At 32.3% G+C, this 130,026-nt stretch overlaps 10 protein-coding genes and 3 long non-coding RNA genes across 50 annotated transcripts in view; 4 read left to right on the top strand and 9 right to left on the bottom strand.

Annotated features, from left to right (window-relative positions):
• Positions 1-4,611: 4,611 nt before the first annotated feature.
• On the bottom strand, positions 4,612-8,804 carry LOC123900160. Its single transcript, XR_006805815.1, has 2 exons — positions 7,576-8,804; positions 4,612-5,113 (listed from the first exon to the last, which is right to left on the bottom strand). It is a non-coding gene; the product is annotated as an uncharacterized LOC123900160 (long non-coding RNA).
• A 22,035-nt stretch (positions 8,805-30,839) lies between these two features.
• LOC123900097 (SNF1-related protein kinase regulatory subunit beta-3-like) lies at positions 30,840-33,070 on the top strand. The gene is made up of 4 exons (XM_045951414.1): positions 30,840-30,928; positions 31,039-31,118; positions 32,401-32,494; positions 32,569-33,070. The coding sequence occupies exons 3-4, from the start codon at positions 32,432-32,434 to the stop codon at positions 32,896-32,898; spliced, it is 393 nt and encodes a 130-aa protein (XP_045807370.1). The 5' UTR covers positions 30,840-30,928; positions 31,039-31,118; positions 32,401-32,431; the 3' UTR covers positions 32,899-33,070.
• Positions 33,071-40,907: 7,837 nt separating this feature from the next.
• On the bottom strand, positions 40,908-44,543 carry LOC123899136 (cell division cycle protein 48 homolog). The gene is made up of 5 exons (XM_045950198.1): positions 43,946-44,543; positions 43,033-43,799; positions 42,175-42,750; positions 41,466-41,825; positions 40,908-41,346 (listed from the first exon to the last, which is right to left on the bottom strand). Exons 1-5 carry the CDS (start codon positions 44,349-44,351, stop codon positions 41,047-41,049), a joined length of 2,409 nt encoding a protein of 802 aa, XP_045806154.1. The 5' UTR covers positions 44,352-44,543; the 3' UTR covers positions 40,908-41,046.
• A 523-nt stretch (positions 44,544-45,066) lies between these two features.
• Positions 45,067-45,586, bottom strand: LOC123898939. The gene is made up of 2 exons (XR_006805463.1): positions 45,448-45,586; positions 45,067-45,325 (listed from the first exon to the last, which is right to left on the bottom strand). It is a non-coding gene; the product is annotated as an uncharacterized LOC123898939 (long non-coding RNA).
• A 6,877-nt stretch (positions 45,587-52,463) lies between these two features.
• Positions 52,464-57,745, top strand: LOC123898187 (ABC transporter G family member 3-like). The gene is made up of 12 exons (XM_045949080.1): positions 52,464-52,882; positions 53,628-54,194; positions 54,300-54,379; positions 54,760-55,046; positions 55,164-55,335; positions 55,493-55,606; positions 55,714-55,842; positions 56,029-56,220; positions 56,330-56,416; positions 56,648-56,920; positions 57,112-57,219; positions 57,342-57,745. The coding sequence occupies exons 2-12, from the start codon at positions 53,717-53,719 to the stop codon at positions 57,597-57,599; spliced, it is 2,178 nt and encodes a 725-aa protein (XP_045805036.1). The 5' UTR covers positions 52,464-52,882; positions 53,628-53,716; the 3' UTR covers positions 57,600-57,745.
• Positions 57,746-59,277: 1,532 nt separating this feature from the next.
• LOC123897265 (dolichol kinase EVAN-like) lies at positions 59,278-66,749 on the top strand. The gene is made up of 14 exons (XM_045947833.1): positions 59,278-59,697; positions 59,783-59,895; positions 60,032-60,205; positions 60,427-60,531; positions 61,528-61,598; positions 61,679-61,756; positions 61,834-62,048; positions 62,621-62,810; positions 63,461-63,526; positions 64,179-64,267; positions 64,364-64,478; positions 64,970-65,021; positions 65,104-65,204; positions 66,178-66,749. The coding sequence occupies exons 1-14, from the start codon at positions 59,516-59,518 to the stop codon at positions 66,289-66,291; spliced, it is 1,665 nt and encodes a 554-aa protein (XP_045803789.1). The 5' UTR covers positions 59,278-59,515; the 3' UTR covers positions 66,292-66,749.
• Positions 66,750-70,014: 3,265 nt separating this feature from the next.
• LOC123898857 (auxin-responsive protein SAUR50-like) lies at positions 70,015-70,545 on the top strand. The gene has a single exon (XM_045949881.1). It carries the CDS (start codon positions 70,098-70,100, stop codon positions 70,488-70,490), a length of 393 nt encoding a protein of 130 aa, XP_045805837.1. The 5' UTR covers positions 70,015-70,097; the 3' UTR covers positions 70,491-70,545.
• A 6,499-nt stretch (positions 70,546-77,044) lies between these two features.
• LOC123897292 (ABC transporter F family member 1-like) lies at positions 77,045-81,096 on the bottom strand. Of its 3 annotated transcripts, none has more exons than XM_045947878.1 (6): positions 80,823-81,096; positions 80,484-80,720; positions 79,476-79,549; positions 79,145-79,355; positions 78,814-79,048; positions 77,045-78,311 (listed from the first exon to the last, which is right to left on the bottom strand). In XM_045947878.1, exons 2-6 carry the CDS (start codon positions 80,694-80,696, stop codon positions 77,254-77,256), a joined length of 1,791 nt encoding a protein of 596 aa, XP_045803834.1. In that variant the 5' UTR covers positions 80,697-80,720; positions 80,823-81,096; the 3' UTR covers positions 77,045-77,253. The 3 variants fall into 3 exon arrangements, with proteins under 3 accessions (XP_045803834.1, XP_045803835.1, XP_045803836.1); XM_045947879.1 differs by having other exon boundaries at positions 79,685-80,720; positions 80,823-81,050; XM_045947880.1 differs by lacking the exon at positions 80,823-81,096 and adding an exon at positions 79,685-79,817 and having other exon boundaries at positions 80,484-80,621.
• A 4,173-nt stretch (positions 81,097-85,269) lies between these two features.
• LOC123896626 (heavy metal-associated isoprenylated plant protein 3-like) lies at positions 85,270-86,639 on the bottom strand. Its single transcript, XM_045946993.1, has 4 exons — positions 86,444-86,639; positions 86,075-86,277; positions 85,890-85,977; positions 85,270-85,706 (listed from the first exon to the last, which is right to left on the bottom strand). The coding sequence occupies exons 1-4, from the start codon at positions 86,637-86,639 to the stop codon at positions 85,270-85,272; spliced, it is 924 nt and encodes a 307-aa protein (XP_045802949.1).
• A 3,548-nt stretch (positions 86,640-90,187) lies between these two features.
• On the bottom strand, positions 90,188-96,359 carry LOC123895407. Of its 29 annotated transcripts, none has more exons than XM_045945696.1 (14): positions 95,647-95,730; positions 95,374-95,510; positions 95,148-95,242; positions 95,024-95,071; positions 94,773-94,929; positions 94,413-94,492; positions 93,679-93,735; positions 93,457-93,579; positions 93,276-93,325; positions 92,987-93,054; positions 91,872-91,955; positions 91,508-91,692; positions 91,026-91,406; positions 90,188-90,477 (listed from the first exon to the last, which is right to left on the bottom strand). In XM_045945696.1, exons 1-8 carry the CDS (start codon positions 95,694-95,696, stop codon positions 93,562-93,564), a joined length of 642 nt encoding a protein of 213 aa, XP_045801652.1. In that variant the 5' UTR covers positions 95,697-95,730; the 3' UTR covers positions 90,188-90,477; positions 91,026-91,406; positions 91,508-91,692; positions 91,872-91,955; positions 92,987-93,054; positions 93,276-93,325; positions 93,457-93,561. The 29 variants fall into 29 exon arrangements, with proteins under 29 accessions (XP_045801652.1, XP_045801653.1, XP_045801654.1 ...); XM_045945697.1 differs by having other exon boundaries at positions 91,841-91,955; XM_045945698.1 differs by having other exon boundaries at positions 91,026-91,229; positions 91,872-92,079.
• A 1,930-nt stretch (positions 96,360-98,289) lies between these two features.
• Positions 98,290-103,903, bottom strand: LOC123897618. Of its 8 annotated transcripts, XR_006805099.1 has the most exons (12): positions 103,474-103,834; positions 103,124-103,375; positions 102,960-103,040; positions 102,625-102,692; positions 102,361-102,521; positions 101,566-101,683; positions 101,141-101,488; positions 100,625-100,675; positions 100,008-100,387; positions 99,704-99,826; positions 98,694-98,797; positions 98,290-98,562 (listed from the first exon to the last, which is right to left on the bottom strand). It is a non-coding gene; the product is annotated as an uncharacterized LOC123897618 (long non-coding RNA). The 8 variants fall into 8 exon arrangements; XR_006805106.1 differs by lacking the exon at positions 98,694-98,797 and having other exon boundaries at positions 99,704-99,834; positions 100,008-100,132; positions 100,363-100,387; positions 102,625-103,040; positions 103,474-103,903; XR_006805104.1 differs by having other exon boundaries at positions 99,704-99,834; positions 102,625-103,040.
• Positions 103,904-118,166: 14,263 nt separating this feature from the next.
• On the bottom strand, positions 118,167-122,859 carry LOC123897688 (probable CoA ligase CCL7). Its single transcript, XM_045948424.1, has 6 exons — positions 121,710-122,859; positions 120,447-120,636; positions 119,461-119,606; positions 119,076-119,143; positions 118,876-118,978; positions 118,167-118,476 (listed from the first exon to the last, which is right to left on the bottom strand). Exons 1-6 carry the CDS (start codon positions 122,709-122,711, stop codon positions 118,363-118,365), a joined length of 1,623 nt encoding a protein of 540 aa, XP_045804380.1. The 5' UTR covers positions 122,712-122,859; the 3' UTR covers positions 118,167-118,362.
• A 6,944-nt stretch (positions 122,860-129,803) lies between these two features.
• Positions 129,804-130,026, bottom strand: part of LOC123898352 (transcription factor RAX2-like) — a 2,080-nt gene continuing 1,857 nt past the window's right edge. The window contains exon 3 of the mRNA XM_045949281.1: positions 129,804-130,026. This exon is cut by the window's right edge and continues 792 nt beyond it. The gene's annotated coding sequence lies outside the window, so the exon portion shown is untranslated.

Raw genomic sequence — 130,026 nt, forward strand, 5'->3', positions numbered from 1 at the left:
GACTCCACCATCAAGTTTGCGACCAACTTGGATTTTGAAATCTCCACTGTGTCATGTGTCAACGTCTCTTCTAGCACACGTTTTAATTAAGAGTTTAAACTTTAAAGAGTAAGAGTGTAGTACTAATCTCTTTTGTTCTTTTCTTATTTCTTTCATATTTGTATATGTGTATGTATATCTATTGTAGATATTTATTTACTAAGTAAATAGGTTTTTTATAGAGATTAATCTTGATACTTTGCATCTATGACATGGTAAAAACATTATATCATAATCATCATTTTTTTTAATAGGAATGTCATGTACATCATATCATAAAAGACTAATAAAACTAAATCATGAAAAAATTAGGCTAAAATTAAAGAATAACTTAAAATGTATGAATGTTCCAAAAATATGCACTTTCTTTTTTGCTGTGCAAGTAAATATCGAATATGCATGGGTCCCTGGATAGTCCTTGAGTTGCATGTCTGCCACATATACATCAGTGCATCACTATGGCATTGCCATACTTGGGGACCATAACGTACGATACTTGGGGACCAAAATCCCCCTTTATTAATAATAACCAAAATACATAAAGAGCCACTATAGCTAGGTCCACAAATCAAATTCATTTGAAGCTTCTGACTTTGCACAGACAATAATTTAATTGTCTTCTCAATAAAGGGTCATTCAATTGATAAATAGTTGATTCATACTTGAAAATAGCATGATTTCAATGGCTTTGTGTAATATAAAAGAGTGATCTAAGTTGGGCATGATATACAAATTATGAATAACATTATAATAAATATGAATTTTATAAAATTTACTGTTTGATTGAAAGTTTATATATATATATATATATATATATATATATATATATATATATATTGAAAGTTTTTATATATATAGATCATTCATATGTTTTTTTAAATAATTGAAAATCATTTGATATGTTATTTAGACGAATCAAGATTAACGGTTTATGAATTTTTATTGGATACCATTAATCTTAAAGGGCCTTGGAGCATAATAGGGTTAGGGAATGGTGTTCCAACCAAGTAGGGAAGATCTTAAGGCTCTTTGAGCACTTATAAAGATTATCATATTTACTTCCTCTAAAAGTACTAGCGGAACTCGAATCCAGACTTTCCCAGGTGATTCTAGTATGAACTTAAAAAAATCTAAGTATATTGAAGGTCTTCCTTGTGCTTTGGAGTAAGTGATGATTCAAATAAATACTACTAGTAAAATCAATGGTGCCTCATCATTTCTACAAGTCACGAATCTCATCATAAACATTATGTACGTAAATATAGAATTTATTCAAACAAAACATTATTGAGCATCTACTTAATTCAAATATACTATATGGATCCTTGATGATGGTTTAGATTCTAGACAGAATGAGTGAATCCCATCCCATTTGCTATGCTCATCACCATTCTTGCTTTGCTAAAGGAATAATATAGTATATATTTAGACATTGGATGATGGGTGCAATGCAGTAGTACATGGTGGAGGCATGTGATTATGTTCATTTTCACACAAAAAGTTACCCCAACTAGTGTTACAAATATTGGAAATAGGGAAAACTCACCTTTTTGCATATTTTTGAAAATTATAATTGATGATGGGTTTGATTTATAAATGGCAAACATCTAGTCTAGTTATCCTAAAATTGATCACTGGCAAAATTATTAATTTATAAGTAATATTTTTCTATAGATAAAATGAAAATAGTTATTAGAAATTTACATACACGTGAAATCATTAGGGTTAGAACGACAGTCACATCGTCTGATCTAACAATATCAATATTTTTTATTGGTTGAACTAAGATTTGTGAACAATTTATAAGTATTATTAGGTTTCTTGTAAATTTGACATTTTTCGTGGATCGATCCTTTAAATTGACAATAGTTATTGGAACACACACAAGTGAAATAATTAGGGTTAGAATTGCAATCATGGCGTATAACCTAACAATATCAACTTGTGTATGTGTGTGACTCCCTTTACATTTTACTTTTTTTGAATTGATCAATGATTTTTTTTGACTAAGTGAATTGATCAATGATGTTACATTATGTTCGCACCATTATATTTTTTAACAAGTTCGGTTAAGAAAAATATATGTGACATTTTAATAATATTGAGATAACTCATACAGACATGTGACATTCATCATTTTCCTTTATTCTCCCTCCACTTTTATTTATTTGAATCTAAATTCTCAAATCTTAAAATTTTAAAATTAAGTACCTAATTTTTTTGTTGCATTAATGTCCTTAATTAGGACCAAAATAGTTCAAATTCAAAAACCTAAAACGGTGTCTCTCATCTTTTAGCGTGAGATGTGATGAATGAGAACTTGGAATATCCTTTCAATTCATCTACTATATTTGTAGGAAAAATTTGTCGATCACATGGTAATATATGTAACATATAATATACCAATTAATGCGAGATGAGTATAACATAAAGGCTAACAATGCAAACATGATAACTCATGAGTCAAATTTAGAGGACTGCAAACATATTAAATTTAGAGGACCGTACAAGCTATCAAATGCTATTCAATCACCATTTGTGTATTACACCTTTTAAACATTAAATTCTTATGATTATTAAATGCAAATTTCTAATTTTAAATAGCTTAATATGTGTCCTTATGACATACTCCCTCCGTCCCAAAATATAAGTAAAAAGTGGTCAACTAAAGTAAATGTATTTGGTTTAAATTTAGGCCACATACATCTATTTTGATTAACCACTTTTTGATTATATTTTGGGACGGAGGGAGTATGTTGACCCATATATTTTATATGTATGTAAAATAATTATTAGTGTAACTTTAATTTTAACTATGATAAATTTTCTCTTCCATGAAAAACTTTGGAAACAAGACATCATCATATTTGAATTTTTTAACGTAGAAAGTGAAATGTATAATTACAAATATATACATGTTCGCTATTATGAAAATGAATCCTCTAAGTGTGAATTTTACATGAAAAGGTAAGTATGATCTAGCGCCATTAAATCTCATCACATTTACACTTGACATGTGTTTCTCTTGTCTTTTGAATGGTGAGAGATCACACTTTATCCTATTATGTAAAAAATTCACATGAAAAATATCATCTTTGGACTCTTATGCATGTAGGTTATCTTAGAGCTTCATTTTGTTTAGCAACATTAATTAACTAACCATCAAATTAGTCTTTGATTTGTATGACGTTCTCAAATAATTTTTTCTAAGACTTTATGAATATTACTCAAATTTTTCACCACTAAATTAAATATTATGGCTTAATATTTCTCAAGTTCTTAAAAATGAGAGAAATGACATCTACTTTAAATTTTGCTAAAATTATAAATTTATAAATAAATGTCATAAAAAATACCCGTCACCTGAACTTTCTCTATAATTAAAAAAAACGAGACAATGTCAGTAGAATCCCAAGCAAAATAATGGATCTTATAAATGATCCCTACAGAACCAATAAAAGAGAAAGAGAATAAGTAGGTAGTACAAATTAGTAGGGCAAGATGGTGATATATTTTGGGCACACACAAGAAAGAGCATAAATAGAGAGAATATGTGAACCAAGATTGGACAGCGATGACAGCTCAACACAATTTTATTCCATGATTTATACAAGATCTTAAATAGGACCTGAATCATCACTTTCATGAATTATATATGAACTACATATTTCACTATTTATTTTTATTTACTGAAAAATATTTACTTCATTTAAATCTTTGAGCAATATATACCACATATAAGCAAAGTTATAATGTGATATATTTTTATTTAGATTATTGATATATTTACCCTATTAAATAAGTATATATGTCATGCATATATTAAATTTAACATTATTTTACTATTAGGTAAATTTTGAGTGTTTATGTGTCAAATTTACTTGAGAAAAATCAATTTATTTAAGAAGTTCAATTTATTTAAAAACGATTTTTCTCAAAATCAATTTATTTTGAGAAAAATCGTTTTTTTTTTTCAATTTATTTTGAGTGTTTATTTTACAATTAACTAATTTGTTTTACATCTTGTTAAGAGTTGAACCCTAGCTCAATTAGTTCAACTAGTTGAGCTACTCATCTTACTTCAAGAAGTTAAACTAGATAACTTTGCTACAGAGCATTCATATGAGATGATCCATATGAGATTATTTAGGTTTCTTCAAGTTTAATCATAACTGAAGTAACAATTAATGTTAAATCTCTTTATCAAAAAAACTTTTGTCCGTCCATTATGGTCCTAATACTAAATTCCTAAAATTAATCTCTACAATTGTATATAGAAATTAACCTGTAAAAAGAATCTTTGTGTAATACTCAAAATTTTGAACTAAATATATCCATTTTTTCTCCCTTTTGCTTATAAATAAATAGAAATGGAAGATATTTTATTTTACAATAAAAAAGGTGAATAATTGATGAGTTGAAATATCTCTGCAATTGAGATGACTTACCAATATGATGCAAGAGTACTTCCACTACTACACATCCATGAGTACTGGCTTAGTGAGTGATTCAGTGCATGCTAAAGCCAAAGCCTTGACAAATATGAAACTGACACAATCATGTACTCCGTGATTTTACATATTCAATTCCCAAGCTAGCTAGCTTCAATTTTCATTGATCCTCATATGCAAACCACTTGGAACATGTCCATATACTTCAAATTTTCTAATTTAATTAACTCCAATAGATACATATATAATTAATATTAAATGTAGCTAGTAAACAAACAAGGATGAAGCTGGTGGTCATGGGGACACAAATTATTTATAAGCCCTTCCCCAAACCAAGAATACATTTGGCTTTAAGAATCTGCATATTCCAAGTAATTAACAATTCACAAATCATGTCTATCTATTATATCTTCAATATAATTAGCACAAAAAAATAACATATTTGATTCTTTTTTTGGTCAAGGCAACATATTGAAGTTAATTAGAAGAAAGAGAATTATTAGTAGCTGAGATCGAACATTGAATCTCTTACGTAATACCTATTTGGACGTTCCAACCCTTCGAGGTGTGCTAATTAATTCTTCGGAGCAGGGGTGGATCGAGTGTAGCATGAATTCGGAGACCTGGAATTTAGATTATATGAATGCAACTTAAAGCAAATATTGATGGAAATAATTTTTTTTTACTAAATTATAAAAAATTGGGATTTTTTTTATAAATAAATAGTTCTTAAAAAATATGTAAAGGGTACTCCAATCAACTACACTTTGTAAGAAAATATTTAGAGACATATAAGCCAATTAAAGTATATATACTAAAACTATATAAAAATACATCCCTTGCATAATAACCATAACCAAAAAGCATATATACTTTAATTTGTTCTACCAACTTCATCACATTGTATACCAATTATCTTTCTTGTCCTACTTCTATTTCCGCTCTTATACATGCTGCTACTATGGTAGCGGCGGAAATTTTTCTTGTAGCACGACTTCTTCCTCTTTTCATAGTTATACCTTCCTAATAGATATTAGACACAGCTCTGCACAAATAGAATTAATCGAATTAATTAATATTCTTACCTCTCACTCTTGTATTTTTTTTCCCTAAAGAGAGATATAGGAACGTGAGAGGATCATATTGCAAAAATACAATAAGGTTGTGAATGTTGAATAATTGATGAATTTTTTGACATTCTTTTTTTGAAAGTGGTTTTTGGGTAAATGTCCTATAGGTCTCTTTGCCCATGGTAGTGGAACTCTCTATCTACCGGGATAGATAACTTTTTGCTTTTTATTTCGCCTTCTTATATATTAGGGTTGAATTTTCTTTGATCTTATCTTTTTCTGTAAGCTCTGTATTTTCTTGTTATCTTCTTTATAGCAAATATGAGTACTTCTTATACTTCTCTCTCTTATATAATTTGTTTACCATTCAAAAAAGAAAGAGAGAATCCAAATACATAATACAAATTGTGTGAACACTTTACTCTTATTCGGGCATATCTTCTACTCGAGTGTGAGTTTATCTAACATATTTTTCCATTAAAAAAAAAAAGCGAACACCACTTGTATATAATCAGATAACTATAAGTGTATGAAAAAAAACTTAATAAAGATGATTATAAATCTTTCTTAATCGAATTATACTAATTAATCAAATTAACAGAAATCTAACTATAAACTTATATCCTCTTAACAAGATCAGCTCTATATCCAACCCTTCTAAAATTTCCCTCCGAATTCATCTCTCTACTTCACTCTTCTCTTTTTTTTACCGCAAATAAGAAGTACTGAAGAGGCCGATCCAACATTCCCAAATACAAAAATAGACAGAACGAATATCACTCAATGGAATATTATTATACTCCAAACAATGAAACATTATTATATTTCATCCCATTTCATTCCATGTCATCTTATTCCATCAATCCAAACATAGCTTCGTGACCTAAAATCTCAAATATTAATTATTTCCCTCTCATTCTTCTATGGTAAACATAAATTTATTCCCTCTAGATCGGATAAGGTAATATTTCCATGTATATATACTCCATGTAATACATTAATTAAGAAAATGAAAAAGACACCATTATTACTCTTCAGTTAGTATTTCTGTTGTAAAAAGAATATTCATAGATCTATGAAGTCAGCACATAAAGAACCTAACAATAACAGCCACACACACACAAACAACTCAGTCCCGAAATTAGCTTATATTCCAAATTCCATAACCTAGCAGGAATATTGTCTGCAAATGTAAAATATCTAATTACTGAATAAATAATATCTTAAACAAACACAAGTACATATACTCTTTTTAGTCTCTCTGGTTCTAAATATAAGCAAAAACGTTCATTGAATAACTATTGAATCTGACATGTGATATAGACCAGATTCATTAATTATTCAATGAATCTAAAAAGTGGGTTTTCTGTAGGGATGGCAATGGGCGCCCATGGGTGCGGGTTTGACACTTACCAAACCCACACCCGAAATCATCACTCAAACCCAAACCCAAACCCAAAGGCTGTTCGGGTGGCAAAACAACACCCACGCCCACACCCATTGGGTTCGGGTTTTTTCCACCCAAACCCAAAGCACATTTGAAAATAATTTGCAAATTTAAGAAATTAAATTCCAACATAGATTTTGAATTAAATTACAACTAAAATTAAGGTCTTCCAAGGAAATTCAAATATAGACTTTCAAGAAGTTACAACATTGACTTTCAAGAAATTAAATTACAACTAAAATTTAAGGTCTTCCAAGGAAATTGAGGGAGACTATGGGGGTAATTAGGTAATTATAAAATATTTCGGGTGGGTGTATGGGTTTCGGGTGTGGGTTTGACTGATACCAAACCCACACCCATATTATCGGGTGTCACCCAAACCCAAACCCAGTCAAATCGGGTTTCGCCCGTTGACTTGGGTTTGGGTTCGGGTGGATCTCTCGGATTTGGGTTTTTTTGCCATCCCTAATTTTCTGCTTATATTTAGAACCAGATATAGTATATAACAACAAAAATTTCACACAACATATTGAAAGAAGAAAAAAATACATATAAAAATAAAACCCACCTGAAAGAAAGTATCAAAGGGACTGAGTGTTCTTGATCTCATATATAGACAGTTTCTGAATATTTTTGCATTCTTCACTTTCATAAAACTTTATAAAGTCATTAATGGCTGATGCAGCATCATCAAGATTCTCACTTCAAAAAATCAATGGATTAGCATGAGACCAGTGTTCCACTACATCATTCATATGTGAATCTTGATGATGCTACATCTGCAAATAACGACTGTGATGATGATGATGATGATAATCTTCAAACTCTCCACCATAGAAATATCATTAATATTTGATTTTCAATCTCATCTTTAGCTTATAATGGCTAAAAAGTCTTATAGACTATAATTAAAAAGAAAGAGCAACATCAAATAAATAATATAGAAAAAGAAAGAACTAAAAGAAGGGTTCATAAAAATTTGAGATTTTATATATGTGGACAAGGCCACGAGGAGAAGCTGATGTGGCATGCTATTAGTGGTTAGATTAAGTTTAACACACGAGGGTCTTTGAAAGGAATCTACTCATTTGAACTCAATTCATACCTCAACTCAACAATAAAACAAAAAGCAAAAACAAATCCCCAATATTTTATAAATAAACAAAAAAAATATATAATTAGTTGGATCAACTTCTTAATAAATAACAACAAAAGAATGCTTTTAAAACCTTGAAAGATAACCTAAAAAAAATTGGATTTAAAGTTAGTTAACCATGAGGTTGTTCGCGATACAATTTAAATCAGTTTTGAGGTAAACATTCATCTGATTCAAAGCCTTTTATAGAAGGAATTTTAAAATTAAAGGGAAAATTTTTTTATAAATATTCTAAGGTAACCTAAAAAAACACGCATTTTAAAACATTAAAGAAAATCAGATTTCATCAGAGTTTTTGCGATGCAGTTTAGATCGATTTTGAGATTAATCTCCTATTCGATCCAAAACTTTTTATAGATGGGATTTTAAAAGTTAAAGACGACAAATAACAAAAAAAAAATCAAGATAAGAATCAAAACCAAAGAGCTAGTGATATCTTATAAGAGAAAAACCTAGCTTGAAAAATCCTTAATAAAAAGGAGTGTTCTAAGAAATTAAATAGAGATTATTTATTATAAGTATATGCTTTTGAAATTGATCCTATAAAATCTAAATAAGTATAATAAATATAGAATATATTAAATATGCATGTGTTCATCTATAGCAAAATGCTTGAGATCTAACAAAATGAGAAAAAGAGAAGAAATAAAAAAAAAGAGAGAAGAGAGAGAGAGAAGAAAGGATGGTTTTTGAATATGGAAACAGTAGAAGGAGGTTGGGCTCAAATATATAGAAGAATTAACAAACGCGTCTATGTGTTGTTGGTTGAAAAAATATATTGCTATTGCAAGTGTAATTGGTTGATTTAATTAATTTTTATTTTTCTTTATTCTTATTGGTTGGACTTAGCTGTATATATGGTACTGTACTAAATGTTATACATGTGGCCAGATACACATTTTAATCTTTACCAAACCCTAATTTTCATGTCATCATTGAGTCAAAAATAATTTTAATGCCCTCATGAGCATCTAGCCTTAAAAGAGAGGATCTTCATACTCTAACCTTACAAAATAAAGAGAGGAATAGATTATATAAAATTTAACTTTAAAAGTAATTTAGATAATATAACATTTTTACTAAATTATATAAAAGAGAGGATCTTCATACTCTAACCTTACAAAATAAAGAAAAACAAATAGAAAAAGGTACAATGCATAGGGGACAAACATATTTAATATCACCTTAAAATAAAAAATTAATTGTATCAATTATTTTGAGATAAATTTCTTTTGCAAATATATTAGTCAATTACTATGAGATAGTGTATATAAAATTTCAAATAAGAAACTTGGAAAAAAAGTATGTATAGGATAGGATCCGGATTTAGTGATGTGCGAGTTTACCAGAGTTTCCTAGTAATTAATTACAACTATTAAATTTAAATTGGATGATCCACATTAAATACACAGTTAAATAATCTTATCTATTAATTTATATTAGACGGTTCAAAACTATATATGTGACTGGAAATCTATTAGATTTCTTATAGTATATGGCTACAAATCTTTATTTGATATTTGAAGTCACAATTAGGGAAGGAGGCCCACGGACGACGGTCCTCATGAATTAATTGACAAGATTCCTTATATTCCAAATATATCTCTTTCAAAAGAAGTGGTGTAATTAAGCTCCAGTGTTTTGCCTTTAAATCATCAAGTATTTAACACTTTAATCCTATATTAAAAATAGTCTTAGGTAGTGAGTTGGGGATGCCAAATGCAAAATAATTACCAAAAACAAAAGTGATCATTTGTTATATCAGAGTGGTACTATGGATAAGGTTGTTTTAAAACAAAACTAAGTATTATGGATAAGATTGTTTTTATAACAAAACAATAAGAAATAGTATTAAAGTAATTTGTATTAGGCCATTTTGTTGGCTTTTTTGCAGCTCTTTAGTTTCAACTTTCAAGTTGTTTTCTTGAGTCTTGTTTTAGTATCTTTAGTTGGCCTTTCTTGGTATTTTGGTTCATGATTGTATTGAGTTGGAATATCTCTTTTTTTTCTTGTATTTGAACATTTTGATTACTTATTTTTTGTTTATCTAATTCGTTATACATTTTTGACACATTTCTTTTTTATCTTAACACCTCCAATTTTTAAAAAAAGGATTCGATAATACCGAGAGTTAAAATAAAGTCTCATAAAAATATTGTTTCACCTATGATATATTTCGGTCATCCTGTTTCTTGTTTAACGTACATTTTTTGTGATTATTCAAGTCAGGATCCAACATCATAGCAAGACGAAACTACTCACCTTCTACATGAAGGGTTGTAGATCTCTCACCTAATCATGTGCTCGAAAGTCAGACAAAGAAAAAGCAAAAAATCAGAACACCTATACACAATATGATGTTGTACCAACCCAAATGTCAAGAGTTGGAATTTTACAGGTTGTTTAATATAAACCTCTTTAAAAAAATTCTATAAATGGACCCTTATTATCTTTAATAAAAAATGAATTTTTTTTAACAGCAACAATATGTATGTATGTGCAAAAACCGATAAGATAAAGTATAAGAGGTACTTTACTCACTTACATGAGTTAAGTACAAGTAGTACTCTCTCAACCAAGGCATAAAAACCAAAGCTAGCATGATGCCCCAACCCAAAAAACTACCTAATAATACAATCCATTGGATTTACATTTCAATCATAAAATAAGCAAAAAGAATTATTCTTCTTAGATAATAACCACTTTCATGAAACCAATTTGACTGTTTTAAAAATTTGGATGGGCTCCAAAACCTTTTCACTAAAAATCCTTTCATTCCGCGCACGCCATAGGAGCCAAATGACCGCATACCAAATAAGAAGCACTCATTTATAACCTTGCTTCCCTTTCCTAAAAGGAATAACAAAGCTCTCAAACAAAGAATACATGGTCTCCGGCAAAACCGTTGTTAAACCAAACCAACGATGCACCATTCCCCAAACCTCCCAAGCTAACGGACAAGAGACAAAAAGATGGTTATCTGAATTCAAGAGCCCCGACACACCCCAGACACACGGCTGCCTCCCCATTCGGAATCACCCCCGACGAGCTAAATTCACTCTATAGTTGGAACCCTTCCAAGTAGAGCTTGCCACGAGAAAACTATAACCTTCAACGGCGTCCAACTCTCCCAAACTTTAGCAATAACACGAATAGGAGCCAAACCCAAAGAAAGAGAAGAAAAGTGGAATTTTTGGTAAAGAAACGAGTAGTTAGAACTCACCGAATAAATTCCTCCGTTGACGTGAGACCAAGAATCTTCCTCCTTAGAAATTAAAACCACATCAATAACTCTCAATAAATCCTTAAACAACTCCTCCTCCCAATTGAAAAATGTCCGCCTCCACTTAAGACGCCAATACCACCTATCGGCTTCCCAAACACCCACATCCCGGATTAAAAGATCCGGTTGAAGATAAATTTTGAAAAGGCAAGGGAAAACATCACAAAGAGGTCTTACTCCCACCCACCGGTCTAGCCAAAATCTAGTCGCCCCACCACTACCCAACTTCTTGATGGGTCCAATCCCCCTCCACGCCACGAAGCACTCCTAACCCCACCAAATCCCTCCACCATAAGGACCGCTTAGTCCCCTCGCCACTCGACAACACACCCCTCCCAACACCACCGTATTTAGCCTCCAAAACTTTTTTCCAAAGAAATGAATTTGTTAATAATAAAAAATAAGAACAAATTAATATATGTTACTATTAAATTTTATAAAAAATAGTAAGGTTTGTCATTGGATCAGCTCCATAATTGATGATGCCTCAGATTTCATTGATCAATAAGTGCATATTGATCTTTTGGGAATAGCATGGACCCCTTTATTATTTTGCATCTACTTTGTAACTTGTTGTGCCACAAATAGTAAACATGTTGAAGAAGCTCATGCTCATGCAAACACAGTTACATACCATCCCAATAAGAGATATATGTCACATGTAAGTTCAGTTAGGTACACTCAAAGATTGACATCATCTCACAATAATAAGTTTCTTGTTGTCATAATTTCTTGTTGTCATCTCCTTTTGGTTTTGTCAATTCAGGTTGTGTATAAATGTAGATGTGGGAACATATGTTATAGGTTTGATTAAAGATTTATAAAAAAATTGTGTTTGTAAAAATGGCAGGACACTCTGGTTTTGGGGGCCACACATCTAACTCATTGTGTCCAATAAGCATAGGCTCCAAACTATAGCTTGGGACCTAAGCCATCAATCAAACAAGTTTTTGTAAGTTCTCAATTTCAGCCATGTATATTGTCATTTGTCATGCATGCATCATTAATTTTTTTAGTTGATGAAATGATAAGTTATTTAGAAACTTACACACACAAAATGAAGGAATTAGAATTTGAACCTTGGTCATGACATTATCAATGCGATGATCCTCCGAGCTTTTTTCATGACCCGATAGTGGTATCAATACCAGAGTCAATGGTTACTAATGAATCAACTCCTTGTGTTGAAAGTCAGCATGTACGTCGTTGATGTGGTGGATGCCAACGACAGTGCAACTGTATGTGAATGGAAAAAAAATACTCTACGAAAATAGCACACAAAGATGAATTTATGTACTCATATTCCTCTGCACTTTCGATGATCTTAATATTAATTACAAATTGATCTACATAAAAGGTGATGATACAAATATTTCTGATCCAAACCAAAATATCTTTCCCTTATGAGTTACACAGTCCTCCTCCTCCCATAATGAACATGTCCTACCTGACAAGTGCATGGCCCAATCCGTACAATAATCTGATCTGGCAATATGACCTTTCCACTAATCTTTTTCTTTTATCAACTTAACAAATCATTTATTTTTCTTCAATCTCTTTCGTTCCTCGTCATTAACTCACTTTAACAAATATATTATATTCAGTCAAAAATAAAAAGGAACGTGGCACAAAGATGTTGAAAAAATCTAATCTAAGATATATAAATATAAATGATGGTGGAGAATGGAGATATATAGGTGAGTAAATATAAATGTAGCAAACATTAATAATAACCAAAAATTAAAGTGGAGTTGAAAATTGAAAGCAAATAATCGTGGTCCCAATTGTGGAAATAAGAGATGGAATATTGATTGATGAATGTGTTATGTGATTTTTTGAACGTAAAGTATCTACTCCATTTCATTCATAATAATATCACGAATACAAAGGGGAACATCAATAAAAATGTGAAAACTAGCTAAGGATGTGGCCTCTCTTGCTAATACATGAGCGACCTCATTGGCTTGTCTCCTAATAAACTCAACCCGAGAGTTTCTAAAATGTGTGTTAAACATGGTCCTACAATCCTTAATAATATCACCAAGCTCAGACTCATCTCTATTCTTACTATGAAATTTAGTTACAACAATTTGTGAGTCAAGCTCGAAATCCACATGCTCCAGTTGTAAATCTTGAATCCATTTCATGGCATGCAACAATCCCAACGCCTCACCAGTGTCCACATTCATAATTGGAGAGAACCATTCCGTCTTAGCAAGTACAAAACTTCATTGATCATCTCTAATGCATACTCCTATACCCACTTTGTTGAGAATAGTGGAGAAGGATGTATCTATATTGCATTTGTACCTTCCAATAGATAGTTTGGACCACCTAGTACCCGCTATAGTTGGTTGAATTCTACTTTGCTTTTGTTTCATTTCTTGTGCTTGGTTCCAACTTGTTAAGAGATTAATGCCACGATCACACACAACATTGACCGATTCTACTTCATTTCTCCATAATTTATTGTTCCTATGTTGCCAAATACTCCAAAGCAAAACTGAAAAGAGTGAAAAGTGGTCTGCTGCCATATGTTGTGCTAGTTCAAGCACACATCCTGATACACTTGTAGTAGTGTTTAAGGAATGTTGAACTTGATGCCACAACCCACACCTCTGCCAAATTTGAATGCTATTCCTGCAATAGAAAAAAAGATGTGTACTATCCTCAACTAATTCGTTACATAGCACACACATATCAGAGCAATTAACACCCTTTTGGTTAAGGCGAGCTCTAGTTGGAACACAATTTCTACACATACGCCAAATGAAAATTTTAATTTTAGGAGGGATTCTAGCTTTCCAAAGAAAACTTCAGTTGCCAGAAACTTGAAGATGAGTTGTATCAAGGATATTCTCAACGCATTGTCGATAAGCGCTCTTGACGGAATATGTTCCATCCTTTTCATGTCTCCAAATTATCTTATCATGATGCTTACTAACTTTGCAAGCATTATTATTACTGCAAAGTGCAAACTATACACGGGTTGAAGCAAGTGATGTTAATTGTAGAGTACGATCCATAGCTAGGGCCTAGGGTATGTGATTTTATGAAGTGGAATATAATGAAATGGAATTATGCGATCCAAGTAGATTAATTTGATCATAAATCCATATAGCTAGTTTGAGTATTTTATGACATAATAGAATCAAATTTGAAAAATATATAAATGGACAGTGGGCAATAACATACTAGGTTATTTGAAATCTATTTATTTAATATCGATTAATGATCGAGTGAAATTTCTAGTGACTAGGTTATTAGAAAGAAAAAAAAAATCCAATCTGGAATCGAACTAGAATTAAATAGTTAAGGATTGAAATGTCCAAATTAGTTGTGTGTTCATTTCTTCTATACTTTGACCCCTTTGTCGGCTTCAGCTATCCATATATCTGCAGATACCATGTTGAACCTTTATTTCTTAGGATTTGGTTCGGTCCGAAACAAAAACAATTAAGCATAAAATATTTATTTGTATAAATCGTGACAATGTCTCGATACATATGAAACACATACATATACATATACAGACACCACACGACACGGATACGACACAAATACCGATAATAAATTGAGTAAATAACATGATTAATGTAATTGTATATGTCAATATCATGTCAAGGTCAAATACGCATAATTTAAAGAGTGTTCATGCACCGAAGGGAAGTTGAGTGCCTGAGGGAACCGTATAAAATGCAGACATGTTATTTAACTTGAAAGTTTCACACAACTCCCTTTGCCCCTACTAGTCACGTGGTTTAGGGACCCCGTCCGTACAATATATCTTTAATGCTGTATCACAAACACAATGTTGCCCACGTGACACTCTTCTCGTCTAAGCTGTCATTCACACACCACCCCATAGGGTTTGGCATTGTGGTAGGGATATGGTTACTGAAATGGGCCTGTACTGTACATAATTCCTCTAATTTAGGTACTCGATCCACTTGTTTTTCTCACCTTCTATGTCTCCACAAAGATATCATTGCTCCAAAAATAATTAAGAAGAATATACCCAAAGGTAAGTGCAACTGCCATGCATTCATTCAATCAAATAATTTTATTTTGCTACTTTTTAATCAGTAGTTGTTACGGCAAGTGTGAGGTAAATTAAGTCTTACATTATTTAGAAAAGTAGATATTGAACATTTTATAAGTGAGTGAACTCATAAATTAAATGTTTTAAAAGTTAGGTAAAGATTTGATATCTTCTCATTTGTATGATTGCTTAAATCAATATGTGAATTATCTCTCGAGCTCTCTGCCTATGACCCAACACACCTAAAAGTTAATTTTTAGATTAAGTATAGTTTTAAGTCTCTATAAATATACAATTATTTATTTTAAGTCTTCTAAAATATTTCTTCAAACAATAATCTTTCGTTTTTTTGAGAGATCAAACAATAATCTTTCAAATATTTTATATCGGCAAATTTGGTCTTTAACGTCAAATATAAGATGTGACACTATATAGGTGGACAAAAAATAAAATATGCTATATTTATATGAAAAAAACATATGTTGAAATAATTTTTTGCTTCATATAAATATATATCATCTTTTATTTTTAATCTCTCTATAAAGTGTTGTGTGTGCAGCCTTTAAGCGAGAATCAAATTTGCTGATAGAAAATATTTTGGGTGTTATTATTTGGGAAAAAAATTAGAGAACTAAAAATGAAAAAAAAAAAAAGTATATATATTAATATTGACAGCAAAACACCCCTTGATTTGTTAACAACGTAATTTTAGATTGCATTTGGCCCGACTTTTTGGTGTGTAAAAGTTACTTTAAACATAAAACTAAAACTAAGATTTTTATGGTGTGTTTGATCTTATTAAAAATATAAGAAATTGAGCAAGATAATTTCATTTGTAACGTGTTTAATTTTAAAATTGTTTCTAAGTTGGACAAAATGCTGGTTAAATGACTGAACAAAAACTAAAATTCTTGTTTCTCACTAAATTATAGGATAATTTTTTACCCTCTGTAAAAATTGTTTAAAATACTGAAATAATTTATTTTCTACCAAATATGATACAAGACAAAATTTGTTTGAATACTAAAAACAAAATTAACTCACATGTAGGTAAGGAAATGTGGAACAAATCAAGTGTGGGGTGGATATAGAACCAGGAGGAAATAGGAATTGGGTTTAATTAAAGCCTCTCTAGCCAAAAATTAGAGCAACCCACTTCCCTACATCTACAAAAATGACAAAGTCACGTATTGCAGTTTGATCTATTTTTCTTGAAAATTGCTTTTTAGGCCCCCTGTAGTGTTACTAGTCCCCCCCCCAATCCGATCCGGGATGGTTTGGAATGTACATTCCAAAATGTATTAAAAAATGGAGAAAAAAAGTCACTTTGGACGTAGTTCCAAAATTAGTTAATTTCGGATTATAACTTCCGAAAAATCAATTTTTTTTTTTAAAAAAAAAAAATCCATTTTGAAATGTAAATTCCAAAACTAACTAAGAATAATTTGGTCAGAACGAGGGCTTAGAGCAACGTAGGGGGTTCAGAAGAGCAATTTTCATTTTTCTTTTTGAAGTGGTACATTCTTCCTTTACATTATTTGTTGTATGCAAAATTATCTTTTAGATTTAACAAAATTATGGTTAGCGACTACTTGGTTTATTTGGAATGAGCATAATAGTAAATTTTTTAACCGTAAGGAAATCAACGTTTGGTGGTGGTTGAAGGCTAAAAAAAAAGTTTTCATTTTGATTTAAATCATTGGTTGTTAAACCCAAAAACTTGTTTAGGACTTTGAGTCGGGTTAATCTTGTTTTCTTGTTTTGTTTAGTACTATATTTTTTTTTTTTACAAGTTTAGTACTATGTTTTGAACTCCATTATTAGACGTTCCGTGTGCCTAATATGTTTAATGTATTTTTCCATGGCTTCTTAAAAAAAAATAAAAAAATTGTCAATTCTTTTTATCAAATGTGATAAATTTGTCCTTCCAATTATTGAAACCCATATAATTTAAGGAAGAATTTTTTTAGCTAAAGCCAAAAAGCAAATCTTATTCGTCACAAAATAACTCTATTTTACCATTCATCATAATCAAATGAGAAATGCTTAATTACACGAACATCATATCCACGAAATGGCAATTTCACGCGTTAAAACTAGCTCAACCTTCTTTCCATCAATTAATTATAGTTTCTTTGTTCTTCGGTTTTTTTTTTTTTTTTATGCAGAAAAATACTAGAATATATGGATATCACACTCAAATCACCTTCCCTTCTCTTTTCTCTTTCTCTTCCACAATTCCACCCTCCCTGAAATTCATGTCTTTGGCACCACTTTCATAATTTTTGTTTGTTAAGTTTTGAAATCTGAGACAATATGGAATAATTTCAGGAAATTCACATCCCTGATTATGATAGAGTGGTTGTTTGATTGGAGTAGATTACACAGTGATCAAATGGTGGTAGTAGTAAAGATGGCACAAAAATAGGCAATGGAAAATTAAGCGGTGACCGAATCAAGTCACTAAACAAAGTGATGGCATTAATTATAAAAAATAGGATTAATTAAATATTGTCCCATCAACAAAGGGAAAACACAGGCAACAAGCATGATTCGCTGTTTTCATTGAAATAATTTTCGTGTGATATAGCGCCACTGTAATCAAATCTACTAAATCAATCATTAAACACGATCAGTAAAAACAGCAGAAGAAATTCTTTTTTTTTTTAAAGTTGTTTAGTGGCTAAAAATTCCACCTTTAAGATAAATATGTTGAGTGTCAGGAGTTCGAACCACGACCCTACATATATAATACGATGTATTTGTCAATTGAGCTAAGATCACGGAAACGAAGAAAAATATGTTATATTTCCAGCAACTAGACGCAATTTTGAAAAAATCTCAACTAAAAATTAAAAAATGACGAAGGAATGAAATGTATTCATCGGATGTCAAATGATTAAAATTTTGGAGATATATGAAAATATAAGTAAATAAGATGCCCTTTATTCGAATAATGCAATGCAACTACAATTCCAAATACATATAACAATGATATCAAAAATCCAAATAACCCTATGATTCAGTCTTAACCAAATCACATACATGAAATCAGTTAAGCATGTGTGCTCTTATTGAAATTAATTAAAAACAACATGAAGCATACAATTATAAATATAATTTAATAAATAAGGGCATATCTAAGGTCCTCGGATCAGGAAAATCTAGAGGGTCCATTTTCTGCTTCTTCTTCTCCCCTATTGTTGAAGTCAAACAAATGAGACAACAACATAGGATTACGAGAAACTTTTGCCAGGAAAATTTAAGTTTGTTGAGTTTGGGTAGTAGCACCCTGGGTTACAAGCCTATTAACATGTTCAGCAACAAGTTTCTTCAACTCCTCCAGTTCCTTCTTGAGTAATTCAAGTTGATTCTTTTGCATCCCATCAATGGGACAAGCACACCAATAGTTAACCTCAAACATCTTGCGCATATCGATCAGTTCACCATTATAGCTCTTCTCAATGTCAAGCACACTATTGATTTGAGTCAGCTGATCATTGAGCTCACGCATACTGGCAATACGACAAGCCTCAATGGATGACATTTTGTTTGACATGGCTGAAGCACAAAAAGAGATAAGGAAGAATAAAAGGGTGGATGTGTTTGTGACTTTACGGTAAGAAATGACACATTGAAATAGGGTGTGAAGCCCTTTTTTGTATATGCTCGTTCAAATCGTGACTAGATTCACACATGGTTCTATTTTTTAAAATGTTGATCTTTTTGCAACATTAAATTATTTTCTGTATTGAGATTCAATCAAATCTCATATTTCATGGCTTATATGGTAGGTAGTTCAACGTAATCTCATTTTACATTAAAATTATGAACACCTACTGATGAAAGTACAAAAGCAAGTATTTTCGTTATATCGTATCCACAGGGACTAGTGTGATATCAATTGCACATACACAAATTCCATGATTCTAAGTGCGGGTTTCTTTTGATTTGGTTTCGTAACATAAAATTGCGATAAAAGTGCGTGATAAACTTTCGGATAATAAAAGGTTGTCGGAACTAGATTCATTATCTCGTTAGCATGTATCAATCAACCTCACTATATATATTTCATTTACCAATCATTATTATCACATATCATACATCGAACGTATCCGTATCCGGATTACGCCGTGAAATCTATTATATCTACCAACGTTCGATGCCTCGAATCATTAATCGACATAATAGCATTAAGATCTGATATTTGACGTGATTACTAAACTCAACATCTATGTCTAAATATTGAAGTTTAATAAGTGATTATCTTTTACTCTTGATTCAAACAATATATGTCTATGTTGTTCAAATCTTTTTAGAAATAGACAATTAAAACAAGATAACACTTATAATGATTGATAAAGAAAACATATATATTAAGATTAAATTGACTACATGTTCACAAAATAACTACATCTAATCCCAACAACAAAGGAATTTAGCTAGACATGATAAAAGTAAACTTACAAGAAAAAGGGATGAAGAACATCTCTTGATTTCTCAAGTATAATGATGAATCCACCTTCAAGAACTCTTAAAACTAATATTATTCGTATCTTTTTTAACTATTTCAAAACTCTATATCTATGAAAATGGCTTCTGAGCTCTATTTATAGACTTTCAGGACAGAGGAGTTCGCTAAGCGAAATGACGTTCGCTGAGCGAACTAGTTACTTAAGCAAGGGGTTTCTTGACACGTAGCAAAAGGCTTGACTCATCACTTTGTTCGCCGATGCTCGCTATCTCTCGCTAACAGACCCTTCCTCCCGGGTTGTGCTCGCCATCTCTCGCTATCTTTCGCTGAGCGAACGTTGAGTTTGCTGTCCTGTTCGCTGAATCTCGCTGAAGCTCGCCATGGACCCTTTGTCCACTGGTTTAGTTCGCTGTAGCTCGCTATGGCTTCGCTGAGCGAAGGCTTCAAAACCTGCTTTTCTAGCCATTCCTAACAAAAATGCCTTGGGATCAATTCCTTTGAGATTTAATGTTTATATTTACACCAAAAGGGGTTTTAATCAAGATTTCTTCATAAAAGTATTGGTAAGTGCTCATATTTATCAAACATTATAACTAAAATTGGGCACTTATCAAATCTCCCCAACTTAGGACTTTGTTTGTCCTCAAACAAAAGGTAATATTTCAACAAGCTCAAAATTTTAAATCTCAGGAAAGGTTTGTAATCAATCAAAGTTTTTGAAATTTCTTTTCCTAAGCATGAGTAAAACAATGCCTACTCAAAACTATTCCTTAAAACATTCAAAAGAACAAAGCATGATCATGAATTGATTGCTATGTCTAAGCAAAATTCTCCACATTTTTATCAAACAATCAAGACTCAAGTGTTATCAAAAATGTCTCACCAAAATATCACTCAAAGGTAAGTGTTTCACTCAATCCAAACAAAGTGCATGCAACAATTCAATTCAAACATTTATCAGAGCAATGTCACAAAACATGTCGTCAATTGTGGATCACTAAGGACTTTATTAAGCTTGTAACGGGGCTGGGCTACAAAAAATCATTGTTTTTCTTTGGATTTCAAAAGGCCTCAAGAATAAGAGAGCAATACAAAACTTACAGAAAATTCATCTTTCACATTCATTTACTCCCTTTCTTTTCTTTTCTCCCCTATTTCATTTGTGATTCTTTTCTTTCTTTACAATGACACTTTCTTTTTCACAAATTTTTCTTTTTCTTTCTTTTTGTGTCAATCTTTTATTTTCAACATTTTTCTCTTTTCAATCACCCAATCCACTACTTTTCCAAATTATTTTTATGACATTTGTAACCTACTTCTCCCCAACTTGAATCTTTAACATGACCCTAATTGAAATACAATTGCTCTCCTATCCTAAGACAAGGGTAGAGTAGTTGTTTTTCCATTCTTTTGGTTTCAGGGTTTATGAAACAAACAATTTTCAAAATTTTAAGGCTCAACAGGGGACACAAAAGATCACTATCTCACAAGGTAGGTTAAGTTTGGCCAAGTAGTTATCACTCAAAAAGAAACAGGGCCTTGATCATATCCACAATATCAAACACATTAGTGACAGCAAGATTAAGTTAAAATCAAATGAGCACACAACATTGCTGGCTCTCAAAAATTTATGTAAACAATGGAAAGTTCACACATTCTCACCCGGCTAGGTTGATAACACAAGCTTCAATCATGTTCAACAAAAACATTGAAAATTATCTTAGAACAATCAACACAATTCAAAACCATGTTAGGTTCCTAAGCTTATTTCAAGGACTAATCAAGAAGTTTTGACATGAAGTTTCACAAAACATTTTCAACATGCTTGATCATTGATTTACCACAAACCTAACTTCAGATTTTTCCTAATCATGTGAGCTTGTTTGCAAAAAAAACTATTTACAATATTCACACTACTAAAAAACTTATCACCAAATATTTAAACATTAAACTTAAAAACTTCCAAAAGACATTGTCTCAAACATTGTCAGGTACCACACCACATGTTCAGAATACAAAAACTTAACAAAACCACATAAAACACAATTTAAATTTGTTCACAACAAAAACAACTAAATAAACCAACTAGTAAAAGAAATAAATGACTGAAAGCTTGTAAATTTTCACTCATTTTGGTGAGCTTTCAGTCATCATCTGAATCTGCTTCTTCTTCATCCTCCTCCTCCATGCTTGCATCACCCTCACCACCATCATCTTCTTCATCATCATCATCCATACCAGCTTCTTCACCAGCATCAGCATTTGGTGCCATCCCTCCCCCAATGAAAGTAGGCCTGTCCTCAGGCCATGCAACATAGGTTTGAAAATCTTGCGGTGTCATCACCGACTGCCCTGTGTGCTGATTGTAGAAGGACTGCTGCATTGCACTCATTGCTCTATACCCTGCATCATTTTGATCATATAGATGAGTAAAGAAATTGTAAAAATTTTGATCAGAGAATCCGGAGGTGGCTGGTTGAGTAGGTGGCTGAGGTGGCTGAGGTGGTGGTGGCGGTGGTTGTCGTGCCCTTCTCCTCTTCGGCTTGCAGTAGCGGTCAACATAATCATCATTGATAGTGGGAATTTCCTCATTCCCAATCTGAGGAAGATGTAATCTGTTGGCCGAGCACAATCCCATAATGAGACATGGGAAAACTAAAGGACTTTTGCTTTTAACCTTGCTAGACTTAAGCGCCCTATCCGAGTGACCACTTAGAACAACTTCTTTCATCCACCTAGAAATTATTCCTGCCACATCTATTTCCAAATCCTCATTAATGTAATGGATGAGGCCTAGGATGTTCATGGTAGCATCTGAAGGGTGGGAATTAGGTTGGATGTTGTACAAGACCAGATTAAACAGCAGCACAGTGAAAGTTTTCATGTCCTCTCTCATTGCCCTCAAAGGTGTTTGAGTCGCACTGAAGACAAAATCGGTGTTTGGTCGAAGCAGCTTACTCCTCATTAATGGAACATCCCAAGTTCCCCGATTCCGTTGTTTTTGGTACGCACACAGTGTTTCATTGTGCGGCAATGTGAAAGGGTTGCCAAGGTATGCATTGATAGCATCGCGGTCGAATCGGATGGTGCGACCACGAACCATGGTGGTGTAGGAGAAAGGTTCATCAGCTTCTGGGAGAGCATTAGCATAAAACTCTCTTACTATGACGGGGTTGTAGGTGGTTGGTGGGTGGACAATCCTTTCCCAACCCCGGAGTTGCACAATTCTTGCAAACCGCTCATAATCTCCATGCTCATAGATGTCAAAGAATCTTTCACTTAAAATTTTTCTCTTTTCCAGTGCCCTAAACCGATCAAACTGTTCTTGCCCTTTGAAACGATTCATGTCCAAATCTTCGGTTTGGTGGGAAGAACTTGCGATGGTTTTCTGTTTCTTACCAGCTGAAGGTTTCTTTGGTGCCATTTCCTGAAATAAAATCTAATTAGATAACATAATAACAGGGCACAATCAAAGAAAAATTGAAAACTGTTGCAGGATCTGCAGGTGTTCGCTTAGCGAAGGCGCAGCGAAGGCTGGCCTAAAAAAAAATTTTCAGGTTCGCAAACCTTGGCTTAGCGAAGGCGCAGCGAATTCAAACATGAAATTTTTCTCAGGGTCGCAGGCGCTCGCTAAGCGAAGGCAAAGCGAAGGTTTGCGAACACAGTTTTTGCAGAAAACATGGTAAATCAACTAGATCTGGATTTTTAAGCATTCTAATCATTTCAATCATCATAAACTTTATAAAAGGAACCAAACTCATGCAAATCTTAACATTTTAAAAGGTATTCAAACCTATTCCTAAGAAACTTGTGCAAAACTACCATAAATAATCACTTTTCAATTTGAATTGTAAACTTATGAAAGTAAGAGTTGAAAAGGATTGCATACCTGAGTAGTGATGTGGAGATGGGATGCACTAAGTGATGAATGAATGAGTGGGTGCTTGTTTGAGAGAAGAAAGAAATTTTTGTGAAAGAAGAAGTTGGAAAGGAGAGGTTTGGAGTGAAATGAGAGGATAAGATGGAGGAGAATGTTGTTTTAGGGTTTGGAATGTTTTGAAAACCGTGTTTGTGGTAGTGGGTGGTGAGGTGGAAACATTTTGGGCCAGCTGTCCGTTTAAAATTGAAGTTCAGGATTCGCAGAGTTCGCTGAGCGAATATAATGTTCGCTGAGCGAACCATACCAGAAAAAAAAATTTTTGCTGAATCCTTTGGCACAGCTTACACCAAACATGTTCCTACCATCAAAATTATTTTATGCATGCTAAAACATTAAATTACTTACAAAATTGGGTTGCCTCCCAACAAGCGCTTGTTTAACGTCATTAGCTTGACGTTCTTTTTGGAGCTTCAAGGATCGGAAAGTGGGATTTTGGTAGTGACACGATCAAATTCACCACCAAAATAGAGTTTCAACCTTTGACCATTCACAGTCCAGGTTGCATTTGTTGCTGGATCTTCTAACACGACTGCACCATAAGGCTTCACCTCATGTATTTTGAACGGACCGGACCATTTTGATTTCAACTTCCCCGGAAATAGTTTCAACCTTGAATTGAAAAGTAAAACCATTTGACCTGGCCTGAATTCTTTGTTGACAAGCCGTTTATCATGATAGCTTTTGACCTTTTCTTTGTACAGCTTCGAAGATTCATAAGCTTGGCATCTCAATTCATCCAACTGTTGAAGCTGAACTTTTCTTTGCTCTCCGGCTTGGCTTTCATCAAAATTCAAAAATTTCAAAGCCCAATAGGCTTTATGTTCAAGCTCGACCGGAAGATGACATGCCTTACCATATACCATCTGAAAAGGTGTAAGGCCTATTGGTGCTTTGAAAGCAGTTCGATATGCCCATAATGCCTCGTCTAACTTTAATGACCAATCTTTTCTTGATGCGGACACAGTTTTTTCCAGAATTTTCTTTATTTCACGATTCGAAACTTCTGCTTGTCCGTTGGTCTGAGGATGGTATGGCGATGCTACTTTGTGCTTGACTCCATAATGCTCAAGTGCTTTGGCTAGTTGAGAATTGCAAAAATGTGACCCTCCATCACTAATAAGCACACGAGGAGTTCCAAAACGAGTGAAAATGTTTCTTTTTAGAAATTTTATCACCGTTTTGCCATCGGCTTTTGGTGACGCAATTGCTTCCACCCATTTAGACACATAATCTACTGCCACAAGAATGTATTCATTTGAAAATGATGATGGAAAAGGGCCAACAAAATCAATACCCCAGCAATCAAATACTTCAACAACATGCATGTTTTGAAGTGGCATTTCATTGCGCCTTGAAATTCCACCAATTCTTTGACAGTTATCACATCTCCGAGCATGTTCATAAGTGTCTTTGAATAAACTCGGCCAAAAGAATCCTGACTGCAAAATTTTTGCTGCTGTTCTTTCTCCATTATAGTGACCTCCATATGGTGAGTTATGACAATGCCACATGATGCTTGTGGCTTCCTCTTTGGTAACACATCTCCTCAACAGGTTGTCAGCTCCAATTTTAAACAGATAAGGATCATCCCAAACATATTGATTTGCTTCACGGAGGAACTTTTTCTTTTGGTGCCAATTGAAATCATCCGGTATTAATCCGGATGCTTTAAAATTAGCCATATCAGCAAACCATGGCCTTTCTTGCACCATAAGCAGTTTTTCATCGGGGAATTCTTCAAGAACCTCACGTTCATGTTTGGTCACCTCATTGTTTACAAGTCTTGATAAGTGATCAGCTACCAAGTTTTCTGTTCCCTTTTTATCTTTTATCTCAAGATCAAACTCTTGTAATAAAAGCATCCACCGAATGAGTCTCGGCTTAGAATCAGCTTTTGTAATCAGATACTTGATAGCTGCATGGTCAGTATAAACAACAATTTTTGAACCAATCAAATAAGAACGAAATTTCTCAAATGCATACACTATAGCAAGCAATTCTTTCTCGGTTGTTGCATAGTTAACTTGTGCATCATTTAATACTTTGCTTGCATAGTGTATAGCATGAAAAATTTTGTTCTTTCTTTGTCCAAGGACTGCACCAACTGCATAATCACTAGCATCACACATCAATTCAAATTCGAGTTTCCAATCGGGTGCTATGATTATGGGTGCAGTCACCAATCTTTTTTTCAATTCAGTAAAAGCAATTAAACATTCATCATCAAATGTAAAAGACGTACCTTTATTAAGCAAATTGCTTAATGGTTTGGCAATTTTTGAGAAATCCTTGATGAATCTTCGGTAGAAACCGGCATGACCTAGAAAACTTCTGATTCCTTTGACATTTACCGGAGGAGGAAGCTTTTCAATGACCTCCACCTTTGCTCTATCCACCTCAATACCTCTGGAAGAGATCTTGTGACCAAGAACAATGCCTTCGGTCACCATGAAATGACACTTCTCCCAATTAAGAACCAGATTCGTTTCAACACACCGCTTCAGTACGGTGTCCAAATTCTTCAAGCAATGTTGGAATGACGGACCGAACACGGAGAAATCATCCATGAACACTTCGATGCATTTCTCTATCAAGTCAGAAAAAATTGCTTGCATACACCGTTGAAATGTTGCCGGTGCATTGCACAATCCGAAAGGCATTCTTCTATAAGCAAAAACACCGAAAGGACATGTGAAAGCTGTTTTTTCATGATCTTCGGGGTTGACTGAAATCTGGTTGTACCCCGAATATCCATCTAGAAAGCAATAGAACTTCTGACCGGATAATCTCTCAAGCATTTGATCCATAAATGGTAATGGAAAATGATCTTTTCTGGTTGCTTTGTTGAGTCTCCGGTAATCTATACACATCCGCCACCCGGTGACGGTTCTTGATGGAATTAATTCATTTTTATCATTTGCAGCCAACACCGAACCGAATCCAAAAGAACAATGCAAGTCAATTACAACAAGAAGCGGTAAGGAAGTTGGCAAGGGAATAGGTGATAATTTGAGGAAGGAAGAGGAGGTTATGAGACGAGCAGATGAAGAGGAGGAAGGAGAAAGTGAGAATGAAGCAGAAAAGAATAAAAAGGAAGATTTAGTTGAAAAAAATGAAAAAACAGAAAAAAATGAAAGAAATGCAGAGAAGGGAGAGAAGGAGGTTGAAGTAAGAAAAGAAAAGAATAGTTTACCTCAACGGCGCCATTTGATGAAAGTACAAAAGCAAGTATTTTCGTTATATCGTATCCACAGGGACTAGTGTGATATCAATTGCACATACACAAATTCCATGATTCTAAGTGCGGGTTTCTTTTGATTTGGTTTCGTAACATAAAATTGCGATAAAAGTGCGTGATAAACTTTCGGATAATAAAAGGTTGTCGGAACTAGATTCATTATCTCGTTAGCATGTATCAATCAACCTCACTATATATATTTCATTTACCAATCATTATTATCACATATCATACATCGAACGTATCCGTATCCGGATTACGCCGTGAAATCTATTATATCTACCAACGTTCGATGCCTCGAATCATTAATCGACATAATAGCATTAAGATCTGATATTTGACGTGATTACTAAACTCAACATCTATGTCTAAATATTGAAGTTTAATAAGTGATTATCTTTTACTCTTGATTCAAACAATATATGTCTATGTTGTTCAAATCTTTTTAGAAATAGACAATTAAAACAAGATAACACTTATAATGATTGATAAAGAAAACATATATATTAAGATTAAATTGACTACATGTTCACAAAATAACTACATCTAATCCCAACAACAAAGGAATTTAGCTAGACATGATAAAAGTAAACTTACAAGAAAAAGGGATGAAGAACATCTCTTGATTTCTCAAGTATAATGATGAATCCACCTTCAAGAACTCTTAAAACTAATATTATTCGTATCTTTTTTAACTATTTCAAAACTCTATATCTATGAAAATGGCTTCTGAGCTCTATTTATAGACTTTCAGGACAGAGGAGTTCGCTAAGCGAAATGACGTTCGCTGAGCGAACTAGTTACTTAAGCAAGGGGTTTCTTGACACGTAGCAAAAGGCTTGACTCATCACTTTGTTCGCCGATGCTCGCTATCTCTCGCTAACAGACCCTTCCTCCCGGGTTGTGCTCGCCATCTCTCGCTATCTTTCGCTGAGCGAACGTTGAGTTTGCTGTCCTGTTCGCTGAATCTCGCTGAAGCTCGCCATGGACCCTTTGTCCACTGGTTTAGTTCGCTGTAGCTCGCTATGGCTTCGCTGAGCGAAGGCTTCAAAACCTGCTTTTCTAGCCATTCCTAACAAAAATGCCTTGGGATCAATTCCTTTGAGATTTAATGTTTATATTTACACCAAAAGGGGTTTTAATCAAGATTTCTTCATAAAAGTATTGGTAAGTGCTCATATTTATCAAACATTATAACTAAAATTGGGCACTTATCACCTACAAATATATAATTTTATTTAATTATAACATACTCCCTCCAGTGCTAATTATAACTTATAAGAATAGATTCACTTTTTAGATACATTGAAAGATTGATGTATCTAGTTTATATTATTGTCTAGATACATCAAATTTTGAATGTATCTAAAAAGTGAATGTTTTCTTATAATTAAGACTAGAGAGAGTATTGTAATTTAAAAAGGAAAATCATAATTTTTTAAATAATTTAATTTGATAAAGAAATAATTGTCTTTACTTATTCTAAAAAAATATCATAAAAAAAAATCATCTTTACTATTTTTATTTTTTTTGAATAGTGAAGAAGAGAAACTAGATGAAGATCTTTACTATTTATACCACTTTAATCTATACTTAGGTACCGTTTAACCCAGTTTTTTTAGGTATAGAAGCTCTTTTAATCGTAAAGTTTGAAATAATAGTTTTTTAACTAAAATTAAAATTGTTTGGTAAATCTTACCTCTTTTTATAAAAAAGTTAAAAATTGTTTTTTTTTTATTATAAGAGGGTTAAAAGATATGTTTGATAATATATTATAATTTTTCCTAAAATATAGAAGTTTTTTTTTTTACTATAACTTTTAAAAATTGTTGTTTGGCCTAACTTCTTACTTTTAAGGAAAAAGAAGAGGAAAAAAAGTTAGGTCAAACAATAACTTATATATACAGAGGATACAAAAACTTTTGGTGTGAACTTTTCATAATACCAACAATACCCTTAACTTTTTTTTTAGCGGTAAATTTTTTTTATTAACAAACTCACCATAATATAAAGATTTTTTTTAGCAGCAATTTTTTTTATTAATAAACGCATCAATCACCATAACATAAGACATGTCTTTTTTTTTTTTTACATAAGTTTGCATAATAGACACAGATTGACGCGCCTGCCTGACCGCTAGTTAATAATAATTTATCTCCCATAATTCTTTAATAAAATTGATTAGATTGTTACTTTTTTAAATTATTACTCCCTTTGGTCCTTAATATAAGATAAATTTTGCTTTTTAGATTCTTTGGAAATCGAATGTATCTAGTCTTTTAAAAAAATCTATATTAAAACTGATATGAATTGCTTGCTTATTCCATATAAAAAATTTCAGCAAATACGAAGAAAAAAAATAAAACAACATAAAGGATAGATATAACACGTTCAAATTTATCCTTTAAAATTAGTTCAAATTGACTTATTTCAGCTAATAACAAAATTATCCAAGCATCATCTTGGATATTATAAAAATCACGCAACATAGTTCATCCATGTGTTAAATATATATTGCCATTAGTTTTTCAACTAAAGCTTCAAATTGATTTTCGTTTAGATCGTTTGGTGTAGCAAAACGATTTATCTGGTCACGAAAATCAGCTGCAAACATTTTTGGTAATATGATTGTGTCCTAGAATAAAAACAACAAAAGGTTAAATTCTTAAAAAGCAGCATAATATAATCAAATACATCCATCTCTTATATTTTAAGTTTATTCCGATACGCTAATCTTAAACCTAATCATTTTCCCGCTCATTTTTCCTCTCATTTTAACCGTAATTTAATTCAAATAAAATGTTAAAAAATACCTCAACAAGAATCAAACTCGTGACCTTTTAGAATTATTTGGTGCATTTGTCACTACCCCCACTAGGCTACATCAATCAGTCTGATATAATTTGGTAACCCACATGTAATAAATATGACAAAGATGGTGAATATGCAAATAAAATTTCTAATGTATTTATAAGAAAATATTTTGTAATATATCATAATTTCTGTTGTATGAAAATTTATCCAAATTTATTGTTGAACTAATGGTTAATGTTATTCCAATTTTTCATATACCTTTTAATATTAAATTTTTTCTACCGTATTTTCTATTGTTACATATTACAGCCAATCAGACCCGTGTGTGCACGGGTTGAAGTTCTAGTTTGACATATTAATAGGTATAAGTACTTCACCAACGTCGAACTCAACATAATAAGTTCAAATATTTGACCGAAAATGATTGACGTACTTGTCGAGGTCAGTTATTGGATTTGGATTCAGTAGTGCTATTTTTTTTATTTATTTAAAAAATGAATAAAATTAAAGTCATATAAGAAGTGTGAATGAATATTTAAACTTTAAAGTATATAAAAAACAAAATAAAGCTTTAACCAAAATTATGTAAAAATAAGTTTTTTTAAAGAAGTGAAAGAAATACCTAAATGAATTTTATAAATTGAAGACTAAAATATATTTTCAGTCTTTATTTTCATATTGAGTTTTAATTTTCATCTCTATACTTATAAATCACTTATTTTCGTCCCCATTTAATTTTCAATTTTCGTTTTAGTCCTAAATATTGGGTCAACTAACGGTTGATTATCATCCACGTAACATTGACACATAGCATCTTATGTGTACTGCCACGTTATTTTTTATTTTTTATTTTTAACGAAGAAAAATATTTTGAAACGACAACAGATTTGACAACCTTTAAAAGCAAGAAAAGGACACGTGAAAGAAAAACACCATATTTTGCGTGCTTGTCTTCTTCACTCTTTATTATTAGGGTTCGTTCGTTTTCTTCTTCAAAATTGCTGTTGTTTGTTTCGTTTCTTCCAAATAATCAATCAATTCTTCTTCATCTTCTTAATTATCAGTTCCTTTTTTCCATTTTCAGCTGAATGCGTTCAACTTTAACATCGCCTATCACTTTCCCTTCCGAGCTTTGCTTTCGTTCCTATCGAAATCTAAAGCGAGGTAAATTTTCTATTTTTCTTGAATTTTCGTTAGAAATTGTGTTTTATGTTATTGCATTTTGTTCATACCCATATTCCCCCAAATTATATGCCTTGAATTTGTGTTTATGAATTCAAATTGAAGAAATTATCTAGGGTAAGTTTGTCCTAGCATAGTACATTAGGAAAGATTTGCTCTATATGGATTGGCCCAACACAAGAATTGAAGCCAGAGTTTTGCTCTATATGGATTGGCCCAACACAAGAATTGACATTGGGCGGAATCGAACCTGAGACTTTGAGAGGAGTACACTCTAAGGTCCTAAGCCTTCAGCACTAGGTCAACCCCTGAGGGTTAACTTTTCAATCATATTAGGTTTTCTGTTGTCAGAAAATTGAATCTTTAGATGGGTCTGTGTTGTTTGACGACTATAGTCAGTTCGGTGGTGTGTTTAAAGAAGAGTAGTCTGCAGTATAGTCTTGCCAAAACTGATGTGAAGTTATAATTGGGTTAACTATAAGGCATTTAGATTCATGACATTGGTTGTTTGTTGATCCATCCATGTCTAGTTTCCTTCATTCTTCACATTTATGTCCTGGTTACCGTATATGCAAAACATAGTATTAATATTCTTTGTATAGGTTGTGTCACATCACATACCACTGTTTCTTCTGATTCCGTAATCCTGTATTTTGTTATTATCATGAATCTTATTTAGTTTCTTCAGATTTCTCCTGGTTTAATGTGAGATTTTCATTCTCTTTCTATCTATTCAGTAATCCTATACAAAATTTGCAACTTATTTATATCTCCGACTGCTCAGATTGTAGACGTTTAATCAATATACTATGTTATTACCGTATTATATGATAGAATATTATCTATCATTTGATCCATGTAGCCGACCTCACTTAGTGGGATAAGGCTTGGTTGTCGTTGTTGACTTGTTGTAGCATTAAGTACAACTTGTTTATAATATTGAAATTTTTTGTGGATCACAATTCGTTAAACTCTAACTTGTGATTTGTTTTGTACCTTGAAGAATATTTTCCGCTGCTGAGTTTTTTTTTTAATGGCTTTTCCGCTGCTAAGTTGTAGTAGGGAATGCCTTAGTTATTTAGATACTTTTACTTTCTCTTTGCATATATTAGGCTCTGAAATTGGTGGCTATTGTACGAAGAATTATGAATCTGTTGTTTTATACTTTACAAGATTAGAGTGCTGCCTGTAAATATCCTTTGAACATTTATAGATCTTTGTGTATTATTTATTGCTTATGCTTAATTGAAATCTCTTTCTTCAGGTTTCTTAGAATTGTAATTGGACTCTGATTGATGAATTCACAGTTTGTGGTTGACTTGAATAGCAAGATGAATAATCCATATACTGCAAACCCTGTAAGCAATTCCTGTAACATATAATTACATATATTACCATTCAGTCTATGTCTAAATTTACGATCTACATGCAGGGTGAAGCAAAAACTGTCATGGGATTTGAAGTGTTGAAGACATCTGATTCCGGTTACAATAACATATACACTTTGAATGAAGACGAGCCACATGAGCCACCCGAGGCTCCCCCACAATTGCAACACACCCTGGTCGGCTATCCTGCTAATGTCGATAGTTCTAGTTCTCTTCCATTGCCTCAGCACGCGATTTTGAATCATCTTTATATAGAGAATAGAGAGCCACAAAGATCTGTCGTAGCTTTGGGATTCACTCATCGCTTTCGTGCTAAATATGTTACCGTTGTGCTCTACAAACCAGTTCAAAGAAGGGGAACCACGAACATTTGATGTGCAGACTAAAAACTTTTTCGACAAACCAGTTCAATGAAGGGGAACCAAAAACATTTGATGTGCATATTATGTGAACTTTATATCTATTGGTTTGTAATGATTTATTGTGTAGACTTGATATTTAAATTAGCAGGAAATGATATTTATTGGACTCCAAAATTTTATTTTATTTTTAACTTAGCAGTGTATTTATGTTTTTTAAATGTTATTAGCATGTTAGAGATTTAAATTAGGGGTTTTCTAACTTAGACCCTAGTTAGGTCTAAGTTAGCAAGGTGCACCTTTTGAGTTGGACAAAAATACCCATTTTTTTTTTTTTGAAACAATAGAGCAACTGGGGCACGTATGTAATTTGCATCATAAAAATACCCTTTTTTTTTTTTTGAAACAATAGAACAACTATTACATTTTTTAAATTTCTTCCAAATTTCGACCTCATTTAACGTGCGAATCGAACGCCGATTTCAAAAACTAATACCGGAAACCTTTGTAAAATTGAAAAACGATCAAAATCCATATAAGGAACGTCGAGTTTCGTTGAGTATTGAGGGAGATCGAACCGGGTCAAAAACCGGGTCGCACGACCCGTTTCTGCATAAAACGGGTGGGAGGGACGATGAACAGTGCGCGTCGCCCACGCCCACTCTCACCGGCGGCGCGTGGGGGCGCGTGCGGCCTCAGGGAGGCTCTATTGTTTTTTTATTTTTTCATAATAAAATAGTAGATAATATTGTGGAAATTTTGGTATATTGTATGAAATTTTTGGAGACCCGAAACTATTTTTAGTTAATTAAATGAGTAAAAAGGTAATTAAAAATATTATAATTCCATAAAAAATTTCCAAAATTTTATGTAAAGTACTATGAATTATTTAGAACCCTCTTGTGTACCTCACTCTCCCTAGTTCAAGTCATGAAATTATTTTCACAAATTCCGCTGATTATTTAAAACCATTTAACAAATAATAATAATAATTTCATAGATTTGTACTCTGAAACCAATTGTTTTTTTATTTGTTTCTAATAAAATATTAGATAATATTCTGGAACTTTTGGTATATTTTATGAAATTTTTTGAGACCTGAAACTATTTTTCGTTAATTAAATGAGATAAAACGGTAATTAAAAACTATTGTTTGCTTCTGAAACCATTTAGCTGGAAGAATGGTTTCAGAGAGTTATACTGTGAAACAATTCTAGCAGTAAAATGGTTTCAGAAGCAAACAATTAAAAATCAACTCCCCTGAAACCATTCTATCAGTGAAATGGTTTCAAAGTACAACGCTCTGAAACCATTGTACCAGCTAAATGGTTTCAGAATGGTTTCAGAAGCAAACAATCAAGAAATTACTCACTGAAACCATTCTACCAGTAAAATGGTTTCAGAGAGTTATACTGTGAAACCATTCTACCAGCTAAATGGTTTCACAGTATTATATAAAGATAATTAAAGGTAGTGAAAAATTGAGTTTTTTTTTTTGTGTCCAAATCAAACGAACCAAGTCTCTATTTGTAGACAAAAAAAAATTATGAATTTTGGTATAAAAATAAAAAAATAAAAAATTAATTTACAACGAAATAATTGAGTTTAAAGTATTAAATGAAAAAAAAAACACGCCAACCACCCAGCAGTTGACACGTGTCCTGCTTTTTTAAAATGAAATTTTCTCTCTCCAGGCGCAGATCTAGTGTGGTGCACGCGCTGGCTTATCATGGAGATGGATGATCTCGACTGTCTGATTGATCCGACAGCCATGATGAGATCATCTCTTGGCCGTCTGATGGAAATCAACGGTCTGTAACGGTGGTCCTACGGTAGGCGCGCGACACTGGATCAGAGCCAATATGTTTTTTTTTTTAAAAAAAAAAGAAAGGGTATTTTTGTCCAACTCAAAAGGTGCACCTTGCTAATTTAGACCCAACTGGGTCTAAATTAGCAGCCCCCTTTAAATTATGTCCCTGCTATTATTTTTAATCTGTTTTTGCTTATACAAGTTATAATAAAGTAAACATTGGTTCATTCTCAGTGTTCTCCCATACTTGCCAACAAGTGGTATCAGAGTTTTAGTTCGGCTAAGTGGAGGAGCAGGAGTAAATCCATGTATTGGATCAACAATACTATTTGAGAACTCACATTTGGGGAAATTGCATTTCAAATACGAGTGATTAAATTTCATCTCATCTATGAATATATAAAATGTGGATGTATAAGAGATGACTCATACAAAAAGTTGTTCAAGAATCTCTGAAGTCAACAGCGTTCAAAGCATGACTCATTATTATCTCGAATGCAAGTGTGTGAGAAGAGTTGTCATTACAACGATCAATATTAATAAAATTTCACGAAGAAATTTCTTCACTTGTCTTTTCGAAATGTCAAGTGAACCATTTTGCACTTGCATGTAAAGTAAATTTTAGCTTTTCTCAAAAAATAAAAAGTAAATTTTAACTAAGAATTTCTTTACTAGGAATCGAATTCGGATTTTTTCGAATAATTCGTTCTAGAGGACTTATTAACAACTTGAGCTCAATTACTTGGTTAACCACGGCTCTTTAATATTTATCTTTTTCATGATGTTTTTATTTCATTTAAGGTTGTGATTTTAACTCATTGTATTGTACTATTGTAATGACTCTTTATATGGGTTGTGGTTTAAATCAATTTAAGATTTTTCATATTTGATGATTTTTAGATTTGAGAATTTTGGGGATTTTGTGAAGAAGATAAATAGGAAAGATTGAAAAGAAAAAAAAGATAGTCATTGATGGAGGAAGTAATTTGACTGACGTTGGACTGTCAAGGGAAACATTTGTTAAATTTGGGTATAATTTCATGATTCAAAATAGTGGTTTGCATATTCAATCCCAAAAAAAAAAAAATAGTGGTTTGCATAATAACTATCGTGCAACTAGTTACATATGAAATTAACTATAGTAAGAATATGGATTTAATTCAAACACGTTCAAAGATAGGGAAAATTGAATGAAAAAATATTGTAAAAAATAAATAAATAGACAAAGATCCTCCTCAAAGCTTGATAGGTGGAAGACGTGTTACGCGTGAGGATAGTAAATTTTTGTTCTGCATCTTCTGTTCTGTACCTCTCTGTTTTGTCTAGGTAACTTCTCATTCGCAATCAATAACAACAAGCCCATCACTTCTTCTTCTTTTTCTTTCTTTTTTGTAGAAACCAAGCCCATGACATTAATTACTAATATAGTATAGCAGTTGTATTTTTGGTGCGATACTCCTAGTGACTAAACTTGTACGTCTTAACCAATCCTTAGTTGGTACAGTGAATTAATCGTTAGTTGGTTTAGTGATAATTGGCGCTGGACTTGATAGAGATGATCACGGTTCAATCCCACGCAACTGCGATTGAGAGAGAGCTAAAACCACTTTATGTCAGAACTGACCTCCCGAACTAGATTAGACGGTCCAGTGTGCCTAGTACTGATAGTAAAAAAGAAGGGAAAAAAAACTCATACGTCTTAAATGCAGACTCCAAAGAAGTTTAGAATTTTGAGTTCGAACTCAAGCTACTGCATATCAACATCTTTGCAACTGAATTGTCCTTACGAGATAAAAATGTCATACTATTCCTCGAGTCCTATAATAAATAAAAAATAGAAAAAAAAACAATAAATTACATGGATTTCAAATTGGATATAGTAATAGAAGTATGGATGAAGCAAACTCACGTGGAATGTGAATCTATTTTTTTTTCCCATTGGAGTGGTGTTAAATGTTACTACTGTTATTTATGAATTTATTTCGTTCGTGAAAGATAATAAATGGTAATGTCTGGTTCTGTAGATGGTTCCGGTAAAATCTTAATTCCAATTGTTGTATTTTATTTCTGTCAGGTTGCATTCATGTCAATAATATTTGAGGCCAAACTCAACCAATTGTTCCTTAAAATTTGAAGTTGCATATATGGCGCGCGTAAACTAAATAAATGGGCGGGTGCGGGAATAATAACAACTTGCATAGTAGTACAAATAAATAGTTGAGTTGAGGTTATGATATTTAGTTAAAATTAGTTAAATTGCAAGACTAATTTTAAGTAATTTTTTATAATTCAATTCAAATTGTATGCTTCACACATGCGTCAAATCATATTATGTTAGGTTTTGTTTAATGTTGCTACGGTATTATCAACAATGAATAGATTCAAATGGTAAGAGTTTTGATCCCCTTAAGCATATAGTCAGGAGTTCGATTCCTGACTCATGCGTATTGAGAAATTTCGGTTGGGAAGAGAGAACTCACCTCGTGTGCCCCACAGGTTTCCTGATGAAGATTAGTCATCACTAATGGCGGTAAAAATTTCGTACCAATATCATGGTAACCCAAAAAAAAGTGTTACTGCATTGTCCCCGTGAGTTTAACTCAGTTGGTAGGAACATGATATTCCATATGTAGGGACCGAAGTTCGAACCTCGAACATCTCACTTATATACCTTAAGGGTAAAATTTCTAGTCACTATGTTACATAATAAAAAAAAGAAAAGGGTATTGCATCACACACAAGCATATTTTTTGCTATTAATCTAATTTGTGCATATAGAATTGACTTATCTCATCATATAAAAAATTATGAAAATATTGAGACCTAACACATAACAAACTAAGTAACACTATATGCTGTGCCTTCTTTAGTTACATTTGTAAACAAAAATGTTTCATGAACGCCTCACCTTTTCATACACCCACACAATACTTAATTAATCATGTGCAAAAATATGGTTAATTTAATTGAATTGATGATTAATTCGACTCACATTAAAAATTGTGGTTAGAGAATTGATACGAATTTTAAAGCAATAGTAATTGCCATCTTCAAACTTTTCCATGTACTACTTCAAAGTAGATCAACTGTTCATCTATACATTCTAATGGATATGTACTATATATATTGCCTAGCACATTGAACTTCATCCACCATCACTTAAAAGTATCATTGGCTCCCCAATAAATAATCAAGCATAAAATCAACTTTGTGGGTAGATGTGTTTTTAGAAGATGGATATGACTCATTTTATAGTGTTACCAATCAATTTAATTAATGGGAGGTGTAGACTATGGTGATGCTCCAATTGAAAATTGTGTTCACTATATTAAATTCTTACAATGATTGATCAACTGCCATGAAGAAAATACACAAAACTCTTAACTAGATTGTTATGTAATCTTTAATGATCTTTATGTGTGTTTCCCACTTGTTGGCAAAATAATAATCATAAGATTAGTTTTTGACAAAAGCTGTCTCCTAGAGATCAAGTCTTTTTAAGATTATGGCTTTTTTTTGAGACATAGTTTATTGAACTAATTGAGTCCATGTAAAAACAGCTTTTGTGAGAGCTAGAATTAATTAAAGAGGATAGTGCAGCTCTTTGTAGTAGTACTACTATTAGATATGAATACAATAGTTTTAGATTCAAATTTAATGTGCAACAATGGTAGATATATTTGATGGTGAACATGTTTTGTTACTTAAACTAAAAGTTACTTGTTATATTATGTACTTTTTTTATAGACCAAATGTATTAGGTGGTTTTTTAAGTTATTCAAGTTACCTTTTTCTATCCAACTCTGCTAAAGAGTATTCATGATGTTGTTAAATGCTGATGTGGCAAATTCAAATAAATAAATATTTAATTTTATAATTAATTTTTATTAAAAAAAACCCAAAAACAAAGTCATAGTCATAACAATGATAAACAATCTACATCTGAATGTAAACATGTTTAGTTATTAAAGAGTCACTTGTTATATATATATTTAATAATAGTGCGTAAATTTTTATATATGAAAAGTTTAGATGAGGTGGATTCTAAAATTCAATAAAGTCATAATACGTCTCAAAGGCGTATAAAATATTTACGGAAGTACTTACAAATCTCTCATCATATTGACAACGAGAGTATGAGTCAACTTGTTACCAATTGAACCAATATTCATTGACAATAACACATATTTGTATGTTAATTTTGTCCCGTAAATTTAACTATATAAATATTTTTTATCATATAAAATCGAACTCTTTCAAAATTTACATCGGTGATACACCTTACCCACCAACTACTTGTACTAAACTTTGGCGGTTATATGAATGTTTAATCATATTCCAGCATTTTAACATGTTACAAAATTGGTTGTTCAATAAATTTTATACACTCAATCATGTATTTCACAATGTCACCCTATATTTATTTGTCAAAACATACTCACACATTAAAAGTGCACATAGTTTATAACCCCAAAAAATCTAATTAATGCTTGGATTCAAAAATATTTGAAATGGTGCAATAAACATGAACTCACTCACTCACGAGCTTCCTCACTTGCTTCACAGACAAAAGGTGCACCCACCTTGCCAACTCACCACACCAAAACCTCAAAACACTAATGAACTGTACCTTCATCATGACCCTATTTAAGCCACATAGTTTCAACCCCTTTTGCAACAAAATCTAGCTATACCATAAAACCTCTCTTTACTTTACACACTCTCATATATCAAAAAAACTAAAATGGCTACTACTAAATGTTTTTCACTTCTTGCTATTTTTCTTCTTCTTTCACTAAATTCTCTTGGTAAAACCATAGGTGGACGGATAATTCCTCCGAGTGCTCCAAGCACGGTTACAAGGCCATTAGTTTCATCAGAAGTTGAAAGTTTTGTGATGCCGCAAAAAGATCACAAACAAAAAGTTTTCCAATTAGGAAGAGAAGTGAAAGGTTGTTTACCAAAAGGTGCAAGACATAACTCAGCTCCAAGTAGATTTGTTAACTTTAAGCCTCAAGGCTCTGGTGGCTGTTCTAAAATGCATTCAGGAGGAAAATCTTGATGATAATAAGCTTTTTCTTTTTGTTTGTATATGGTTTTCCATGATCACTTGTAGTGAATTGGAAAATGAACAAGTTCACATTTATATGGTTTTTCTTTGTGTTTATATTGGCAATTACAATTTTGAATGATGTGTATGAGAAGGTGAAGATCACTTTTTCCTGGTATTATTATGTAAGTAGCATTAGCCAATTAATGTTTGACAAAAACTACTATATGATATGATGTTTGATTTTTTTTTTTTTTTTTTTTATAATTGGTGGTATAACTTATAAGCATAGTACCAGGTAAATAATATGCTAGGAATGGTAACCATTTAAAATGGAACTCCAAACTATCAATTATTATGGAAATATATATTTGTGTATGTCTTCTTTTATAGTTATTAACTTAATGTTTGATATCACGGTGGATACGTGTGACCTGCGTGATTTTCAAAAGCTATACACTCCATAGCTTATATGAAATCAAGGTGGGTCACGGTACTTCTAGCGTTGTCATAGTGATACCAAACATAAGCTTATTATTATACAATATTTCCTATCTGATTTTACTGTTGCAAGATTGCAGGATTATTAGAGAAAAATGGCCAAAAACAAACTTATAAAATTCTACTATGTATCATTAAGAAAAAATTTCTTAGAATAGATAAATTTCAACCACTAAAAAGTAAAAACTAGATTTTTATTAGGCTGCATCGTCCATATGTATTGGAACTTTGCAATCTTCTCAACTTTGATGAGATAATGTAGTGCATGTTTGTACTGGTGGCGGCGGTTTTAACAAAAAACATGTTTTGTATCATAGTGAATTTATCGGAATTATAGTATACCATTGTAATTTTCAAAAGCTACTCTTTGTGGCTTTTGCAAACTCACACGACTCACCATAATTCAAACAAAATCAGCGATATTAAACAATAAAGCTTGCACAAAATCACAACCTGGCCGTAATTTTGCCAACCCGACCATCAATCCAAACAAACATACACATGTAGGACCTTTTTTTGGGGTGAACATAAGGTAGGTATCGATGCATATGCCAAACTGTGTTTGACTACAAGGCGTACAATATGGAACGTAAGCACATAATAAACAGAAAATTTTACGATGTAACAATAAAAAATGCAAGACATACTCATTACTCAGCTATATCCAAATTAACAAAAACCATTCATATTCACAATGTAAACATATTATAGTAAGTTAAATGCGTGAAAAGAAAAACATTCGACAGACTTCAAGTCTTGCCTTTGAAAGAAAAAATCTAAAAAAAATATCATAGAAGAAAATCTAACTATAAAGATCATCTTCATCGGCCCCAGCAGTGGCAGTAGTTGTTGCAAAAGGGTCGGATCCGGTAGTCCTATTTCCGGAATCTGCAAACTTAAACTCACTTCTGAATCCCCTAGATTGTTGCAACGTCTGAGCAAATGCCTGGTATTTACGTATATCAGCGTCACTGACACTCCTACGTGCATACTTCATTGACTCTTCAAAATGAGCCGCCTTAATCTCTGCAACTTCATCGTTAACAAAGTCTTCATCCATTGCCTCGGGGTTTTCCTTCCTCTTCCTCTGTTGCTCTATGTCCTGTAACCACAACAATATATTTGCTCAAACCATATAAAAAATTCACCGAGTTTTTATCATAACTATACAAATTAACAGGCTAAGGAAAAAAAAAATACATCTATTAACCAAAAGCATACCTTATCGATGTCTTCTCTTATAGCATATTTGCATGCTCGCTGGCATATTTCTGTAATGTCGGCACCACTAAAACCTTGAGTATACTTAGCCAATGCTCTCAAATCAACATCTTTTGCGACCGGTGACTTCCTCAAGCAGGACTTGAAGATCGAATGACGGGAATCCTCATCAGGAAGAGGAATATAGATCAACTGATCTAGACGGCCTGGCCGGAGAAGTGCTGAATCAATGATGTCAGGTCTGTTAGTGGCTCCAATAATGAATACGGTCTTTTTGGCAGACATGCCATCCATCTCTGTCAAAAGTTGATTTAGAACTCTGTCGGCAGCACCACCAGCATCCCCATTGCTGCCCCCTCTCTGTAAATGCGACACAATGATTATATACAAATACAAGCTGAAAATAAAAAATCAAAGAGATGCATGCAATCACAAAGATATTAAAAAACATCAAGACTGCATTTGGATTATCTTATTTGAGCTTATGTTGCTTGTCTACTGGCATAGTGAGACTGTTTGGGAGAGGTTACGAAAACAGCTTATAACATGTCAATAAGCTGTTTTCAACTTATTGTCATAATCTCTTTAAAGTAGTACATGCAATAATAACCTTATTTCAAAATATAAAAATATATCTCACTTGAGTATTGACCATGGTTAAAGCATAATAACATAGCAATCCAAGAGTTTGAAGTAACTAGAAACAAACCTGAGTGGCAATGGAGTCAAGCTCATCAAAAAAGAGGACACATGGAGCCGATTGTCTAGCCTTGTCAAAAATTTCCCTAACATTGGCTTCACTTTCACCAAACCACATTGTAAGCAATTCTGGTCCTTTCACACTGATGAAGTTAGCTTGACATTCATTGGCAATTGCTTTGGCTAACAAAGTTTTTCCACATCCCGGAGGACCATAGAAGAGAACTCCTTTTGATGGTGACATCCCAAACTTCTCAAACTTTTCCGGGTGCTCAACAGGATATTGAACAGTCTCTTGCAGTTCACGCTTGACATTCTCAAGGCCTCCGACGTCCTCCCAGCTGACATTAGGCACCTCAACAACAGTTTCACGTAAAGCTGATGGGTTGCTTGTTCCAAGTGCAGTATGGAAATGCTCATTTGTAACTGCCATGGAATTCAGTATCTCAGCATCAATGGTCTCATCCTCTAAGTCAATGAGGTCCATCTTCTCTCTAATGCATTGCAAAGCAGCTTCGGTGCAAAGGGCAGCAAGGTCGGCACCAACATACCCATGAGTATCTTTCGAAATTCTCTCCAAATCAACCTACAGAGGAAAATCATAATGAGCAACAGAAAATTTGAGGAAATTGAAAACCAAAATCACAATCAGAGTACTGCAACTAAAATAGAAGAGAAATCAAGGCGACAAAACCTTATTAATACTGCAACTATCATAATTAAATAAATTATAAAAATACTAGTGAATTCGACTGTTGAATGGAACTATAAGCACAAGACTTTAGCCACAACCAAAAAAACAGAATACACGGAACAAAATACCAACCAATAAATGTGAAAGTTAAGTAATTAGTAGTGCCGAACTTACATCATCAGAGAGCTTCATGTTTTTGGTATGTATGCGAACGACTTCAAGTCGCCCGATCTCATCTGGAACACCTATATCGATTTCTCTGTCAAATCTACCAAACCTTCTCAATGCTGGGTCAATGCTATTTGGACGATTAGTGGCGCCCATAACAATAACATGAGCACGAGATTTTAATCCATCCATTAGAGTTAAAAGTTGTGAAACTATCCTTCTTTCGACTTCACCGTTTGTCTTGTCCCGCTTGGGTGCAATAGAATCAATTTCATCCATAAAGATGATGGACGGTGCATTCTTTTCGGCTTCCTGAAATGCTTTCCGAAGATTGCTTTCACTCTCTCCAGCCATTTTGGACATAATCTCCGGACCATTAATACAAATAAAGAAGGCTCCGGTTTCATTAGCAACAGCTCTTGCTATTAAGGTCTTTCCAGAACCCGGGGGTCCATATAGCAAAATTCCTTTAGGTGGTTTCACACCGATCGACTTGAAAAGTTGTGGATGCCTTAATGGAAGCTCAACCAATTCACGAATCTGTGCCATTTGCTTCCTAACACCACCCACATCATCATAACCGATTTCGTCAAGCCTGTCTTCATCCTCTCTTTTCACAGGTTCCCCTTCGCAGAAGATCTCGGTGTCTGGAGCAACCACACAATACTCCCCAGGATCAGTTTCAATCACCTTAAACTCAACACTTCTCATCCCTCCCCGCACAATAAATAGATCTCCCTTTCTGACGGGACGATAAGCCTCCAAGAAATAGGCTGTAAATTATATGCATTAAAACAGTTAGACTTGTGGAAAGACAAACACACTGACACCATTAGGAAAAATGCACTCAAAATATTTATTTATTTACAGCAAGATAAGATATAGCATAGCTAACAAAAACAAGTGAAAACAAACTCACGTTTCAAGAAAGCGTCAAAGAGATTGCCAGTGATACCCTGAATGGTATCATCAATAGGAAGAATGTGGACACGTATCCCATACTTGACGTCAGAACACTGGTGCACAGACACAACATCTCCAAGTCGAACCCTCAAATTCGACCTCACAACTTTGTTCATCCTAATCCTAGCCTCCTCACAGCTATCCTCACCAACTGCTATACAAATAGTATCCTTCCTTTTCTTTCCCTTGATGAGTAAGGTGTCACCTCTGAAAAGCCCCAACTTTTCCATAGTTTGTGGGTGCATCACAACAACAGAGTTGTCATCGTTAAGCGCTTCATCCACAACAAGCCTGTTTGGTGACTTCTTGCGTTCCAGAATCGCGGTGGAAAAGTCCTTCTTCACTGATTCAGGTTCAGACATTCTTGTTCTTCTTGGAATTCTTCAAGATCAAAAGAAGAAAGCGCAGAAAAAACCAACCTTGACTCACTACTTGTTTGTTTTGATGAAACAAAAGATACGAGGTTATTTCAATATTTATAGATGTTAGTTTAAGTTCTGTTTCTAAATTTATGGAGTATATCTTTTTATTTATCAGATAAAAATCTGTGTAATCTTTTATCAATATCTTTTTATTTATCTGATAAATCTGTGTAATCTTTTATCTATATTTTTTTGAGAAAAATCTGTTTAAATTATCTTTTTAAGTTGTGGCATTATCTTGTTTTTAAATTATGATTAAATTATATTTTTATTGAAAAAATTGTCCTTTATCTTGATTTTAGATTATATTTATTAAAAAAATTATGATGTTATCTTTGTAAATATTGAACTATTATACTTAAATTTTTATTTTTTTTAATGACAAAATTGTCCCTTATATTTATTTTAAATTATTAATTTATTTTATAGTAAAAATTTAGGCGCAAAAATATTCATATGTGTTTTCTTTTAATGACAAAAGTATCCATCGTATTAATTTGTAGTTACACATCATTATTATAATTGTACTATCTGAGCCTAGTCCCTAAGCATTTAACTTAACGATCTTAGGTATATGAAATGTCAAACTTATGTTTATAAGTCATAAAGCTTTTTCTAAAATCTTTTGGTGATCAACAGGGACTTAAAACGAGTGTTTTAGCAAGTAAAAAAATAGTATGAATCCATTCCCAATCAACCTCATTCGTAAAATACAACTTCTAAACATGAATTTAACATAAAGATGAGTTTTGGATAAGGGGGAACTCATCCTATACCATTCCTACACAAACTGAACTAATGTTGCACAAAACTACGTGATAAACGTAAGCTTTCCAAGCTTTAAGCCTCAAACCCAAACCCAGACCTTTAAGCTTCGTATTCCTCTTCAAATCCTTAATACTTATAAAAAGTTGCTGGTTCCATTCAATTCACATGCAAATACCAAAAAATAATAGTAATTGATTTTAGAAGGCTCTCAAGTATGAAAGGAGAATGAAACAACCATAGAAATAATATATGGTTTAGAAATCCTTACTTTATCTCCATAACAGATAAAGGGAAATGAGTTGAAAGAATTGATTTCCCTTGCCTTGTTTCTATAACACTTGTGAACCAATATTGTTCCTTCAATTTGTTCATGGTGGGTTAAGCTTGTTATGGAGGACATGGGTTAAGCTTCTCTTTTGCAGCAAAAATGAATTTGCACTTCTTCTCCCTATGGTCCATATAAAGTGGTGTGGGTCCTATTAGCTAGTGCTTGTTCCCGAAAACTTCTCATTCCCACGGCAAAAAATTCGGAAAACGTTTTCTGAATATTTTACGGTGTAAATTTTCCACTAAAACAACACTTTGGAATGTATTTTTTTTAAAAAAATTGCGCGCTAGAAGGATGAATGAAAATTGTTGTGGTGGGTTGAGAAGTTATCTTGTTCCCTATTCCAATACTATAACATGCAATTCATGTTTAATTCCTACTCTGTCCCTCTATTTATCCACAAAGTTTACTTATGTACTTTAGTTTTCTCTTTATACTTATTTACTTATTTTCATTTAGTCTCCAATAATTATCTCTAATTAATATTTTTCTATTAATTAAAGTTGGGATGTTACAAAGTATTATACTTAAATTTTATTTTTTTAATGGCAAAATTGTCGCTTATATTTATTTTAAATTATTAGTTTATTTTATTGTGAAAATTTAGGCGCAAACATATTCTTCTGTGTTTTCTTTTAACGACAAAAGTATCCATTATATTAATTTTTAATTCTAATTTTATATATGTTATACAAAAATCTAGTTAGAAATCTTAAGGGTCATATATATACTTATATGTATGTTTTCGTCTGTCCACAGTTTTTTGTTTAAGTATGAAGCTGTTGATGGAATTATATTATTTAAGGACTTTTTAAAATTAATTTAAGGATTCAATTAAATTTGATTTAATCAAGAGATTAACTTAGGTGTGTAATAAAATCTATCAAAATGCGAATCATTCGGAAAAAAATTCAAGTTCGATTATTAGATGGAACAATTTTTTGTCAAGTGAAATTGTTATTAGATTAAATTCAATTGTTTGTGACAAATTTGATGTAAAATGAATTGCCAAAATATGTTGTGATTAATATGTTGGGCTCAGCCTATTGATAAGAAAATTTCTCTTAAAGACCTCCTGAATTGCTTCCAAACTCCCTAAAATTGACGAAAATGTTTTTTGAAAGCGATTGAAAGATAGGATCCGAAACAAAGGCCTTAATGAGATCCTACAATCCAAAATATGTCTATTTTGGAATGCTTTTTTCTTAAAAATTTAACGATTTTGAAAGATACATTTCAATCTTTAATAACATTTCGGAAGATATAATCTCATCCACGCAACCTAAGGTATTTTAGAGAACCTGTGAGCAATAAGGGGGTCTTATGAGCAATTTTCATCAAATAAACTGCAAGGCCCGCATCGATGACGATGAGCAGTTTATGGCCCAATGGACTTTGTAGTTGAATCTTCTGTTGCTTGCTACAAAAGCTAATGCAATCAAACGTGAAGAAAATTAGAAAAATTACTCTCATTTTTTCCCCTTTCATTGTTTGTTTAAATTGTTATGGTTGACGTTTGGATAAGTGAGACATGCATGCCAGTTTTTTTTTCTTCTCGAACTTAGAACTTTTAGTATACTATCCATATTGATCCCTCACCACTAAACAAACCTAGGGGCCTTGCATGCCGAAGTTTTTGTTAAAATTAAAATGCGTAGAAGATATATTACATTTGAATTTTTTTCTTGGTTACTACTACATGATTATGTACAGAGTTTTCAGCAGTGTTAACGATGATTAATTTCTATCGAAAAAATATGTAGGACACATAAGACGAGTTCTCATCTCTTTACTGAATTCTTTTCATGTCCATAGCTAAAGATCGAACTTCTAGTTACATGCTTAAGAGGTTTAAAACTCTTACTATTTGAACCAATTTATTATTCATTTTGTTTAAAATGAATAAAAAAAGTAAAGCATATGTGCTAAGAGCAATTCCAAACTCTTACTATTTGAACCAATTTATCATTTATTTTGGCAATATTGCTCATGGAGTATGCCAGGGTGGCGGTGCTGTAACTTCAGAAAGAAACACACTTGAAAGATACATTCAATTAATATTTTTGTTGAGACAATTTAATTTATAATATTGTTTGTTTACTTTTTATTCTTTTCAACTTAAAATATATGCCATGTAAAATAGTGAGACCCAATCTAATTATTTAGAATTACACTATTGAAATAAAAAATAAATGAGTGACATGCTACTTTAACGGATCAATAAAATACCTTTAAATTGATTACTTACACTCATTTATCTTAAAAGTGAGTACTATATGAATTTATGAAATCATACCATCATGTATAGCAATCATTGCTATGTTGTCATAATTTTCCCTTAAAATGAAAGTTTTGATCGAGAGTGACTTCATCGAGAAGCCTCACATTGCAACATGCCATGAGTTTATCCTTACATTTATTTAAGCCGATTTTTTTTAAAACTTGTATTCGAATCTAAGACTGACTAATTTAAGAAGATTAATCTCACCGTCCACTTGTGGGGGCTGTTAGATATTGGGCCTAGATTGTGCAAGCCCAATATGAATGAGTTGTATTCAAGCCCACTACTTATATAAGGTGTTTTGCCTATATAAGGGAGTGTAGTACACATTTGGAAGTCAATGAGAATTACCAACTTTGCTCTTACAAGTGGTATCATCACCACAAGATCCAAGGCCTAACCGTTTTGGCAACAAACCTTGAAAGTTAGTTACAACAGCTTTTTCATTCACCTTCTTCAACATTCATCTCATTCTTGCTGCAATCTTTCACAAAACACCATTGATTCTTCCAATTTCTTGCGCACCAAGCTATGGTAGAAAGTTCAGACTTTCTCAAACATTCAATTCCAAGGTTTGATGGTTTTTACGATCATTGGGAAATGTTGATGGAGAACTTGCTCAGATCAAAGGAGTATTGGTCCTTGATAGAGAATGGTGTCACAATTGCTCCTCCAAATGCAACTGCAAAGCAAGTTGAAAGATGATTTAGGAATGAGTAATGCTTTGAAATGATGACTGCACAGCTTGGCTTGCCTTGTATACTTACTGGTTGGCCTAAGTGGCTTGTCTGGCTTACTTGCTGGCCAAAGCACGCGGGCCTGCTTGCTTGACTGGTTGGCCTGAAATACTTGCTTGGCTTGCCTGTTGGCCAAGGCACGATCAACCTGTTTTGTTGCTTGTTTGCTAGTGTGTTTTCCTTAGCTTGGCCTAGCACTTTGTACATATTTTTTGATTTCTTGTAATTGTAGAATTGTACAATTAGGGGAGGATATGTTAGATATTGGGCCTAGATTGTGCAAGCCCAATATGAATGAGTTGTATTCAAGCCCACTACTTGTATAAGGTGCTTTGCCTATATAAGGGAGTGTGATACACATTTGGAAGTCAATGAGAATTACCCCATTTGCTCTTACAGGGGCCCATTTAAAGTCAGAGTTTTTTTGCTCTGTATGGACTTAGCCCATCGAAATTGGTACCAGGGGAATCGAACCTGAGATCTTGAAAAGAGCATACTACAAGAACTCAAGCCAACACCACTAGACCAATCTCAAGTGGGTTTACATTTATTTAAACCTAACATTCATTTATATATATATATATATATATATATATATATATATCTTTTTTTATATAATCTTTTTTCACTAAACGTTCTAATTAAAACTCATTCATATAAGATATTGGAGCTTTTTATTTTATTTTCTATAACAAGATATAGGAGTTTTATCTCTGTATAATTATATATGAATTTTTCTTTTCCCTCCAACGTGCTTATGCTTTTGATATTTGGTGTTTGTTCTATCTCTTTCTTTGTTAACATCTCATTATATTTGGATGAAAGTATTGCTTAGAATCTAATATTCCTTATTAACAATAAAAAAGTATTATAATTAACAAATAATTTTATAAATAACTTGATTTTTCTCGTGAGATTTCATCATAAAAGTTCAAACTCACAAAGCTCTTTGTGTTAAAATAGTAGTACTTGTTAATGTCTAATAGGACCGATATTTAATAAATTGGTCGAGTTATATTTTTCTCAAGTTTGACTCATCACAATATCAAGGGTTAGTATAAGTAATACATTTAAGGAAAAATAGATTGATTTATTAAGAAATAGTATAATATAACTCATAGTTCATTTTGTTCAAAATTTGGTTTCTTTTTCAATCATTTGGTTCATAAGGAAAAAAGTCTTATCGGAAGTTTCTATAGAAGATAAATTGTTCTATCCAATAATTGAAGTCAAATTATTTTTAAATATTTTATAAATTACTTGAGTTCAATTACTACTTACCAAAAAAAAAATACTTAATTAAACTTGATTCATTATTCCATATACCAAATTAAGGATCGCCCATATATCATGACATTCAACCAATAAATTAATTAAACTTGATTCATTATTCCATATACCAAATTAAGTATCGCTCATATATCATGACATTTAACCAATATTAGTTTAAGTGCATGAAAAGCCGACTTTCATTTACGATTTATTTAACAAATAAACCAACTTTTTAAAATGTTGTAAAAAAATAAACCAAAATTTTAAATTAGTTTCCATTAAAAGATTAAGCTAATCAAATGGTGAGCAGGACTGAAAACTGGTTCAATATATATTCATCTCAAAATAATGCGAACATTAGCCTCATGTTTCGGCTTTAAAAAAATGGATTTTTTTTATAAAAAAATTTGAATTTTTTTTAAAATTTTTGAAAAAAATCTAAAGCTATTTGTCGTTTGTTTACATTCATAAAAATCTATTTTTTTAAGATGGTGAGGGATAATGAGTGATAAAAAAAATGAATTTTGATAAAAGCTATTGAAAATAGATTCTCATTTTGATGATAAAAAATAATTTTTTTACTAAAATGATTTTTGAAAAAATCTGAAATAAACATAAGTAAGATAAAAAAATAGTTTTTTTTTAAAAAAATATTTTTTTTTTTTTGAAAAAACTGAAACAAAGGCCTTAAATTTAAGATGAAGCACTAACTTTGATTTCGATTTTTATCATTGAAGCTCTCAACCTCTGTTATGTTTGGGTGCTAATGTGCACTAAGGTCTAGTAATGAGTCATTTTCATTTGCTTGCGATTTTAGACACTTATCTTCTTGTTCTTTTGAATGTATACTGCAATGCAACACACTCACACTAATGAGTCATTTTAATATATATATATATATATATATATGAGAATTTTTTTTTTACGAAAATCAATGAATGAACTTGAATTATTTGTAGAACCAAACGAATCAAAAGAACAAAAAAGATGAAATATTTATTTGTATGTATTTATTGTAAGGCCATTTAAGGACTAATAATGGTGTTGTGTCAAATCAAGGGCATGTCAAATAAAGATTCTTACTTTTTATAATAGAGATATGAGAACAATAATTATATGGACTATTTAAAAGAAAAACTAATACTCCTTCCGGTCCTTATTATAAGGAACACTTTGAAAAAATCACACAGACCAATGAAACACATTTAACATAGTTATTTTCATTTAATACTCTTATAAATTTTAATTTATTCCATGTATACCCTTATTTAATTACTCTTTATTCAACTAACTTACTTATTTTTAAATTCTCTCTCATAATAAATAAGGGCATAAGTGAAATTGAACATTTAAAACATTTGAAAATTGATCAAAGTTTCTTATAAAAAGGACCAAATTTTTTGCCCTAAGTGTTCCTTTGAAAATAACTATGTAAATAACTATTTAAAAGAAAATAACTAATTTTTTGGTAAATTTACTACTACTATTATATTTGAAAATTTTGAAAATTTTTTATAAAGAATAATTTGAAAAAATTACACATATCAAATAATCACATTTTACATAGTTATTTTTATTTAATACTCTTAAAATTTTTAATTTATTTCATCTATGTCCTTATTTAATTACTCTTAATTCAACAAACTTACTTATTTTTAAAATTCTCTTTCATAATAAATAAGGGTATAAGTAAAATTAATCATTTAAAACATTTGAAAATTGATCAAAGTTTCTTATAAAAAGGATCAAAAGTTTTTCACAATGTGTTCCCTATAAAAATGACCGGAGGGAGTATTAACTAAAGGAGATAAATGAGGTGGGATGGGTAAACTAGTTGAGCTAAGGGTTAAGGAATAAGGAGTAGGATGTCCAAGTTCAAGTCCTGGCAAAGGAGAAAAAAAACTAACATAACATTGTAATACTAACAACTCTAACATGGCTTATAAAAAAAAAAAACTAAATTAGATAAATGTGGTAAATATTAAATTTTAACTTGTGAATTCAACTCTTTATACATTAGTACTAAATATTTTGTATCATTAAATGTTATATTTCTACTTTTAGATTAGGGCACATGTTAACATGATTCTTAACTAAATTAACAACGAGTTAGAAAAGAAGAGTTGCTGAATTTAACTCAGTTGATAAAGACATCACATTATATAAGAGAATTAAAGTTTGAATCTCAGACTCACTAAAAGTGAAATATCATAAAAGTGAAATTTTTAGTTACCCCAAGAAAATAAAATAAAAAGACTTCCACCTTCTTTTACATAAAATAAAATTTAGGTGAGCTGGTTTCGGTGACTCACTAAATTATGATAGATATTAAGTCCTTACACAGATATCACAAATTATATTCACACCTTTATAAATTATCAACTTTTTGTCAACCAAATCAACATTAATAAATAAATCTATATTTTTTTTGTTTACAATAAGCTGGAGATCGAACTCAGAACTTACAATATAGAATTTTAAATAAATCTATATTGTTAATGAAAGAAAATAATATTGAAATTAAAATACAAGTTATATAACAATAACATAACCCTTGAATGAATAATATAATATAATATAATAATAATAATAATTGAGAGCTTATTTCTTTGATATGAAGGCTAAGAAGAGTAATAATAGTAATTAGTGGAACATTATTGTGATCTAATCAAACACTAGTTGGCTTTTGTGTTGTAACTTGAACTGTCTTGCTGGCATCTGCAAGCCACCATCATTACATTACATCCTCAACATTTGTCTTAACAAAAAAGCAATAAAAAAAGCTCAAAAAGAATACACACATACTACTATACTTCTATTTAATTCCACACTAAAAAAGAAAAGACAAGAAGGTTTAGAAAATAGAAAAAGAGAAAAAGAAAAATTAAAAAGAAGATAAAATAAAGAGAAAGTGTGAGACAGACACTGAGATTCATTACAACACAAAAAACCCGGTTTCAACGGGTCAAATCATTAACTCTTCCAAAAATTTACAAAACCACACACAGGTTTCTGTCATTCATCTTCTTCCTTCTTCACACTTTCTCTTTCAATCTCTCAAGAACAATGCTTTCCTCAGATCCTGGTTTGTCCCTTGTCACTTCCTCTTTTTATTTCTTTCTAGTTTTCTGTATTCATATTCATTGGTTTTCATTCAAGTTTGAAGCTTTTTTGGGTTTGTGTTTGTTTTTCAGCTCAACTTAGCTGTAAAACAATCAAGAATCTTCATTTTTCTTACTATCTTTGTTTATTTATTATTTTTTATTTTTTTATGTTTAGTGTGTGAAAGAGGTTTATAAATGATTAAATAGTTTTGTTTGTGAAATATTATGTGTATAAGGTATAGTTGAAAGCAAGGGGTGTATCAATGAAAAATGAAATCTTGTGTACAAGATTTGATTTTTTAGTTTTTTTTTCACTTTTTAATGGAAAATAAATATGGGTTTTGTGTAAGACATGTCTCCTCCCCCTAAACCCTTGACACCCCCCTCTTGTTTATGTCATTTTTTCTCTCTCCATTTTATTATAGTTTTTTTTTTACATTTTAATGAGTGATTATTAGAAGTTAGTGTCACACTGTATAGATTCATTACATTTTGCAGATTGACATTGTGGTGTCTCCTTTTTGTTTCATGTATGATTTTGAATCGTTGTTGGAACAATCCTTGACATCATTTTACTTACCACGTGACCGAACTCTGGATTAACCGGGCACGCTATCCTCGAGAACCGGAGGGTTAAGACCACAAAAGATGAAATTTTGTTACCTGGCCTTAAATATTTTTCTTTTGCAATTGCCTTTTAATTTTTATCTGGGATTTGCACTGCAGGTTGTTGATAGCATGCATAAAGAGAAATCGGCTACTTGTAAAACAATGTGTAAACTTTGATGATTTAAGGGGGAAAAAAGTTGAAGATCATGGAAGAAATACAGTCTCAATCAGATAATTATAGGTCTTCATCATCATCGGCTAGTAGTCCGGCGAGTAGGGTACCGTCAAGCAACTTTTTCTATCTGCGTAAACCGGGTTCACTAAGGCAACCCATCTCATTTGAGGATTCACCTGAATGGGACGATACTACTACTGATATTGACGTTAGAGTTGATGAAGGAGGTGACTCTATTAATGCTGCAACAACACCGGCTTCACCCTCTCTCTCGAAGCTCAACAGTGGCTCCTTGCCTTCCCCGCATCTACCGGAGGGTGCAATTATTCCACGCAAAATTGCCGGGGCATCTGTTGCCTGGAAAGATTTGACTGTTACTATAAAGGGAAAAAGGAAGTATTCTGATAAGGTTATTAAGAGTTCAACCGGTTATGCATTACCTGGAACACTGACTGTAATTATGGGACCGGCTAAATCAGGGAAATCTACCTTATTACGAGCAATTGCAGGTATTGAAGAACACTTCCTTTGTAATTTTTACTACACATTTTGAATGATGTCCACATTTGTATTTCGGTAATCAAAGCTTAATTGGAATTTTTTCTTTACCTTAGGAAGATTGCTTCCTTCAGACAGGATGTATGGTGAAGTATTTGTGAATGGAGCCAAATCGCAAATGCCCTATGGATCATATGTGAGTTCTGTGCCTCATTGGCTGCTTAATATATTCCGTTATATTTATAGTCGTCAACCTGATCGAACTTGATCCGCGTATCTTTCGAAACCATGCTTTCATATTATTTATTGATTATAAGGTGTGAGAATTTGAAGAATGGATGTATAAGTTTAAAAGTTTATTTGCAATGCTTTCACTGCATTAGTGCATTTCTGAACATGTTAGTTATTTGCACTTCGTACTTAAGGATGGAAGTTTATTTGTGTCGGAAGTACTAAGTTTTTGTTTTCTAAATTGGGATGTTTGTGGCTTGTTCTTTACCAGATTTAATATTTTTTGTTAATTATTAGGTTGTACCTCTTAAATATGTATATCAAAATTTGTTTCTTAATTTGCAGGGTTACGTGGATAGAGAAACCACTCTGATTGGATCCCTCACAGTGCGCGAGTTTCTGTATTATTCAGCCTTGCTGCAACTTCCCGGTTTCTTTTGTCAGAAAAAGAGTGTAGTAGAGGATGCTATACACGCAATGTCTTTAGGTGAACATGCAAATAAACTTATAGGTGGGCATTGTTATATGAAGGGACTTCCTAGTGGGGAGAGAAGGCTTGTTAGCATCGCCAGGGAGCTTGTGATGAGACCGCGCATTTTATTTCTAGATGAACCTCTTTATCATTTGGACAGGTGTTTATTTTACTTTTGTATTCATTTTTCTGTAATAGTCGTCTATTTGGTTCTTGAAATTATTCCATACTTAGAGCAATTTTTGTTGACATCCTTTTCTTTATTATCTATTTTTAGTGTCTCGGCACTTTTGATGATGGTTACGTTGAGGAGACTTGCAAGCACCGGTTGCACTCTTATCTTAACCATCTACCAGAGCAGCACAGAAGTCTTTGGTCTTTTTGACCGTATTTGTCTTCTTTCAAATGGAAATACGTTGTTCTTCGGAGAAACATTAGCTTGCTTGCAGGTAACTTATCTTCTACTATACCTTCTTTCCACTGCACTTAAGTAGTAGTAGGGCCACTGTAATTTAGGTAAAAGCGACCGTTGGACGATGAGTATACTCCGATAGTAAATGGAATACATATCTTGCTACTGACTGTTATAATTTTATATTCCTCCAGCACTTCTCGAATGCCGGATTTCCTTGTCCTATCATGCAAAGTCCTTCTGATCACTTTCTACGCGCAATTAATACAGATTTTGACAGGATAATTGCAATGTGCAAAAACTGGCAGGTATTTCCGTAAAAAAAAAAAAAGTAGATTGATGATTTTGTGCTCATTACTAGTTGAATGTTAACAGATTAAATATTATGCTATTATTAACATTTTCATCATAATAGGATGATAATGGAGATTTTTCTTCCGTAAACATGGACACTGCTGTTGCTATACGCACACTTGAAGCAACTTATAAGTCATCTGCAGATGCTGCTTCTGTTGAAACAATGATTCTGAAACTCACCGAGAAGGTATTTTATAGCTGTTATATGAGTTAGAATTTCTGTTAATGTGGACTAGAAACCATAAAATAAGTCTCTTCCATCGCAAATATCGTATATTCATATTACATGTTTCCAATGCAAAGCTATCTCTTTTATGTTGGTTTTTAGTAATTATTAATTTTAGTCTTTTTAAAAACATCATTTATTTTCCAGGAAGGTCCAGCTCTCAAAAGCAAAGGGAAAGCTAGTAATGCTACTCGGGTAGCGGTTTTGACGTGGAGATCTTTATTAGTTGTGTCGAGGGAATGGAAATATTACTGGCTGCATCTTATTCTTTACATGCTCCTCACATTATGCATTGGTACTGTATTTTCTGGTCTAGGGCATTCTCTATCTTCTGTTGTGGTAAGTTTTGACCTGACAATGATATCTTACGATGTATATCTCATATAGTTTAAATCTTCATTTATGCATACCAAGAATGCATATCATTTTAATACCCTTTAAATTGCAGACAAGAGTTGCAGCAATTTTTGTATTTGTATCGTTCTGTTCCCTTCTGAGCATTGCTAGGGTGCCTGCACTTATGAAAGAAATCAAGGTAGTTTTTTGCTTTTTCGACTTAAAAGAAATTTATTAGGTTGCCTTCAAATGCTTATTTTGCATGCAACAAAGTGACAAAGAAAATACAGTTGAAGTGCACGAATATATTATTTATTGTAATAGACGTCACATGTCTTCTTTTAATGGTTTGGTTTGGATTATGGTTTTGGTATTTTCATGCTGTAATCTTTGAAAGGTTGATGAAGTCAAATAATTTTCTTTTCCGCAGATATATGCGTGTGAAGAATCAAACCAGCATTCAAGTACATTTGTATTTTTGCTTGCTCAGCTCTTGTCCAGCATCCCGTTTCTTTTTCTCATCTCCATTACGTCCAGTCTAGTCTTCTACTTCCTAGTAGGGCTGGAAGATCAGTTCAGCTTGTTAATGTACTTTGTGCTAAATTTTTTCGTAACTCTGTTACTGAATGAAGGAATTATGTTAGTTGTGGCTACTTTGTGGCAAGATGTTTTCTGGAGTGTCTTGACACTCTTATGCATACATGTGAGTTCCGCTGTCCATTTATTTCAAGAGTTTAAATTTAGTACACTGTCGGTAAAAAGTTTTATGTTGTCAACAAATCACAACCACTGATATGTTCGACTTTACAATGACGATAATAAAAGTTAGATGCTGCTCAACTAATATGGTCTATATTTTCATCACATAACCGATGCATACATATGTCATTTCAGGTGGTCATGATGCTTTCGGCCGGCTATTTTAGAATTCGAAGCTCTTTGCCAGGTCCATTGTGGATGTATCCAATGTCCTATATAGCCTTTCATACATACTCTATTCAGGTAATAGATAATAGTTTGTAGAATTAAGTTACTATGCTTCGATAATTAGTGCCTATTAAACTCGAAAGTTCTTTAAAAAATTTGTATTTAGTGAATCATTTACTTGTCTTGATCTCTCTTAGGGGCTATTGGAGAATGAGTACCTAGGAAACTCCTTTGCAGTTGGACAGGTAAGGTCCATATCCGGGTTTCAAGCTCTTCAAAGTGTGTACAATATCTCCCCCGACATTAATTCGAAGTGGAAAAATCTGTTGGTTTTGTTTCTTATGGCGATAGGTTATCGAATTTTTGTGTTCATTTTATTATTTTTATTTGTAGGGAGAAAAATATCCCTAAAGAGTTTCAAGTGTATTAATAGGGATAGAACAGATACAAGTTGATAGGAACAACATTTGTTTAGTCATTTTACATTATATAATTCCTTTTGGTTGAGTTTTGGCTGTGAACTCTAGTTTTGTGAATTTATCATTAGACTAATGAAGAGGAAATATGAGATTTATTTGATATATCTCTTGATTTTAGTGCATACATTTTTGTTTTTTATTACTCCCTCTAGTCCTTTTTATAAGAATACGTTGACTTTTTAGGTTCATTGAATAACCGATGAATCTGAACCTAAAAAGTGAATTGTTTCTTATAAAAAGCGACCAGAGGGAGTAATTTAGATTCTCAATCATAAAAGTTATGATAGCTACTTGTTTGTTTTGTTGTGTTAAATAATTGGTTTAAGAAGTACTAGCAAAATTCAGATGCATTGAAATTTGGGTTGAAGGTACAACAATACTAGTGATGGGGCATGGTCCTCTATAGTTTTGTCCACTTGTTTTGTTGAAGTGGATCTTTGTTTCATCAATGTAATGTGTTACATATGCGTGTAGAAATGTTATATTATATTACTATTAATGTAGTATTTTGACATGTCTTGTTGTTCATGGCAACTTGACATTAGCATTTTTGGATCACATGAAAATTAGGTGATAACTCAATTTAAAGAGTAACATGGAGGGAATATATTATTAATGCTAATTTGTACTAGTAGTTGCTACAAAGGGGGGCCATGCACCAACAACATCGAGTTTAGTGGAAGGAGTTGGTCTTTCGCAATACCAAAGTTTAAATTCCGATTAGGAGAAGTACTTAAATATGATTATAGTTGGTAGAGGGAACAAAGAGATCAGAAGTTGCCGCCTTTTTTTTGGCATCGAGTAAATGCCGCATTGTTCCTTCGACGTATTGTATAAATCTCAGTGATCGAATCACTGTCATCTGATGACAATGATTAGATGGTGATATGTGAATCATGCTGGGATTGAGGGGCCAGAAAAGCATTTTCAAGCAATAAAACTTCTTTCTAAGAATTTACTCCATTTCATGCCCTTCAAGTTTGAGTCTAATCCCATGGGTAAAAACTCAAATTTACCCAATACAGTATTTTTAAGAAACAAAACTCTCACTGCACATCCTACAAGATTATTGCAAACTCAAAATTCAACTATGCTGAAATTTATTTTCATCTTGTCAAAGTCAATTTTTGATGTTTGCTAAAGTCCTGCAATCATTTATTTATTTATTATGAACGGTAATTTAAATACTTTAAATAACATCTTTGCTCAACTACTTTGCAGAGTATGTTACCCAAAAAAGGCAAAATTACACTACAAGTCCTTTATCTTATTTTTTTTGTAACAGTTTGGTCCCTTATCTTTTTTTTTTTATAACAATTTGGTCCTTTATCTTTTTTTTGTAACACTTTGGTCCTTATCTTATTTATTTTATTCATTAAATTCTAATAAAATACATTTAAGAACTAAAATGAATTAACTAAATAACATATGAGAAACAAAATAACTATAAAAAAATAATATACACTGACAGCTTAAAATAATTTTATAATGTCAACCAATCACAATCATGTTTTCCGTTAAGTCACCCCATTTAACTCACCTTTTTGATATGACATGGAAAATTGAATTATTTTAACTGGTTATCCACGTAAAATTACACGACGCGTGTTCATTAAAGTCAAGCTATAAAATGTCTATTTGGGATTTTGATTATGACAGCGAATTAGTGTACACAAAATGTGATTTGTCTGACTAATTAATGCGGGAAAAAACCAGGAAGGATTCTGTGAAAAAAAGTAGAACGCGTAATTTGACTGAGAATTGACAAACAAACGAGTTTGGTATCACAAAAACGATAGTCCAACAACCTTCTTCTTCTTCTTCATTCTCACTTCTCTTCATTCTTCTTCTTCTTCTTCCCGCCTAAAACCCAATTCTGTTAAAACTTTCCCATGACGACGTCGTTTTTGAACGGCGAAAGAATCGTTGTTCTATTCTTCATCTCAACAATCCTCTACTCTCTCCCTTTCTCTCTCCTCTCCCACGGCGTTTCCCTCTCTCTCCTCGCCCTCGCTTCCTTCTTCCTCGAGATCTCCGTCGATTCTTCAACTTCTCCTTTCCCTCTCCGCACCAGGTACTTCTCCTTCTCCTTCTTGTTCTCTCTCAATCGATTCATTCATTCGTTGCTTAAATTGATTAATTAATTTCTCAATTTTCAGACCTGGTGCTTCCTCTGGAATTCTACTCGGTGCAATCACTCTTCCTTCTCTAATTCTCTCCAAATTGATTCAATCATCACGTGGATTCTCGCTTCAACAACTTCAACCTCAAGGTTTTGTGTGTTTTTTTTTTATTATGCATTTATTGGAATTCCTTATGTTGGTTCCATTTTTAGGGTTTTTAATTAATAATTAGGATTATGATTATGAATTGCGATTTTGTGATTTTTATGAAATTTTAATTTATAGAGATTGAATATCTGACATTGCAATACTGGGCAACATCTGCCAGCGTCTTCACTGTGCTTTTATTCCTTGCATTCACTCTAAGGCATTCTCATTGGGGTGTAAAGTTTAGCTTGTCTTTCGTTTTCTTACAAGCTGTGCTCTGTGTTGCCGCGCTTTTGACTACATCTCAAATTGGTAAGTTTTTTTTTTTGGATTGGATTGTTTTTTAGACAGTTGAATTCTATTTAGCACCATGCGACACCACGGATACATGTTGTTACATTCAATGAATTTCATTTTCTTAAATTAATAAGTATCGTATCCATTTGTGTGTGTCGGTGCTTCATAGGTTGGATCATGTAGTAGTTGGGGAATCTGTGTTCTGATTAAAACTGTTATTGTTTCTTTATACATAGGCTTGCACCCTGCACTGAAGCTTTCATGGGTCTTTTTTCATGGATTGGCATCCGTCAAGCTAATTCAACATTTCATGAGGACTTTTCCATCTTGTGCTTCCATTGGTATGTCTTTGTTATACACTGGTTATTCTTATTTGTGTTTCGGATTTTACTATTGTCACAACTGATATAGGAAGACAAGTTAAAAAAGCAATTTGGGTAGAAATGTTTTTTTTGTTGTTGTGTGATTTCAAATTTTAAGTAACAAGCGGACACTTTATGTTAGGAATTTGTCAATTAACCATAGAAGGCAAGTGCACTTCCTATTTTATCTATCCTGCTTCATATAGTCCCGGTATATCAATTAAAATCAGCAAATTTGTTCAGAAAGAGTGAGTACAGAAGCATCAATATGCAAGAGGAAATTAACCTTTCCCACTTGAGAGAACCGCTGAGGGGAAGCAAATATTTAAAATGTGAAAATCCCCTCAATATGAGAGGTAAAAAGTTACTAAACCTAGTTAAGAAAAATTCTACTGTAAAATATAACGAGTACAATATAGTATTCTCCAGCCAACAAGGATAATACAGATAGCTCCTACACACTGCCAAGTGCTAACAGAATAGAAATCACTAAAGACAACAATCGACAAAAATAATCCACAAATATGATAGTGTGAAAAAAGTTCCAACCATACAGATATAATGCCCACAGTTTCATGCAAGATCATCTACAAAAATTCACCGAAAGCAGAGCATAAACAAGTAGCAACAATGAGTCGTTGTTTTCCCGTGTCATTCTGCCATGGTTGCACACCAAGAAGGAAAGGGTGGCTAAATTTTTGAACAACCCTTCATGTGTCTCCTATCATATCACACTTTCTCTTTTTTCTTGTTCTTTTCCTTTTTTTTCCTTCTTAATTTCAAAATTATTGGCCATATTCTCTGTTTGCCTACAATATATAAATGGGTTGTATTCTAATTGTTAGTTGATTTTTGTTTGGTTTGTCCTTTCATTAGTAGTTTCTGGATGGTCATATCTTAGAATAATTACATGGTTGATCAGGGGTGTTAAATTTGTCAACTCTTTTATTTATCATAGTTTCTCCCTGATTTCAGGGGAAGCATTTTTGGTGACTGCTGGTATCGTTCTCTATTTTGGTGATATGCTGTTGCTTACAGTTAAAAAGGTTAGTGATTTTAACACAATTTTTTCTAGATAAATATAGTGTATATTTATATGTTGTTGGTGATTACAATGTTTAAACAGCTATGTGGACTCTTGGTGTCATCAGAGTTGGTTACTGCCGATGAAATAAAACGAAGTGAGATAAACATTATAATTCAGGTATTGATCCTTAGCTTATGAGTTTTTTTTGTTACTGGTATTACTAGATCAGCTAAAATTATCTGCTGTTTCTGCAGGGGCTTGTGCTTGGTCTTCTGCTATATCCAGTAGCTTTGAAGTATATTCTCCAAATATGGGAGTGGTTTATAAATACAACTTATTCTAAACAAAGAAGATATTATGAGATTGGGAGATCCCTAATATTTATTGCTTCCCTTGGATTTGCACTCATTGTTATTGTACCATTATGGATGCAGTTCGTACAGGAGTTTGATAGGCATCCTTTTCTCTGGTATGATATTTCGCGCTGGCACCTCTGATACATACATGTTATAGGATAAGGCAACATAAGCCGTCAATTCCACCAGAAACTGTGGCATGCAGAACATTGTAGCATCTGATTCCACTGTATTCACATACATCTGAGATTTAACTCATTTAAGCATGTGCATTTCCACCTAATATATACTTTTATGAAGATATGAATGCGAGAATCTTAATAAAGTCTGAACTTAATTCTCCAAATATGGTTGATTTTTTTCAAAAACTAAAGAAACCGATAAAGTGATTTTTTATGCTCGCAGCACACACAGCCTGAGTTTTATCTGTATCACAAATCCATATTTTATGGAGAGTGATAGTAATTGAATAAACTGAGTCTTATTCAACTTGGAGTCCCAGATAGTTCAGTTGTTAAGCCATGTTAGTGTGCTTGTGAGTAAAATACAATTATAGCCATGATGATGTTTCATGCTCAAATAATTTTTGGTAAACAGAAAACCACTGTTTTTTTACTTCATCATTATGCCAGCTGTTTTGTTAGATTAATTATATTTTTATATATTTTTTAAAATCTCATTGCAGGGTGCTTTCCTTTGTTTTCTCAGAGCCATTCCAAAGGCTGTTGTTATGTATGTGGTGGATGTGTATAATTTCTGTTTCAGTTTTGCGATTCTATAACATATCTAAGAACAGTAAGATTGAGAGGATTCTTTTGCGGAAATACTACCATGTGATAGCTGTTTTGATGTTTTTACCTGCCCTTATGTTTCAGGTAATTTGGGAGAAATAAATGGTTGTTTGTTATCTAGTGGCATTGAGTGGATTCTTCCACTTAGTGCCCATTATCCATTTTCTTTTTCATTAAATTCCAGTGCCTTGTGTTTAATGTTATTGAAAGCAAGGAAGAAATGCATGAACACTCCCTTGACTTTACCTCATTTTGGATAGCCACCATTAACTTCCAAATCATGATGAAAGTGCCTTTAGTTTAAATTTCTGAAACTTGTAAATAGACCCTTACATATCTAAATTAATTAAAAACTATACACCATAAGGCTTCTACTTATTGTTTGATGCATATGAAAATCTCTAATTTGTCATTATTTTTAGAACACATTTTTAAAAATTTCCTCATTTTATTTTTAAAATTATTGTATAGTTTCTACTTTTTGCAATTAAAATTATTGCAATTAAAAATAAATAATTGGGATTTTTTTTAATCAATCAAATACTTTAGACAAATTAGAGATTGTTGTAAGCATTAATTGACACATGCAAGTCTTGTGATAACTGATTCATTAATATATTTTTTCCTTTATACCGTCATTATAGAGGTCATTACTTGTGTGCGAACATGTTTTATATTCATCAATTATGCTAAATGTATGTCAGTTATAACGCTCACTTTTTCATTGCTTTCAGCCAAAATTTCTCGATCTAGCTTTTGGCGCAGCATTGGCAGTTTTCTTAATATTAGAAATTATTCGAGTAAGTATCTTGGAATGTCCTCAGCTTAGTATTGGTGAGATCATACTTTAATAAGGGTGCTGTGTGTTTCATTGTTTTTTGTTGATTTTATCAATAACTATCCATAAGGAATCAATATATAAATTCAATATACCTCAGTTTGAAAAAGGAAAGGGGTCCTATGAGATGTATTTGCTATAGTCGATGTATTGATAACAAAAGGAAAGGGGATAGGTGTAGAAGTGTGTAATTGGGATACGTTGCAGTCTGCTGGAACAATTTCTGTAGAGATATGTCATTAAAAATATCTGATTTCATGAAAATTTATTGAATCATTTAAAAATTATGATTATGTGAATTGATCATTCAAACCCAATACTAGCTTTGTGCGATAATATCAAATATCAATATAATACTTCAGCACTTTCTTATTGTAACCACTGAATGGTGTGATACATACTGCGCTAATTTTTTACCCAGTTATGACCTGTATGATGATGCATAATTCATGATGACTTGAAAATCAATCTTACAACTGTAACCTGTCTTGTTTTCATTATCCAAAAGCTAAAATTTCTCATATTACTGCCCACAAGTTCAAATGATCCAGAGCAGGTTGATTGGTATTCATAAGTTTTCTTGGTTGCTTTTTCATTGACGTTGTCTTACTTAGGTATGGAGAATCTGGCCCTTCGGACAACAAATAAATCAATTTATGAATGCATTCACTGACCACCGTGACTCTGATCTTCTCATTGTCAGGTATTATGCTCTTTTTCACTATAGCCCATATTATAGTGTTTGTGATACACAGAGCTGAATTTAATTCTCTTTCATGACAATTTTGCTTTTGCCCAGCCACTTCTCACTCTTGCTTGGATGTGCTCTCCCTAGTTGGATGTCTTCTGGGTACAATGATCGACCTCTTGCTCCTTTTGCGGGAATTTTGAGCCTAGGAATTGGAGATACAATGGTAAGTCCCCCACCCAACCAACTGGTGAATGGTTTTCTCCTATTAAAAAGGAAACAGGTGAATTGTATGGATGTAGATGTAACTATTTTGGACCAATCAACAATGTTTGAGCCGTACATGCAAGAACCTGAAACAATCTAGGCTGTGACAATTTTGGAGAAAGTAATTTACTCCTATTTTGGGGAATCAATATGATTTTTCACGAATATTAATGCATGATAACTCTTTGCAAGAATTTAGACTACTTTCTTTAACTGTAAACAGTTCCCATGTAGAAGTAAATTGATTAATTTCTAAAGGCTGCATTGAAAAATGAGGATGTGTGGATACCATTTTGTCTGAGATGGTGAAGTCGGATACTAAAGAAAAACATTAAAAACACGTTTTTTTCATTATATTTTTTAAATCCAGAAATGTTACAAGGAGTTGTTCTGTTAATTAGTTGGTTGTCTCGGTAGTCAATAGTAATTGGTTCTCTATTTTTTGTTTAGGCATCAATGGTTGGGCACAAGTATGGTGTTTTGCGGTGGAGTAAAACTGGCAGTAAGTATTTTCATTATTAATGATGATTTTTATCAGTGTTTTCTGTTGCATCATGTGAATGTGTACCTTTCCATTTTGCCAGAGAAAACAATTGAAGGCACTGCAGCCGGTATAACATCTGTGCTAGCTGCTTGCTCTTTACTCCTTCCACTCTTAGCATCAACTGGATACATTTCCACTCAGGTCCTCTCTCTCTCTCTCTCTCTCTCTCTCTGTGTGTGTGTGTGTGTGTGTTAAACTCATTAGTTATAAAGTTTTTTTTTTTTTTTGTTTTGGTGTTGATATCAAAGGAACTTGATATCTTTGTTCGGTACTACAGGTATTCTGTCACTATTTGCATTAACAAGCCCCATGTTATTCTTGTTCAACATTGTCCCATTTCATATTGTTATTTTTGTTACCACTGACATCAAACGAATTTTTCTTGCACCAATAAGTTAAGAATCTTGTGGACAAGCACTGCCACCTAGATTCATGCATACATGCAATCTGCTGCATGAGGAGTTAGGTCAGACATTAGGTTCCATGTATTGTACTCCCCCCGTCTCAAAAAGAATGTCGTTTAAGGTTTTTGCACACATATTAAGAAATGTAATTATGTTGTCAAAACAAGTAATACTTTTACTAAATTATCCCGGTAAGTTATTGGTTGGTTTCCTTGGGAATAGTGCATATAGTAATAATTAGGGGGTAGAATTGGAAAAAATTTCCTTGGAAAGTGAGAATGAATGACATTCATTTTAAAACAAAATTTTATTCTTAAAGTGACACTTATTTTGAGACAGAGAGAGATATGTCTTAAGGGAGTTTTCACTCTTTTCCCCCAACCCTCATCTTTTCTCATATGTGCAACCGGGCTTGCTTAAGGGATGACTTTATGCCGCATTTCAATCTCTGGTATATCCCTTCTTTAGAAGGGAGAGAAAGGAATGTGAAGAGTAAGGCTAAAGTATACTGCCAGTTGTATATTCCAAGCCCCAAGCACAGTAAGATGCAGTTTCTTCTTTAACGTCCCATTAAATAAGGGGAAAGTACAAAAAATTGTCATTTATCAATTGACAAATTGAAATGGATAAGCCTGCTAGTACTCTACTAGAATGTTTGTTCCTTAGATTATTGAGTTTTCTTTGACATCTTTGTTAATAACTTTTTGCAGCATTGGTTCTCTCTATTTCTAGCCGTGACTGTAAGTGGTTTGTTGGAGGCCTACACAGCACAACTTGACAACGCATTTATACCGCTTTTTTTCTACAGTCTTCTCTGTTTGTAGGCACAGCTCTCTCACAAGATCAAGTTGCCTTGAAGAGCAATAACTGATTTTTGCAAACATGCTTCTTGGCTTGACTGTGTTTTGGCAGAAGAGGTCAGATAATTATTAACCAGTTAAACAATACATGACAGTTAGGTTTGGTGTACATAGTTAGGAATTAGGATTGTATCTTTATACAGAAATGATAGGTGTACAAGTGTTTTGATGTTTTCATATAAAAGGTTGGTTGTTATCCAACAAATAGCATACAGTATGTAGGAGTGACAATTTTCACTGTTTATGAGAGAGGAGATCTGTTGAACAATAGTGCACTTGTTCTAAAGGAATTTTCAATGTGTTCAATTTTCACACGTGTAGTACTTTTCATTTTCTTAATGTCATGTTGTACATCAGCAAGTACAAATATTTTTAAATTACGTGAGTAATACTATTCATTTATAGCACTTGTTCTAAAGGAACTTTTGATGTCTTCAATTTTCATTACAGTACTTTTCAATTTTTAACGTTCCCACATTAACTTTTCAACATTCCCTGGATATTTTGCTTGCACCACATTAACTTAACACTCCCATATCACGTTGGTGAAGAAACAACCGAAATTGGCTCGATGAACTCTAACAATGGTAACCTTCAAACACTTCAGAGGAGTGTCTGAGTCTGATAAATCAACATTTAGTATAGATTACTGCTAACTCTTTTGAACAATTGTGCAGCGGATTAAGATAATTTAGTGATCATTCAGGCATTATGATGATTAGTTCTAATGAATTCTCTTCATTTTCAACATATGAGCTAAAATATGGACAGTTACAATCGTTCTTGGTGAAATTCTCAAAAATTTGATTCTGCTAAGAGGTCTCTTAGTAAAACTCTGAAGTTTTGCTTATACTAAGGGACACCCGGCATTGATGATTGTTAGCTTCTAGTTGTAAAATTATTATTGTAGCATGTCTTCAAAAAACATTAGTATTAAACATGTAGTTATCCTGAATGAATGAAATATCTGAGCCAACTGGAGAGGAGTAGACATATCTATTGACATGTGGACCAAAGCTAAATATCTATTATCTATTCTAGAGATGTAGAGTGCATTGTTGTATGTTGATCCAACACTAAAAAGTAGGTTCAGCTCATGCATGACGAAACTTCCTACTTATTGGTTTCAAAATTGAGACATTTTTGTTTTCGGTTTTCTGATGTATATATGACCTGAGGTCTGAATGAGAGGGACTAGTTAGGTACACTTGCTCAACGTAGGACATCCAAACACATGACCTAAATATAAAGGCATTCTACTGTGGGGGCAGCAATATTAAAGACTACAAACCAAAAAGAAAAAAGTGTGACTCTAATAGCAACACTTTTTTCACATCGAAAACCGACATCAGACGCGTTATTTGACCTATTTTTTTATTTTTATATTAATTTTGTTTACGTTTGATCGAATAAAACAAACACTTATTTGAGTTGTATTTTATACGATGTCGGATTTTGATATCAAAATATCAGAGCACAAAGATTAAAGAACCATGCATACTCAACCACCTTTTGGATGGATGGACCCAGAAGTGCTTATATGCTAGGACAACAGTACGGGTGCCTTAGATTTTGAATAGATTGATCGAGTTATTACTTATTACTCTTTCTCTCTAGTCACTTTTCTATTGATATTTAGCATACCTCGAGTTATTTTTCGATTTCCTTCCCATACATTGCTTCAATATCTTGCTTGTGGTTCAAGTTGATTGTGGTAATATCACGGATTTATCTACGCATGAAGAATCTTTGATGAAACACACGTGTATACTATAGAGATAAAGATGATAATAACAAGCACAAAAATTTACCTAATTTGTTTGTATGGGTTATATCGTTGGATTGTACACATTCACCTGAGTTCGAATTCAAAATCTCGCAATTATATGCGAGTTTCTGAAAATATTTGTTACTCCGTCTATGAATAATATATTTTTTTAAAACTCATGGTTTAGCATCCCTTCTTGCATGTGCCCATCGAAAGATTTATCAATGTGCATAAATGGTCATCACTAGTATAATTTCGTTTCCTAATTGAAGTCAATTGAGGGATTAATATGTAAATATAAGAAGAGTTTGGCAAGAGAATTATTAAAAAAAAAAAAAAGAGTTTGGCAAAAGAAGATAACTATGGTGATGGACATATGGAGAAAGATTAATAAGAGAGTTGAAGGGACACATGACAAGACAATACTCAAGAAGGGACGTTTCATGGGTGAAAGGTCGTACACACTGACACCTACACATGCCTTGGTCTCTCCTTCTACAAGGTACTAATTCAACTCTGCAGCCATCTCTCTATCGTTTTTATCATGTTGTGTCAAAGTTTTCTTCTCATTTTCTTTTTATAAACATTTTTTACAACATAATTTATCTCAAAATATAAACCCCTTTCTAAATTATTAATTTTTTTTAACAATGTTAATATTTTTCTCTTTCATTAGACTTGAATCGGGTCCTCCAACACTTTTAATCTTTAGTTCAAAGTTCAATCCAATTGAGATGTTCAATCCCCTCTTTTCAAATTACTAGATATATTATGCCGTTAAAAAAATAGATATATTATTTTCTTTCTTCAAATCCTAATTAACACCAAATAGGAGTGTTTGATATTAGTCATTCAATGGGAACTTCACTGAGTTGATGGTCAACATATTCGATTAAGAACAACTACACTAGTGACTTTTTGATGCTACATCTTTACTCATAATCTAAAGATATTATGTTTATGTGTTCACTTATATGTTATTTAACATCAACTCTTCCAATCAATGTAAGACTTAACTCATACTTGATATATCTCAACATATCACTCAAGTGTGAGTCTCTCAGCGTCCACAATTCATTACCACTCTCCTATTGCTATCCTATCAAATCGAATGACTCTAATACACTGTTTGGTCGTTCAATGGGAGCCTTATTGTGTTAGATTAACACATTGGACTTAGATCAATCCTTGACACCACATCTTCAACATAATTTTAAGATATTAGGTTTACGAGTCCTATAACTTATATGTTGCTCAACATCACTTCCAATAAATATTCTTAACTCACACATGATATATATCAACATATCCCCTGAAATATGAGTCTCTTCGCGACCGTGATCCATCACGACTAAATTATTGCTCCCCATCATATCAAGTCGAACTTAGCTCTTATACCACTATTGGATCGTTTAGGGGAAGCCTCACTAGGTTGAATCAACACATTGGACTAAGAGCAACTACACAAGTGAGTTTTTGACACCACATCTTCACCCATAACCTTAAGACATTATGTTTATGGGTCATCTCACTTATATGTTGTTCAACATTAAATCTTTCAATCAATGCGAGACTTAACTCACACTTGATGTAGCTTAACAAATAATAAATTAATGTAATATATAATACTAATAAATAAAAAAGTAAGTATTAAAATATAGCTATGTAATTTAATTTTGAAATGGAAGATGAAATTTATCCGTACTATTTTTCACAAAAGTACATTCAATAATATTCATTTAGTGCAATTTTCAATTTTTTGGATTTTTTTTTAATAAAAAAATGAGGTAATATTATTCTTGAATTAAATGAGGTAATATTATTCATGTCCAGCTATATACTCTCCAAATAGCCCTATTTATGACTTTTCATTCTCAGCACTGTACAATTTGTACACATTATATAAGCATATGGTAAGTAGCTCAAACACTCACCAAATCTATCTCTCAAAAAAACATTGCTCTAGACAATAATATTCATTAAGTAACACTTTTCAATTATCATGGCTAAGTTCATTGTGAGAAATAGTAACAAAAAGAAGAATGGAGGTAGCATTGTGAAACTCATTGAGAAACTACAAAAGAAAATCTTGCTAGGGAGAAATAAATCAACATCAACCTATGTGCCTGAGGATGTGAAAGAAGGACATTTTGCAGTGATAGCTGAGGATAGAAAAGAAGATCAAGAACCAAAGAGATTTGTGTTACCATTAAGTTGTTTAACAAATCCAACATTTGTTAGGTTATTGGAACAAGCAGAAGAAGAGTATGGTTTTGATCATGAAGGTGCACTAACTATTCCTTGTAAGCCTAGTGAACTTCACAAGATGTTGCAACAATGGCAACAAGAAGAATACAATTCCTCCAATAACTACATGTTTTTTCAAAACTATTGATAATTAATTAATTACATGCATATATATATTTATAGGAAATATATTAGTAATTTATATTGAAGTTATATTAAGTTATTTACTTCAATCCATATGAAATATATTTAATTAACTTTTTTTATTATTATTATTAACCCTCTAGCTTATATTGAAGTTATATTAAGTTATTTACTTCAATTAATATGAAACATCAGATCAATATTTTGTGTGTGTTAACTCTTTGGTTCTTAAGGGAATTAATGAGGTATCAATAATTCAGAATTCGACGACGAGGTAAGTAAAGTCTGATCAATTATTATTCCCACTAATAATTAAACTCAAATTCTTCCGAACAATTTGTCATTAAGAGGGCTTATTAACCACTTAAGTCTAATATCTTAGTTTACTTCTCATTAAATCAATGATGAACATTATATATACACAAGATCTCATCTTTTTCCAATCCTTACATGAATCTAAACACTTTCAAAGAATTAGTCTCTAGCATTAAACTGGGGATTCCTCTAGTCACGTCAGTCACAGTGGTGGAGCGAAAAAATTTATAAATCCTGGACAAAATTTTAATTCTAAACAAAAGATATTAGATTTACATTGAAAAATATCAGTTTTGAACAAAAATACCCCTAAAAAATTTAGATTTGTCATAAAATAACATCTAAAAATACCAAATTTTTTGGGAGAGTATGAATAAGTGCTTGAGCTAGTGGTGAGTGGTTTGATAGTAGTATTGGCGGTATTGTTCACATTTTTTAAATATGGTTTAGGTTGGAATGTGGTAAAAATCAACCAAATAAATTCCATTCACGACATGCTACTATGTTTGATCTAGTAGTATGTTAGACGTCATAGATTCGATCCTCAGCTCCATTGCAACTATGTTTATTAAAACAATAACTATATTCTAGTTAAAAAAAAACAATAACTATATTAATTAAAAAAAATGATAAAATGAATTTTCCAAAAAAAAATATAGATGAATTTTTTCCTCATAAAATGCAAAATAATAAATAATTTTAAAAATATATTTTTTAGTAAATATTTTTTTAAAAAAACATTGCTATTTAGTAAGAATGATTTATTCAAGAAGGAGAGAAATCCATAAAAATAAGAATTTGGTCAATTAAAAATGGGTAAATAGGGTTTTACCCCCTGCAAAATAAGCCAATTTTGCATTACCCCCTGCAAAAAAAAAAACTTGGGATTACCCCCTGCAATATTAAGATTCTCTCTTTTTACCCCCTGCTTGACAACTTGGCATAGAATCTTTATTTTTTATGAGGTGGCATGCATATGTGGCATTTAATTTTTTTTTTAATTTTTTTTTAATTTGCACATGTCATTTTTATTATTAAATAAACTAAAAATTAAAAAAATAATAATAAATTCTTTTCTAATTTCCTCTTCATCCCTACCACGATAACTTTCATCATTCAACAAGAACGACAACATCAACACCACCAAGAACAACAACAACATCAACAAAATCATCAACACCACCAAGAACAACAATCCAAAAAGAACCCAATTTTTTTTCTTCCAAAAATCAATCTCGGTAAACCCAGAAACATAATCATAAATTTCTTTTGTTCTTCTATTCTTCATCCATTTGCAACAACCCAATTTCTTCCTAACCCAAAAACATAATTCTTCTTCCCAATTCTTCATCCCATCAATTCAATCCCTAACCCATAATTTCTAAAACCCAGTTTCTGCCTTTATAGGAAGTCCGGTTCCTAGTTCCTGCCTTTGTTCTTCATCAATCATTTGTTTCGACGAATTCGGCGGAGTGATTCGGCGGATTTCTAGGTTTTATTTTAGGGAAAAAGGATTCTGGGATTCTGAGTTTGTGTTAGAGAAAAAATAATTTTGGGTTTTGAAAAGAAGAATGAGAAGGAGGATTTGTGTTATGTTACAGGAAAAAATTGTGAGTTTTTTTTTTTTTTTTTTTTGCATTAGAAACAATGGATTAACATATCTTTTTGAATTAACATATTTTATTTTTAATAATTTTTTTTTGACACAATATTTTTTATTTTTCTAAAAACTAATTAAGTGGAATTTTTTAAATATTTGTCACCAATTTATTTAATAATAAAAATGACATGTGCAAATTAAAAAAATAAAAATGAAATAAATGCCACATATGCATGCCACCTCATAAAAAATAAAGATTCTATGCCAAGTTGTCAAGCAGGGGGTAAAAAGAGAGAATCTTCATATTGCAGGGGGGGTAATCCCAAGTTTTTTTTTTTGCAGGGGGGTAATGCAAAATTAGCTTATTTTGCAGGGGGTAAAACCCTATTTACCCATTAAAAATTTACTAACCATATACATGGAAGAAAGAGTGGTTATAATTTATAAGTGTTAAATATTGCCACATAGTATTCTTCTCTTTTTTGTGAAACAATTTTTTGCTAAATAGCATTTTCCTTTTAAAAATATATTAATCATATAGTATTAGTTAGGGAGAGGGGTTGGAGCCCTTGCTTGCTTCTCTAGTGTTTCTTTTGTTAGTAATTTTATAGAATAAATTGACTAATAAAAAATACATTTGAGGACTAAATTGACTACTTAAAATCATATTTGAGAACTAAAAGGACAAATAAAAGAGACATTTGTGGCTTTTTGACCTAAATACCATCTTTTGAAACTAATATTCCCAATTTATAGCACCTTTTGAAAATTATTTCACCAAATTGTACACTTTGAACGGGTCTAATTTCAGCCAAAGTGTGGCATTTGGCGAAATAATTTTCAAAAGGTGACAAATTGAAAATATTAGTTTCAAAAGGTGGTATTTAGGTCAAAAACCTGACATTTGTTGACTTAATTGTAATATTTTGGTATATTCAAGGACGGAGAAATACTTGCATGGTCCTTTATTATTTGGTCTCAATTTGATCACACACACATACTTTAAAAAAAGTACAAAGAAAAAATAATTTAATAATGTGTATTTTAAAATAATTAAATTATATGTGTTATTATGTGTGTGACCAAATTGTGACCAAATAATATGGGACCATGCAAGTATTTCTCTCAAGGACGAGGGTGATAGTGAGATACACTTCGGTTTGTCTATACTAACCCTTCGTTAAATAAATATCTGAATTGATCCAATGTTATGAAATATATTTTGCTCTATTTCTTTTTATTTGTTGAAATTGGAAGAAATAAAATTTCATTGATAAAAGGCAACAACGAAAATAATCAACTGACCAGTTACAAATTATAAACACACAAAGTTCAACGATTTATCCTAAATTATACACCCTCACAAGAGAACTGAAAAGTTAAATTAATCCTCCTCATTAAACAAGAAAATAAAGAACCTTATTATTTTAGTTTTTTGCTCAATTGTGAAGATAAAGAACCTAGAGAGGTAATAGTCATAGATAAAATACTTTCTTAAACATGGTAATGACCAGTTGTTTGAGGTGTAGAATGTAGATAGATAACAAATTGCACTTTTTGTCCATCTCTTCCTATCCGAATGATTGAATGAAAAGTGCTATTATACATTTAATACTTAAGGACATCCTTCCTTAATATAAGGAAGTTGTGCTGCTAGTAGTACTATATCAACTTTATAATTCAATGATTATTATTAAAAAACTAATTTACATGTTATAATATGTATGGTGGAGTGAAATTGGATTGTGTATAGTCACACCGAATATCGTCAAGATATCTGAATCGTCCAATTAATATCGAGCTGTCCAGATTTTAACTATTTTTAAATATAAAATTTAAATTATTTGAACTATCTAATCGTAATCAAATAACATGTCATAACTTAAAACAAATATTTGAAATGTTAAAATTGGGTATTAATACATACATAAGTTTGTTTATGGTGTATGGATGATGATTCAACGGAAAAAGTAGAGGAAACTTGGAGGAAATGCAAGTTCGAAATTAAGATTTTTGAAAGTATACTAATGAAGTTTTTGAGTGAATTTTGTGGATGATTGAGTTCTGAGGCTTGAGGAGCTTTTATAGAGGTTGCATTTGGTCCTCCGAAGTAAACAAGATTGGGTTTGGTTGAATTCCAATGTTGGTTTGTCCATTAAATTTCAAAAGTGGTAGAAAAAGATTTGTGGTTCCAAGGTGAAGGTAGTTTGATTCATGGACAATAGGGAAAGATTTTTTCCTGAGTTTTAGGGAGTTGCTTCTGAGCTTTGAGGTGGAGTGTGATCAGAGAACACAAATGGGAAGCTCAATGCAAGAGTTGTTGGAAAGAAAGAAAAAAAAGCATGTTTTATCAAGGTCGCTTGGATAATGCTTCAAGTCTTTGTGTAATGTATGAAGGGCTTGTGTAATACATCAAGGGTTTGTGTAAAACACTGATTTTGCTGAGATTCAGAAGCAATATAGGCATATAAAGTGAGATCTCTTTGACATGAAATTTGACATTTAAATCAACTTTTGATATTTGTAAAAAATACTAAAACTAGCAACTGGCTATTGCAGGTAAGACAAAGGGGATGATGGGTGGTCCTTTAAATTTAGGGACCATATTAGTGCCTCCCCAATGTGTACATGTGTATAAAATATAAATATCTTTTGATATAAATATATAATTGCACAATAATGAACTTATTGAGGGGAATATTCATAAATAAATTAAAATTAACAAAACAATTGATACAAAAGGTACCCTAGCATATTAGGAATGATGTACTCCTTTCGATCATTAATATAATCAATTTTTTTTTGTGCATTTTAAAATTGATATACCAGATTTATAATATAGACTAAATAAATCAATTTTTTAATGTATTAAATTTTTTTAAAATTTACTTATAACTATGACGGGAAGGAGTACAAGTTACTCCAAGTTTTTACTTCTCAATAAAGGGGAATGTATAGTTTAACTCAAACTTCTCCTAGATAATGAGAATGTAACTCAAGCTTGTCTTATGGGAGAAAACCGTAAGTTATTCAAATAAAAAGAGAAAATTATAAAATAATAAATGAACAAAAATAAGAGATAAAAATAATAATTTATTTTCAAAGTGGTAACCGTAAGAAAAATAATTTGTCTGAAAAAAAGTAGAAAGTTACAAAAGTTTATAGGATTATTTATAAATTTTTTTGATATATATTATATAAATGTAATAAGAGTTAGAATTCATAATCATTTTGTATTTCTATCTTATATATACAATATTTATTATCACGTGATATATATATTATATATATGAACTCTAAAATTCTTTTTTTTTTTTACACAACTAAAATTATTGCATATATTTAGTACATGAAAAATTAGAAAGAACAAGGACTGGTTCAAAATTATTTCACGTAGTTGGTTATGGATACATATATTTTTAGTGATTGATATTCATGGTTATTAGGGTCATATTTTTTATTATTATCCTGATATTGGTATAAAATTTTCACCGTTGTTAGAAAATTTATGAGACACACAAGGTGAATTCTCCCCCTTCTAATCAATTTTTTTTCCATACGCACGAGTTAAGAATCGAATCCCTAACTATATACTTAAAGGAACCAATATCTTTACCACTTGGACCAATTCATTGTTGGTCTATAAGAGTCATTTTTTTTTTGGGGTCAAGCTATAAGAGTCTTTTTTTTTTTTACAATGTTTGACAATGAAGATCGAACCTAGAACCTCGTACATACTACTCAAATCATTTATCATTAGACCAAATCTAATGACTTGTGTCATAGAAAGAGAAAAAATTATTTGTACAAGATTTATCTATATTGTTATTAAAATATTCAATCTTTCCCGTTTCTTTATCTTAAGGTTTACTCCCTCCATTTCAAACTACTTGTTATTTTAGGAAGAAAAAAAAAATAACAAGAAATTAAGAAAGTATATTTTTGCACCTTATTTTCCTATTATACTCTTATTTTAATTCGCCAATAAATTTCTTTTTATTTTTGCACACACTTTCTCTTGACAATAAATTTAATATATTATATACCAAAAAATATTAATATGTTATGTAAAAAAAAATTAAAAAAACTTTAGTTTTTCAAATATATATTAAATCTTTTACGGTTTCAACAACTACTCCTAAATATTTGAAATTTATATGAGGATATAATTGACAAAATATAACCTTAAATTATCAAAACGACAAGTAATTTGAACGGAGTATTTATTATTTTTTTTCATTTTTTTTGTAACTTTATTTTTTGCTAAAAATCCACATAATCCTTTCAAAGTTGAGTTGGTGTAACTAAAATGAATTGAGAAGCAACCATTCAAAGGAATGTCTTGTGAGACATGGGTTCGATTGGTTTTGAAGACAGGCGTCACACATAGGCCGAAGCAAAACTCCGTGGATGAGTGATTAAAGTCTTAGAAAGTATGATGTAGAAGTAGAAAGCTGTGTTTTTTTTCCTTACAAATATCTTTGGTGATAGATTCTCTTAGCCACATAATATCAATTAATAACTCACAATTTAGGCTTACTAATACTATTATAACAGTGGATCATGCATTGATATCAAATACAGTAACAAGTCATACATACTGTAATTGTTAAAATAAAAAAAAAAAAACTATAAACCAAAAGTAGTAAATTCTTAGGCATTGATATGCTGGAATATTGTTGTGCATTACATAGGTGAAAGATTTCTGAGCTCAAAATAAATAAATTAAGCCCATGATTCCGATTCTCAGCCGTATAATAATTTGACTATAATCACCATGAGAGAAATCAACTTCAAGTAGCAACAGCAAGCTACAATGGAATATAAAACCAAGCATCAAAGATACATATTTTCAATCAGCTAAACCTGCCTTTGCCTTTAGATGCTGCTTGAAATCCATAATGTCACCCTCCCATCTGGTCACTGTTTGATCAGCACACACCCATATCTCATGAGCCACCTGATTTATGAGCCTAAAATCATGACTAACAAGCACCATGCCACCATCCCATTCATTCAATGCCTCGGCTAACGAGTCGATTGTCTCGATATCTAAATGATTAGTTGGCTCATCTAATAGTAGCAAGTGAGGCTGTCTGTAGGCTAACCATGCAAAGATCACACGGCTCCTTTGTCCATCGGATAAATTTCTCATAGGCATCACCTGCGCTTTACCCGATAAACCGAACTTTCCAATAGCTGCTCTCATCCTCTCTTCCTCATTTCCAGGGTATTCTTTAATCATAAATTGGAGAGCAGACAGTTCCAAGTCCAGCTTTTCAGTCAAGTGTTGGTGAAACTGTGCAATACGAAGGTGATTATGGCGACGAACCATGCCATCTAAGGGAACCAAATCACCTGTCATAAGTTTCAGGAATGTGCTCTTCCCAGCTCCATTGGGTCCAACCAAAGCAATCCTCGAGTCTAAATCGACCCCAAAGTCGATGTTCTTGTAGATGAGATTCTCAGGAGTGTAACCAAATGTCACCTCCACAAACTGGAGGACAGGTGGGGGAAGTTTCCCCACATCAACAAAGCGGAAAACTAAAATTTTGTCTCTTACCACCTTCTCTGTAAGTCCACCACGCTCCATTTTTGCAAGAGTTTTCTCTTTACTCTGAGCTTGGCGAGCTAGTTTTGCTGATCCATGGCCAAAACGTGCAATGTATTCCTTCATTGAGGCAATCTGCTCCTGCTCCCATCTATACTGCTTCATCTGATTCTCTTCCAGTTCAGCACGTGTCTGGACATATTGATCATAATTACCGGTATAGAACTTCAGCTTTTTGGTTTGCATATGGATGATATTTGTGCAGACACCATTAAGGAAATCCTGTGAGTGTGAAATTACAACCAGAATACGGTCAAACTTCTTCAAATTCTCCTCGAGCCACACACATGCTTCCAAATCTGCAAGCATTTAAAGAAAGTTATGAATCCAGCAATACTCTAATAAATTACAACTTTAAGGACAGTTGCTGTAAAAATAAATAGCAAAAAACATCGCACAGAATCTACAGATATCGAATGGAAACAGAGAAAGTTAACACATTGAATTTAATATGAAAGCATAACTAAAAAGTGACACCCGTAACTACCCAAGTTAAGATTATAAAGCATCAAAAGATATACTCTACTATCTTGATGAAATCCCACCAAATGCTTTACAAAGCACACACCAAGAAAACTTTACTCAAAACTACAGAGTCAATAATATCCATGTCTTCTATGTGATAGCAATAATTGAAACAACATAGAAATAGTGCACAGGACCTTCAATTTAAAATCACAAGTGAGCTTGCAAAGAAAATAATCACATGGAAATCAATGCTTAAAACATGATAACGGGTAATGGAATAATGACAATTCAGCCACAAATAAAAGTTTCAAGTTTTTCAGGGTGGAGCGATACCAAGGTGATTAGTTGGTTCATCAAGTAGAAGAATGGTTGGGTTCATAAACAGGGCACGTGCTAAAGCAATCCTCATTCTCCAACCACCAGAAAAATCGCGTGTCTTCTTTGCCTGCATCTGCTTGTTGAAACCAAGACCAAATAAAATTTCAGCAGCACGCTTTTCTGCAGTTGATGCATCCATAGCTTCCAATCGTTCATAAACTCGTTCAAGTGCTTCACCACCGCCATCATCCTGGAACAGAAATTAATCAAGTGTGGACCCATCAGTAAAAGCAAAACAACTGTGGGGAAAAAAAGTTGAAATACCATAGTACTTAAACAAACATACTTGTGCTCCCAGAATTTCAGCTTCTTTCTCCAACTTCAACCTTTCCTCATCACAGCTAATGACAGCCTCCAATGCAGACATGTCAGAGGCTTCAATTTCCCGGCTAAGGTGATAAATATCCATGTGGTCTGGAATAGGAAGCTCACGGAGACCTATTGCTGTAAGTAGGGTAGATTTTCCACAACCATTCAATCCAAGCAAACCATAACGTCTGAAAAGAAGTTGAAGAAAACACAATCACCAACAATTATTACAGTTATAGACAATATTATTAAAGTTATAAACAATAGCATATTATTCAGAGTCAGAACAAAAATATATAGATATAAACCTTCCATAATTTAGCTCCAACTCAGAATCAACTATAAGATCATGTCCATGGAAAGTAACTGATAGAGATTCTATCTGTAATTGCACCATAAACCAAAATGTCAATACAATACAACACTGATCATTTTAAATGCATTGACAATTAACTGTATTTTATAATTATATGGCAGAAATATCCTATTTATCTCTCAATATTGAAATATTACCTACCTCTGAAGATTCATAATAGGTACATTCACAAAGGAGAATTGAGATTTTGACTTGGGCTACATGGTAGAATGCCATTGCTACCGGCCCAACTGCTTGACTAGGTATTCAAATACACGCGGGCACCCCACGCTAGCTACAACAATTTAGATGTAAGACTACTGACTATCTGATTCTAAATGGAGAATGTCTACTCCAGTTTCCAAAAATATGGATTAATAGTTAACGAAGGTTCTGGGTAGATTATCACTTTCTCTCCTTTTTCCGGAGTTACAATGCAATATACCCGTATATGATAATGAATATTGAACACAAAAGTAAGCCAGAACATTTTCAATTGAAAACAAGACAGGAATTTTCTAGAAAAGCCATTAGGCAAAAAATAATCAAACCAAACTTAAACTAGTTGGACCTAAAACAAAAATTGTTTTTGATGTAAACATTTTCACTTATTTTTCCATGCCATAATTTCAGTCATAATAATCAGTAATCAGAACGGTTCAAACTAAACTTAAACAGAGCAAAATGCATAGGGATCAAACTTCAAAATAACAATTATTTTACTATTGTTTCACTATTCAGAAATCAGTTTCTTACATTCTTCCGAATCAAATCTGTTAATAATTATTTTAGTGTTCCAGTTCAGAATTACATTAATTAATCACTTTTATTGAACTCTACAAAGAACTAGCATCTCTCGCTGAACTAAATCAAAACACCGTAATAATAAGAATCAATTAAAGATAAATTAATCAAAATTAATTAAAGTAATCAGTGGCGCGATAATCAATTAGTAACTAACCCGAATATCCCTAGAAAGAGGATGAGAACATAGGACACCGGTGCATGTCCGATCAGATATCTGAATCTCCCCAATTCCGTTGGAAACACTGTCCACTGCCTTATCCGACGCGGTTTTCGATGAAGCAGCGGAAGCAGGTACTTTGGCTCCTCTCTTTGCGGCAGCGGCGGCCTTCTTCTGTGCAGCCTTCTTCTTGCTGGCTTCAGAAACCATCTTCAAAAGCTAATCTCTCTGTCTCTGCATGGAAACAAATAATTGAACTTAACGATCAAGTAGGAATTCGAAAACGCGCGTTTGAATAAAAGCGGAAAAGAGAAATTAAAGACGTGAAATGCAAACCTGGAAATGATCGGGAAGGTGAGATGAAGAAGATGTAGATCTAGTGAAGTGGTGATGAGATGAGAAGTAGAAATGGAGAAATCTACGGAGGGTTGGGTTAGGTTTTTCAGAGATTTCTTCGATTTTGTAGTGGTGTCAGCTTCCACGTGTCTCCACCATGTTTGGTTTCCTTTGAGAGTTTTGGAAAAGTATACTTATGCGAATGGAATGTTGTAGAAAAAAATGTTTATTTTTCTTTCTTTTTTTTATCATCTTTTGGTTTTTAGGGTAAGACAAACTACCATAATTCAGAGTTTTGCTTTAAGATAAATGAAGTTCAACTAAAAATTAGTACTTTGATTTGAAATTGAAGTTGAACGAGTTGATTAAAAAGAAATTTATTAATCACATGACTCCAATATCTTAATTAGAAGAAAAAATGTTCAGGGTTCAATAGTTAAAAAATTGTTCAAGATGAATATAACTACTTTATTTACTCGCTCTGGCTTTTGATATATATAGAAAAAAAAATTACTTATAAATTGAGTATCTAATATATTTTGCAAACACTTCTTCATTTACTCCATCTGACCCTTAAAGAGAAAACATACATTGTCAATATATTAGTTACTCAATTTATCTATAAAAAAATAAAATTTCCCTTATATTAAAGAACAAAGATAGTGATATTGCATTATATATATGCAGGGGTTGAAGTTCGAACCTCAATCATTCCATTTATCAACCTTAAAAAATGAATTTCTAGCTAAACTATTTGAAAAAAAATGAGATAGTAAAGGAAAATGGAGGGAATCTTTTAACTCATGAACAAGAACAGATAATCTTTCAATTTTTTTTTAAGCAAATAGGCATTTTACTTGTTGGGTTATGCTATTGAAATGGACATCCATGAAAATCTTCCATAAGCCTCAAAATTCTTTTCCTCCATAATTAATTAATTATCCATGAAAAGTATTTTGAGTTATTCACATGACTTATTGTTCTGATACCAAAAACTCTCAAACAACATAATTAACAACAGTATAATGATTTGGTGTTGTCATTTTACATGATAATTTAGTAAATACAATAAAAAATGACTCGTTTAAAAATAAAAATACTAACTAGCGGGCCGCCCCATCCTTGCCCTGCTTCTTCAACAAGTTAAATAGGATGGACTATCTTAAAAAATCGAGTTCAAAATATCAACTCTGTCCAATTAAAATAGCGAATTGAATAAATCGGATAGATGAGTTCGACCTATTTTATCACCCCTAAGAGTAACAACAAACTATATGTCATTGGTAGTAAATCTCAATGAAATTTGTAATTCTCTTTAATCTTGCATAGGGTTGTGCTCCTTAATCTAAATTTATTTGCATAAAAAACAAATAATAAGCCGGTAAAAAGTTTAAATGTTACTGTATAATTTGCTTTAAGACTTTTAGTAAAATCAAGAATATAGATTATAAGAACTTTTTTTTTTGGACAAAAAGATTATAAGAACATTTAATATGCTTAACATAAGTTTTTTTTTTTGGACAAACAAAAACTAGCATTTCATTAAGCAATAACATTTCAATATAAAGGGGTATCATCTCAAAGATGTAGCAACTAGATCAAGATATGACCGTCCTAGCAAGTGAATGAGCAACCATATTTACTTGTCGCTTAGTGAACTCTACCACAAAGTTCCAATGATAAGACATGATATTTTTTATCTTACAAGTTAAGGTGCTAAAAACTAACACACCACTATGTAATCTATGAATTGCATCCACTACGTTTTTCGAATCTATTTCGAAAATGACGTTTGTGAATCCTCGTCGTTCTACTTCTTTCATAGCTTCTAGCAAAGCAATTGACTCTCCCTCTATGATGGAACATTTCCCTTGTAGCCATGAAGTTCCAGCAAGTACAAATGTCTTCTATGACCGCGAATACACCAACCTGTGCTTTTTATACCAAGCTTTCATGGAAACCCGCGTCTACATTACATTTATACCAGCCTTGCCTCGATTTTTTCCACTGTTCTGTTTGCTGCTGAACCTGCTCGTGCACTTCTGTCATGTTGTGCGAGTGTTTCTATCCTCGTATCAACAGATGTTCATCACTCTGTCTGTTACTGCAGTAAATTGCTGACAGCGCGCTTATAATATCACCAAAACCCGCAGTTTGTCACGCAAGAATGCTGTCATTACAGTTAAAAAATACATGCCGATCATCTTCGCCACTATGTTCACAAAGTGGACAATTGAGTGGACACGGAACACCTCTTTCACTTAGCCGAATTCGGGCTGGAAGGCACCCTCTTCAAATGCGCCATAACAAGTGTTTTCTTTTGGGAGGAGCATGCACTTTCCAAATCTACTTCCAATCTTCTTGAGCTGTTCTAGATTCACCACTTTCTGTCTAGCTTTGCAACAATTTATATCCACTTTTTACAATATATATAATAACCATTCTCAACCACATCAAGCAAAGGAATATCAATAATACATTTTGCAATATCCAACGAGAACAGTGATTCGATTTTATCTTTGTCCAACATTTTTGCATTCGGAAGCAAAAGATCATTAACGGTAATATTATGTGCACCTTTGCTTTTTTGGCGATTTCATCCATAAACCATCCTCTACTCTTAACATAAGTTGGAACTCCTAATTCTTCACTTTTCTACATTCATTGTGCGAGTGAGTTTGGCCACTATGTTCTTTAAAAAATTATATACTTTTTTTATTCCTATATGTTTATTCAGCATAAATACATTTGGACCTTCATTACAAACTTTTAAACAATGTCAAATGGTTTTTAATTAAATAGTTATTCATTTAACAAATTTTAAATACCAACACTACCAAACAAATATTGAATTTTCATATGCAAGATAAAAATTCTGAAATCTCAATACTCAAAGGAATTATCCTTGACTCATAGTCAAAAGAAGATATGCTAAGTTACCAAAAACAATGGTCCCACATCTTTATCATCATCCACGACCCCATGAATTTCTCTTTTTTTTTTTTTTTTACAAAACCCTAGATCTTCTTATTGGTAAAGAAAATGAAATTAACTTTCTACCAAATTTATTCTTATCTATGTTCTTTTTTTTTTTTTTTTTTGAAAACTTGGTATCCGGCCTTAGGACCGACTAATCCAAGGGGACCAATCCCACCGCCCACTTGCGGGGGTCCCATTTAAAGCCAGAGTTATTTTTGCTCTGTATGGACTTAGCCCACCGAAATTGGCACCAGTGGGAATCGAACCTGAAACCTTGAGAGGAGCATACTCCAAGGGCCCAAGCCAACACCACTCGACCAACCCCAAGTGGGAAAAATAAAAAATTCTGCACCTCACAATTATATAAGTAAAATAATTATTCAACATGATTATACAAAATGTCTAGGCTCTTCTCTGCTACAACAGTTCTATTTTGGTATGTTTCCATTATTTACTTGGGCAGTCTCTGCTTCAACAATTAAAATCAATGACACAAGGCTTGTGAATAACACAAGTTACAATGGCAATTTTTTCATAAACTTGAATGAATATTCTTTGTCAACAATCATCACATGGAAGACCTTAAAGGCAAAATCAATATGGTTGCACTGTTGCAATATGGTTGATTGGTTTCAGCAAACATTTTCTGACACTCTTACGTAGTCCCTCCCATTGGCTGAAAATTTGATTCACACACACTATTTGTATGTTTGATTCAAGCCACTACCATGTTGTTTGTGCCTTGGTCATGCCTTCAAAAAAGCCATCATTGTGAACAAACAGTGTGTACAATACAAATCCTCCACGCGAATAAATAGGACTCACACTCACACTCACTGATAATACTATTATAGTACTACTATATTCTTTGCAGAGGACTTCATTACTCCCAAATAGTACTACTAATATTTGGTTGTACCTATTACTAAGAGAAAAGCCTAAAAATTACTACAAGTTATTTTTTACGAGAAATTAGTGACTGCAAGATCAATAATATTAGCAAAACCTCAAGAAAACATCATTACTTTAACCCACTAAATCAAGGGTTTTTACCTCTAAAAATTACTATTTCACAATCAGAGTGGGGCAGGGACTGACTCCAATACAGAGTCCTTATTCCTCATGGCAGGTTCAAATGCCACTAACCAATAACAAACCAAAAATCATTTGCAATGAGTAATCAAAAAGGACAACCAATAATCACTAGAAGTGAACCAAATAAATGACAAATGATATATATGTTTCATAGTGGGACATATATTTCATATTTTCCATCTACATTATGCATCACATGGATATCATCAGAAATTCAGAATTCATAGTCTCAAATTTGCAATGGCAGAAAAACAGTATTGGAACCACATAATAGAAACCTTTCTATTAATCACAATTTTTTTCCCAAACTAAAAAAAGAAAATGACAATAAAATTAAACCACCTTACTTGTGGCCAAAGTTTCACTCACATTCTCACATAATAGAACAAGCATTTGGATTTTCATCACTGAACATTTGTGGTGCTTGTTGCATTTGCATCATTTGAACTTGTCCATAGTTGTTATAATCCAATCCCCAAAAGCCATATCCATAACCAGATGATGAAACCTCCATTTTTGCATTGTTGTCACCACCAACATTACCATCACCTTTTTTGTTTCCACCTTCACCTCCTTTCTGATTCTGATTATTCTTCTTGCCACCATCATTCTCTGATTTCTCTCCTTTGTTACCTTCTTTCTCATTCTCCTTGTCCTTGTCCTTCTCCTTCTCCTTCTCCTTCTTGGGTTGGACCACCTCAATCTTCCTCTTAAACCTCTCCTTCAATTTCTCCATCAAAACTTTCACATCCATTGTCCCTTTCACAGTCAATGTCTCCTTCTCCTTATCAATTGTTACATGATTAACACCTGAAAAACCCATTCCATTCCAAAACACATCAACAACAAAGAAAAAAAATCAACACCAATCCAAATCATAACAATAAATTACAAAAAAATAAAATAATCATCTAACATACTCAGACACATCAACAAACACATAACAATTTTAAAAAATGACACGATTCAATATAATCATATATGTGAGAATACCTTTTGCTTTCGACACAGTTTTGCGAATTCTCTCAATACATCCTGGACAATGCAGCTCCATCTTCAAAGTCACCGTTGTAAACGGAAGCTAATCCATTTTCATTATCCATTAATTAAACAAAATAAATCAATATCTAAAACTAAAAAAATGTAAATAAGAAAACAGAGGAAATAACAATAACCACCTCTTTGGGTTTTTTTTCATCAGGTTTGTTGTTTTTGTTGTCAGATTTTTTGTTCTCCTTGTCATTGTTCTTGAGAGGAGGAGAAATAACTTCAACTTTCTTCTTGGTTTTACTAACAAGCTTATCCCTGAGTTTCGCGGCATCAATGTTGCCGGTGATGGTTAGTTTTCCGGTTCCATCTCCTTTATCTATTTTCTCCACGCCTTCAATAAGAAGGTTCAAGTTCAATGCTTCAGTTTATTAAAGCAGCAACAACAACAACAAAATAATCAAGTAAATTAAAAAAAAAAAAAGAAAAGAAAAGAAAAAGCGATGAAACAGTTAGAGAAAGAAAATGTTGATGAAACAGTTATGGAATTAAAGAGAAACCTTCAAAACCAGCAATGCATTTGATGATTTTGGAAGAACATCCTTCACAATGCATGTCGATCTTCATAACGATTTTTGTTGCCTTGGTTTCATCTTCCTTCTTGTTGCTGCTGTTGTTGTTGTTGTTTGATTCTTTGTTTTCGTTTTGAGCATCGTTGGTGTTGTTGTTGTTGTTTTTGTTTTTCTTCTGCGACATGAATGAATATGAGTGAATTAGAGTGGAACTGAAGTTTTTAATTGATGAATAAAATTGAAAGGATGGGTGGAACAATTTCTTAACCAGACTTTACTTATCTCCCGACCGAACTCTATACTACTAGGGCGTCTTTCCACTATGAATCAGAGGGTTATAAACAAAAAAAATTGAAAGGAGAGAGAGAGAGTACCTTAGTCATTGTTGATTGATGGAGCGGTTAGAGAAACAGAGAGACGCGTTAGAAGAATAGTGGAAGAACAAATGAATGAAAATGGAAGTAACAGAACAAGTGTAGTGAATTGTAGAGAAGAGAGAGAGAGAGGTTAATAACGGTGTTTTATTAATAGAGAGAGAGTGGAGTGGACCCCATTATTTCCCACGTTCTAGCGCTTCAACGTTTACGTTTTTTTCCCTAACAACTTTCTTTCTTTCTTTTTTCTTTTTGGTCAAGTAAAATTATTTTATACTTTCTTTATTTTTTGGTAACAATTTGGTTTGGATTAATTGTAAGCCAATAATTTTTCCGATCAAAATCAAATTATTTGGAGTTTAATTTAATTTTAGATGATTAATTAAAAAAAATTGATATGATTTAACAATTCTTAAGAACATTCAAATACATTTAAAAAAAGTTAGTCTTGCTATAAAAAAAAAATTTAGTCTTATGAGATTTTCAATTTTTGAAAACAGTTTACGATTTTAATTTGGACCGTTTTAATTTTAATAGTCGTAAATTTTTTTCTTTTACCACCATTATCTCGTCATTGGACTGCTAATCTGGTTCGGAGGTTAATTCAGACATTAAGTGGTTTCAGTCTCTCTGATTACAGTTACAGGGATCAAATTGTGATTATCCTTATCAAATTTGTATCAATCGTCACTGGGCCAATTAACGATTGGTAACACTCCTAATATTTTGTTTCTAGGAACTTTCTTAGTGGTTTTTACTTTTATTTAATTTGAGTTTTTTGGTAAGATTTTATTTAATTTGATTTAAATGAAGTACTATTGTCTCACAAAAGACAAAAATTATATTGCGTAAAAAAAAAAGACAAAAATTATTTAGGCGTGCTTGTTTTGTTCCCAGTTAAAAAAGTTTTTTTTCCAAATTAATTAGTTGCCTAATGATAAAACAAAAGTAAATTTGTTAATTTACCATTTTACATAGAATAGAGTGTCCCTTGTTCAACCTTTTGTATGGACTAATGACACCCTAAATTTGTATGGTTTTTTTGGTTTACAATGAATTGGGGATCGAATTCAGGACCTATAGCGTATTACCTAAATTTCTCATCACTAGATCAAACATATCTTTTGTCGGGTTCAAACAAGAATTTTTCATTTATTCACCTTAAGATGTAAATATTTAGCTATTAGACTATTTAACAACAGAAAAATCTTTGTACTTTTTATAATGATTTAGGGTGTTTATAATCCTTTTCACATTTAATATATTTCTCAATATTTTATTTTTATTAAAACTAGTAACCGACCCGTGCGATGCACGAGTTTGGAAGAACGTCATATATATAACAATCATGGTTGTTGTCAATCATGGATACTATGAGCCAAATGAAGTTAGTCATAAGCAAACGAAAATTAATCAAATTGGTTCATTTGGCGGAACGCCAAATTTATTTCAATCATGGATGCTGTCAATCAAGTGAGTTAAGCATAATACTCCCTCCGGTCCTTTTTATAAGGAACACTTAGGGCAAAAAATTTGGTCCTTTTTATAAGAAACTTTGACCAATTTTCAAATGTTTTAAATGTTCAATTTCACTTATGCCCTTATTTATTATGAGAGAGAATTTAAAAATAAGTAAGTTAGTTGAATAAAGAGTTATTAAATAAGGGTATACATGGAATAAATTTAAATTTATAAGAGTATTAAATGAAAATAACTATGTTAAATGTGTTTCATTGGTTTGTGTAATTTTTTCAAAGTGTTCCTTATAAAAAGGACCGGAGGGAGTATATCATTACAAATATAGGATATTTTAAATTAAAGGCATCATATAATTTAATCTTAATTAAGTGGGTTAAACATAATTGATCATTGCAAACATAAATGCAGACCATATGCACACTTCAAGTGAATCATCACACTGAATTTTATAATGGAACTTTCATGACCTATGACATTTATAGAAAGATTACTACTATTTGAGAATAGATAGGAGTGCTATGGGACATGGGAGTGCTATTCAAAATATAGGTAGGAGAAACGATTGTATATTATGATGATAGAAGAATTTTGTGAAGGACATGATAGCAAGTTCCAAAATAGAAGTATTCTTCAACATAGGAGACTTTTCTAGGCCAATCTCATTATATCCAAATTCAATTTACAAAAACAACCACATAAATTATCATTATCATGACAATATGAAGAAAAAAAAGTTTCAATGCACAATAAGGATGCAAGAGTACATCAGGACTCGATCTATTTCTCTTTTCCTCTAAACAATAATTCAAAAATAATCACAGCTCCTTTTTTCCATTAATTTGGTTGATAAGTGGCGCGCAGAGATCATAAATGTCTATATTGTAAGCAGGAAAAAATTACGAACCATTGTGGATTCTTGTGACGCGAAAACTAAAAAATCATATTCGCGACGCGCAGAAATTACAAACCTTTGTTGTATCAAGAAGGCATAAAAATTACGAATCTATGTGAATGCTAAAATAGCGTAGTATCATGAAACTCTATATGGCGCAGAGATTAAGAAACACTCTATTAGAGGCTGACCTAAAGCGCAAAAATTAAGAAACTCTAGCAGCGCGCATAAATTATAAACCTCACTATTAGGATACAAAATTATCACAAAAAAAGGATACAAAAATTACGAATCTATATCGATACTCGGAGGGATCCCTTAACCATGGCTCCTTGATCCTTGTAGCTCATATGCTCCTTGATCAAGGAACACCATTTATATGTCAATCATGGATGTTGTAGATCATGGTAAATAAAAATATTTGTGTCAAAATATCATTCCTCTTGTTGATTACTGATTTCTGCCGCAGAATCTAATTGTCCACCTTTATCGGGGATCACGTTCTTGTGTAGTCAAAACTTTCTCGTATTTATATAGTTAGTCATATGCAGCCGCTCGATTAAGATCAAACAGTTTAAAACCACCTACGGGTTTGGAGGAATTAAACGGAATTAAACGGGCTAAGTAGTTATTTGAGAAATCAAGCATAAAATAAAAGAGCATACAAAATTGATTATAAACTTTCTAAGGCTACATCATTGAGCAATTTGAACACAATGATTAGATAATCGAACGATAGTTTGAAGAAGTGAAATCAAAGTCCAAATTATACAAACAAAATAATAACGATAGGGTTAAGTAACAAAGGCCTACATGAAGTGATGTTCGGCTTGATAAGAAGTCTTGTGTCCGCCATAATAAAACGAATCAAGTGAAGCATCACACAAAATTTTATAGTGAAGCTTTCAAGACTCGTGACATCTATAAAATTAAATTTTTGTCTAAGAGTACACTTAATTTAAATTTCTCATGAGTAGTACGTTAAGATGATGACATTAAAAATCATTCATATAATCATTGATAATAGGATAGAGAAGTACATTGTATAATCGATACATCCGAAAGAGTAAATAAACTTAAAAACCAAATCAAGAAACTGGTCAATACACCAGCATGATGCAAAAAAAAAAAAAAAACTATAGCATCTCCCATTCCTCACATTTTCTCAACACCAGCAAAGCCACCACAATCTGTGCTTTGGCAAAAGTGACAAAATTCCAATAAAACTAATGCATATCTCCAACTTGAAAATTGCTTAAGGCTTCATAGCAAGCACCCTGCAGACAATCAATACAACAATCAACAAAAATCATAAGAATCCATTTTCTATTTCAACTAATTTTATAACTCTTTCTAAACCACTAAAGGGTAAGCTGCATTGGTGTCAAGATAGTACTAACTATACATAACTTGTTAAAAATTACTCAAAATACAACCTATATTTCAGTTTGAATGAAATTTAGAGTGAAATTACAAACACTACAAATGAACCAAAAATACATCCTAATTCATGTAACATTAAGTACATATAACATTACAAACAAAATCATCAAATACACTTATATTCTTCCATGCTTGCAATACACTGTCATCTCCAAATACAAATCTCATAAGAAGGCCACTTGTAGCATACAAATCAACACCAAAGCCTTAGTATCCAAAGATGCAAACATAATGTATCATTTTATTTCATTCTAAGCATATATGTGCCAATTACGTAAAAATCGTAATTTTAAGAAAAAATAGTCTGAAACCTTGTTTCTATACAATAAACAATGGTAATGAAATAGTATAAATTTAATGGCTTTCTCTGCACATTACTTACAAAACTTCTTTCAACTGCTTCAAGTTGATCACACCATGTGAATACTTGGAGTCAGCAACATTAGGTGAGTCTTTTTGATGGCCTGCATCCTGCTGCCCTGCATCATCATGGCCTACATCCCGCTTCCATCGTGTTAAAGCATCGTCATCTAGTGGTGACTGCACAACTGATGCATGTGCATGCTTAGCCGCCTGTCAGCTTATGCTGCAACACTTGGAATTTGGTCTACTTTCAACTTTCAAGTAAGAACAACTTTACAAATTAAATTCACTCAAAATCGAATTTTGTAGCCACATAACAAAACTTAAGTGAAATTGAAAACAAAAATGAGAGTTTTAAAATGCATACATGTTGCAAATGGTACAGTGTCCTCAAAGATATCTGTTGTAAAGAAAGTAAATGAAAATCTTTCAAAATGAGCATTTAACTTCAATATAGAACCAAATTAAAAAGACACTTATGTCATTAAAATGCTTAATTACCTTGTTCAACTTGAGGGCCAAACACAACATCAAACTTAAAAGTCTTCTTTGGAGATCCAATCAAAATCTAAGACCATTATGTTTCCTCTCAACTCCAATACCTTATTGTATAGCTCTTTTTGAAACTTAGCCCCTTCAATATATTTGGACTTGAGATCTTGATGTGATGCTAGTTTGCTCATTCACTATAAAAACGAAAGTGCATTTTAGAGTATTGGGTCTCTCCTTTCCGATTTATTCAGTAACCATCTAAATAACACAACTTCCTTAACTGCCTAATAATATAACAATTGCAGCGTATAATAAAATAACAATACTAATAAGAGATCTAACCGAGATTCATTATGCAACAACGTCTTCTTACTTTTAGATTTGATGATGAGTCCCAAATCACTTATATCTGCTACATATTTCTTGTATGCTTCTGCTACCTCTGATTTTTTTTTTCCTATACAGTATTTTTGTCTCTACATAAGCCAATGATTCATTTGATCATTCTAAATATGCAGCAGTTCAGGAAGAAAACCATGGCAGGATTCTTCAGGCAAATTGAAATCCTCATGATGTGTTTGCTGCACTTTTGTGTATGCAGTTTCTGTTCAGCAATGTTGTATATGTACCTAATTATTAGGCTGAAAAGATAGTTTCCCTTATATTTGTAAAATTTTAATTGTTCGTAATAAGTTGTGTTTTCTGCGTGTAACCTGAAGGATACATTGTATATTTGTATAACATTGCATATACTTAAATCTTTTTGCCTCAGAATATTTTATAGTTGCAAACAAAAATAAGGCAAGGTAAAATAATAACATAGCGCCCTTATGTGATTTGAGAACCTTGGTTAGAGATTATAATTTCATCTTTTTATTGCAAACATTAACGTGAGCGTGAAATTCCACACATGAGATATACAAAAGGTGACACTATAATTCACTCACATCAAAAGGAGTTAGTTTCTGCTGTCACTTCAAGATTTTGGATTCAATATCTTCTAAGTTCAAGCCTTTTGTCTCCGGGACAAAAGTTATGATGAACACAAGTGACACTAAAGCAATGGCTACAAAAAGGAGAAAAAGGTTCTCTGCTCCTAGATACTCCTGCAGTGTCACCCTTCATTTTTATTATAACATATGTTCACAATGATTTTGCTGCTCCACCAGTATATAAGAATTAGTACATCTAAGCTTGACTATCAAAACACTACTGAAGGGAAAACATAAATCCTAAGTTTTTCCTATCTTATTATCTGTTTAGACTTCATAACTGACTAAATTCAAAAGGTCAACAAATTATCAGTGCTAGATCAGCAACTAAAAATCACCAAGACCAGACATATTCAGGTGCAGTCAAATAAATCAGAAGATAAATCCTTCTACCTACATCCTAAGCACAATATAATGTATGGGAATGCATATATATATTTTTTAATTTTGAACTCTAGAGCACCAGATGACATCTTATTCAGAGGCAGGAGAGTACCTCAGATATTTCGTACCCTACGTTTCAAACGTAAACGACCTCTGAAGGTTCGGTCATCGCAAACTAACCTGTAAATAGCAGATAAAAGATTAACAGGACAAAAATCATATCCAACCTTCTTGTTATAAAAAACAATTGGATTAAGGAAAATCATATCCAACCTTGCAAGAACAACAAAAATACAACTTGATAATTTAAATGACATGTGAATATTTCACGGCCCTTATTTGAATCTAATTTAAGCATGAAAAAACAAATTCACTTGATGCAGATATTAAATATGCCTTACCAAGATATTTCTCAAGTTTGACAGGGTTGGTGATTGCCACATCCGCTCCCCTGCAAGCATCACATAGATACATATATAAGAGAAACCTTATCGACGCCATCGTCCTCACCCTAGAGGAGCCATGACAGTGACATAATCAACAACTTCTTTATCATTACTGAAAATGTAACCATAAACATGCCTGCATGCAATTAGGGTTGAACTCAGAATACTTGTTTCAATGAGTGAAAGTGACATAGCAGTCAATACAGCGACGCGTGCTTCAAATGGATTCCCAGCTCCTAATTCATTTGAAACTCTTGTGCTATAATATTCAGAGACAAAAAATGATAACTTAATTAGAGATAAAATTAATGGTTAGAATATTAAGAATTAATGAATATGTTTATGTTAAACTTGTAACCTTGCTGCAGCACCAATTCCAAATGGTATTGTATAGAGAGTTGCAATGGTATTTAGACTATACAAAAATGAAAGAGTTAGCAAAAATGACACAAACAATATGATTGATGGAACATTAGTAAAAAAATGATAGCCAACATACCAAACAGATAGAACAGAAGTTTCAAGTTGTGGATTTGGTAACAGCCCAGAGAGCAAGACCATTAGCTCAAAGGACCGCCATTCAAGGCTAAAATCATGAACATGAAAATTAAATATATTATTCAAATTTAATGGAAAATAAACATCGCGCTATTGAGAAATTGAAAAAGTAAATCAGCATTTTAGCGTTTGAAATGGTAAGTATCGGTCAATTTAGTCCCTCAAATTTGGAAAATTGCAATGTAGACCTTCAAATTTACAAAATTGCAATTTAGTCCCTTGATGTAACAAATGAAGGGTTACCTCATTAGAAGAAGATAGTTTTGGCATAGGATATATGTTGGTGAATTATGGGCTGGCAAGGATGGTGAATTATGTAAGATGTGCAAAAGCATAACTGAAGACATTGATTTCCTTTATTAGTAAAATAACAAAGTTATGGTTTGAAGAGGCATATTTAAAACCTACTTAAAAAAAGCCAAGTTGAAACCTGAAAGTTTCATTATAACCCTTAATTTCTGATCAATGATCCGAGATTAAAAAAAATGCATAGTACATTAAAGGTCGAACATATATAACTCCTAAAGAACTCACCGCAGAAGCATATTCCACTAATATTGTTGCAAGTGTATGATTGTATTGGGCAAGAGGACTCGTATGCCTAGCCTCGAGTTCTGCAGATTGAAAACGTATCATTAGTATGCGAATGTAAATGATCCATAACAGTAAAATAACATGGTTCATAATGTAATTTCTTCATATCACATTAGTTCATATTTGTTCATCTGTAGAACAGACATATCTACATATGTGAATAGTTCACGACTTCTTCAAAAGCATAAAAAAATCTAATCTATGGTGTTCTTGTGGCATGCATCAATCATGCATTACCTAAACAAATACAAATAAAAATGACATACTTTGAAGTTAAATTTCCCACATTATGATCCTTGCCTTTTAAATTAGATATCCTGCTATTGAATCTTGCATAGATAAACTCATTGCCATCTGCCCATGGTTCGCTAACAAATGGTAAGTTACAAACCATTTGTTGTTTGAAATCCAACATCCAATCACCAACACTGGCAGATTTCCTCAATGGTGAAGAATCCTATATGTAATGTAACAGGAAGAGAATATCAAATGAGATGACAGGGGTAAAGAACATAAATTACTGACAATAATCAATTAGACCATCAACTAACCTGTGGAGCCTGTGGAGATCGGCGTGAAACAGAACTTACAGGAATATTCTGTGTAACAAATGAAGTCGGTTAAAGTTCTGTTGATAGGGACAAATCAATTATTGGATTGAAAAAAAAAACATACCTTCACCAGATCTAAATTTTCTGATGTCAATGAGAACCGCCCTTTAATTTGCACTAGATTAGCCTTAGATTTATCATCTGAGGAATCTCTGAATCCTAGCAAGTGTTGGTGGAACAAAAATCAAAACCAAGTGAACAAAAATCAAAACCAAGTAGAAGCAAACGTAGCTTCAAAAAATACCAGAACTTGCAAACGTAGCTCACAATGCAAATGATAATTGAAATACCTCTAGAGGATTTTATTGGGGCCGACAAACTGTTTGCTGAAGCTCGATTTGGAAGCATCAATGGACCACTAAAGCTTGGAGCTCGTCGCATATCCCGATTACTTTTCTTGCCTGATAACTGATTTTCATTCTCAAACCTAAAAGTAGCAAAGCATTGCAAATTAAACTGGAACATCAGCACCTCAATCACCAATAAGCATAAATTGATAAATTGGAAAGAGGCCCACAATAAACGTGCTAAAAACTTAAAAGACGAATCATATGATGTCTAACCTAAGTTTATCTGGTTTTATCAAATAGCAGCTATAGCAGCAATGCAGCATTATAGAGCTATAGCAGCAAAAAAAAAAAATTAATGCATTTGTTTAGGTAATCAAAAAAAATCATTCCCAAACCAAACCACCATTTTCAATCAATAAAACAAACATCATTAAAGAGTGAAAAAATCATCACTATCACCATCCACCGTATTTAAGTTCAATGTTGGGGTTTTTTGCAGAGCATAAAATTGATAGGGGAAGAACAGAAAAAACCTAAAAAAAATCATCACTATCACCATCCACCATAACTACCACACATCACCACCACCTCCAATCTTCAACCATCCTAACAAAAAAAAAAGCAACACAAAAAAATAAAATAAAATAAATAGAGTATAGAAAGTAAGGGATCTAACCAGAGGAAAGAATGAGAAATCGTCGCCGCCGTCGCCAAGCACCGCCGCCGTCGCCAAGCACCGCCGTGTCACCGCCACAAGAATTCTCTCGGCCGGAACTCCTCCTCCTCGCCGGAACTTCTCTCCCGCCAGCAAATCTTCTTTCACTCGGCAAAAAATCACTCTCACGAGTGATTGATTTGTAGATGGTGGTGGAGGTTAGGATTAGATGGGAGAGGGCAGAGAGAAAGAGATTGGGAATGGTTGAGGTTAAAGAGAGATGAGAGTGTTAGTGAGGATGGTGAGAAAAGAGAGAGTCCGAGAGAGAGAGAGAGAGAAAAGAGAGAAGAGAGAGAAAAACACTTGACAAATGAAAAAAATTTGGGAAAAAATAAATATATATTTTATTGGGCTCAATGCATGTGTTCCATGTAGCTATCCATGTGTAAGTTTCTAGTTCTCACTTCTCAACATGTGGCCATTTGATAGCAATTAGGGTTACCAAGGGAGAAGGGAATTAGGGATGCAAACCTAGGTGTGTCAAGCTTGTATTGGCTGCTAGGAAAAAATGTCAAAAGCCAATTGGACAAAGATTAGGGTTGCAAGTTAGCAAAGAAATTAGGGCTGACAAATCAGCCTTGCTTTTAGTATAACTAGACGGCTGCCCGTGCGTTGCACGGGTTCGACGGAGCATGATTTATATACCAATCATGGTTGTTATGAGCCAAGGAAGCTAGTCATAAGCATATGAAAATTTCTTAGGGGGAGTATCATTTATATACCAATCATGGATGCTATGAGCCGAGGAAGCTAGTCATAAGCATACGGAAATTACTTCGGTGAAGCATCATTTATATATCAATCATGGATGTAAAGGATATGGTGTAATATGGATATATCATGTAGTGTAATAAAGTGTACAAATTATGATAGGTTAACACAAAAACATTACGAACCATTGTTGATAATTATGGCGTGAAAACTAAAAATTTAGATAAGCGGCATGCATAAATTACAAACCTTTGTATCAGGAACGCATAAAAATTATGAATCTATGTGAATGCTCAAATATCGAAGTATCATGAAACTTATATGACACAGAGATTAAGAAACTCTCTGTTAGAAGATGACCTAAAACGCAAAAATTAAGAAACTCTATTAGAAGGATACAAAAATTACGAACCATTGTGGATACTTGTGTCGAATAAAAATTATAAATCTCTCTATCGATATATAGAGGTTGACATACGATGCAGAGATCAAGAACCTCTCTATTAAAAGAAATGCCTATATTGTAAGCACAAAAAAATTACAAACCATTGTGGATACTTGTGGCGCGAAAACTAAAAAAACATATTCGCGACGCGCAGAAATTACAAACATTTGTATCAAGAACGCATAAAAATTATGAATCTATGTGAATGCTAAAATATCGTAGTATCATGAAACTCTATATGACGCAGAAATTAAGAAACACTCTATTAAAGGCTGACCTAAAGCGCAAAAGTTAAGAAACTCTAGCAACGCGCATAAATTATAAACCTCATTATTAGAAGGATACAAAAATTATCACCAAAAAAAAAAAGAAGGATGCAAAAATTACGAATCTATATCGATACTCGGAGAGATCCCTTAACCGTGGCTCCTTGATCCTTGTAGCTCATATGCTCCTTGATCAAGGCCGCCCGTGCGTTGCACGGGTTCGGCGGAATACCATTTATATGTCAATCATGGATTTTGTTGATCATGGTAAATTAAACATAATTAAGTGAATGGCTCAGTCATATCGAATTTTATAGTAGAGCCTTCAAAGACCCGTCAAATGTATAAAATTTAATTTTTATTTTTTTTTGTGTGCAATTAATATGGTTCTCACGGACAAACATCAATGATCCAAAAGAGCAAACAAACTTAAAAACCAAATCATAATAAGTATAATACAAAAGTGAACCACCCTATTGTTGGATGGTTCAGTCATATCAAATTTTATAGTAGAGTCTTCAAAGACCCGTAACGTGTATAAAATTTAATTTTTACCATTTTTTTGCGCAATTAATATGGTTCTAAAAGACAAATAGCAATGACTCAGTGACATCAAATCAAATTTCATAGTAGAGCCTTCAAAGACTCAAGTACTAATAAAAGATATCATGCTCATAGTGACCAATAATGTTTGTTTTAATATGCCTATAGGTTCGTTTATCTTTCCTGCAAATATGATGTTAGAAGCTATTAGAAGCAATTCATTATAGCATGTTATATTAAAAAAAGTGTAGCTATATTCTGGACCCAATTTATGTATTATAAGATATCCAATTACATAATCAAAACGAAATGTACAAATAAGTAATCGATTTTCTGATACAAACTATCTCCAAATTACAAATTAGTCAGATAATAGAATTCTCTTCAACTGATAATTTATTTTCAAATGCTAGCTTAGAGAACTGGTTTGACTTAAACGTCCCTCCTTGAAAATATATGGCCTTCTTCTATAATGAATTTGGATGACTGAATGAGTTTAAGTTTCATCCCTGCAAGTAACAATACGAGAGAAAATCAAGCAAAATCAATACAAACATGGAGCATTGGATAAAAAACTGAATTATAGTTTTTCAAGATACTTTGGAAAACACTATAACTTAGGAAATAAAACTCTCCATACAAAAGTCATCATGTTCTTCTGGAGAACCCTCTTCCTTAACTACTCATTGGTCCAACTTTCAATTTCCACCTCCAATTCTTATTATTGTTGCAACCTCGTGCACACTACACCACCAAACATATCATATACAATTTAATTTTATCCAAACTTTGATTCTATTTACATTGCTGCAATTTTCCAACATCATTAGAACATACACAATAAATATCAGCAAGAATGAAGTTTGCTTGAATTGAACCATTTACACGTAAAAAAAAAAAGAAGCACTGCCATTGTTCAGTTACCAAGTGGAATCAGAAATATGCTATGGAGCTAAGATGGGATACACAAACTTGCAACAAAGTAGAAAGATTGAAGCTTTAGACCAAAATCATGTCAATTAAATCAAAATGCAATACTACTTCCAACAATCTTTAAAGTTAAACAACTTATGTCTAATAAATTTCTAATATCTCAGGTGTTTTAAAATTCCCTCATGCTGTTAAAAATTCTAAATTGCATAAGAAAGCAGTTCCAAAATCATGTCAATATTTTCAAAATTACAAAATTGCAAAAAAGTACTCATCTTAAGGTTACACTTACATTTAATCCTTATGGTGGGAAAATGAGTGAGATTAGATCGGATTCGAAACCTCTATGATTACATGACACCTTATGTGTCAGAGTCGCCAAGAAGTTCATATTTGAACTATAGAGATGTTGATTTAGGTGTCAATGTAGATAGGAATGTTGGTTATGAAGAAGCCAGTATTTGGGGTAAAAAGTATTTCAAAGGAAACTTTGATAGGCTTGTAGAGGTAAAGACAGCGATAGATCCAAACAATTTTTTCAGATATGAACAGAGTATACCATCACTTGCATCTAACTCTAGTGTAATGGCAGAATAGAAGCACCCATCAAGTGGTGTATTATTATAAGAGGTATATAGAAGCCTTTCAATATCATGAAAAACCATTTTGGACCTAGATTATAGTTTGTCATAATATTTGATTGGTCAAAAAATTACTTACTCTCCAATTGTATCTTCCCTGCCTGATAAAAAGGACTTTGTAGCTGCTGCTATTAGGGTGTAACACACAATTTGAGTCCTGCTTCTGGAAGATCTCTCCATTTTGAACCTTTTGCATCGACTTCTGGCATACTGAAATGCATCATTAGTTCCGAGAACCGACCGGTTAACTATACCAGCGACCTAAAAAGCTTTGACATATTTAAAGGGATTATGTCCTAGTGAACCAACAAAGCCTTCTAAGAATGAGACACTTAAGGTTCATGTTCAGTTAAGAAAAAAATGGAGTGAAGCAAAGGACTGACCTTGTAAATCAGAATGCTAAGGGAAAACATTGCAAGCCACTCCTTCATCATGGCATTGTTGATCTTGCTACATTTTCTCAATAATAGTTAATAGCAACTTTCCAACTTCATTCTCGTTACTTGCCCTTCAAAAAAATGAATGTGTTAAAAATGTCCGGGAGAGCAATTCAACAAACAAATTTAGTAGGATAGCCTCCTAATGCAACTTTCTCCTCCTAATATATGATGGAGATAATATGACAAACACCATAGAAAGTAATAGAGAGAGTTGAATTCTGAAACGAAAACTTACTCAAATCTCAAACATCAGCTAAATATTACTCAAATACAATCAAATAAAGTTTAGAAAACTTACACAATCAAACCGTAATTTTGTGAACCTGAACAAACAATAAAATTCGCAAAAAGAAATCAGAATATGTAATGAAATATATGAAATAAGGAAGGGATTTCAATTAGCCAAAATCATTTTCAACAACCATCAAAGTCTTGACACAAAGTTACATTCAGAAGTGATATTCATTCCCCATCTTGATCTCTAATACCTAGGACTAAGTACTTGAAACTCAAAAATTGGAAAAGGACACAAGGAAAGCAAATTGACAAAGGTCATTTACCTTGTCTCTTCCTAAAGCAGCATAATGTTGTAAACCGTTGCAGGAGCCATCCTATGGCAAAAAATCATAGTAGTAGTACAAATAGGGATTAGTTAGTGAACATGATACATTATAAATGTTAATAATGATAACAATGAAACTTGACAATGACAACTATTACATAAGATGACTAACTGGTTTTTGATGAGTATCAGATAACAAAGAATGGTATGAATAGATTAAGCTGGTGACTTTACACAAAACAATGAGTGCATGACATGTGAATCAAAATGATATAGAAAAATTGAAACTTATTTATTTTCAACATTGTGGGTCTGGAGAGTGTGGTGTCTGTTTCAGAAGAAGTAGTTTTAACTCAATTCATATATGTCGGCTTAAGAACTGAAGTCCAAATTGACCTGTATAAGCTAACCATGAGAACTTATTACATGCTTGTGCTAGAAGATATCATTTTCACCATGTTTAAATTAGAAAGGCTTTGTTGATAATCAGCTCATAAATTATCATACGACTCACCTGTGCAGCGCATGTCCTGAACATCATGTCAAGCCAAAGAGAACCAACTTTAGGCATGTAACTTTTTCATAATCTCATATATTCCCTGAGCCACAGCACAAATGAAAGGCCCAAATGTGAAAAATCCAATTTTGAGAAAGAAAGATCTGATATTTGCGATTTCATGGGAATTCACAGAACATGGATAGCCGAATCTGAAAACTGCGAACCAACCTTCCATAACCCCACCCGTACACATGAATAACACATAAGATTACAACTTAATTTACACAAAAAGCAAGTAATATATTGAGCCAAGACATTAAAGGACTACTCACGTGTAGACAAAGCCGTTCTTATCCACCGCCACTACATATACAAAACAAAAATAATAAGGAATAGTAATATACAAGGTCTGATAATCAATATCTCAAAATAATAACCACCTGTGTGATTTGTTCCACATGCCACCTTGACAATGGTTTCGCCAGCAAGGGAAGCTATTGCTCGAGGACGTGGCTGTGCTTCATAAACTAATTTTACAGAACTGTCTTTGGAATTATACTGCAGAAGCACATGCAACATTATGTAAATCTTTCTTGCAACACCACACATACAAATGTACGTTATCACGGAAAAGAAGTTTTTTGACTAAGAAAATAGTTTTAACTTAGAAGTACAATGAACAGAACAGAAATTAAAAAATAAAAGCATGCCCAAGGTCAACTTTGGACATTTACAACTTTATATTTGAGCATATTACCAGTATTGAAATAAAATTGTTCTAGAAGGAAAAAATGATCCATATCTCTTGATAATCACCTGATACTCATATTTCATGTTGGCATTAACATATATTCTTAATGATGCAAGAGCTCCACTCAAATGATCAAAAACTCGACATAAAAGGAGGGTAACTTATATGTGACATTAATCAAACATAACCTGTTTAATCATTTTGTGATTATTAATTAGTTTCAGTTGTCCTTGTCCAATATTCTATATCTATATATCTTTATATTATTTGTTGCTAAACCCAGGGATAGATATCTGTGTTACAGACTATGTTTAAACATGAGCCGGCCCCAACAATGGGTAAGCATAAATCAAAATTCAAATGTGGTAATTAAGATTATCAATGGCACCAGCCCCCAAGGACTCAGAATCTGATCAACCAGTGAAGACATGCACATCTAAGGACAACAAAGACCATCAAATTCAAACATCTTCCTCAACCATACCTCGTTATCTGTTCTATGCCCGAGTTGTCCATACTGTGGAAGACCAGCAGTCCTAGCAGTCATAATAATAAAATAAATCAAACTTAACAACTATTGCATCCAAACAACACCAGATATCCACCGTATGGCTCCTCCCAGCTCCAGCTTGAACAATTTTGTATCTTCACAAGTCAAATGTCAACAAAATTTAGCACAAGATGCAAAATTAACCGTTAAATTGAAAACATAAACATAAGCACCCCATATGTATGTATACAAACTCACTTTGATAGTTCAGACACCACAGTCGGCCTATCACGCTGAATGGTATCTCCATGACCCAGTTGCCCTTTCTGCACAATAATCTCATGAATCAGAAACACAAGCAAAGAACAATCACAAATCATGTCATTACAATATATAACCACATGCCATGTGTTTGTATTGAGATTATTACAAATGTACCTTGTGTTTCTTTGCACATAAATAAAAAGCAACAGCCATAAACACCGGACGAGTAAAAGCACGGCGATTTTCAGCAACACATTTTAGTGTTTTTTTTCAATAGCATTTCATCAAACATGGCAGACATTATTAAAACCACAAAATCAATAACTTACAGCTTAAGACCGTCAGGAACATAAGGTATAATCCGAACACAACCGAATTGAATCGCCAATTCTCTCACATCTAGCTTCAACCTAAAACACCAAATTCATCAATTAAAAAACAGGAAAATCTAAATAAATCAAAAAATAAATCTATAAAAGGAAAACTAACTAACTTGACTCCGATGCCATTGTGAAGTGAATTATAGGATCTAATATAAGCTCTTTCAGACATTCCACTTAGTTTCACCGCAGCGGATCGATCCAAGAGAACACCAAATTGTCAAAAAATAAACTTTTACAGAAAAAAAATTTTAAAAAAAAAAAACTTTGAAGAGAAAAACGAACCTTCTTCTGCTTGCCACCACCAGATTTGGCTAGCTTGGAGGAAGGTGGAGGACTGGAGGAGCCTTATCCTTCCATGGAGCCTGCAAAAATACAACACAGAGTACCAACCAATTACAGAGATGAAAATTGACAAATTGAGAAAGATGAAATGTAGAAGATGAATTTGGAGATACATCACCATCCAACATAACCACTACACATCACCACCACCTCCAATCTTCAACATCTTCACCAGCAAAAAAAAAAAAGCAACGAAAAAAATAAAAATAAATATAGTATAGAAACTAAGATCAAACCAGAGGAACGAAGGAGCAATAAGCATCGCCGTCGCCAAACACCGCCGCGAACCGCCACCGGAACTATCTATCACGGCCGGAACTCTCTCTTCCTCACCGGAACTTCCCTCCCCGGCAAATCTTCTCTCACTCGGCCACTCCCTCCCTCTGACGAGTGATTGATTTGTAGGTGGTGGTGGGGGGTTGTGGTGGATGATATGGTGAAGGATGAGATGAGGCAGAGAGGAGGGAGAGAAGAGCGTACGAGAGAGTGAGAGGGAGAGAAGAGCGTACGAGAGAGAGAGGGAGAGAAGAGAGAGAAATTTTTTTTACAAATGAAAAAAATTTGGGAAAAAAGAAATATATATTTTACTGGGGCCCAATGCATGTGTTACATATAGCTAGTCATGTGGAAGCTTCTGGTTACCTTCTCTGCATCACAACCCACACACTTGTCATGTGATGTTTTGCATGTGTGACATATAGATGGTTTCAAAGTTGCATGTGGAACATGATCATTGGGCCAAGACAAGCACATGGTGGCAATACATAATTGGACATGAGGCAAGATGTGAAGCATTCATTGGCCAAATAATTAGGGTTTTGCATTAGGGTTTCCCAATCCATAATCTTTTATGTATATTATAGATTATAGATAAGATAAGATAAGATTTGCACAAAGTATAGGGACCTATAGTTGGAATCAACGATAGGAAACCTTGATTTGTAGTGTAGCATTTGATGGTTGAGCTTATACTAAAGAATGTGTCTTGCTTGCCACAATGCTTCATTAGTTAGTACTACCAGCTTTGCATAATGTTTATCACAATACAGCATTGGTGGATGGATTTCTAGTGCTTGTGGCCACCATGGTTAATAGTGGTCATTGTACTATAGTACTCTTATTTTGATTGAGTATCAATAAATTTGTCCACAATTCATAGTACTACAAGTCAGTGGTAGACGGTATTATCGGTGTTCTTAATTATATTCTCACTCCGAATTTGGTGTTATTTTGTTTCTTATAGTACTACTCGTTGCAATTATTTCCAAACTTTAGTATAATTTTTGTTAAAAGATCAGCAAACAATTTTGCTTACTTGTTCGCAAGGTATCTTTGTTATATATGTGCTAGTCACCAAATCAAATGATTACATCTCATCTTTGTAACTTTTTGTATCATTTTAGTTGTTTTGGCACCTCTTGTGTTTAGATAACATTTTAATGCATTATTAGCTTTTTTTAAAAAAAAAACTACATATTTTGCATTAGATTAACAAAGCTCATTCAACATCAAAGGCACCAACTCGAAAAGCATGAGCCCATTTACAATATAGTTGATGCTGGGAAGATAAGATAGTGCAGGAATGCAAAAGATCAATTTCAAAAATAAAATAATGGGGTAAAGTATTGTAGGAGCTAATCAAATGAAAAAATAATAAAATTTTTAGGAGCTTTTATGTGCCATATCTAAGAATAACAAGGAAGAGTGATAATTATTATATCGATTTTATTTTTCACTAGACAAAAGAAATTCGATTTGGTTGAGTAAACTCCTTCTAGATCAGTGAATCTTGTCATTGATGTGAATTTGCACAAGACAGATGAGCTCCTTAATCTAATGAGGGAGAGTTATAAGGCTTTCTAAGGACTAAGTGTGTAATTGATAAAAAAAAAAAAAAAAAAAAAAAAAAAAAATACACGACTAAATAGACGGATCCATCGGTTCAACATATTTTTAACAGCTCTAGGAAAAACAAACAATACTAATTACTAACCTTTTGCTGTTTTAAAGAAAAGAATTTGAGTTTTTTTTTGGTTGTCAACCGAATGAAATTGAGTGAGATTCATGAATTTGCACAAAGCCACAAACACTTAATTACAGAGAGGGACAATTTGAGTCCAGATATAGAGCAACTTCTCAATTCTCATGAAAAATTCTCAACCCACCCATCATATTTCTCGTTCACCCCTTAGCACGCAAAAAAATTCGGAAAATACATTCCGAATTTTTTTTTCAGTGTAAATTTTACTGAAATTTACCCTAAAAAAAATCAGAAAACGTTTCCTGAATTTTTCTATGCGAAAAGAGAAATTCATGGGGGTGGGTAGACATTTTTTCAATTCTCATAGGAAAACCAGGTTTAAGGATATATTGGGCCTATTTTTGGTACAAAAAACAGAGCCCAAGGAGTGGATATACTGGGCTTTAATAATACCATTCGATATACTATAAAAGAACATGAATGCAAAGAATTTTTATCTTCCCACCCCGTGTTTCTTTTGTACCTCCATTTTTACATCTTGTATAAATATTTCAGAACGCGTTTTCTGATTATTTTATTTTTTTGCTTTGGAAAAAACTTCGGAATATTTTTTTTCGAATTTGAACTAGAAAAATACGTTCCGAAGTTTTTATACAAGGGCAAAAATGGAAAAATTGAGATAGAAAAAAAACAATGGGGATGGTTTGAGAAAATTTCGAAGACAAAAACACCTTAAAATGTCTCTCACTCTCTTGCATAACATATATGTATGCCACAAGTATATATTTGGAAACACCACATGACCCAAAAATACAAATAAAATGCTTAATAAAAATCTTGCAACTAATCAATCATAACAAAACAGCTTCTCAGTAAAGATGATGGAGTACTAAAGAAAGCTATATCAACATCCCAACTAGACACTCCAAAATTATTTGTAACCGAACCACCTCACAAGTCACATCTCAAAGTAGCCAATATCTTCGTTTCTTTGATCAGCACCTGAAACAATAATACTCCACCTTCATTTCTATTTGGCCACCTTTTGATTTTATGACTCATAACTTATTATAGTTATAAATTTATATGATAAAGAAAAGCATTTGGTAACATTTTTTCCCACAAATATATGATAAATTTATAGTATGATAATTTATTTTGATAAGCTAAATCAATTAGTTTTTAGTTTATCGATTTTTGTTTCAATTTTATATTTGTCATCTTAATTAAAAAAAATAACTTTTATGTTGATAAGTTAAAGAATCATAGCTACAACTTTTATGTTGAATTTGAAGCTCAGTTGAGACATTTCAATAGTAAAAATGTAAATTACTAAAGTTGACACTTTTATTGTGGGATTTAGAACTTTTACTTGTGTAATTACTAATTACTAATTAGTTATGATTGGGCTGTTTAACACAATTTGGGCCTGATCTTTTTGTCTAATCCACTCGGTAACCTACGATTAGGATTGAGCATAGACCAGTAACCCTCTCAAAACCGATGTAATTGATAATAGATCGTAGCATTCAATCGGGTGCGGGTTGGGTCTCAGGTCAACAACCATACAAAAATCAGTTATGAACGATTGTATACGGACGGGTGCGAGTCTCTAAAAAATCTATCTCTTGAGAACCGAAATCGAACGAACAACCATTAAGATGCAATTTTTTTTTTCTTTTCTCTCTCTCAATCTTTTATACACTTTGCTTTGTTGTTTTTTTTCATCTTTGATATAAGAGAGAAATATTATACTATTTTACAAGCTTGTAACATGTTGATGAATGGATTGTGAAAGATATTCTATAATATATTCTAGATCTATTTTAAATTTTACTTCTTTCCTATTTGATCTATTATTGTCTTTAGATCCACAGATTTGAAATAAAATAATTACATCTCACCATATTTGTCGTTTATTTAGTTCTTTTATCATTTGTTGCACTGTGTATGATGTATTGAATTATGTGAAGAATAAGAATTTATGGATCAATGAAGTTTCGGATATAGCAACCATATTTCAATATAACCTGCAACAACCGGCCCGTTCTACCCGTCATCCATACGGACATCCAAACAAACTGAAAATGTAAACAATCAGAATTGGATTCAAATTAAGTGATTTGCGGTTTTTATCGGTTTGGTGATTTTGAGCCTAAAACCGGCCGAAACCAACTGATGCTTAGCCCTACTTAGGACCATAGCTGGGGAGGAAATATAAATTCATGTTTAGAGAGCCAAAGAAGGTAAATTTATGCTTTCAGCTTTCTTTTTATCAAAAATATTTTGTTGTGACCATTGTAGTACAACACGAGAAAATTAATGCTATCAAATAGTATGTTGCAATGGTAACACGATTAAGATTGTCGACTGATTCACATCCCTTGAGAAGAGAACTCTTTTGTTGACCTTTGACAACAATATGAGAGCTACAAGTGAAGAGATGCGAAACATGAAGTTATTCGTGAACCACCATTGACGATGACTATTTATTATTAGTTTATTACTAGTTATTTTGGTTTCGTCTTTTCATTTTCTCTTTTCTCGTTTGTATAAAAAAATGGGTCATGCTAAACAGTGCCCCGGGTACTTGTTAAGCATACCTAAAAAGGAAATAAAAAATAAAATTTATATTGAAAAGACAACTTTTTGTACTTTTGAGACATTGAATGTACGCATTTTGAGATAAAATTTCTATTTTAACATACTTAACCAGTGTCCGGTGCACTGTTTAGCATTTTCCTAAAAAAATACATGTTTCTTTTGAGATGATTGAATTATACTCCCTCCGTCCCAAATTATAAGGGAAAATAAAAAAATCACACTTATTAAGAAAAAGTAAAACATGATAATTTGAAATATGTTTTTGTTGGTTTTTCTTGGAATAAGTTGCATAGGAAAATGTAAAACCAATTTTTATTGGTTGTTGTTTATTGAGAAAAGGGGAGAGAGAGAAAATTAAATGCAATTTGCATTTAATTTTATGAGAATAAGAGAAAAACATTCTTGAAAATGATTTTTTCCCTTATAATTTGGGACAAAAAAAATGGGCTTTTTTCCCATTTGGGACGGAGGGAGTATCACATTAACATTAATTATTCATTTGAAATACTCTTCTTATCCTATATATAAGAAACACATTGAGAAAAACATACATACTAAAAAGACTTATTTTTTTTATTAAAATTTTTAAAATGTTGCGTGTTATTCCAAAACTAACATTGAGAGTGTGTTTGTGTAATTAATGCATAGCATTAGAATAAGTTGCATTTTATACAATTTAATAAGGGTATACAGAGGATTATCTATTTAATAAAAAATAAATTTAAAAAGTGTTTCTTATAAAAAAACAAAAAAAATTTCAAAGTATTTCTTATATATAAGACCGGAGCGAGCATGAGATTGATTTGGTGGTTGTGGTGAGAGTTAAAAGTACACAATAATAAAGATGATCTCAGTTCAACTCTCTTATTCAATTTTACAATTTATGTGATATATATTGTTCCGGATACACCAAATAGTCTCACATCGCTTGATAATCGAAGTTAAGGGTACGTAATTTATATACAACATCCACACATTTCAAACCACCGAGACGTATTTTCTACAAAGACAAAACCGTGATGGGTTAACCCCAAAGCGGACAATCTCTTGTAGATATGGACTCGAAACATTGGTGCCGTTTGTGGGGAACAAAACCGTGCATGCTCGAGGGTCGACACCCTTTAGCCCCTTAGCCTCGACTGGGGGTATTGTTTCGGATACACCAAATAGCCTCACATTACTTGATAATCAAAAATTAAGGGTAGTTTATATACAACACTCACACCTTTCAAACCACCAAACAACCAGAACGCCTCAAGATAAAAGTTACCACTAATAAGGAGTAGTTTTGGGTTGTGATATTTGTTCTCTTAACCAATATTTTAAGAACATTATTTAGCATTTTTGTTCAAAGAAAATGACATGAATGTAATTTAGTAATAAATGACATTATTGACCCTATTCATTCTATTTACAGAAAAATGAAAGGAAAGCTGTTTCATGGTACTTGTATGGAGGATGGAAAGCAATGGTCGTTTTCTATTCTGTTTTCACCCACCGAATACTAACAAGCAGAGGAGACATATACTCATATCAAGTGATGCATTCGTCCTTTCTCTTACGTGTCGTTCTTCCATTTGTTGTTAAATCAAATCCCACGTGCTTGTCATGGTTTGTATCACGTGGGCTTATGACCATTTTGTTTGTGGCAGACACGCTGGTGCACACCACTTTCAAACTTTTTCTGCATTCGGACAAAACTTAAAGTTTAATCAAGTTCTACTATTCTTATCCCCTCATAATCCACCTCTAATCAACCATTATTACGAGTAGTTTGCTTCACTGATTATCCTACCATATGTTGTTCATAGGGGATGAATTTATTGCTACTAAAACGTGTTATAAGTGTATTCGGTACACTCGTTAAGATATCAAAAATAAATCATAAAGTTAATATTTATAAAAACAACTTTTTACATTTTCAATGCATTGAATACACAAATTTTAAGACAAAATTTCATTTTTGACATGCTTAACTAGTGCACTAGGTGCACTATTTAACATTTTTGTGAAATTTAAACTTTGGCTCATGTATACAAAATATGATGTTTTTACCGATTAAATTAAGTTTACAAACTATTTTTTATTGATATGATTTACCTTTGTTTATTAGAGATAGTTATGTTAAGAACCAATTTGGTGTATCTAGTTTTAGATTTTGTGGTTTTTTTTAAGACCCTTAGGTTTTTTTTTTGTGGTTTTAGATTTTGTGGTTGTTGAATGGAGTTTTGGCCTAGTCCTCTCCATTTGTTTTTGCATCTTTTCAATATATATTTTGGGATGCTTACCTGTTAGCTAGCATCTTTTTGATTTAAAAATAAATCTTATAAACTATAAATCATAAGCACAAAATTTGACATTAGTTACCAAAGATTTCACTTTTATTTAACATGGTGTTATTAAATTTTTATTTTTCCAAAAATACCCTATTTATGATTGAAGTTTAAGAACATTTGTATTTTGCGGATCTGAATCTTCAATCATCTATCTCATATTTTTTATTATGCGTTAATCTCAACTGTTCATCCACCGGTTAATATTAATGACTATTTATGGTTGACTAAAATGAGTGACTGAGATTGCACAGCACTATTATATCACTAAAGAGGATCCAAACATGTATTTTGGTGAGACGTAAATTATATCCTTAAAGAATTGTGGGTTATTTGTCAAACAGTCAATGAGAATTAGCCACATGAATAAATTTTCAAGTGATACCAACAAACTAAGTTTTATTCACTTACAAATTTATTTATGTGACTAATTTTTATTGGTTCTCGAGTAACTCCCAATTTTCAATAAATAATCTATAAATAAAACATTGTATTTTATAATTCTCTTAAAACCATAGTTAAGTAGGCCTTCAACTTCTAAGTAATATTTTGGAGAATCCTCCGGCTTAGATAATTTGAATCCCCCATTAATTAGATTAATCTATGACAAAAACTTGATGTATATGAAATAGAAATATAAAAGTTTGTTAGCAGTAATTAGTTTGTTGATTTTTTACTAACTATATATATCAAAATCAATATGAATTCTAAAGATTTTTTCTCTCTATTACATAAGCTTTAAAACTTTTTCTACTTTTATGAGATGAATTTCCGTTCTTTGATTATGTGATTTGTAACTTTCTGAAATATAACTACACTTGGTTTTTACAGCCTTATTTGCCTTTAAGTGAAGTGATATGATCATTTGAGCTCGCACAAAAATTAAAAGGTTCTGATTATTGGGGAGTCCTGCATGGGAGAGCTCAGGAGAAACAATTGTGTCAATGCTTCAGGATCTCAAAGAGAGAGAAACACCATATGTCCACCCAAAATCATTAGGTTAATGAGTCACATCTTTTATAAATCTAATATTTTTTTCATACATAATCGATATGAGACTTAAACACTCACACTTGAAATCCAACACTGATTTCAAATCCAAATAATTGTGTTCAACTCAGTTAAGTTAAGACTTAAAAGACGATTTACACATCTTCTTAACTAAACCACATTGATTTAATGGCGTGTGGTCTACCTACCAAATGTCTGTATCTGTACTTACCATCCCTTGGTTAGTTGATATAATGACTTAATCCTTTCTTAGTACGTGGGACATATGCCATATAGGTTACAGATAGATCATTATTTGTCTTATTGAATTAATGGTCCCTAATTTCTTTCAAGATATTTTAACCTCTCATTGAATTGATGCCAAATCTTTCGAGATTTTGAGTGAATCATTCTCACACACTCCTTTGTAATTTCTTTCACTATATATACCCCTTTAATTTGTGGAATTCATTCACATAAAAAAGTAGTAGCTTAGCTAGGTCATGAGCAAGAAGCTAACTCCATAATCCGTCAATGCCATAGCTTGATGATGGCCATTGCAATATGTTGCCTTTATCTGCATTTGCACCTGCACTTTCCCTTGTTTCTCTCCATCTATAACATAAAATCTTGTCGGTTAATTAAAGTTTTTTATCGACCATTTTACAACTATTTTTGAAGAGATTCGTATTTTGTTTTTTGAAATTATATATGGTCAAACTCTTATCATTGAACCGACACGTCAGATAATACATGTATATGTAGTATGAGAGACACTCGTGGGTAAGTGCAGATGCATATGCAGGTGAATGCCATGTTGGTTTTAAGATCAACTTCAGTGTCAATGGACTAGCTGCGCGGCTGCGGTGCCGATCAAAGGGTAAGATCAGTGGCTTGGCTCTTTCTTTCTAATATCATTTCTTGATCTCTTGCTCTTTATAGTACTGCAACATCGATCTTGTATATCACACATACACAACATATATCTCTTTCATTTGTATACAGCAACTTGTTCAGTGTGTTTTTGTGTATGTATAAGCAATTGTGCATGATCAAGTTTAATTTCATATTTTATTGAGATTTTTCCATTTAAGTACGGTTCAGGCAACTTCTAAATAGATGCTTCAAATTGACACCATAAACAAAATAAATAGCTATGAAATACGGACTTATTGGATTAGACGTGTCCCCGTGTCAGACACGCATCGTTGTCCGACACGACACCGACGCATAAAATTGTCAGTGCCGTGTCTGTTGTCCGTGTTTCGTATATGAATAGTCTGTTATGACTTGTTTATGGGGGTTTGTTTTTTTCCTAGCACTTGACTATATGGTTGTTTCTCTCCACATTATTAAATAGAAATTGTTTCTTTTTTCTAGGGCCTCTCATCTCCTAGTTTTACTATGCTTTCCTCTTCGATAAAAATGATGTTGGTGTCAGTCAAATCTAAGTTCTAATGGCCACTCCATCCTCGCAACTTCAATGGGTGGTGGCGCCTCCTCCCTCCTTATTCATTTTGCCCCCCACCCATTGTGTAACATTGTTTCTCAACTCTTAGAGAATTGAGTATCGGGTCTAACTCGGTCCAACAAAATCGGCTTGTAAAATGATAATTGCCTCTACTTTATTAACACATATTCAGCCATCTAGCAATCGATGTGAAATTTCTTTAACACACTCCCTTACATCCAGCGCTATTGGGCTTGAGGTGCTGATATAAATGATGGATGACTCGATCAAAAACCTTATAGCAGCTGCCCAGCCCAGTGGATCTTCTTAACATCTACTTTAAGTTAAGTTTTCGTAGATCCGACTTTTTATATATGTTCATGTTTTTTGTCTTTCGTTTGTGAGTTATTTGTATTGTGTGTGTCAGTATTTTTGGAGAATTCTTGCTTTCGGTTTAACTATCCTAGTTTAATTTTAGATCCAGTTCAAGGGGTGTTTTTGTGCTTCTTGTTATGTGTTATGATTCAAAATAGCATATGAAGAAATACACTTGGCATAACATAATCGGTTGAGGTAAATGGACCATGGCTAGGGTTGTGCTTAAATAGTGAAATGAGGATCGATAGTTGCTATGAAGAAAATTCATGAAGTCTCTCATCTCCCTTTGGTACTCTCTTGTAGACGGTAGAGTAATGATTAAGTCTTAGACGACTTAATCTTCTTCTATCTTTTTTTTTTAATGCTTCTTTTGTACTAAGAACACTAATTCTAACTGGGTTCTCATCCATAAATTTTAGGGGGGTGTATTCAATTGAGATTTCATGGGATTTTAAAAGACTTTTTAAAAATAAAAAAGTCTTATGGTATTCAATTAAGACTTTTATTAAATATAAATAAGTCATGTGGTATTCAATTAAGACAATTAAGATTTTTTTTAAGGCAATGAAATCTGTTGGTATTCAATTGAGATTTCTTGTCATTTATAAAATGTCTATTGGTATTCAAAAGTCTACCGATTTTGATGGATTCTTTTCTTGAATGGATTTTGTAAGACTTTTTAGTTGAAAATATAAATACTAGACTCTTCCAACAATCCCACTCAAAACCCTAAGATTGTTGATTCACACATCAAGACTTTTTTTTCTCTACCATCAAGTTGAAATGCAACTTCTCCTACAACTTGCTATATTGTTCTACGTTATTTCTATGTTTTTGCTGCTAAACAACCAATAACAGAAAACATAGAAAAACAAGATTATGCTCTCACTTTTCTTTGTAACAAATTATTTCCTCAGCAAGATTATTCTCTCATAAAAAACCAATTGCTATATTATTCATACATGATACATATACTTTTCAATCAATTTTACTTATTTCTTTTGAATGGCGATTGATTATATGGCAATCAAACTTTTTTTATATGATTCATTGTTTTTTATATTATAATTGATTCGTATTTTTTTTCTCAGTTTCTTCAATTTATGTTTTTTTTACGACATTAATTTTTTTACCAGTAATTTTGATAACATTAATTGCTACTTTATTATTATTATGACAATAAAAGTCATTTTTAATTAGAATCTCTTTAAATCTTAAAAGTCAATAGAGTTATTGAAATCCTAAAAATCTCTGTTATAAATCCATCAAAATCCAAATTAGAAAATCTTGATTGTAAAAAGATTTTTAAAAAAAGTTTTAAAAGTCAATACATTCCTTCCAAATATGATAAAATCTTCATGACTTTTTTTGCCAAAATTGTCTATCAAAATCTCAATTGAATACACCCCCCTTATTTTCAATTCAATAATCAATTTGCAATTATCCATATTTCATATTCCCAATTTTGAGAACCCTTACATTATGTTTTGGTGGCATCTTTTTATTCATTTTTGGCTTGTCAAAGGGACGTGATCTTGCTCGTGAGGGAAATGATATTATCCGTGCAGCTGGCAAACGGAGTCCTGAATTAGCCGCTGCTTGTGGAGTCTGGAAGGAGATCCAATTTGAATTCCCAACAATGGATACTTTGTAATCCAGTAATAATCATCCGTTCTATTAATTGCCATAAAATAGCAGATTTTTAACTCATAAGCAAATCTAGTGTTTAGTCTCATAAGTCCTAGTTTAACTAGTAAAAATATTGAAATTGTTAGGCTGAACGTCGTGACCCGAGTTCGAACCCGGGATGTCACAATTATACGTGAGTTTAATCTTAGACAAAAAAAAATTCTAGTGTTTAAGGTTATATTTTTTCTAAGGGTCTTGTTAGGGCACATGTTAAGATATACCAAAATAGAAATTCAACATTTAATGATAAGAGAAATTTAATGCTTCAAAAGTTAAAATGCATAAATTAGCATTTAATATTTTATATTTTTGCTTCCTTAACATGTGCCTTAAGGGCACAAGTTAACCTTCTCCTTTTTCTAATCTGCATTAATTCTTTATTTTACTTTGCTAGTGAGTAGTGTTCTGTACATGATGTAATGTTTAACTATTTATTTGTTTGAATAAATCAAATACCGCATTTATGAAAAGAAATAGAATACTTATTTTATATTAACGTCTTTTAATAAATAAGAAAACAGAAAAAGTAGAACAAAATGAAGTTGCGTCAATGTCTTTAAATGTGGCATATCTTTAAATATACTAATACGTTAATATGTCAATAAGATTAAATTTTATTTTGAGATTTAACAATAAGATAATTTGACTTGGTATATAACATTTTATTTCAATTATATTTTATAATAAAATATTTAAATATGCAAAAAATAATATAGAGTAATATGCTTAAATTGCTAAAAAAAAGCTAGCTTAGCAATTATATAATTTAACACAGTAAAAAATCTAATACAGAGTACTAACAAATATTATTCTTATTTAAGTTAATTGATCTGATAAGCTTCAAAAGTATTTTTAACTAAATAAATTTCTAAAAAAGTCATAGCCTTATCTATTAAAAAAATATTAAATAGTGTCTCATAAATATTAGTTAACATGTTCCTTAAAAAAATGTGGCATGTATTTCCACTTGTAGAAATCAAGATATTAAAATTGGGTAGGTAATAAATTCTTGATTATCGGAAAACTAAAAGGTTAATAAAATAAAAATAACAATATACTATTATATATATCCGATTCTATCGTTCATTTATATTTCACAAGACTCGAAAGTTTAATATCTATATTTGCCCGTAAGAGATACCTGATTTAAAATATATATATATATATATATATATATATGAGTCAGGATCCGTTGACACCAACTAATTTGACACCAAATGTTACACCTCTCAATAACGTTTTAACCGATATAAATTTTATAAAATCCACCGTTGGATTGAAAGTTTACATCATATAGATCATTTGTGTAAAATTTCAGACAAATCCAAAATCATTTGATATGCTATTGAGACACATAAAGATTAACGGCATTTAAAAAAATACAAAAACCGTTAATTTTGATGTATCTCATAACAAAATTAGTAAACCAAATGCGAAAAATAGAAACTATGTAATTACCTTCGGTCATTGTTCAAGAGTGATTCATTTTGTCGGTGTTAGATGCTTATTGAGGCTATCAGCATATTCATTACTTTTTCAGTCTTACAAGTAACTTGTAAATACGTAGTTGAATTGATCATGTCAAATATCACCTATACTTTATATGAGTGAATTCCAACAAATATTATTTTTTATTAATTGAAGATATTAAAGATTGTCGATCTTACGTAAAAATTTATATGAGTTCTTTCACTAAATCAAAGAACTTGTATAAACTCCTACGCAAGGTCGACAATCTTTAATATCTTCCATTAATAAAAAAAAAAAAAATCTTCCATTAATAAGAACTCATATTAAAAATTTAGACAAAGAACTCATATAAAAACAAAATATGGATGGAGAATGTACAACTCATGATCAATTTAATTGTACTATTTTATATTTTGAAAAATAATTGTACTATCTTATTTTAATGAATGATGTATTTCGTTTCTTAAAATGCAACAAACATATTTTAAACGGACATCAAATTAATTTACTATAGCAATTTTTTTTTTCTTGGTTACATTCTTTAGCAATTTCAAATGCTTAAGATATTTGCTTCTTGTAGAAGAAAATACTTGCTTTTAAAGATTTAATGTCCACCGTCATTTACCTTTAATATGAGAACTTACGAATTGTTGCAAAAAGTGGTTTAGCCTTTTATTTTATTTATTCTCCTAAGGATCATATAATGAATATCTCACTATTGTCACTTATTTGTTTGTAAGCACAAAAGTTTCAAGATACCAATTTGTTTTCATCATCTTTGTTTTATTTTATTATATAAAAAGAGCTGTTTCTTTTCTCCAAGCTTCTTCTTGTTTTATAGTGGAGTGGTGTGGAGCTCCCACATTCATAACAATAGGAATAGGAACTGTGGACATATCTATCATGATCCAAATGTTGGTACCACCACACCAATGTGGCTGAAACGATTTATTTAAAGGGTTATGATTGGAGCATTTTTTTACATTTTATTTAAGAAAATAATATTTTTTAAAAGTGAAACATTTTAATTTTTAATGTGTTGACTTCACATATTTTCATAAAAATTTCACAAAAACATACTATTTAAGATGTTTAAAGAGTGTCGGGGCACTCGTTAGCATTTTCTTTATTTAAATTTGTTAACTTGAATATTCTTAGCTATGAAATTAGTAGGGATAACAATGAGTAGGGTATGGGTAAGGTACTATAGTACTCACCCCTATACCCGCAGTTTGAAAAAATACTTGTATCCATTCTCATATCCGTGTGAGTAACAACCTTTGTATCCGTCTCCATACCCTATGGGTACATAGATACCCATACCCTTACCCGTTACCCGCAATTTTACTAAAAATAAATCCTTCAATTATAAAATATCACATCGTTTTAATATAATTAATTTTTTTAATTAGTATTTAATGTGTGAGCCGTTAAATTTAATCCAACTTATGAGAACACTGCACCTGCAGCAGACGAGGCAGCAAATAATAAGCCCGCAAATAAAGAGCCTTTTTGTACCCAAAAAAAAAAGAGCCTTTTATATGAATGACACGTAGAAAAAAAATCACAATTCTTACCAGGAAAAAAAATTTGAAATTATAAACTTCAGCAATACAGTATTTTTTTTTTAAGGCATAAACTTCAGTAATATATGCTTACACCTATGGTGCTAATTCAGTACTAGTATGAGTTTCAACTTGTAAGTTGTAACCTCAACACTGAGTTCAATCTCTTTAGTAAGAATCAAAATCTGTAACACAGTTTGAAAAGCAATCTTAAACCTTAGTAATTTATCACGAAACTTGGCATCTCCTCCTGTATTTCCGTTTGATAAATAACTTGTAAAAAGCTGAGATAAGAAAAAAAAGTTGATATTACAATTTGAAAGAACTCAAAAATGTATAAAGTATACTGAATTAAGTTGTGATAATTTATTCTATATATGCATATAAAGCACAACCAAATCACTGCCAATGGTTATCAATTAAAAGTAGAGTCCTTACAAATGAATGCTTTTTATTATACCTATACGATTCACAACTTGCATTCTATCACATTATTTGAACCCTTAAAAATGGTATTACAAACAGAGAAAAAAAAATATGTGTTATCTTATATTTTGGACCGTGCTTTGTCGATAAGCTCTCTTCTTAGAATTTTTCCTGATGCTGTTTTCGGAACAGTGTTGATGAATGTTACCCTTCGCAATCTTTTGAAAGGTGCTACCTGCAAACAAATACGAACATAAGTGACAACCGAAAAGATGCTGAGACAAGTAGGTCATGTGTGATAATTGACCAGCAGAGAAAATGGGGATCGGTAACATTCAGGCATCATTAGTGTAAAACATGCAAACAAGACTAGCGTTATGCTAAGAAGACCTTATGTATGAATTCTAAGACTTGGAATATAATAATTTCATGCTAATTTTAAATTTTACCTAACTGGGTTTCTTATGATTTTGTGTTAATCAATCAATAACTTCATATAATATTAAAAATACAAATCTTATTATTGCCATCTCGTCTACAATCACTTCCCTTAGTTTGGATAATATCTTCAGTTAAAGATCTCCTAATTTCATCAATGGTATTGGTCAGAGACCAAACTTGTTCATTATCTTACCTGATTAGCAATGAACTTTTTAATATCTTCCTCGGTTAGTGAACTACTGGGTGATCGTACAACATAGGCAACAGGAACCTCACCGGCTTCGGCATCAGGGAATCTACAAAACGGAAGCAACTCAACTAAGAATCCCAATTACTGACAACATAAGACGTGTTACTTCTGTAGGTAGAATGGATAACATATGGGAAACTTACGGAATAACCACAGCATCAAGTATTTCAGGATGAGAAACAAGGAGCCCTTCAAGTTCTGCTGGTGCAACCTAAAAAGGATGAGGAAAATAGCAAACAATTCAGTCATATGACAGCCCCTGATCATAAATATTTTTTCACCAAGATTAACCAAAAAGGTTATAACCTATAAGCACATAATCACCCACACAGAGCAGCATACACATTATGCTGAACTGAAGTTACACAATACTTGACTTTCAGATGCAATTACTTTTTTTTCAGATACACATATGCAATAATTTATAACCAAACTAAACCTGACAGATTTCAGTTGAAATTGGCATGTGTAGTTTGTTTCGCAGTTATGTCTATCTATTATCATTAACATGACATTTGATTTACATACCTGGAAACCTTTATACTTGATCAGTTCTTTGATACGGTCAACGACAAAAAGATGGCCATCCTCATCAAAATATCCAAGATCTCCTGTATGTACCCACCCTTTGTCATCTAGTGTCAATCTTGTGGCCTGTGGATTGTTGTGATAACCTGAAAAATTTAGTAATAGTTTCAATGAATTGCATTTTGGAAAAGAGCCTATGGAATATAAATTATTGGCAAACTTAATATGAAGTAAAGAAAGGAAGCTTGACCATTCTTAAACAATTAAGAGTATAAGAAACACCATCATGTCTTCTTAAGCTATTGGGATGCATTTCCATACATAACAGAAGAAATCTCCTACCAATCACTGTTAAAAAGCAAGCCTTTATCTTCCACAAACAAAAGCTTTAGTGGTCACATATCTTCCAATGACAGAGCTTAAATTCATGATATTTGTTATGCTCTATATGCCAGTTCTATACCAGCGCGAACCATATAAATGAGAAAAAGAATCATTTGACTGATGAGTACATCAGGGGCTGAGTATAACACGCATATCAGGAGCGGCGTTACAGTTTTTACGTTTTGAAAGTAAAAATGTGGAATGGAAACAAGACTGTTTAATCATTCCTTGAATCTTTCTTTCTACACCAGGAAGAAAAAGCAAAGCACTAAGCAGAACTATTGTTCAAATATCTGAGGCTTAATTTAAACAATACAATTCCTAACATTTTTGGTCAAAGGAGGGGCAGTTTCTGTCAGCAAAATTTCCCATAACTGATCAAAGATATAATTTAACACGAGAATTGTCAAAGGAGACCAAGTTAAGCTGAATCAGTTAAGAACAAAATAGGAAGAATCAAACCATACTCTAATATCATTCCTGAGATGTCCAACCTGTCTAGTCTAGGGAATTCAATTATCATTGGTAATGTGCCAAGCAAAAATACCACTTCTTATACATAAGGTGGGGATTTTATGCATAAATGATGCATTGTAGTGTACCTCGCATCATGTTAGGACCCCGCACCCATATCTCCCCAAGCTGTCCAGGAGGAAGTGGCTTCAGTGTATCTACACTGACAATTTGAGCTTCCACTCCTGCAACAAGCATTCCAGTCGAGCCAGTATGCCGAGTCCCCATCCTTGTATTCTCCACAGAAACAATTCCAGCAGTTTCAGTCATACCATAGCCCTGAAACCACAAAAACAACAAACAAGTGAGCAACACATCAATCACAAATAATTAGCTTATTTTATGATCAAACCACTTCATATCATAGTCAAAAGATATGATAGAATAGCAACTCAGTTTAAAAGAGTAAACAAACAATAAACGCAAACAACGAATAGAAAATGTTTGGTAACGAAGTTTGGCTTATTTTGCCTATGTCTGCTACAACAGAGAAGCGATAATTCCATTGTATTATCAGTGAAAGATTAGAGTTTACTATGTACAACTTAGATATTTAAACTAAAGTCCAAATAACAATATTACCTCTGACCCGTACCGCGGAACCCCACACACATAGTCGCCCCCCACAATAAACATTGCGATCGACCCCACAGACTTTTAGTTAACTATGAGTCATACTCACTACTCCTTCCGGTTCAAAATGAATGTCGTTTATTAGTGTAAGGTTTTTACCCACATAGTATTAAGAAATTAAAAGAAACAAAATAGTTATTTTATCAGATTATCTTTATTAACTAATTGATGTATTTTTCACTATCATAAATGCAAAGTAAAAGTAACTTAAGCATATAAATATGACCAATGATTTATGAGAATGGAACTGAAAATTGGACTGAGGCTCTGTTTGACAATGTCAAATTTTGAGCTAATGGCTTTATAAGCTCATTTTGAAAGAAAAAAAAAGAAGACCCGTTTGGTATCCTTTTTTCTCATGAGCTTATAGCTTATTTTTACTAGCTTCTAGTTTATTTTGATAAGCTAATTCCATTAGCTTATAGCTTAAAGTTTATGGCTTATCATTTTTTCTTCCAATTATACCCCTGGCATCTTACTTGAAAAAATTAAATATTAATTAAACATCTTCTCTAAATCATTTCATATCTGTTTTTTTTGACAAATATATCATTTCATATCCAGAAGTTAGTTCAACCGCTAATTTTAACAAAAGCTACAAATTTCAATCAACTAGTTTATCCACTATAATCTATAAGCTAGCTTATCGGTTATCTGCTATATTTCCATAAAACAACAAATTAACATAAACACCAATGAATTAATTTAATAGAATGAACCTGAGAAACAACAGCATTCGGGAATCGCTTAGCACACTCTTCCATCAACTCTTTCCCAAGAGGAGCAGCCCCAGAACCAATATACTTCAAAGAAGAAAGATCATACTTATCAACCAAACCATGTTTAGCAAGAGCAAGTATAATAGGAGGCACAACCCATAATTTCGTAACCCTAAATTTCTCAATAGTTTTCAAAACCACTTCAAATTCAAATCTCTTCAACGAAACCACACAGTTTCCTCTCACAAGCTGAGAAAACGTAATCACCGCAAGTCCAAACACATGAAACATTGGAAGAACAACGAGATACACATCGTCTATATCTCCATTCAATTCATCATCCATCGAAATCATCGTTGCAGAAGCGATGAAATTCCCGTGAGTGAGAATCACTCCTTTGCTTACACCAGTCGTACCGGAGGAATACAAAAGCGCCGCCGTATCGCTCTGTTTGACGTCAATTTCCGGAAATTTAGTTTCCGATTCGCCGAGTTTCACGAACGATTCGAAACTCGTAACATTCGGTGTTGTCGTCGGTGTTGTGCCGGAGTTGAGAAAAACGGCGGGGACATTGAGGTGTTTTACTTTCTCCCATAATTCAGCGACGGTGATGATGAGCTTTGGATTTGAATCTTTTGCTTGTTTGGTGACTTCGGTGATGGTGTAGGTAGGATTGACGGTGGAGGCAACGGCGCCGATGGAAGCGACGGCGAGGAAGAAAACAGGGTAAAGATAACTATTTGGAGCGAGGAATAAAACGACGTCGGTTTTTTTTAAACCGATGTGGATTAAAGCATGTGCGATTTTAATTGTTAGTGATTTTAATTGAGCGAAATTTAGGGTTTGGTTAGAATCAGCATCTATAAGAGCGGTTTTTGTTTGAGAAGAAGCGACTTTGTTGAATAAGTGTGTAACGAGAGAGAGGTTCGGGTTTTTTGGTAAGGTAAGGGAAGGTCTTAGAGACCTGTATATTCCATCCGAACCAAAACCTGATCTTTGCATTGGAAAAAGATTATTATGGTTTTAATCAGAAAAATGGATAAGAGAAAACAAATGGACTTGGTATTGAAGAAACAAATGGTGATGGTGTGTGTGTTGTTGTGTTCTGTTTTTAAGATTAAATTTTAATCTGACATAATGAGGATGAGGTGGAGAAATTGATGGATTTTTTGTTTTTATCTAATATAAAAATGTTTAAGATAATTTTTTTGTTTTGCTTGGAAATTGACAGTTGACTTTACATAATCAAATTTCATATAAAAAATATTTTTATTTACATTGTAATATTGGCTTTGGCTAACATGGAAGACTTCACTAAGTTTTCCATGGTGCACAAGTTTCGAATATTATTATAACGAATACGAATTTTATAAAATCTACCGTTGGATTGAAAGTTTATATCATATAGATCATCCATAAATTTTTTAAAAAAAATTAAAAATTATTTGATATGTTATTGAGACTCATCAAGATTAACGGTATTCAATTAAAATTCATAAACCGTTAATTTTGATGGGTCACAATAACATATCAAATAATTTTCGATTTTTTTAAAAAAAATTATGGACGATCTATATGATATAAACTTTCAATCCAACGGTGGATTTTGTAAAATTCGTATTCCTTATAATAATACGAGCAACTTGTGCATGGTGCACAATTTGTGCTACTTGTGCACATTAGAAGTAGCCTGTAATATTTATATATATGTAATATTTTTGAAATATTTATATATTTTAAAAAATATTGATGATCATTATCTCCCGCTTTTAAGCACAAAGCGGTGGAAAAAACGTCGTATAGAATGGTTAAAATGCAATGTAGATGCAACGTTGTTTGTCGACTCGGTAAAGACAACGATGTGTGCTTGTTTCTGTAATAGCCCTGGTGAGTTTACTGTTAGATTCATACAGTGGCAGCAGCTGGTTCTATCAACAGAGAAGGGTGAAGCATGAACATTATTTCAAGTCATGAATGAAGCTAAATATATAGGTTTTGAACGAGTCCAATTTGAAAGTGACTCTCAAGTGTTGGTTGAAGCAATTCGTACTAAGTGAAGAGGCAATTCAGAGTTTATTTCGATTGTTAATGATATTATTCTTGTTATGTTATCTTGTGTAAACTTTGAAGTGAAGTTTATTACAGGAGACAAGTGAATTCGGTTTCTCATACTTTAGCTACGACGGCCAATTTGTGAATTAATTTCCATAGATTTGAGATTATTCATTCATATATTGAACTTTTGGTAATTAATGAAATGCATTAAGTTTGTTTAGTTAAAAAAAAACTTATGTTTTTGTTATAAATTTGTTGAAATCTCTCTTCTTCCGGGCACGGATTTAGTGTGGACTGTGGAGGCAATGGGGTTAGCTGACCCCACTTACCTATTATATTTTTGGTTAATACTAATATTATTTATGCAATGTGACCTCACATATATGGTATTATCGTTTTTATATAGTCAATTTAGTACACTGCAAAATAAATATAAAATTAATAAGACTAATTTATAATGTTAATGAGTATCTTAAAAGCATCGACTAAGAAACCAAAATAAGTAATTTTGTATAAAAAAATGTTATAATTATATAAATAACAATTTAAAATTTTTTTATGTTATAATTTTGACCCCACTTATTAAAATTTTTGGATCTGTCACTGTCTTCTTCTCTACAATAATTTGTTGAAATCTCTTGGTAGGTTACCTATAATAAATCTTAATTATTTACAATTTCTTTTTAATAATAATTACGGTGGTTTAAGCCTTAAAGAAAAAATTACATCAAAATTATCGAAGGGGTCTTTATTATCAAAATATCAACTAATTAACGTTTTAATGGTATGTTTGATTTGAGGGAATGAAAGATGAAAGGAATGAAAACACAAAAACCAATATATGAATTTGGTGGTAAATATCTCATAAATGCAGTTCATTCATAATGTAAAACACAAAGACTGGGAAAATCTTTGAATTGGGTGAAGCCTGAGCTTTGTGTTGGGGGGGTACGTACAGGTGCAGTGCCATTTTTGTGATGTTAAAGGTAGGCCATATAGTGATGACAAAGATTTTGGTGCAAAATAGGTTGAAGTTGGGTATAGAATTCATGCGAGCATGTTCACAAATTGGTCCTATTAATGAGCAGGTTAAATTGGTATACTATTGTGTTTTGTTTTGGAACAAAAAAAGTGAGGGATACTGGAACAGTTTTGAAGGACGTGTCCTTTAATTTGGATGGTCTTGTCTTTATCGATGGTCCCTGTTGTAATTATGTTTGGGGCTGGTTTTTAGCTGGGTTGGTGTCATGTATTCTTTATTAAAAATGTTAACTAATGCCCCAAGCCCCAACTCTAAGGCACTAGTTTTTTTTTTTTTGACGCAACTCTAAAGCACTAGTTAAGAAATTATATGGAGTATAAAAAATTTACTAGAATTAATATAATATTTTTTTTTTTGAGCAAATATAATCTACTTTTTAAAAATAGTTAAAATATTTTTTTCAATACAGTATAAAATTTACTTTTTTTTATTTCCTTAACTAAAAAACAAAATTAATATCTAAAAGTATTAGTTAACCGCATCCTGAACTATTTTTTATTGGAAAATGCTAAACAATACCTCCGGGACACTAGTTAAGCATATTTAATTATGACCAATTTGATAATGAATTACATTTTTGGAATCTAAAATGGTGGTTTGTCCGATTTTTATTTTTTCTCGGTATATTTTTATTTTTTCTTCTAAAACAGCAACATTAAATATATGTGGTGGTGGTTGGTGGTGGTCTCTCTACGATACGCCAACCTTGACTAATTTTTTTTATGATAGCTTTATGATAGCAACTTAGATAATTTAGAGGACTTAGTTTGATATATATTAAAATAATTGAAAAAAATCATGATAAATGATAAATAATTATCTCAAAAATAAAAATAATTTTTAAAAACATTTTATGGTATTTTTAATTTAAAAAAGAGTAAGCTCTTACCTTCACTCTAAAAATCAACTCGCAAACAAAACTTAAAAAGTTTGTCTTTGATTATCGTCTCTTTGAGAAATTAATAAACTAAAGACTTAATTGCAGTTTTGGTCCATTTATTTTCATCATTTTGCTAAATTGGTCCCCTTGTTTTAAAATTCGACAATTTTGGTCATCATAGCACATATTTTGTCTAAAATGTGGTGATACAACATGTTTTAAATTAACTGTATGAAGGTTTTTTCTTACAATTTTATCGTTATTGGTATTTTCTCATCATCAGATCATATGCCACGTCGTTTAAAACATATCACATCATCAATTTATAGTTATAAATTATGATAGGAGAATCAAAACCGTCACATTTTAAAATAGGAGGACAAAATCTATAAAATAATGAAAATAAGGGCACCAAAACGGCAATTAAGCCTAAACTAAATATATAATTATCTCTTTATTTTATTTTTGTAAAATTTAAACACTAAATTAATATTTTATTTATGAAGCACAAACTTAATATTTTATTATGCAAAACCAAGGCCCGGCATATATTGGGCTTATTCCAAATTACTTAGGCTAAAATATAAATAACTTGCCCAAGCAAAGACTTTGAAATTGTTTTACTTCTTATACCCTCACATTTATCCACCCCTACCCATCAAGTTTACCCATCATCACTTTTACAAAATTACAAAACCAATTTTTATGAAGAGTACCGCCACTCCAAGTTTTTGTTTGTTAATATATAATTTTATGTAGTGATAAAATCTCAAATAACATGTTATTAAATATTATTATCTAGTTCTTATCCATTTTATTAACAGAATTGGATTTAGCAGAATAAGTTATACTATGACAAATAAAATTTTAATTTTAATTAAGAGAAATATTCAGATTTAGTGCCTAATAGTGTCTCGAATATGATTGTGTTAGAAAGAACATGTGAAAAACAAAAATAAAAAAATGAATAAGTTTTACTATTTTAGGTAGAAAACCTTTTTTTATAAAATACTAATGAATGCACCTTAAAATTTCAAAATTTTGAAACATAGAATCCATTCCAGCAAATATAAAAATTGACTTTATCGAATTTTGACAAACTCCATTCTAACTTTGCTGAAATACAATTGATAATAAACTCAACTTTCGCTTCTCCGGGAATACTACTACCTCTAGCTTGATATAAGATGAATAAGTAGATAATAGATATATCAAAGTTCGAACTCAAGTCCTTGAGTATTACATATAATCTCTCTATCAACTGAATTATAACCACGATATGACTATACATTAATTACTCTATAAATCTAAAGTAAAATTTTTTAATGGTTAAAATTATACATCGACATGTGTAAATAGTTAATTGAATCATTCATTATAGAACAGAGTGAGTACTATGTAGTACTCCCTTCATCCCACAATGAGTGAGTCAGTTGACTGCTTCACGCATGTCAATGCATAACTTTGAAGATTAATATTTTTAATTGTATAATAATAAAAATTATAAAAAAAATAATATTTTAAAAATATTCGTCGAGATGAATTCAAAATTTTATATACTAATATTTATTTTTATTTATTAGTAAATAAAATAACGTCAAAACAAAATATGTGAACATTGCAGTCAAATTGACTCAGTCATTGTAGGACCGAAGGAGTACGGTGCTAACTATTTTCTATAGAAATTAGAGTAACGTTAACACGAGTGGCATTTGATATTGGCAGAAAGTTAGAGTACATTACAGGTTGTAGTAGTACTAGAACAGTTGTTTAACATATACTAATCTCAGACTGATAAGTCAGCATAATAGTTTTGATTTTGAGAGGTGCAACCAGTCCCAAGACAACAATGAATGAATGTCAGGTTCAAAACTAAGGAAATGAACCTCTCCATCTCTTTTCAGAATCAAAATTGCAGAAATCATTAGTCAATATTCTAACACCAGAGAGCTTGAAGTTGACATCATATAAAGATTAATCTCTCTCGGAGAATTTCTAAGATATTTGCTTTGTTCTAATATATAAGACATCTTTCATAAAAGCATAAAAATTTAAAAAAATAATTTTACATTAAATTTAATTATCAATAATATACATTCTTTTTCCAAAATTCTTGTTAAGAAGTATCACATTGGTTATGAGATAATCTGAATAAATGTTTATAAAGTTGGGACAATCCTCACCCACAAGCCGATTTTGTAGGGTTGAATTAAACCCAACTCTCACTATCTCGCAACCGATGTGAAACTTCTTAACAAGTACATTTCAATTATTAAGAGACAAATTGCGATCTTTTACCTTTTTTTTTTATTTGATTAGTGATATTTTGAGAAAATTGAACTAATAAAATGGAACAACAAAATTTTACAAAAATGTCTTATATATTGAAATGAATTAATGAAGCAGTACATAAGTGAGTTTTTCTTTTTAACCAATTTTTTTTCATACGAAAGGGATCAAAAATCGAAAGGGTTCAAGATTTTTTTTTTGAAGAAGTTAAATTAGCTCACCCAAATTAGCACTAAAGAGAATCGAACCTCAGACCTCAAGAGGAGCAACTCCCAGGTCCCAAGCTAATACCAATGCACCAACCCAAGTGGGTTAAGGATCTTACCACTTGGATCAATTCATTGTTGGTTAAATATATTACATTATTAGGCCATAAAAGTAATTAATATGTAATATATAATTATAACTAAAATATGGTTTTTTTCTAATTTACTCTTTGATAATTTGAAAGTATTTACTCCCTCGTCCTAAAATATAAGTAAAAGTTGGTCAACAAAAGTGGATGTATTTGGTTAAAATCTTTAACCAAATACATTAAGTTTCTTTATCCCACTTTTGCTTATATTTTGGGATGGAGGAAGTACTTATCAACCAATAAGAACAAGTTATATACATGTGAAATAAAAATACATTACAAGTTAATTGTGAATACCACAAACAAATCTCCGTATATGACTTGTTCTCATTTTATTTTTTGATGACATGTTAATATCGCTAAATTATTAAGGGGTAAAGTATGTCTCACTCTAAAATATATATATGCTCATCATTTATTTTTATATGCTAGTAACATTTAAGCCACATGTCTTTTAGATTTGATAACACATGTCTTTTTTAATTTATCTAAAGTTTTCGGTTTAAATAATAATTAATCTCTATAATCGCACAGATAATACCCGACATGGAAAAAAACCACAAATATGTTCAATGGCTTTTGCCTTTTGTAGTTGGGATGGATATATATTAAAAAAACAAAAACTTGTGCAATATGACTAAGATTGTGCTAAATAATTGAAGTTACAGCTTGAATTCCCAAACTTCCACGCAAAACAACAAAATTTGTCCACCATCACACTCTTTCTTTTCAATTTTTTTTTTAAATTCATGATTGCTTTTTTGTTTGTTAATGTCAAGATCGATCGTTCATTCATGGTAAACAAGTTTCCATTGACTTCTGATCAAAACAAAGATCACTGCCTTTCAGACAAACATACATCTAATCTAGTACAGGAGATTCTTAGTCAGGATATTGACTCAATACTTATCAAAATGGTTAAGGGGGTGACATGGAAGTTTGAGTTTAACACAAAAAGTTTGAAATTTTTCAGAACATGTACCCTAGTATTTTGAGAGAAACATATTTTAATATTTTAAATATTTTCATCTCACAATTAAAATAAAAATTAATAAATATGTGATCAGAGGGGCTGAAACCACTTGATGTCAGAAGATTCATAACTGACATCCGAATCAGATTTAGACGGTTCAGTGGACTGAATATTAATGATAAAAAAAAAACCTAGTATACATTCTTTGAACCTATAACTATCCATTAAGCTAAAAATTATAGTCTAATTACCATCAAGGTATACAAGATTTATGTACTCGTATAAAACTAAAACATACACTTTTTGCAATGAGTACTCTTTTCATTCGCACATACTAAAGATCAAACTCGTAACCACATGTGTAAAAGACTAATCGATTATATACTCATCCAATCATGTTGATCCTAATAGTATATTTTAATAAATACTATTAATTAAATTATAACATATAAAAAAATAATTAGGAATAATATTTCAACAATACTATTGGTACATGTAAAATTAGCTTAATGAATGGACTAGCTAGTACATACAATGCTAAATTTCTCAAGGTTAATAAGCTGGTTCACATTGTTCCCAATATACTTCTAAAAATCTAACATCAAGGTTAGCATTATAGACTTAATTAATTAGTTGCTAAAAACACACTACCCAAAATACAAAATAAATTTATCCAATACCATGTGTACTATGATATCAAAATATAAAATGTCTAATATTAAT

Source organism: Trifolium pratense, linkage group LG7, assembly GCF_020283565.1.
Source record: "Trifolium pratense cultivar HEN17-A07 linkage group LG7, ARS_RC_1.1, whole genome shotgun sequence".
Lineage (NCBI taxonomy): Eukaryota > Viridiplantae > Streptophyta > Magnoliopsida > Fabales > Fabaceae > Trifolium > Trifolium pratense.

What these genes read in the sequence shown, in the direction of transcription:
- LOC123900097 (XM_045951414.1), top strand. Translation starts at nt 32,432, where the DNA reads ATGAATTCACAGTTTGTGGTTGACTTGAATAGCAAGATGAATAATCCA. An exon ending in ATCCATATACTGCAAACCCT is followed by an intron (nt 32,495 to 32,568) that starts GTAAGCAATTCC and finishes ATCTACATGCAG; the next exon opens with GGTGAAGCAAAAACTGTCAT.
- LOC123899136 (XM_045950198.1), bottom strand. Translation starts at nt 44,351, where the DNA reads ATGTCTGAACCTGAATCAGTGAAGAAGGACTTTTCCACCGCGATTCTG. An exon ending in ACATGAAGCTCTCTGATGAT is followed by an intron (nt 42,751 to 43,032) that starts GTAAGTTCGGCA and finishes TTTCCTCTGTAG; the next exon opens with GTTGATTTGGAGAGAATTTC. An exon ending in TTGACTCCATTGCCACTCAG is followed by an intron (nt 41,826 to 42,174) that starts GTTTGTTTCTAG and finishes TCGCATTTACAG; the next exon opens with AGAGGGGGCAGCAATGGGGA.
- LOC123898187 (XM_045949080.1), top strand. Translation starts at nt 53,717, where the DNA reads ATGGAAGAAATACAGTCTCAATCAGATAATTATAGGTCTTCATCATCA. An exon ending in AAATGCCCTATGGATCATAT is followed by an intron (nt 54,380 to 54,759) that starts GTGAGTTCTGTG and finishes CTTAATTTGCAG; the next exon opens with GGTTACGTGGATAGAGAAAC. An exon ending in CAATGTGCAAAAACTGGCAG is followed by an intron (nt 55,607 to 55,713) that starts GTATTTCCGTAA and finishes TCATCATAATAG; the next exon opens with GATGATAATGGAGATTTTTC.
- LOC123897265 (XM_045947833.1), top strand. Translation starts at nt 59,516, where the DNA reads ATGACGACGTCGTTTTTGAACGGCGAAAGAATCGTTGTTCTATTCTTC. An exon ending in TCAACAACTTCAACCTCAAG is followed by an intron (nt 59,896 to 60,031) that starts GTTTTGTGTGTT and finishes TTTAATTTATAG; the next exon opens with AGATTGAATATCTGACATTG. An exon ending in TGTTGCTTACAGTTAAAAAG is followed by an intron (nt 61,599 to 61,678) that starts GTTAGTGATTTT and finishes ATGTTTAAACAG; the next exon opens with CTATGTGGACTCTTGGTGTC.
- LOC123898857 (XM_045949881.1), top strand. Translation starts at nt 70,098, where the DNA reads ATGGCTAAGTTCATTGTGAGAAATAGTAACAAAAAGAAGAATGGAGGT.
- LOC123897292 (XM_045947878.1), bottom strand. Translation starts at nt 80,696, where the DNA reads ATGGTTTCTGAAGCCAGCAAGAAGAAGGCTGCACAGAAGAAGGCCGCC. An exon ending in CTCTTTCTAGGGATATTCGG is followed by an intron (nt 79,550 to 80,483) that starts GTTAGTTACTAA and finishes GTGCAATTACAG; the next exon opens with ATAGAATCTCTATCAGTTAC. An exon ending in TTGGAGCTAAATTATGGAAG is followed by an intron (nt 79,356 to 79,475) that starts GTTTATATCTAT and finishes ACTTCTTTTCAG; the next exon opens with ACGTTATGGTTTGCTTGGAT.
- LOC123896626 (XM_045946993.1), bottom strand. Translation starts at nt 86,639, where the DNA reads ATGTCGCAGAAGAAAAACAAAAACAACAACAACAACACCAACGATGCT. An exon ending in ATGCATTGCTGGTTTTGAAG is followed by an intron (nt 86,278 to 86,443) that starts GTTTCTCTTTAA and finishes TTCTTATTGAAG; the next exon opens with GCGTGGAGAAAATAGATAAA. An exon ending in AACTGTGTCGAAAGCAAAAG is followed by an intron (nt 85,707 to 85,889) that starts GTATTCTCACAT and finishes TGGGTTTTTCAG; the next exon opens with GTGTTAATCATGTAACAATT.
- LOC123895407 (XM_045945689.1), bottom strand. Translation starts at nt 95,696, where the DNA reads ATGCTGCATTGCTGCTATAGCTGCTATTTGATAAAACCAGATAAACTT. An exon ending in ATAAAACCAGATAAACTTAG is followed by an intron (nt 95,511 to 95,646) that starts GTTAGACATCAT and finishes TGCTACTTTTAG; the next exon opens with GTTTGAGAATGAAAATCAGT. An exon ending in CCCAATAAAATCCTCTAGAG is followed by an intron (nt 95,243 to 95,373) that starts GTATTTCAATTA and finishes AACACTTGCTAG; the next exon opens with GATTCAGAGATTCCTCAGAT.
- LOC123897688 (XM_045948424.1), bottom strand. Translation starts at nt 122,711, where the DNA reads ATGCAAAGATCAGGTTTTGGTTCGGATGGAATATACAGGTCTCTAAGA. An exon ending in GGGTCCTAACATGATGCGAG is followed by an intron (nt 119,607 to 120,446) that starts GTACACTACAAT and finishes TAAATTTTTCAG; the next exon opens with GTTATCACAACAATCCACAG. An exon ending in CTTGATGCTGTGGTTATTCC is followed by an intron (nt 118,979 to 119,075) that starts GTAAGTTTCCCA and finishes TCCGTTTTGTAG; the next exon opens with ATTCCCTGATGCCGAAGCCG.